The 144,179-nt window shown below is 50.0% G+C and overlaps 1 protein-coding gene and 1 long non-coding RNA gene across 2 annotated transcripts; one reads left to right on the top strand and one right to left on the bottom strand.

The window, feature by feature from the left end:
• Positions 1-58,229: 58,229 nt before the first annotated feature.
• LOC139251194 (uncharacterized) lies at positions 58,230-77,620 on the top strand. The gene is made up of 4 exons (XR_011591377.1): positions 58,230-58,318; positions 65,861-66,028; positions 76,403-76,547; positions 76,952-77,620. It is a non-coding gene; the product is annotated as an uncharacterized lncRNA (long non-coding RNA).
• Positions 77,621-82,265: 4,645 nt separating this feature from the next.
• On the bottom strand, positions 82,266-129,731 carry LOC139251195 (aldo-keto reductase family 1 member D1-like; the record flags this gene model as incomplete). Its single annotated transcript, XM_070873166.1, has 6 exons — positions 82,266-82,421; positions 83,005-83,087; positions 119,783-119,948; positions 122,157-122,266; positions 125,231-125,353; positions 129,654-129,731. Coding segments are annotated over 6 exons (603 nt in total), but the record flags the coding sequence as incomplete, so codon positions are not given.
• Between the last annotated feature and the right edge of the window lie 14,448 nt (positions 129,732-144,179).

The following is a 144,179-nucleotide window of genomic DNA, read 5'->3' as shown; positions in this document are numbered from 1 at the left end:
GCCGAGATGGTCATGGCTGTCGATGCCTTTGACAGTGCAGGTTCCCCCATCACAGCCTGCCAGATCAAAATCTGGAAAAACAGAGATCCCCTCCAATACCTGATTAAGAAATTTGTCCAGACTGGGGATTGGGCGCCCGCACACAGAGCATGCCCTGAGGAGGTCAGACCGTTCCTCAGACGGATGGATGAGCTCTCCATCCAAGCTGACTGCTTACTATGGGGCAGATGAGTAGCTATGCCCCAGAAGGGCAGGGAGGCATTCATCAGGGAACTCCACAGCGAGCACCCAGGCATTGTGCTGATGAAGGCCATTGCCCGGTCACACATTTGGTAGCCTCGAATTGATTCAGACCTGGAACACTGTGTCCACAGGTGCACGACGTGTGCCCAGCTGGGTAATGCCCCCAGGAAGGCCCTGCTCAGCCCGTGGCCCTGGCCCACCAGGCCATGGTCACGCATTCATGTTGACTACGCGGGCCCGTTCATGGGAAAGATGTTCCTTATTGTGGTAGATGCGTACTCGAAATGGATCGAGTGCATCATTCTGAATTCATGCACGTCATCCACCACTGTGGAAAGCCTACTTGTGAACTTTGCAATCCATGGCTTGCCGGACATCCTGGTTAGTGACAATGGCCTATGTTTCACAAGCTACGAATTCCAAGAGTTTATGTCGGGCAATGACATCAACCACGTCAGGACTGCGCCGTTCAAACCGGCCCCCTATGGCCAGGCGGAACGTGCGGTCCAAATCATTAAGCAAGGTATGCTCAGGATTCAAGGACCCTCCCTACAATGCCGCCTATCGAGTCTCCTGCTGGCCTATAGATCCTGACCGCACTCACTCACGGGGGTCCCGCCCGCAGAGCTACTAATGAAACGGACACTCAAAACTCGGTTGTCCCTCATTCACCCAGTCCTGACCAACATAGTTGAGGGCAAGCGCAAGTCACAAAACGAGTACCATGACAGTAATTCGAGGGAGAAATGTATAGAAATAAATGATCCTGTGTTCGTCCTCAATCACTCCATGGGGCCCAAATGGCTTGAGGGTACTGTAATTGACAAAGAGGGGAATAGGGTCTTGATGATAAAACTCAACAATGGTCAGACATGCCGTAAGCATCTGGACCAAGTAAAAAAAAGGTTCAGCATCGACACGGAGGAACCTGAAGAAGACCATGAGATGGAGCTCACACCACCACCAGTGAACGAGCAATAAGAGCAATCAGAAGAATGCACAGTCCCTGCGGTCAGCCCGGACAGGCCGAATCACCACAAGTGACAGACACTCACGTCAGTGTCCAAGAACCAGAGCCCCAACTGCGGCGCTCCACGACGGAACGTAGACCACCTGAAAGACTAAAACTATGATCCCAATAAGACTTTGGGTGGGGGGGGGGGGGGGGGGCGCGGGGAGGTGATGTCATGTATGTAACCACAAAGTAACACCACTGTGTTACTGTATACACTCAACCTAGATGCACATCCTGACCACAAGGGGTGAACTTGTGGGAGACACTCCTTACCTGATCTCACAGGTATAAAAAGGAAGGTTCCACGCAGGGTCATCGTCTTTGGAGTCCTGTGAATAAAGAGTTAAGGTCACAGAGTGACCTTGTCCCCAGAACCTTGGTTTCATACTGTAGAGTAAGGACTTTACACAAGGGTATCACGATCGCGCAGCTGTGTCACGCGATATTTCTGTAAATGATCCTGTATATTTTCTGAATTATGGTCAGGGCCCAAGGAGATCGCTGGTACTGTCATGGCCAAGGAGGGCAACACAGTATTTATTGTCAAGCTCAAAAATGGGCAAATATGCAGGAAACATATGGATCAGACAAAGCTGCAGCACACAGACGAACCGGAACAGTCGGAGGAAGAGACAATCGATGACCAACCAACCTAGCCCCAGTCATCAGAGGACTCAGTGGTCATCGGTGAATCGGAACTTTCAAACACTGACATATTCAATGAAAATGGACTTTCAATCCCTGACATGGCCATTGCCACTCCCACCAGGTCAGCCACCCAGCCACCAGTCACAACAGACTCTGACCACTCACCCAAGGCTGGAGTTGAACTGAGATGGTCAACCCGGGAGCGTAAGACACTGCTCCTTCTCAATTTTTAAAAGACTGTGTTAATATCTCAGAGAGGGGTATTGTCATGTATGTAATTTTGGGATCACTAGCCACTAGATGGCATCACTGTTTGAGGCCATTGAGCTGCACACACGGGTGTGCAGCCCAAGTATAAAAGGCCAGCCATTTTGTATATGAGTCACTTTGGGCCTTAATAAGCAGAGCCAAGGTCATGCCGCTTGGAGTTAAACAGTACTCAGTCTAACAGTTATTGCATACATAGAAACATAGAAAATCGGTGCAGGAGTAGGCCATTCAGCCCCTTGAGCCTGCACCACCATTCAATAAGATCATGGCTGATCATTCTCTCAGTACCCCTTTCCTGCTTTCTCTCCATACCTCTGGATCCCTTTAGCCATAAGGGCCAAATCTAACTCCCTCTTGAATATATCCAATGAACTGGCATCAACAACTCTCTGCGGTAGGGAATTCCACAGGTTAACAACTCTGAGTGAAGACGTTTCTCCTCATCTCAGTCCTAAATGGCCATCCCCTTATCCGAAGACTGTGCCCCCTGGTTCTGGACATCCCCATCATCAGGAACATTCTTCCCGCTGCTAACCTGTCCAGTCCCATCAGAATTTTATAAGTTTCTATGAGATCCCCTCTCATCCTTCAAAACTCCAGTGAATACAGGCCCAGTTGATCCAGTCTCTCCTCATATGTCAGTCCCACCATCCCGGGAATCAGTCTGGTGAACCTTCGCTGCACTCCCTCAATAGCAAGAATGTCCTTCATCAGATTAGGAGACCAAAACTAAACACAATATACCAGGTGAGGCCTCACCAAGGCCCTGTACAACTGCAGTAAGACTTCCCTGCTCCTATACTCAAATCTCCTAACTATGAACGCCAACATACCATTTGCCTTCTTCACCACCTGCTGTACCTGCATGCCAACTTTCAATGACCGATGAACCATGACACCCAGGTCTCGTTGCACCTCCCTTTTTCCTAATCTGCCGCCATTCAGATAATATTCTAACTTTGTGTTTTTGCCCTTTAAGTGGATAACCTCACATTTATCCACATTATACTGCATCTGCCATGCATTTGCCCACTCACCTAAACTGTCCAAGTCACCCTGCAGCCTTTTAGCATCCTCCTCACAGCTCACACCGCCACCCAGTTTAGTGTCATTTGCAAACATGAAGGTATTACACTCAATTCCTTCATCTAAATCATTAATATATATTGTAAAGAGCTGGGTTCCCAGCACTGAGCCCTGCGGCACCCCACTAGTCACTGCCTGCCATTCTGAAAAGGACCCGTTTATCCCGACTCTCTGCTTCCTGTCTGCCAACCAGTTCTCTATCCACGTCAGTACATTACTCCCAATACCATGTGCTTTGATTTTGCACACCAACCTCTTGTGTGGGACATTGTCAAAAGCCTTTTGAAAGTCCAAATACACCACATCCACTGGTTCTCCCTTGTCCACTCTGCTAGTTACATCCTCAAAAAATTCCAGAAGATTTGCCTTTTCCCTTTGATAAATCCATGCTCACTTGGACCGATCCTGTCACTGCTTTCCAAATGCGCTGCTATTTCATTTTTAATAATTGATTCCAACATTTTCCCCACTACTGATGTCAGGCTAACTGGTCTATAATTACCCGTTTTCTCTCTCCCTTCTTTTTTAAAAAGTGGTGTTACATTGGCAACCATCCAGTCCATAGGAATTGATCCAGAGTCGATAGACTGTTGGAAAATGATCACCAATGCATCCACTATTTCTATGGCCACTTCCTTAAGTACTCTGGGATGCAGACTATCAGGCCCCGGGGATCTATCGGGCTTCAATCTCATCAATTTCCCGAACATAATTTCCCGTTTTATAAGGATATCTTTCAGTTCCTCCTTCTCACTTGACCTTGGTCACAACAGAGGTGAAATAGGGTCAAAGATTCGTCTGGTTCGTTGGCAAACATTTATCAGGATACTCTTCCCTGCCCTTTCTACTTTCTCATGGAACCAATGTCTGGTTCACTCTTGCACCAACTCCCAACTCCAGCTGCCTTTTCCGAGTCCTTCTCGTGCAAGTGCAGGAGAAGCAACACCTGGCCATTCACCTCCTCCCACACTGCTGTCCAGGGCCCCAAACACTTCTTCCAGGTGAGACAACGATTTACAGGTACTTACTCCAGCCTTGTGTACTCTAATCGTTGCTCACCGTGTAGCTTCCTGTACGCTGAGGAAACCAAACACAGGTCGGCTGACCACTTTGCTGAGCATCTCTGTGCTGTCCGCAGGTGTGACCCAAGCTCCCTGTGACTCATCACTTTAACTCCCTCTTCCACTCCCACTCCGACACCGTTTGAATGAGCTCGAGGAACAGCATCTTAACCTTTACACTGAGCACTCTATCGCCCTCTGGTCAGATAATTCAACAAAGTATCTTTGGCCAGACCTCTGTTCTCCTCACATCAGTGGATGTTTGCATTGTGGGAAGGCTCTGTCAGAGTCTGGGTTGACGTTTCGATCAGTGACCCTTTGTCAGAGCAGCATCATCATAGGCAGTCCCTCGGAATCGATGAAGACTTGCTTCCACTCTAAAAATTAGTCCTTCGGTGGCTGAACAGTCCAATACGAGAACCACAGTCCCTGTCCAAGGTGGGACAGATAGTCGTTGAGGGAAGGGGTGGGTGGGACAGGTTTGCACATGCTCTTTCCGCTGCCTGTGCTTGCTTTCTGCATGCTCTCGGCGATGAGACTCGAGGTGCTCAGCGCCCTCCCGGATGCACTCCCTCCACTTCGGGCGGTCTTTGGCCAGGGCCTCCCAGGTGTCAGTGGGGATGTTGCACTTTATCAGGGAGGCTTTGAGGGTGTCCTTGTAACGCTTACTCTGCCCACCTTTGGCTCCTTTGCCGTGAAGGAGTTCCGAGTAGAGCGCTTGCTTTTGGAGTCTCGTGTCTGGCATGCCAACTACGTGGCCTGCCCAGCGGAACTGATCAAGTGTGGTCAGTGCTTCAATGCTGTGGATGTTGGCCTGGTCGAGGACGCTAACGTTGGTGTGTCTGTCCTCCCAGGGGATTTGTAGGATCTTGCGGAGACATCGGTGGTATTAGACCATGAACATTGGTGGCAGACTTGAGGGCCTGGCCTTCAAACACTCTTTTCCTCAGGCAGCCGAAGGCTGCACTGGCGCACCGGAGGCGGTGTTGAATCTCGTCGTCAAGGTCTGCTCTTGTTGATCAGAGGCTCCCGAGATATGGGAAATGGTCCACGGTGTCCAGGGCCTCGCCGTGGATCTTGATGACTGGGGGGCAGTGTTGTGCAACGAGGACAGGCTGGTGGAGGACTTTTGTCTTACGGATGTTTCGTCTAAGGCCCATGCTTTTGTATGCCTCAGTAAATACGTCGACTATATCCTGGAGTTCAGCCTCTGTATGTGCACAAACGCAGGTGTCGTCTGTGTAGCTCGATGATAGGGGTTGGTGTGGCCTTGGACCTGGCCTGGAGACGACAAAGGTTGAACAGGTTCCCACTGGTTCTGTAGTTTAGTTCCACTCCAGCGGGGAGCTTGTTGACTGTGAGGTGGAGCGTGGCAGCGAGGAAGATTGAGAAGAGGGTTGGAGCCATGACGCAGCCCTGTTTGACCCCGGTCCGGACGTGGATTGAGTCTGTAATGGATCCGTTGTTAAGGATCCCGGCCTGCATGTTGTCGTGGCGCAGGCGGAGGATGGTGACGAACATTTGGGGGCATCTGAAACGGAGGAGGACGCTCCATAGACGCTCGCGGTTGACAGTGTCAAAGGCCTTTGTAAGGTTGAAGAAAGCCATGTATAAGGGCTGGCGCTGTTCGCTGCATTTTTCCTGCAGCTGGCGCGCTGCAAAGGTCATGTCTGTTGTGCCCCGTAGGGGACGAAATCCGCACTGTGATTCCGGGAGGAGCTCCTCAGCCACAGGGAGAAGACGGTTGAGGAGGACACTAGCGACGACTTTCCCAGTGGCTGATAGCAGGGAGATTCCTCTGTAGTTGCTGCAGTCGGACTTGTCCCCTTTTTTAACGATGGTCACGATCACTGCATCTCTAAGATCTCCCGGCATGCTCTCCTCCCTTCAGATGAGAGAGAGATGAGGAGAGATGAGCAGAGCGCTGTGGAAATCTGAGCCAGTGGACTCTTCCCTTGCACTTACTTTTTTGATTCACTTCCTGTTGCATCCACTGCTACTTTTTACTTGTAATTTTTCTTTCTTTGATGTTTCTTTATTTCTCATAGCTTCTGTCGTACATTTACCTCGCTCATGTCTTTTCACCCACCCCCACGATTTGTAAAACTCCCGTCCTGCTTGAATCTACTGATGATCTTGTATATCACCAAACTGTTATCGATTACAGTGTCTCTAACACAGGAACTCCCTCTCTGTGATTGGTTATCTGTTGGCTCTCTCTCCTCTCCTCTCCCTCTTTTCCCAACCTCACGACAATGCCAGTTTATCTCCTTAACCTCCAGTACTGATGAAGGATCCTGACCCAAAACATTAAAATCGGTCGCTTCTCCTTCCAGGTGCTAACTGGTTTTGATTTGCAGTTTCTCATTTTTATTTTACTCTCTTGCTTTAGTAGACATGCTCCTGACTCTTTGAATCCTTCCTTCAATCTCTGAACCTTACTCCACAACTTCTGGTTGGGTGTTAAAAGCACAATCCTTTCTCCACTTATTTTCATAAAGTAGGAGTCTTTTTCCCACCAATTTCAATAGCTGACCAATCATTGCACAGATTCACTTTGTGTCTCAATTGCCTTAATTACCTTAAACAGACACACGTCATGAACCCAAAGGCTCGGGCTGACTCCGGGAGAGGAAGAGTGGTGGAGAGGAGTCCAGGTGTTGCCCGTGCAGGCACGGTGCCAAGTTATAGAGCAGGCGGTGTTTTGAATACAGAGGGTGGGCACACCGTTCCAATACAGCAGGTCTAGCAGTGCCCGCCCAGGGGCACCGAATGCTGGTGCCATGCCCTGCCATTCCAACATCGCGAGAAGGCCTGCACAGGGCCCAATGGACAAGAACGGAAAACAAACATACAAACAGTAAAAAATGATGGGCAGGAAAAGACCAGCTGGTCCATCAAGCATGCTTCACTCTCATGAAAGTTGGACCATCATGACTAGAGACTTCCTACCCTGCCCCCCACCACCCCTCCCCTCAGCTGTGTAAAAAAGCCATGGCCAATAAGGGAAAAAGTACTCTGTAAAATTCCTATGGAAATCTCATTCTCCTCTGGGAACTGTTGGGGAGATTTTTATTTTGTAGGTAATTCATCCCCTTCCTGGCTCGTTCTGGGATGTTTTCGTTGGAATAGAGGAGGCTGAGGGGAGAGCTTATTGAGGTGTATAAAATTATGCGGGGCCTGGATAGAGTAGATAGGAAGGACCTGTTTCCCTTGGCAGAGGGTTCAACAACTAGGGGCCTAAATTTAAAGTAATTAAAGGGGAGCTTTGAGGAGATATGAGGGGAAATTTCTTCACCCAAAGGGTGGTGGGGGTCTGGAACTCACTGTCTCACCACATTTCAAAAGAACTTGATGTGCACTTAAAGTGCTGTAGCCTAGAGCTATGGACGCAGAGCTGGAATGTGGGATTACGCTGGATAGCTCTTTGTTGGCCGGCGTGAACATGATGGGTCGTAAATTTCTATAATTCTATAATTCTATGATTATCTTGGTTTCCCAAGTTTATGACTCTTTTCAAAGGCCTCACCAAGGCTCACACCGGACTTTATTATAAAGCTATGCAGGGTAGACACCAGAACTCTTCCAGATTTGCTCCCTTGATGTGGGGGTGATAGGGAGGAAGATTGAAAGTATAAATCGGGTGGGGTGTAAAATGGTCAGCTGATGATATCCCATCAGAGGTTAAGTTAAGTTTACCCCCAAGGCTTTAACGTAATAAAGATATGAAAATATCTACCTCGCCCTAACATGCCTAGACTTGCATGGTAAAATGTCTTTTGGTGTCCCAAACTTCATTAAGATTTTTATCTGAAGAACTTCAGGGCTTTCTCTTTGAGCATGGGTTTGAGGTTGATGTTTTCCCACAGCAGTCACTCTGCCTGTTTACACAGTGAATCAGTCAGACTCTCGCATGCACTGTGGCAGTCTGTGCCTTTACAATCATGGAAATTTACAGCATGGAGGAGGCCATTTCTGCCCATTGTGTCCGCTCTGGTCGCCTTTCCTCATTGGGTAATAGAATCCATGACTTACTTTGTTTTCTACTATGTTGAAAATGACAGAGACAGAGACAGAGAGACAGCCAGATAGGAACACAGAGAGTGAGAGACAGAAACAAAGACAGAGAGAGTGACAGAGAAAGATAAAGACAGAGCTGGACCGACAGAGTGAAAGAGACGAGAGAGGCCGAGACATACCTGGGTCACAGCCCCATTCCTTATTTCATTCCACTCTTGAGATCGACTTTCCCTTATTGACACCTATTAAGGCCACCCTACTTTATGGTGAAATTCCGATGAGGTCATCGTGCACCGGGATATGTAAAGGAGCCATGGCCACATTGCATTTGAAGATTCATTTAGGATTGTGCAGGTACTATATTGGAGCTTTTAGAACGATAGAATCATAGAAATTTACAGCACGAAAGGAGGCTATTTCGGCCCATCGTGTCCGTGCCGGCCGACCAAGAGCTATCCAGCCTAATCCCACTTTCCAGCACTTGGTCCGTAGCCCCGTAGATTACAACACTTCAAGTACATATCTAAGTATTTTTTAAATGTGGTGAGGGTTCCTGGCTCTACCACCCTTTCAGGCAGCAAGTTCCAGACCCCCACCACCCTCTGAGTGAAGAAATTTCCCCTCAAACCCCCTCTAAATCTCCTACCAATTACTTTAAATCTATGCCCTCTGGTTGTTGACCCCTCTGCTAAGGGAAATAGGTCCTTCCTATCCTCTTTATCTAGGCCACTCAATTTTATACACCTCAATAAGGTCTCCCCTCAGCCTCCTCTGCTCCAGAGAAAACAACCCCAGCCTCTTTCCTCATAGCTAAAATTCTCCAGTCCAGGCAACATCCTCGTAAATCTCCTCTGTCCCTCTCTAGTGCTATCACATCTTTCCTGTAATGTGGTAACCAGAAATGCACACATTACTCTAGCTGTGGCCTAACTAGTGTTTTACACATTTCAAGCATGACCTCCCTGCTCTTATAATCTATGCCTCGGCTAATAAAGACAATTATCCCGTATGCCTTCTTAACGACCTTATCTATCTGTCCTACTACCTTCAGGGATCTGTGGATCTGCACTCCAAGGCCCCTCTGTTCCTCTACTTTTCTCAGTGTCCCACCATTTATTGTGTATTCCTTTGCCTTGTTAGCTCTCCACAAATGCAGTACCTCACTCCTCACAGTTCCGAGCCCTGAGGAACCCCATGGGAAACAGCCTTCTAGTCACAAAAACAACCACCGACCATTACCCTTTGCTTCCAGCCTCTGAGAAAATGTTGGATCCAACCTGCCACTTTGCCTTGGATCGCATGGGCTTTTACTTTTGTGATCAGTCTGCCATATGGGACCTTATCAAAAGACTTAGAAACATAGGGCCCGAAATTGACGAAGGTGTCCGCCCACCCAAGTGCCGCCGATGGCCACCGAGGTACCTGATGGTTCTTTGGGCGGGGTTTTCATCACCCACATCCCTCGAAGGTCGGCGGGCAGCAAATGAGCGACTTATGTCGGCAATCTGGGCGGCAGCCGGCAAGAGCTCCCATTCTCGGCGGCAGAGGCGCTTGCTGCCCAAGTGCCGCCGAGGGTGGAATTGGGCCCACGGAGGGTCAAAGACCTGAAAAGCAAAAGCATTAAAAAAAATGTTTTAAAACATCTGAAGATGTTCAGGGGACCCCATACAGGTACATACCTGGAAAGAAAAAAATTACAAAAAGTGTACTAACCTTTTTTCATCATCTATCGTCGGGGACAGACCAGCCTCCAGCCAGCGGTCCACCCCCGTTCTGCCGCCGACTGTAGACGATTTCTGCCCACACCAATCTGGCAGCTCGTCGGGCGGGAGCTCAGCTGCACAACTTGGCTGCCTGCTGACGTTGGTGCGCGGGTCCCGACGGCTCTCTCCCCCTGCCCACTCCAGCCCGCTCCAGGCCATGTTGAAAGTGGCACTGGACGGATGTTGCAGAGGAATGTCAGTGGCAGTCGACGGCAGTGGGTGGTAAGTTCTTCAATTTGGGCCCATAGAAACATAGAAATTTACAGCGCAGAAGGAGGCCATTTAGGCCCAACGTGTCTGTGCCGGCCGACAAAGAGCAGCACAACCCTCAGTCTGCAGCCCTGAAGGTTACATACAAACCTATGGACATGAACAATGGCAGACAGGTAAAGAGCATCTGGCCCAACCAGTCTGCCTTCCACAACTGCGATACTTCATGTATCACAACATTTTACACTCCACCCCACCTGGAGCCATGCGATCTCCTGGGAGAGGCAAAAAGCAGATAAAAACCCAGGCCAATTGGGGAAATAAACCTGGGAAATTTTCTCTCCCAACCATCCAGGCAATCAAAACTAGTCCAGGAGATCACTCTGGCCATATTAGATTCCCTGAAATACTTATCATCGTATCTGCACCAATTATCTAGTCTAATCCCACTTTCCAGCTCTCGGTCCATAACCCTGCAGGTTATGGCACTTCAAGTGCCCATCCAAGCATCTTTTAAATGTGGTGAGGGTTCCCGCCTCTACCACCTTTCCAGGCAGTGAGTTCCAGACCCCCACAAACCTCTGCGTGAAGAAGCTTCCCCTCAAATCCCCTCTAATCCTTCCACCAACCATTTTAAACCTATGCCCCCTCATAATTGACCCTTCCACCAAGGGAAATAGGCCCTTTCTATCCACTATATCAGGCCCCTCAAAATTTTATACACCTCAATGAGGTCTCTCAGCCTCCCCTGTTCCAAGGAGAACAGACCCAACCTATCCAATCTGCCCTCACAGCTAAGATTCTCCACTTCAGGCAGCATCCTCGTAAATCTCCTGCATCCTCTACAGAGCAATCACATCCTTCCTATAATATGGCGACCAGACCTGCACTCATTTTCCAGCTGTGGCCTAACCAGTAAATTATACAATTTAAGCATGACCTCCCTGCTCTTGTATTCTATGCCTAGGCCAATAAAGGCAAGCATTCCGTATACCTTCTTAACCACCTTATCCACCTGGCCTGCAACTTTCAGGGACCTGTGGATAAGCACTCCAAGGTCCCTTTGTTCATCTACACTTCTAAGTGACCTACCGTTTAATGTGTATACCCTTTCCTTATTAGCCTTCCCTAAGTGCATTACTTCACACTTCTCTGAATTAAATTTCATTTGACACTGCTCTGCCCACCTGACCAGTAGATTGTTATCTTCCTGCAGCCCATAACTTTTCTCTTCATTATCAACCACACAGACAATTTTAGTGTTACCTGCAAACTTCTTAATCATACCCCCTATATTCAAATCTAGATCACTGACGTATACAAAAAGCAAGGGGCCTAGTCCTGAGCCCTGCACAACCCCACTGGAAACATCCTTCCTGTCACAAAAACATCCATCAACCATTACCCTTTGCTTCTTACTTCCAAGCCAATTTTGGATCCAACTTTCCTCTGTGCCTTGGATCCCATGGGTTTTTACCTTCATGACCAGTCTGCTATGTGGGACCTTATCAAAAGCTTTTCTAAAGTCCATATATACTACATCGTACGCACTACCCTCATCGACCCTCCTGGTTACCGCCTCGAAAAATTCAATTAGGTTAGTCAAACACAATCTTCCCTTAACAAATCTGTGCTGACTGTTCCTGATTAATTCTTGTCTTTCTAAATGTAGATTTATCCTGTCCTTAAGGACTTTTTCCAATAATTTTTCCATCACTGAGGTTAGGCTGACAGGCCTGTAATTACTCGGCCTATCCCTTTCTCCCTTCTTAAACAAAGATACCACATTAGCAGTCCTGCAGTCCTCTGCCACCATGCCTGAATCCAAAAAGGACTGGAAAATGGTCATGGCCTCTGCCATTTCATCTTTTGCTTCGCTCAAAAGCCTGGACTGCATTTCATCCGGGCCTGGGGACTTAGCCACTTTCAAAGCTGCTAAACTTTTTAATACCTCCTCTCTCGTTGTGTTTATTTCATCCAGAATTTCACACTCCTCTTCGATAGCAGTATCTGCATTGCCCCTTTCCTTTGTGAAAGCAGAGAAAGTATTCATTAAGAGCCATACCAACATCTTCTGCCTCCACACACTGATTACCCCCATGGTCACTAATAGGCCCTACCCTTTCTGTTGTTATCCTCTTGCTTTTAATATATTTATAGAACATCTTTGGGTTTTCCTTGATTTTACTTGCCAAGAATATTTCATGCTCTCTTTTAGCATTCGTAATATCCTTTTTAATTTACATCTGAACTTTCTATATTCCTCCAGAGATTCTATAGTATTTCGTCATCGGTATATGACATAAGCGTCCCTTTCTTTCTTTTCCTCCCGTGTAAGTCCTTAGACATCCAGGGAGCTCTAGAATTGTTATTCTTTAAGGGCACATGTTTGGCCTGAGCCCTCTGGATCTCCTCATTGAATGCCTCCCACTGTTCCGATTTACCTTCAAGTAGTTGTTTCCAGCCCACTGTGGCCAAATCACTCCTCAACTTAGCAAAGTTAGCTTTCCCCAATTTGGGACTTTTATTCCTGGTCTATCCTTGTCCTTATCCATAACTACCTTGAAATTGACTGAATTATGGTCATTGGCACCCAAGTGCTCACTCACCGATACCCCTCCCATCTGCCCAGCTTCATTCCCCAAAACTCAATTCAGAACTGCCCCCTCCCATGTTGGCCTTGTTACATACTGACTAAAAAAGTTCTCTTGAATGCATTTTAGGAATTCTGCACTCTCTATAGAAACATAGAAAATAGGTGCAGGAGTAGGCCACTCGGCCCCTCGAGCCTGCACCGCCATTCAATGAGTTCATAGCTGAACATGCAACTTCGGTACCCCATTCCTGCTTTCTCGTCATACCTTTTGATCCCCCGAGTAGTAAGGACTACATCTAACTCCTTTTTGAATATATTTAGTGAATTGGCCTCAACAACTTTCTATGGTAGAGAATTCCACAGGTTCACCACTCTCTGGGTGAAGAAGTTTCTCCTCATCGCGGTCCTAAATGGCTTACCCCTTATCCTTAGACTATGACTCCTGGTTCTGGACTTTCCCAAAATTGGGAACATTCTTCCTGCATCTAACCTGTCTAAACCCGTCAGAATTTTAAACGTTTCTATGAGATCCCCTCTCATTCTTCTGAACTCCAATGAATACAAGCCCAGTTGATCCAATCTTTCTTGATATGTCAGTCCCACCATCCCGGGAATCAGTCCGGTGAACCTTTGCTGCACTCCTTCAATAGGAAGAATGTCCTTCCTCAAGTTAGGAGACCTTTCATACTATATTTGTCCCAATCAATATTAGGATAGTTGCCCTATGGTTTTTGGACTTCACAGCAATTTGCCTACATATTTGCTCTTCTATTTCCCTCCCACTGTTTGGGGGTCTATAATACACGGCCAGCAGTATGATCGCCCTTTTTTATTTTTCAGTTCAACCAATATGGCCTCATGTGATGATCCCTCTAACAAATCATCCCTCCTCATAACTGTAATAGTTACTTTAATCAATACTGCGACCACCTCCCCTTTTTACCATCCCCCGCCCCCCCGTCCTGTCTAAAAATCCTGTAACAGGAATATTGAACTGCCAAACCTGCCCCTCTTTCAGCCATGTCTCTGTAATGGCTATAATGTTATACTCCTAAGTGTCTACCTGTGCTCTCAGCTCATCCACCTTATTTTTTATTCGCTATACTCCTTGCATTAAAGTATATACCATTCAGCACAGGAAGACCTCCTTGATTACTACTCACTAACCCTTGTTTCCTCTGTTTTACAGATTCACTTTTGCATTCTTGCTTTCAAATTTCAGCTTTACTTCCTTCCCTTTTGAATTTGTTCTCAGGTTCCCACCGCCCCCTGCCAAGCTAGTTTAAACTCTCCCCAACAGCACTAGCAAAACTCCCCACGAGGATATTGTTCCCAGCACTGTTGAGGTGCAACCCATCCAGTTTGTACAAGACACATCTCCCCCAGAAGTGGTCCCAATGCCTCAGGAATTGAAAGCCCTCTCTCCTCCACCAACTCTCCAGCCACACATTCATTCTCACTATCCTTCTATTCTTGTACTCATTATCACGTGGCACTGGTAGTAACCCAGAAATTACTACCTTTGCGGTCCTACCTTTTAATTTTTCTCCTAGCTCCCTAAATTCTGCCTGCAAGACATCACCCTCTTTCTACCTATGTCATTAGTCCCAATAATCTCTAGCTGTTCACCCTCTCCCCCCAGAATGCCCTGCGTCCGCTCTGTGACATCCTTAACCCTGGCACCAGGGTGGCACCATGCCATCCAATACAGCTCTTTTATTCTTTGTCCCTCCCCCCTGTGCAGCTGAACCACCATGGTGCCTTGGACTTGGCTCTGGCTGCACTCCCCAGAGGCACCATTGCTGAAAAGAGAATATGGGTTAGAAAGCGAGACGGACTCACAGGGGAACTCCTGCACTACCTGCCTAGTGTTCTTCCTCTGTCTGGTGTTCACCCACTTCCCCTCTACCTGCACGCTTTTAAGCTGCGGGGTGACCACCTCCTGAAACGTGCTATCCACGTGGCTCTCAGCCTCGCGGATGCACCATAGTGACTCCACAATAGGCTTGATTTCTGATAGCTCTGTCGGAGGTTTGTACCTCTTTACTCAGAACTCGTCCACGGCAAATGAACCAAAAGTGGGCAGAGGAAACATTACAAGGACACCATCAAAGCCTCCCTGATAAAGTGCGACATCCCCACTGACACCTGGGAGTCATTGGCCATAGACCGCCCTAAGTGGAGGAAGTGCATTCGGGAGGCACTGAGCTCCTCGAGTATCGTCGCCGAGAGCATGCAGAAATCAAGCGCAGGCAGCGGAAGGAGCGTGCGGCAAACCAGGCTCCCTGCCCACCCTTTCCTTCAACGACTATCTGTCCGACCTGTGACAGAGACTGTGGTTCTCGTATTGGACTGTACACCCACCAAAGAACTCGTGCTAAGAGTGGAAGCAAGTCTTCCTCGATTCCGAGGGACTGCCTATGATGTATCTCTTTGAGACGCCTGTGTCTTCTGCTCATGGAGCTTCCCAAAACTATCACTTCCAGTTTTATGCAAAACCAAGCAAGTTTGCAGACAACATTGCAACATTCACAAAGGTCCGCTGACCTTGCTAGAATTTACAGGGATCGGCTAATTTGCATATTCATTATTGGACTGGGAACGCGCTAGTATAAATCAGGAGAAATACCCTGGGGGAGGGTACAGGAAACTTGACGCTGTAGGGTTTAAAAGTCTGCAGCCGCTTAAAGTAACAGCAGCTTCCTCCAAGGAAAAGTCAGTCAGTCAGTGTTCCGTGTCTAGGTGTGTCAACATGCTCAGCTCCACTTGATTTTGCCCACCCCTTCTTTTTTTGGTGAACTTCAAAGCCAAGAAACAGCAGCAGTATTTCCAGGAGCCCAGAGACTGCGTGGCAACTTCCTTCTAATGAGCACCAGCAGAGTAGCAGCAACACAAGCTTAAGTGCAGTGTGTCGAATTTCTCCGAGGCAGACCTGAGATGTTGATGGAAGAGGTGAGGATCTGAGAGGAACTGTTATGGAAGAAAGCCAGTGAAGGGAGTAGAGAAGCCACATGCAGAGAGGTGGCAGTGGCTGTTAGTGCCACCTCTCTCACACCCAAGGCGCTTGGCCAATGCTGTAACAAGTTCAATGATGTGACAAGGGAACTGCTACCTACCCCTGTCCACTGTGACACCCACCTGTCCCTCTCGCAATGATGCAGTGAGCACTCGCTTCAATAGGATTCTTCCACCTGATACCTGTGTCTACACCTCTCATCACCAGCCTGCCTGGCTTGCAGCCTCTTCTGACTCCAAGCTCTCGTACTCTGGGGTCCTTCCAGCATTGGCCTCACTGTAACATTGGCTGCCTCTTAGCGACTGGGATGCAGCATATTGAGAAGCGATAGATTTTTGAATATTAAGGCAATCAAGGGATATGAGGATTGTGAGGGAAGGTGGAGTTGAGGTAGAAAATCAGCCATGATTTTATTGAATGGTGGAGAAGGCTCAAGGGGCTGAATGGCCTATTCCTGCTCCTATTTCTTATGTTCTTAAGCACCATCTTGGCATTCTAATATTGGACCTGTGACAGCGGTACAGTCTGTCAACCAGCATGACAGCTCCTGAACATTGCTCTATTGCAGCCTTGCCTTTCCCTGGATGAGTACCATAGGAACAGGAGTAGGCCATTCAGCCCCTCGAGCCTGTTCTGCCATTCAGTTAGATCATGGCCAAACTTATCTTAACTCCATCTACCTGCCTTGGTTCTGTAACAGTTAATACCCGTGCCTAACAAAAACCTATCAATCTCCTTTCTCTAGAAAACAGAAGGCTGAGGTCTGACCTGATAAAGGTCTTTCAGACCATGAAAGAGTTTGATAGGGAAGACGTAAAGAAAATATTCCCACTTGCAGGGAGTCCAAAATTAGAGGTTATCGGCTAGAAATTTATTATAGCCCAGGAATGGGCAGAGTCAGTACAAAAGGTGGAGAATTAGCGCCAGGCATAAATGCTTTAGACTGCACTCAAAATTCATGCTCACTGCTCAACGAAATAATTGGAGCGCTAATTCAAGTTTTAAAGCCCAAGCTCATTGGCATTACACTCAAAGGGTGGACCAATATCGGGTGCAGTCTAATCGCAAGTCATGATTGCCACAGGTTTTTTTCAGTTCTTAAAGGAAAGGTTCATTGATGCTGCAACACCTCATTGTCAGCATTGCTGGCTGTACAGCAGCAGGTCAAGGAGCAGGAGCCGGAGGACTGAAGCAGCTGTACTCATGGCAGATCCACGCCCCAGGGAGAGAGCCCGCAGATTCTGTGATCAAGCTCACTGTGGAGAGATGGAGGGCAGTGATCTACCCAGCAAGTGGCAGGAGGCCCTCGCCACAAGCCTTCCGCACCATGTGAAGGGAGGTAGTGTAGCACCTCTCTCAGGCAGAACTGTGGTCCCCAGGACCCACACACAGTGCAGGAAGAAATTTAACGACCGCACTCCGTGGTCAGGGTGAGTCAATGCTTCAGCAGCTGATACATACCACCATGTGAACCAGTCTTCACACACTGCCCAAAGCACCACACCCCCAGCACTCACCCACCAACAATCCCAACCTACCAACACTCACACAAACATCTCACACCTTGCACACAGCAGCTATTCAACTATGGGAGGTACATCACACTCACTCACACACTTTCCTTTCTCTTGCAGGCCAAGGTGGCTCATAACAGGAGGGTGCAGGAGCACACAGGCGGGGGACAAGCCGACACCCAACCATTGTCTGTGCTGGAGAATAGAGTGCTGTAGATTATTAGGCACCAGGTGGTGGGCGCCGTGGCCTCTGGCGACGTTGAGCCCCTTGGGGTGCAACAACAGTATGTTCATCCCTATTCCTTCTTCTCACATCCCACTTCAAACTTACCCCACAAGTGTTTCGCATTTTCCAGCTAATCATGCTGTATGCATACATTTCTCCCTTCCTGCCCCCTCCCCTCACCTTAACCCAACTCTTGTGCCTTCATGCTTTCAGGTAATGAGCAAATATGTGAGCAACCTGTCCCTGATTGGCACCGTAGAGAGCGAGGCAGGAGAAGAGTTGGAGGAGGAACACACTGCGTCTCTTGTCTCACCCGCAGGCACCAGCTCAGATATTTGGCACTAGCTGTTCTTTAGAGGCTAGCATAGATGTGCACAGGGTGATGCACGGAGAATGAGTGGGCTGCAACAAGGCCAGGGGACAAGGGTAGCTCAGGGGCCAGCTCCCCGCAGAGCGAGTATGCACACGAGTTCTGCTGTACAGTACTCAGATGAGGACCTCGATGGATGATGGCTTTGCGCACAGAGATGAGAGATACAATGGCAAGGGTGCCCGAGAGCCTCTCAGCAATGATAAGGCGTTTGGAGGAGTCTGTCTCCAACTTTGCACAAAGCTCTAAACACACCATGGAGCCCGTCATTTGCTATCTGGAAAGGATGATAGATTCCCAGAGAGACAGTGGTGACCCAGACCTGATGCCGCATGTGATGGGCGATCGGGCAGTTTCCATTGCAGCACAGGCGGAAGCGACGCAATGTCTTAGTGCTGTATTGCAGTCTATACTTGATGGCATGCAGTCTCAGCTTGATGCCATGCAAGCTTGGACTGCTACCATCGTGGCTGCATCTACCACTGCCGACTGGGGCTTTCACGTTGTCACAACAGGCCAGCAATCTGTGCTTCAAGAGATTGCTAGGGATGCTGAGGACTGACAGATGCCGGGGGAATGACAGTGGGTCAATGGAGCAGGAACCTGTTGTCCTCTCTCAGGATGACAGCATTCATGCTCCTACCACTGCCACTGCCCTTGTCGCTGCCTGTCATTCAGCCAGCCCATATTGCTGTCACCCATGATGATGTGGTGCAGTCTACAGCCGGGCCTTCCAGGTCCGGAGCTGGTCGAGGGCATCCTTCATGGCTATCTGAAGTCTCCCGCGTGGACACTCGACAGCCTTCCACCAGCCGTGCTGCAACCACTGGGCCAACACTGCGTAGGAGCACTAGAGAGCAGGCAAAGGCACAGTAACCAGAGGCACGAAGGGATTGCACAAGGGTGATTAGTTCAAATTGTTGTTGTAAATATGTGTTCACGGATTTTTATTGCGTTTATTAATTGAGTTTGGATTCTTTTGTGGTGTCTCTCAATTCATCTTTGATATGGCCTGTGACAGGGATGGCATGATAGGGATGTGGTGAGTAATGGGGATCTGGGGTTTAATTCATTCGAACCATAGTCTAATGAGGCGGTCATGGACCACCCTTCCGGAAGGTCGATTGAGTGCTGCCTCCTCCCTTGCTCCTGTTCCTCCTCCTCCTCGTCATCTGCGTCTTCCTCTTCCTCCTCCTGAGGTGGTCCTGCAATCCCTGGTGGCAAGGACTAGGCCCTCATGATGGCTAAGTTGTGCAGCATGCAGCAGACACCAGCTCAGCCAAGTACTGGAGGGTTCATCCCGAATGGTGAAGGCAGCAGAACCATTGTTTCAGCAGGCCGTTGGTCTGCTCGATAATGTTCCTGGTGGCAGCATGGCTCTCATTATGAGTTCTGGACAGGAGTTTTGGGGTTGCAGAAGGGAGTCATGAGCCTGGTGGAGAGTGGGTAGCCCTCGACTCTGAGTAGCCAGCTGTGAACTTGATGTGATGGCTGGAAGAGTGCTGGCACCATCGTGGCTGCTGCCAGGATGGCGGGCATTGACGGTGAGGATTCGGCGTGTATGGTCGCAAACCAACTGCACAGTGAGTGGGAGCCTTTGTGGTTACGGAAGATCTCAGGATTGTTATGCGGTGGCCGCAAAGCCACGTAGGGGCATCTGCTTTCTTGGCAAAGCCACTTGCACGCTTGTCCTGCTTCTCTCTGGTGATCGGGAAGCCAATATAGTCCCTTCTCTTACTGTAGAGAAGCTGTGACCTCCCGGGTGCAGCGATGGATGACGAACTGTGAAATGTTAGCTATGTCTCCTGTTGCAGACTGGAAGGATCCACTGGTGAAGAAATTGAGGGTGACGGTGACCTTAACTGCCACTGAGAGAGCCATGGTCACTTAATTGGAGGTAGAAGTGCTCTCGGAATACCCTCAAAGGCTAAGGCCTCCTGTTGAGAGCCCTGATGGCCCTCCTCTACCCTATGGCTACATGTTCCCATATTTCTTGCTGCCTCCGGTCTTTCCACCATAGATCCTGGAGGGAGATGTCGAATGCCAGTATAGCCCCCATTCATCATCATCATCATCATAGGTGGTCCCTCGAACGAGGATGACTTGCTTCCATACGAGTTCACAAGTGTTTCAATGAAGGACCCGATGTTCCAGTCCTGAACTCCAATTGAGGGGGTGGAAGATGCCTGTGCGTGGATTTTTTTAACGTTTGGTGACCGTTGCACATCAGCCACCACACGGGCTTGACAGAGCTAGGCCTTTATCCAGTGACAGGACGACTGGAGACCTGCTCTGCTGCATGGACCTAGTGCACACACATATCGCAGTGTGGGCTGGCCCGTGCTGCCTCTGGCCTCGGCTCTTCTGGGCCCGGTACCCTCATGCACCGCACCCCCACCACAATCTCCTGGTGCCATTCCCATTTACACCCTATGTAGACACATCTTTTGTTTCTTAACTTGTCCCATTACCATCTCCTTTTGCCACGCACATTCATCCCTTTTGTCTCTTAATTTATCCTGTCTTCCACCCTATCACAGACCTTCCTTTTTGTTCTTTCCTCTCTCCCCCCTGCCCCACCCTTACCCTGCCTCTGTACTTGCTTAAAACCTGTGGCATCTCTAACCTTTTCCAGTTCCGACGAAGGGTCATCGACCTGAAACGTTACCTCTGTTTCTCGCTCCACAGATGCTGCCTGACCTGCCGAGTATTTCCAGCATTTTCTGTTTTAAGGCTAATGCCATTGAGTATTAAAACACACTTCCTTCATGGCACACCCTACAGAGTTTTAAAGGAGGGGGTCACCTTGATGAGGATTCCAAGGCATTAAGCCACCATTAATGTAACCAAGTGTCGCAGTTTGATTTTTTTTAAATAATAAATGGAGCCACTTTTTAGTTGGCACAACACTCCTGATACTAAATAATGTTAAAATTATGGAATGAGACTGTTGCACCATGTGAAACTTACAAGAAATACTAACCTACAGTTGCGACTCATTACTGATGATCCCTTTAATAACGTCCCTGGAGCCGTTTCCTCCAGGCACTAAGGTAGGTGGCAACAATTCAATTTTGCAGATCGGGCGCTCAGTGAGCATTCCAGACTCACTGACGTCACAATCCACGTGGCGTTGAGGCTCCTGGCGATAGCTGTTAATGGCAGCGCAGCCGGGGGGACGGGATTTGGCATGTGACGTTGGCTTCGTCTCGACCTGGCGATAATGCTCCAGTGCCCTGTAAACTCCTCCCTCCTCCATGAGTATAAGATAGTCACCAATAAATCCAATAAGGAATTCAGAAGAAACTTTTTTTGCACAAAGCGTGGTAAGAATGTGGAACGCACTGCTACAAGGAGTAGTATAGATGCATTTTAAGTGGAAGCTAGATAACTATATGAGGGAGAAAGGAATAGAAGGATATGCTGGTAGGGTTAGATAAAGTAGGATGGGAGGGGGCTCGTAATAAGCAAAAAGCTAACATAGAACAGTTGGGCCAAGTGGCCTGTTTCTGTGCTGTACACTTGATGCAATTGTCAGTTTTGACATTTTCAATTGACCTACCCTCAACAGCTTTTTAGGGGAGAGAGTTCCAGACCCCACTACCCTTTGTGTGACGAAGTGATTCCTGACATCACTCATTGAATTGTCTTGCTCTAATTTTAAGGTTACGCCGCTTTGTTCTGGGCTCTCCACCAGAGGGAATAGTTTCTCTCCATTTACCCTATCATCTTCTTGGATCCTCTAAAACACCTCAATTAGATCACCCCTTAATCTTCTAGATGCAAAGGAATACAAGCCAAGTTTATGTAACCTGTCCTCATAATTTAACCCTTTTTGACCAGCTATCATTCTGGTGAATCAGAGCTACACCCCCTGAAGGCCAATATAGGTGCAGTGCCCAGAAATGAACACAGTGCTCTAAATGGGGTCTAACCAGAGCTTTATATAACTGTAACATAGCTTCCACTGATTTGTATCCCCTTGAGATAAAGGCCTACATGCTATTAGTCATTTAATTATTTTTGGTGCCTATCCAACAGTTTTTAGTGATTTCTGTACTTGGACCTGGAAACCGCTCTGCTCATCCACAGTTTCTAGTTTATCACCATATCTTTCTTGGGTCCATAGTGGATGACCTCACCCTTCGCCACATTGAATTCCATCGGCCACAGATTTGACCACTCACTTACTCCATCAATGTTCCTTTTAAACGTTCTCCTCACATCTACACCATTTAGTGTATCACGTACTCATTCATCAAAGTCATTGATGAATATAGTGAATAGCGGATGCCCCAGTATGACAACCCAAGCAGCCCACCCACCCGTCCCTTCAACCACCACCTGCCTCACCTGTGACAGAGTCTGTAGGTCCCGCATGAGAACTCATATTAGCATGGAAGCAAGTCATCTTCGACTCCGAGGGGCTGCCTAAGAAGAAGACAGATCACTGAGTGATACCACTAGTCACATCCTGCCAATACCCATTATCCCGACTCTCTGTTTCCTACCCCCTAAACCCAATAGGTTGCCTCCAATTCCATGTGCTCTCATTTTTGTTAACAGTCTCTTATGAGGAACCTTGTCGAATGCCCTTCTGGCAATCCATATAATAACATCCATAAACACTCCCTTATCTACTATGTTACCTCCTCAAAAAATTCAACTCGGTTCATTAGACATGAATTAACCTTTACAAATCCATGCTGGCTCATACTTGTCCAACTGTTCAGTCACTCTGACTGAAATTTTCACATTGCGGGTTTGGGAGTGGGTCGGCTGTTAAAAGTGCTGAAATTGACAGCATGTCGGGAACTCGCCAACTTCCGTGTTCAACTGCAGCGCATTTAGAAGTGCGCCACGGAACTGCTCAGGAGAGGCGGGCAACCTCATTGAGGTAGTTAACGGCTCACTTAGAGATCCTTAACAGCATTTTTAACGCGAGGTTTCAACTTTAACTTCTTGAGCACGGGATTCACAGACCTCGGGAGCTACCTGTGCAGGGGAGGCAGGAGCTCAGTGACCATTGTGCGAGTGTATTAAGTAACAGCTGGGAAAAGCACACGCACCTTACACCTGCTTCCTTGCCTAAGGGAAACGCTTTTGCTGACATCATTTTGTGCACAGATTTTGCTTTCAGGGGTTTGAAGATGATTTCTGCAACCTCGGCAGCCACTCACACCACATTGCTAGTCACTCACTACATTGCTGGATTGGGCCTCTGATCTCTATTTTACTTACCATCTATTACATCAGCATGGATGCTGTGTATGCTGTCTCACCTTGGACCTCAGAATGGGACCAAGATGAGCCCCAGCATCAACAACACAAGCCACACCAGCAGCATAGAAACATAGAAACATAGAAAATAGAAACATAGAAAATAGGTGCAGGAGTAGGCCATTCGGCCCTTCAAGCCTGCACCGCCATTCAATGAGTTCATGGCTGAACATTCAACTTCAGTACCCCATTCCTGCTTTCTCGCCATACCCCTTGATTCCCCCTGGTAGTAAGGACTACATCTATCTAACTCCTTTTTGAATATATTTAATGAATTGGCCTCAACAACTTTCTGTGGTAGAGAATTCCACAGGTTCGCCACTCTCTGGGTGAAGAAGTTTCTCCTCATCTCGGTCCTAAATGGCTTACCCCTTATCCTTAGACTGTGACCCCTGGTTCTGGACTTCCCCAACATTAATAAGAACAGAAGAACAGAAGAATTAGGAACAGGAGTAGACCATCTAGCTCCTCGAGCCTGCTCCGCCACCCAACAAGATCATGGCTGATCTGGCCGTGGACTCAGCTCCACTTACCCGCCCCCTCCCCATAACCCTTAATTCCCTTATTGGTTAAAAATCTATCGATCTGTGATTTGAATATATTCAATGAGCTAGCCTCAACTGCTTCCTTGGGCAGAGAATTCCACAGATTCACAACCCTGGGGAGAAGAAATTCCTTCTCAACTCGGTTTTAAATTGGCTCCTCCGTATTTTGAAGCTGTGCCCCCTAGTTCTAGTCTACCCAACCAGAGCCTCTATCCTGTCTAACCCCTTCATTATTTTAAATGTTTCTATAAGATCACCCCTCATCCTTCTGAACTCCAACGAGTAAAGACCCAGTCTACTCAATCTATCATCATAAGGTAACCCCCTCATCTCTGGAATCAGCCGAGTGAATCGTCTCTGTACCCCTTCCAAAGCTAGTATATCCTTCCTTAAGTAAGGTGACCAAAACTGCACGCAGTATTCCAGGTGCGGCCTCACCAATACCCTGTACAGTTGCAGCAGGACCTCCCTGCTATTGTACTCCATCCCTCTCACAATGATGGCCAACATTCCATTCGCCTTCCTGATTACCTGCTGCACCTGCAAACTAACTTTTTGGGATTCATGCACAAGGACCCCCAGGTCCCTCTGCAGCATGTTGTAATTTCTCCGCATTCAAATAATATTCCCTTTTACTGCTTTTTTTTCAAGGTGGATGACCTCACATTTTCCGACATTGTATTCCATCTGCCAAATCTTAGCCCATTCGCTTAACCTATCTAAATCTCTCTGCAGCCTCTCTGTGTCCTCTACACAACCCGCTTTCCCACGAATCTTTGTGTCATCTGCAAATTTTGTGACACTACACTCTGTCCCCTCTTCCAGGTCATCTATGTATATTGTAAACAGTTGTGGTCCCAGCACCGATCCCTGTGGCACACCACTAACGACCGATTTCCAACCCGAAAAGGACCCATTTATCCTGACTCTCTGCTTTCTGTTAGCCAGCCAATTCTCTATCCATGCTAATACATTTCCTCTGACTCCGCGTACCTTTATCTTCTGCAGTAACCTTTTGTGTGGCACCTTATCGAATGCCTTTTGGAAATCTAAATACACCACATCCATCGGTACACCTCCATCCACCATGCTCGTTATATCCTCAAAGAATTCCAATAAATTAGTTACACATGATTTCCCCTTCATGAATCCATGTTGCGTCTGCTTGATTGCACTATTCCTATCTAGATGTCCCGCTATTTCTTCCTTAATGATAGCTTCAAGCATTTTTTCTACTACAGATGTTAAACTAACCGGCCAATAGTTACCTGCCTTTTGTCTGCCTCCTTTTTTAAACAGAGGGGTTACATTAGCTGCTTTCCAATCCGATGGCACCTCCCAGAGTCCAGAGAATTTTGGTAGATTATAACAAATGCATCTGCTATAACTTCCGCCATCTCTTTTAATCTCTTTTGAATTTCGCTCCACAGATGAAATGGCGTGCACATTCCCCCATTTCCAGTTCATCTCGGCTAACCAACTCCTCCCCAAGAGCGCGGGACCATTCCCCGGGACAATCCAGAGTGGCAGCCGGTTCTCCGATCCATTGTGTGTCCGATCCGTTGTGTTTGACCACCAAGTTTGCACTGCCTAGTACTGGGATGATCTCTCTGGTGTATGTCCGTAACTGTGTGTCAATGCGCTCCAGTTTGGGCCTGTTAGCTTTGAGTGGTAATAGTTTTTCAAATTGTTGGGCACTCATAAGTGACTGGCTGGCTCCTGTGTTCAGCTCCATGCATACCGGGATGCCATTTAATAGAACTTTCATCATCATAGGTGGCGTTTTGGTATACGAGCTGTGGACGTCTGCCATATGAACCCGCTGGACTTCAACATCCAAGCATTACCCTGCCTTGCAGACCCCTCATCTGGTTCCTCTGTCTCGTAAACTAGCCTCATTACAGGCTTTCTGCACATTCTGTCCAGATGTCCACTGAAGTTACAGATTCTACAGATAAATTGCTGAAACCTACAGGTTTTCGCAGCATGTCTGCCACTGCACCTCCAGCATGAGCTGAGATTTGTTGTGAACAAAGGAACTGTTAACAGGCATTCCTCTCTGATTGTCTCTTTGATTACTCCTGAGCACTCTGTTGCTGAGTGTCAATGGTCCCATCCCGGGACGCATTGTCCCTTGTGATGGCGTGAATTGCCAATCCCCCTGCCATTGTCTCTGTTGCTGGCCCACCCTAGAGTCTGTTGCTGCCTGGGCGGTGTCAAATTGCCCTTGCCTGCCTGCGGGGTTCTGAATCTCATTTACAATGTTAACTCCCTGGTCCATCGCCACGTTGGAACCAGGGCTGCGCGCGTAAATTATCTTGGTCTCCTCTTCCTCTGCCATGAATGTCTGAGCTATCAATGTTGTCCTTTCCAAAGTCAAGTCTTTGGTCTCAATAAGCTTCCTGAAAATCTCGGCATGACCAATGCTCTCAATGAAGAAATCCCTCAACATCTCCCCCCTGCAGGCATCTGTGAACTTAGAGGCTGGCCAAACGGCAAAGGTCTGCAATGAAGTCCGATATGCTTTGTCCCTCCTGACGCCGGTGTGTGTAGAACCGGTGCCGGGCCATGTGTACACTACTCGCCGGTTTGAGGTGCTCAACCATCAGAGTGCTGAGCTCTTCAAAAGACTTGTCCTCCGGCTTCTCGGGTGCGAGCAGGTCTTTCATCAGCGCATACATCTTGGATCCACAGCTGGTCAGTAGTTGCGCCCTCCGCTTGTCAGCTGCTTCCTCTCCCAGCCAGTCCTTCGTGACAAAGCTCTGCTGGAGCCTCTCAGTGAAATCGTCCCAGTCCTTACCAACACAGTACCGTTCATCTGTGCTACCGGTGGCCATCCTCTTGGGTTGTTAATTCCCGTTTCTCGTTGCCAAATGTGGGGTCTTTACACCTTACTATAGAATCACACGAGGCATGTACTGCAGACAAAGTCACTACGTGACCTGAACCTTTATTCCCAGGACCAATAAGTGCTGACCCTGCGTGGGACCTACCTTTATATACCTGGATGACCAGGTGAGGAGTGTCTCCCACAAGTTCACCCCCTGTGGTCAAGGTGTGTATTACTCAGGTGTATACAGTGTACAGTGTTGTTACATAAAGGTTACAATTATGTGAAGGTTACAAACATGACAAATCCATTCGGCCCAACCAGTCCATGCCGGCATTTATGCTCCACTTGAGCCTCCTCCCGTCTTTCCTCATCTAACTCTTTCAGCATGTCCCTCTATTCCCTTCTCCCTCATATGCTTTTCTAGCCTCTCCTTAAATACATCGATACTATTCACTTCAACCATTCCCTTTGGTAGCAAATTCCACATTCTCACCATTCTTTGGGTAAATAAGTTTCTTCTGAATTCCCTATTAGATTTAGAACATAAGAACATAAGAAATAGGAGCAGGAGTAGGCCATATGGCCCCTCGAGCCTGCTCCACCATTGAATAAGATCATGGCTGATCTGATCATGGACTCAGCTCCACTTCCCCGCCCACTCCCCATAACCGTTTATCATTTAAGAAACTGTCTATTTCTGTCTTAAATTTATTCAATGACTCAGCTTCCACAGCTCTCTGAGGCAGCGAATTGCACAGACTTACAACCCTCAGAGAATAAATTTCTCCTCAGCTCTGTTTTAAATGGGCGGCCCCTTATTCTAAGATCATGCCCTCTAGTTCTAGTCTCCCCCATCAGTGCCAACATCCTCTCTGCACCTTGTCAAGCCCACTCATAATCTTATATGTTTCGATAAGATCACCTCTCATTCTCCTGAATTCCAATGAGTAGAGGCCCAACCTACTCAACCTTTCCTCATAAGTCAAATCCCTCATCCCCGGAATCAACCTAGTGAATCTTCTGTGAACTGCCTGCAAAGCAAGTATATCCTTTCGTAAATATGGAAACCAAAACTGCACGCAGTATTACAGGTGTGGCCTCACCAAACTCTTGTATAGCTGCAGCAAGACTTCCCTGCTTTTATACTCCATCCCCTTTGCAATAAAGGCCAAGATACCATTGGCCTTCCTGATCACTTGCTGTGCCTGCATACTATCCTTTTGTGTTTCATGCACAAGTACCCACAGGTCCCACTGTACTGCAACACTTTGCAATCTTTCTCCATTTAAATAATAACTTGCTCTTTGATATTTTTCTGCCAAAGTGCATTTCTTGGTGACTATCTTATATTGATGGCCTCTAGTGTAAACACTCTCTCTGTATCCACCCTATCAAAATCTTTCATAATTTTAAAGACTTCTATTAAGTCATCCCTCAGCCTTCTTTTTTCAAGAGAAATGAGACCTTTCCTGATATGTACACCCTCGCAATTCTGGTAACATACTTGTGAATCTTCTCTGCATCCTCTTCAGTGCCTCTATATCCTTTTTATAATATGGCGACTAGAACTGTACATAGTACTCTAAGTGTGGTCTAACCAAGGTTCTATACAGGTTTAGCATAACTTCCCTACTGTAGTGGAGTATTACAAAGATACTCAACACTCTGTTTTGGAGAAGAGAATCGTTTATTATAAAGTACTCGATCGAGGGAAAGACAGCTTCTACACGAGTTCAGTAACTCGGTGACCCAAACCAGCCATTCTCTCCAAACAATCTTGGGTTACTGTTTTGATACAGTCCAAATTCCTACAAAATCATGAAGTTCCACGCGGAGGCTTTCCATTTGTTGTTTCCTTGCCTACATCACAACATTTTCGCCTACCTACTCTGATTAATTGGTTAATACAATTATATTGACGACAAGCTTCGTTACCTCCCCTGTGCACCTTTTATCTGATAAGTTACGTGCCACATCATTCTCAGGTCTGCGAACTCTTCTCCTCTTGGCCTAACTGCTTTCAACTAGTTGAGATGTTCTTCAATCGTCTTTTGTTTCCCGTAATCTCTTACCACCCCATGTGACCTAGCCTTGGAGTGTATTTTTACCAACTGTCTGGTTTATACTGTGATAAGATAGAAACATAGAAACATAGAAACATAGAAAATAGGTGCAGGAGTAGGCCATTCGGCCCTTCTAGCCTGCACTGCCATTCAATGAGTTCATGGCTGAACATTCAACTTCAGTACCCCATTCCTGCTTTCTCGCCATACCCCTTGATCCTCCTAGTAGTAAGGACCTCATCTAACTCCTTTTTGAATATATTTAGTGAATTGGCCTCAACAACTTTCTGTGGTAGACAATTCCACAGGTTCACCACTCTCTGGGTGAAGAAGTTCCTCCGCATCTCGGTCCTAAATGGCTTACCCCTTATCCTTAGACTGTGACCTCTGGTTCTGGACTTCCCCAACATTGGGAACATTCTTCCTGCATCTAACCTGTCTAACCCCGTCAGAATTTTAAATGTTTCTATGAGGTCCCCTCTCATTCTTCTGAACTCCAGTGAATACAAGCCCAGTTGATCCAGTCTTTCTTGATAGGTCAGTCCCGCCATCCCGGGAATCAGTCTGGTGAACCTTCGCTGCACTCCCTCAATAGCAAGAATGTCCTTCCTCAGGTTAGGAGACCAAAACTGTACACAATACTCCACGTGTGGCCTCACCAATGCCCTGTACAACTGTAGCAACACCTCCCTGCCCCTGTACTCAAATCCCCTTGCTATGAAGGCTAACATGCCATTTGCTTTCTTAACCGCCTGCTGCACCTGCATGCCAACCTTCAATGACTGATGTACCATGACACCCAGGTCTCTTTGCACCTCCCCTTTTCCTAATCTGTCACCATTCAGATAATAGTCTGTCTCTCTGTTTTTACCACCAAAGTGGATAACCTCACATTTATCCACATTATACTTCATCTGTCATGCATTTGCCCACTCACCTAACCTATCCAAGTCACTCTGCAGCCTCACAGCATCCTCCTCGCAGCTCACACTGCCACCCAACTTAGTGTCATCTGCAAATTTGGAGATACTACATTTAATCCCCTCATCTAAATCATTAATGTACAGTGTAAACAGCTGGGGCCCCAGCACAGAACCTTGCGGTACCCCACTAGTCACTGCCTGCCATTCTGAAAAGTCCCCATTTACTCCTACTCTTTGCTTCCTGTCTGACAACCAGTTCTCAATCCATGTCAGTACACTACCCCCAATCCCATGTGCTCTAACTTTGCACATCAATCTCTTGTGTGGGACCTTGTCGAACGCCTTCTGAAAGTCCAAATATACCACATCAACTGGTTCTCCCTTGTCCACTCTACTGGAAACATCCTCAAAAAATTCCAGAAGATTTGTCAAGCATGATTTCCCTTTCACAAATCCATGCTGACTTGGACCTATCATGTCACCTCTTTCCAAATGCACTGCTATGACATCCTTAATAATTGATTCCATCATTTTACCCACTACCGATGTCAGGCTGACCGGTCTATAATTCCCTGTTTTCTCTCTCCCTCCTTTTTGAAAAAGTGGGGTTACATTGGCTACCCTCCACTCCATAGGAACTGATCCAGAGTCAATGGAATGTTGGAAAATGACTGTCAATCCATCCACTATTTCCAAGGCCACCTCCTTAAGTACTCTGGGATGCAGTCCATCAGGCCCTGGGGATTTATCGGCCTTCAATCCCATCAATTTCCCCAACACAATTTCCCGGCTAATAAGGATTTCCGTCAGTTCCTCCTCCTTACCAGACCCCCCGACCCCTTTTATAACCGGAAGGTTGTTCGTGTCCTCCTTCGTGAATACCGAACCAAAGTACTTGTTCAATTGGTCCGCCATTTCTTTGTTCCCCGTTATGACTTCCCCTGATTCTGACTGCAGGGGACCTACGTTTGTCTTTACTAACCTTTTTCTCTTTACATATCTATAGAAACTTTTGCAATCCGTCTTAATGTTCCCTGCAAGCTTCTTCTCATACTCCATTTTCCCTGCCCTAATCAAACCCTTTGTCCTCCTCTGCTGAGTTCTAAATTTCTCCCAGTCCCCAGGTTCGCTGCTATTTCTGGCCAATTTGTATGCCACTTCCTTGGCTTTAATACTATCCCTGATTTCCCTTGATAGCCACGGTTGAGCCACCTTCCCTTTTTTATTTTTATGCCAGACAGGAATGTACAATTGTTGTAGTTCATCCATGCGGTCTCTAAATGTCTGCCATTGCCCATCCACAGTCAACCCCTTAAGTATCATTCGCCAATCCATCCCAGCCAATTCACGCCTCATACCTTCAAAGTTAGCCTTCTTTAAGTTCTGGACCATGGTCTCTGAATTAACTGTTTCATTCTCCATCCCAATGCAGAATTCCACCATATTATGGTCACTCTTCCTGAGAGTTCTAATTTTATCATTTTCCCTGTGTTCGTTGCATGTATTTTTTTTCTCACAGCCTTTCTTTTGGTTTATAAATTTTACTTAATTAGGTCCCCTTTGATGAATTAGGTTACCTCGACTTAAATTTTTTTTCTACAATCCACCATTTGGTCAGATGGTACCCCAAATACCCACCCTGACCAATAATTTTCCTTTCCCTATCTTGATTCGTGTGTCTCCCGCCCCGGTTTCATTGATCAGATGATAGGATTGGGACACTCACGACTCATATCAGGTACTCGTGCCGTTGTTGTCGTTGCTCCTCCGGCTTCATCAGTTCTTTGTTAATGGCCCTAGCCAAGGTTTTTATTCTGTACCTCTTGCATCTGCCTGCACATTCTGCCAGGAGTATCAGTACCACTCCCAGCTGCACTATGACTAACACATGGGATATCATTCGAATCCAAGGGTGTATGTGCAAATTCAGTCCAAAGTTGTAGAACCAGCTCACCACGGTGGTTCAGCCAGTTCTGTATCAATGTCCTTTTGTAGTTTGTCGATTTGTTTCTCTGAGACAACATATTTAAATTGTTGCTCAAACACATTCCTTTCCAGTGTCAACTGCTCTTCGCTCAACTTAGTTATCGGTTTTCCTTGTGGCTCCTCAAAACCTTTATACCCCGTTTTTATCGTACCTACCACCATTCTGTTAATGGTTTCTTCCTCCAGCTCGGGACATCTTGCATATCCTTTTATGTTGATTTCGTGCTTAGGCTTCAGACAGGTGTTAGGGCGTCTGATGGGGCATGTTGTTTCCCCTCCCACAGTCAGGTTAGCGACTGTAGTGCTGATGCACCACTGCCCGTCTCCTTGTGATGCTGCTGTGGTTTCATCGTCCAAAGCCCATGGTGTGATGCTTCGGACGCATCCCTTCGCTTGGCCATATCCACAATCATCCTCGTCCTCCTGAAATGACTCTCGGCATAACATAACCTGGTTATTATAATAACAATTCGTTATAGACACACCCTTGGTCTTATTCCCACTTTTAATAACATAATGATGCAGCTTGTGGTACCTTACTCGTGTTTGGTTTCTTACTTCCCCGATGTTTGTAACCTCATATAGACCTTGTTCTTCAGTAAGGTTACACTGTGGAATGTTTACTACGAATCCTATTATGTTCTGGTAGCCAGTGATGCATCTATTCTCAGGGACACATGCGTGGCTATTCCTCCAAACCTGACAGGCTTGGCTAGGATTTTTAACCAGCGTCCAAGTTTTAAAAACATCATTAGTTATCCAGTTCGGGGTCCCTGTTCTGTAACTGTTCTCAATTATGTTCCACTGAGGCCAGAATCCATGCTTCATACAACGGCCACACTTGCCTTAGCGGTTCAGTCGTTCAATAGATTAATAGTTTTTGCATGGTCTCTCAAGGTGTGGGTTACCTGCAGTATCTCCCATTCGGCCCCAATCCCTAGTTGGGCCTGCAGCTCGTTGTTATCATCTCCTCTTTCTAACAGCCCTTTTAGGGTACGGGTTAAAGTACTGACTTGCCCGTCTATGGCCTGAAGGTCTATTGTGTTGAGACCCCGGCCGCATAGCCCACACCTGCCATTTCTAATATTCCCCTCTTTCTCCTCGTCTTTCGGGTTACCACGAATTTCATGGTGTTAGATTCTGGCCCTTTCAAGACTCGTAGTGTCAGATTCATATCTAGTGCTATCGTGCTGAGCCCACAGAAACTGGGGATAGTTATATCTGTCAGGTTTAGTAATACTATTATCACCCGCTGTCGCACCCCGAAGTGGATTCTGTCTTTTGTTCGTTTCATCAACAACCTCCCCGGAGCCCCCCTGGTCATATCCGGGCATCTCAGGGGTTCCTTGGCAGGGAGGTGGGGGGGCAGTAGTACCAGGGGCTGTGGTAGTTGGTGGGGCAGTGGTGGTGGGTTTAACTCAGGGACAACCTCCCAGCACCAATCACCACTGGCCCCATTCGTGCATTGGGAGGGCGGGCATAACTTCTGCTCATCCTGATCTTGCTGACGTACTCCTGAGAATTGAGTGAACTGTGGTGCGCACCTTATCTGCACCCCTTCCTTCCGGGTGCATTGCTTTTGTCTCTTCTCCCCCCCTCCCATCCCAGGCTACCTGACATACCGTGGTCTCATTTACCCAAATTGTCAACTTGGTATAGGCCCATCCCCCCGGGTGTTTGAAACCCTTTGTATACCGTTTTAGGGACATCATTCCCACGCTGCACCTTAAGTGCACTGTTGTTTCAACCGTCACCATCAGCTTTCCGGCATCACAACCAATGTCACCCGAATCCGTGCAATACACGCCTTGCTGTCCCTCAGTCGGTTGTCCCTGTGTTATGGTAGCTTCTTCCAGGCTGGTGAGGATTGAGGCACCTGTCAGGATCTTTGCAACAAGCCACATTTTTTCCTGTTGAGAGATTACAGTCTGGCGATCCTCATCATTTCTCTTTCAACCCGATTGTTTGCACCGTTTCTCCGGACATGTGCACTTTCCCAGATCCATTTTATTATACACATGTCTAGCCACTGATTACCACCTCATATGGTCCGCTCCACCTAGGTGCGAATCCTGGTTTATCTGCCACTTCCTCAAACATTACCTTAGCCCCACCTCGGAGATTATAGCCGAGGTATTTGTCCCATTGTCTTTATCCTCCTCTCTCTGTCTTTCTCGGACCTCCTATCGCATACCTTTCAACTGCTCACTCAATTCCATCACATACTTCCTGATTCGACATCGTAATGGTCCTAATTCTGCCCCTCCTGTAACTATTCCCTTGGGTAACTTCATTGCGCGTCCGGTCATTAATTCATACGGGGTTAATCCCGTGGTCCGGTTTGGGTTGGCGCGCAACCTCATTAATATTGTGGGTAGTAATTCTGGCCAGGATTGTCTGGTTTCCTGTATTCAAAAACAAGTGACAGTTTATAAACTATCTTAACATACAAGTGCTCGCAATTCAAGTTCTCGCAAATCATTTCCAAGGCTACTTCCATATCTTATCTCGTCTCCCCCAAATGTTATTTCTGTCTTTCATCAGAGAAAATGGTATTTTATAGATTGTTTCCAAACTTTTTAGCTTTATTTCTTTTTTTAAAAGAGGTCAGATTTTACAAATTTGCATACAATGGAACTGTAGGCTGGCATCATTGGTCAGTGCCCACATTAAACATTTTATTTAGCGAGTCCTTTTGATGAACAACATTCTTTCAATAGATCTCTGTCAGATCAACACACAAAAAAAATCTCAAACACCAAAATAGTTTGAAAGAGGCTCAATTTTAAATGTATCTCAGTATTTTGTTGTGTCTTCTTAACCAGTGGTACTTGAAACCTTTACAATAAAATTAACTCTTTACTGTTCCCATCCAAATTGCTGCTCCCCTTTTGTACTATTTGTGTTTATTTTTGAATTAAAAATGTCAAGTATGGCAATACTGTTTTTTTTAAATATTCAAATTCTCATTTATGCTTACAGTTTAAACTTATTACCATTAATCCTGCTTTGGCTGTTTTCTTATTTTTCTGTTTCTCCCACCATAATTTCTGTTTGGCCTGCTCTATTTTAGGATCCCACCTGTCACTTAACATAGTAATTATTAATCAGTTTCACTGTATCAAATATCACCCGTCTCTCTGCTTGGTTTCTCTTAAACCCAGAGTCTACAGCCCCACTGATACTTTCCTATCAATTTAAAGGGTATTCTTCGATACTGATTGTCCCTCGCGAGAGTCTACAATCTCACCGATACCTTATAATCTCACGTTTGGGCCTGTCTCCCCCTTAGAAACATAGAAACATAGAAAATAGGTGCAGAAGTAGACCATTCTGCCCTTTGAGCCTGAGCCCACATTCAATATGATCATGGCTGATCATGCAACTTCAGTACCCCCATTCCTGCTTTCTCTCCATACCCCTTGATCACTTTAGCCGTAAGAGCCACATCTAACTCCCTTTTGAATATATCTAACGAACTGGCCTCAACAACTTTCTGTGGTAGATAATTCCACAGGTTCACAATTCTCTGAGTGAAGAAGTTTCTCCTCATCTCGGTCCTAAATGGCTTACCCATTACCCTTAGACTGTGACCCCTGGTTCTGGACTTCCCCAACATCAGGAACATTCTTCCTGCATCTAACCTGTCCAATCCCATCAGAATTTTAAATGTTTCTGTGAGATCCCCTCTCATTCTTCTAAATTCCAGTGACTATAAGCCGAGTCGATCCAATCTTTCTTCATATGGCCGTCCTGCCATCCTGGGAATCAGTCTGGTGAACCTTCCCTGCTCTCCCTCAATAGCAAGAATGTCCTTCCTCAGATTAGGAGACCAAAACTGAACACAATATTCAAGGTGAGGCCTCACCAAGGCCCTTAACAACTGTAGTACGACCTTCCTGCTCCCATACTCAAATCCTCTCGCTATGAAGGCCAACATGCCATTTGCCTTCTTCACTGCCTGCTGTTCCTGCAATGCCACCTTTCAATGACTGATGTACCGTAACACCCAGGTCTCGTTGCACCTCCCCTTTTCCTAATCTGTCACCATTCAGATAATATTCTGCCTTCGTGTTTTTGCCACCAAAGTGGATAACCTCACATTTACCTACATTATACTGCATCTGCCATACATTTACCTACTCACCTAACCTGTCTAAGTCACCCTGCAGCCTCTTTGCATCCTCCTCACAGCTCACACTGCCACCCAGCGTAGTGTCATCTGCAAACTTGGAGATAGTACCTTCAATTCCTTCGTCTAAATCATTAATGTATATTGTAAATAGCTGGGGTCCCAGCACTGAGCCCTGCGGCACCCCACTAGCCACTGCCTGCCATTCTGAAAAGGACCAGTTTATCCCGACTCTCTGCTTCCTGTCTGCCAACCAGTTCTCTATCCACGTCAATACATTACCCCCAATACCATGTGCTTTAATTTTGCACACTAATCTCGTGTGCGGGACCTTGTCAAAAGCCTTTTGAAAGTCCAAATACACCACATCCACTGGTTTTCCCTCGTCTACTCTATTAGTTACATCCTCAAAAAATTCTAGAAGATTTATCAAGCATGATTTCCCTTTCATAAATCCATGCTGACTTGGACCAATCCTGTCACTGCTTTCCAAATGCGATGATATTACATCTTTAATAATTGATTCCAACGTTTTCCCCACTACCGATGTCAGGCTAACCAGTCTATAATTCATTGTATTCTCTCTCCCTTCTTTTTTAAAAAATGGGGTTACATTTGCTACCCTCCAATCCATAGGAACCGATCCAGGGTCGATAGACTGCTGGAAAATGACCACCAATGCATCCACTATTTCTCGGGCCACTTCCTTAAATACTCTGGGATGCAGACGATCAGGCCCTGGGGACTTATCAGCCTTAAATCCCATCAATTTCCCGAACACAATTTCCTGACTAATAAGGATTTCCTTCAGTTCCTCATTCTCGCTAGACCCTCTGTCCCTTAATATTTCCGGTAGGTTAAAACAGAAATATAGAAACATAGAAACATAGAAAATAGGTGCAGGAGTCAGCCATTCGGCCCTTCGCGTCTACACCGCCATTCAGTGAGTTCATGGCTGAACTTGCAACTTCAGTACTCCATTCCTGCCACCTTGCCATACCCCCCGATCCCTCCAGAGGTAAGGACTGCATCTAACTCCTTTTTGAATATATGTCGTGAATTGGCATCAACAACTTTCTGTGGCAGAGAATTCCACAGTTTCACCACTCTCTGGGTGAAGAAGTCTCTCCTTATCTCAGTCCTAAATGGCTTACCCCCCCCATCCTTAGACTGTAACCCCTGGTTCTGGACTTTCTCAACATTAATAATAAACATAAGAACATAAGAATTAGGAACAGGAGTAGGCCATCTAGCCCGTCGAGCCTGCTCCGCCATTCAACAAGATCATGGCTGATCTGGCCGTAGACTCAGCTCCACTTACCCGCCCGCTCCCCATAACCCTTAATTCCCTTATTGGTTAAAAATCTATCTATCTGTGATTTGAATATCTTCAATGAGATAGCCTCAACTGCTTCCTTGGGCAGAGAATTCCACAGATTCACAACCCTTTGGGAGAAGAAATTCCTTCTCAACTCAGTTTTAAATTGGCTCCCCTATATTTTGAGGCTGTGCCCCCTAGTTCTAGTCTCCCCAACCAGTGGAAACAACCTCTCTGCCTCTATCCTGTCTATCCCTTTCATTATTTTAAATGTTTCTATAAGATCACCCCTCATCCTTCTGAACTCCAACGAGTAAAGACCCAGTCTACTCAATCTATCATCATAAGGTAACCCCCTCATCTCCGGAATCAGCCTAGTGAATCGTCTCTGTACCCCCTCCAAAGCTAGTATATCCTTCCTTAAGTAAGGTGACCAAAACTGCATGCAGTACTCCAGGTACGACCTCATCAATACCCTGTACAGTTGCAGCAGGACCTCCTTTCTTTTGTACTCCATCCCTCTCACAATGAAGGCCAACATTCCATTCGCCTTCCTGATTACCTGCTGCACCTGCAAACTAACTTTTTGGGATTCATGCACAAGGACCTCCAGGTCCCTCTGCACTGCAGCATCTTGTAATTTTTCCCCATTCAAATAATATTCCCTTTTAGTGTTTTCTTTTCCCAAGGTGGATGACCTCACATTTTCCGACATTGTATTCCATCTGCAAAACCTTAGCCCATTCGCTTAACCTATCTAAATCTCTCTGCAGCCTCTCTGTTTCCTCTGCACAACCCGCTTTCCCACTAATCTTTGTGTCATCTGCAAATTTTGTTACATTACACTCTGTCCCCTCTTCCAGGTCATCTATGTATATTGTAAACAGTTGTGGTCTCAGCATCAATCCCTGCGGCACACCACTAACCACCGATTTCCAACCCGAAAAGGACCCATTTATCCCGACTCTCTGCTTTCTGTTAGCCAGCCAATTCTCGATCCATGCTAATACATTTCCTCTGACTCCGTGTACCTTTATCTTCTGCAGTAACCTTTTGTGTGGCACCTTATCGAATGCCTTTTGGAAATCTAAATACACCACATCCATCGGTACACCTCTATCCACCATGCTCGTTATATCCTCAAAGAATTTCAGTAAATTAATTACACATGATTTCCCTTTCATGAATCCATGTTGCGTCTGCTTGATTGCACTATTCCTATCTAGATGTCCCACTATTTCTTTCTCAATGATAGCTTCAAGTATTTTCCCCACTACAGATGTTAAACTAACCGGCCTATAGTTACCTGCCTTCTGTCTGCCCCCTTTTTTAAACAGAGGCGTTACATTAGCTGCTTTCCAATCCGATGGTACCTCCCCAGAGTTCAGAGAATTTTGGTAGATTATAACAAATGCATCTGCGACAACTTCCACCGTGCTGACGTACTCAGACATATGATGGACACCACCTCACTCCAAACCTGCCCCTACACCACTTCAAACAGCCCCCCAAAGTGCTGGGAGGCAGTGACAAAGTTAAAGTGACGAATTTCTCGCCTCGGCCCTCCAACTCCCGCGGGGCAGTGATAATTTGACTAATTCGAATTATCCGCCCAAAACGTACTGGTGGGCAATTTTCAGCCCTTTATTCAATGATTATTTCTAGTTCTATTAATTAGCTAAGTATTAAATTTAATACAGTACTTTATAGTTTCCCGTACCTAGTTTAAACCACCATTGGGGCTGGTTCTGGGGGAGGTGGGATCTGTACAGGCCGGATGGGTTGCACCTCAACAGAGCCAGGACCAATAATCTCATGAAGAGGTTTGCTCGTGCTGTTGTTGAGGGTTTAAACTAATTTAGCAGCGGGGCACCAGGATGTAGCATTCGAAAGGAGAAACAAAGGGCACAAAGGATTGGGAGAGACGGATAACACTAAAGCAAGAAGTAGTAAGGTTGGGTCAGACTAAGAGAGAACACAGGATGGTCTAGGATAGGTTTACAGTGTATGTATGTGAGCGCATGAAGCGCAGTAAACAAGGTTGGTGAGCTGCAGCGCAAATAGCCACATGGGAATCTGATGTCATGGCGATAACGGAGACCTGGCTCAAAAAAGGACAGGATTGGGTATTAAATTTTCCTGGATAAAGGGTGTTCAGGAAAGATAGTAGGTGGTGTGGCTATATAGTTAAGGAGAATGTTACAGGTCTGGAGAGAGAGGATGTCTTGGAGGGGTCAAGGCCAGAATCTATATGGTTTGAGTTAAGAAACAATAGAGGTGCCATTACACTACTAGGTATATTCTATAAGCCACCGACTAGTGGGAAAAATATGGGGGAGCAAATTTGTAGAGAAATTAGAGAGATGCAGGAATTATAGAGAAGTGATAATGGGGGACTACACTTTTCCTCATATAGACTGGGATAGTAACGGTGTAAAGGGTAGAGAGGGGGAAGAGTTTTTGAAGTGTGTTCAGGAGAACTTTCTTGATCAGTATGTTTCCAGCTCAGCGAGGGAGGAGGCATTGCTGGATCTGGTTCTGGGGAATGAGGTGGGTCAGGTGGAGCTAGTGTCAATAGGGGAACATTTAGGGAACAGTGATCATAGTATCATAACGTTTAAATTAGCTATGGAAAAGAACAGGGAGTAATCTAGAGTACAAATACTTAATTGGAGGAAGGGAAATTTCAGTGGGATGAGAACGGATCTGACCTGGGTAAATTGGAATCAAAGATTGGCAGGTAAAACTATAATGGAACAATGGGCTGCCTTTAAAGAGGAAATAGTTCGGGTACAGTCGAGGTACATTCCCACTAGGGGGAAGAGCAGGGCAACTAAAGTCAGAGCTCCCTGGATGATGAAAGAGATAGAGAGTAGGGATTAAGCAAAAAAAGAGCACGTATGATAGATATCAGGTTGAGAATACATCTGGGAATCAGCCTAAATATAGAAAGTTCAGAGGGGAAGTGAAAAAGAAAATAACAGGGACAAAGACCGGGTATTAGAATGGAATGGCAGCTACAAAGCTAGGTGGGAATGTAAGTTGTGAGGACGATGCAAAGAGGCTTCAGGGGAATATAGACAGGCTAAGTGAGTGGGCAAGCACATGGCAAATGGAATATAATATGGAGAAATGTGAAGTTATCCACTTTGGTTGAAAAATAGAAAAGCAGAGTATTTTTTAAATGATGAGAGATTGGTAAGTGTTGGTGTTCAGAGGGACCTGGGGGTTCTTGTACTGCAATTATATCATCATAGGCATTCCCTCGAAATCGAGGAAGACTTGCTTCCACTCTAAAAGTGAGTTCTCAGGTGACTGTACAGTCCAATACGGGAACTACAGTCGCTGTCGCAGGTGGGACAGACAGTCATTGAGGGAAAGTCTGGTTTTCCGCACGCTCATTCTGCTGTCTGCGCTTGGTTTCTGCATGCTCTTGGCGACAAGACTCGAGGTGCTCAGCGCCCTCCCGGCTGCTCTTCCTCCATTTAGGGCGGTCCTGGGCCAGGGATTCCCAGGTGTCAGTGGGGATGTTGCACTTTATCAAGGAGGCTTTGAGGTTGTCCTTGAAATGTTTCCTCTGCCCACCTGGGGCTCGTTTGCCGTGTAGGAGTTCCAAGTAGAGCGCTTGCTTTGAGAGTCTTGTGTCGGGCATGCAGATGATGTGGCTTGCCCAATGGAGCTGGTCAAGTGTAGTCAGTGCTTCGATGCTGGGGATGTTGGCCTGATCGAGAACACTGACGTTGGTGCGTCTATCCTCCCAGGGGATTGCAGGATCTTGCGGAGGTAGCGTTGGTGGTACTTCCCCAGCGCTTTGAGGTGTCTACTGTATATGGTCCACGTTTCTGAGCCATATAGGAGGGCGGATATCACTACTGCCCTGTAGACCATAAGCTTGGTGCCAGATTTGAGGTCCTGGTCTTCAAACACTCTTCCTCAGGCGACCGAAGGCTGCGCTGGCACACTGGAGGCGGTATTGAACCTCATCATCGATGTCTGCCCTTGCTGATAGTAGGCTTCCGAGGTATGGAAAATCCCAAGATATACAATTATATAGAGCCCTGGTGAGATCTCACCTGGAGTATTATGTACAGTTTTGGTCTCCTTACCTGAGGAAGGATATACTTACAACAAAGATTTACCTGACTGATTCCTGGGATGGGGGATTGTCCTATGCGGAGAGATTGCATAGACTAGGCCTATGTTCTCTAGAGTTTAGAAGAATGAGAAGTGATCTCATTGAAACATACAAAATTCTGACAGAGCTTGACAGGGTAGATGCAGGGAGGATGTTTCCTCTGGCTGGGGAGTCTAGAACCAGGGGTCACTGTCACAGAATAAGGGGTCAGCCATTTAGGACTGAGATGAGGAAAGATTTCTTCACTCAAAGGGTGGTGAATCTTTGGAATTCTCTACCCCAGACGGCTGTGGAGGTTCAGTCGTTGAATATGTTCAAGACAGAGATCAATAGAGTTTTGAATATTAAAGGATATGGGGAAAGTGCAAGCAAGTGGAGTTGAGGTAGAAGATCAGCCATGATCTTACTGAATGGCGGAGCAAGCTCGAGGGGCCAAATGGCCAACTCCTGCTCCTAATTCTTATGTTCTAACATAAACGGGAATCCAAAAGTCTTCCATAGGCATATCAATAGTAAATGGGTAGTAAGAGGAGTGGTGGGGCTGAATAGGAGCCAAAAAGGGTATGCAAGGGTGGATGGGATAAGAATTGATAAAGAGGAGGTACTAGAAAGGCTGGCTGTATTTAAAGTAGATCAGTCACCAGAACAGGATGGGATGCATCCTCGGACCCTGAGGGAGGTTAAGGAGGAAATTGCGGAGGTACTGGCCATAATCTTCCAATCCTCCTTAGATACGGGGCTGGTGCCAAAAAAGGGTGTTAAGATAAATGCAGCAACTACAGGTCACTCAGTTGAAACTCGGTAGAGGGGAGAGTTTTAGAAACAGTAATCAGGGACAAAATTAACTGTCACTTGGACAAGTGTTGATTAATTAAGGAAAGCCAGCACGGATTTGTTAAAGGCAAATCGTGTTTAATCAACTTGATGGAGTTTTTTGATGAGGTAACAGAGAGGGTTGATGAGGGCAATGCGGTTGATGTGGTGTACATGGATTTCCAAAAGGCGCTTGATAAAGTGCCACGTAATAGGCTTGCCAGCAAAGTTGAAGGCCATGGAATAAAAGGGACAGTGACAGCATGGATATGGAATTGGCTCAGTGACAGGAAACGGAGAGTAGTGGTGAACGTTGTTTTTCGGACTGGAGGAAGGTATACAGTGGTGTTCCCCAGGGGTCGGTACTGGGACCACTGCTTTTCCTGATAAATATTAATGACTTGGACTTGGGTGTACACGGCACAATTTCAAAATTTGCAGATGGCACAAAATTTGGAAATGTAGTGAACAGTGATAGACTTCAACAGGACATGGACAGGCTGGTGGAATTAGCATGGCAGATTAAATTTAACGTAGAAAAGTGTGAAGTGATACATTTTGGTAGAAAGAGGAGAGGAAATATAAACTGAAGGGTACAATCCTAAAGGAGGGGCATGAACACAGATATATAGAAACATAGATATTTACAGCGCAGAAGGAGGCCATTTCGGCCCATCGTATCTGCACCGGATGACAAAGAGCCACACGGCCCTCGGTCAGCAGGCCTGAAAGTTACACACCTTCCAACCTTACCTTACATACCTACGAACAATGAATAATGGCAGAAAACGTTATGTGCACATAGAAACATAGAAAATAGGTGCAGGAGTAGGCCATTCGGCCCTTCGAGCCTGCACCACCATTCAATAAGATCATGGCTGATCATTCACCTCAGTACCCCTTTCCTGCTTTCTCTCCATACCCCTTGATCCCTTTAGCCGCAAGGGCCATATCTAACTCCCTCTTGAATACATCTAATGAACTGGCATCAACAACTCTCTGTGGTAGAGAATTCCACAGGTTAAGAAGTGAAGAAGTTTCTCCTCATCTTGGTCCTAAATGGCTTCCCCCTTATCCTTAGACTGTGACCCCTGGTTCTGGACTCCCCCAACATCAGGAACATTCTTCCTGCATCTAACCTGTCCAGTCCCGTCAGAATTTTATATGTTTCTATGAGATCACCTCTCAGCCTTCTAAACTCCAGTGAATACAGGCCCAGTCGATCCAGTCTCTCCTCATATGTCAGTCCTGCCATCCCGGGAATCAGTCTGGTGAACCTTCGCTGCACTCCGTCAATAGCAAGAACGTCTTTCCTCAGATTAGGAGACCAAAACTGAACACAATATTCCAGGTGAAGCTGGGCAGACAGTGAAGAAGAAGGAAAAGAGTGCTAGTTTCCATTGTATAGAACGCCTGTATGACAAAACGACCCTACTGTGACTGAAAGTTTAATAGCGCGGTCAAAATGGAGGCTCTTCGATTAACAGCCAGGGAAAGAAGTTTTGGCTTTCTGCAGTGAGATTGTAAATCCCTTTGTGAAGGTTAAATTAGGGCCGATTTCAACATCAGTGGGATAATGGAAGTTTGGGGGGGCTGGGGGGTGGGGGAGGTGTTGGTGGGATGGTGGTGAATGAGTGGAGTGTACCTGCCTGTGGTTGCCTGAGGCCTGAGCCATTTTGAGGCCCCGGGGCTTAATTACATGCGATTTACTGGAGCCAAATACTGGCTTCCCGGGCGGGAGGGCGAGAAGCCGACCGACAGTCGGATCGGGGCGGGGCATGACAGAGCATTCAAGGGGGAGGTGACCTGAGATGAACCTGCAGGGGGCCAGAGTTTACTGAGGGCCCTGCTCCTCATGGCCCCTCCAAACAACCCTGAAACATGAACCCAATTTGAGCGACCTCTAATGGTCCCTTTAAGGACCGCTGGGTTAGGTTGCTCAATACCTGGTACATCATCATATTCATAGGCGGTCCCTCGAAACAAGGATGACTTGCTTCCATACCGAAAATGGATGAGTTCACAGGTGTTTCAATCATATTCCGGATCCCGAACTACATCCAGAAGGATGGAAGATGCCTGTCTGTGGATTTTTCTAACGTGTGGTGACCGTTGCACACCAGCCACCACACGGGCTTGACAGAGCTAGGTCTTAGTCCAGTGTCAAGTGTTAACCAAGACGACTGGAGACCAGCTCTGCTGCACGGACCCAGTGCGCACACATAACACAGTGTGGGCTGGCCCGTGCTGCCCCTGGGTCCTCGCCTCTTCCGGGCCCTGAACCTTTGCCTCTCCTGGGCCCCGGTCACATCCCTCTCCGAACTCTTGCCGCTCCTTCATCCCAACCTCGCCGCTCCTGCTGTACCTGCCGGCACTGCAGTCAGCCATCGCCCTCCAGCAGCAGCACGCGCTGCTCCCTGCAGTGGCCTCAACACCTGGTACACATGGGTAGACCCCACCCATTTGTACCTCAAAATTGGAGGTCCGTTTATCATGTTACAAATCACGTCTCACCTGAAACAGGTGAGTACTCCACTAGGCCATCTCAGGACCCAGGAGATTAAGGGAATCAAGGGATATGGGGATAGCACGGGAAGGTGGAGTTGAAGTAGAAGATCAGCCATGATCTCAGTGAATGGCGGAGCAGGCTCGGGGTGGGGGGTGGGGGCTGAATGGCCGACTCCTGCTCCTAACTCTTATATTCTTAGCCCAAGAAGGTGGTGGCCAGGCCACCAGTGTACATGGATAAGTAAGTGTCTCAACGCCAATCTTGGGCTGTGACTGCCCAGGTCAAGTTAAAATCGTCCCTCGTCCTTTTTGATCTTGTCCTCATCCATCCTCCATGCATGCACGATTTCTATTCGGAGTCACTGGACCGTGATCAGAAGCAGGAGCCCTGGTTGATACTTTTCCCCTCCCTTGTTCAGAGATGCTGAGGCCAAGTGTAACACCTAACTGAAATCAGGCAACTCAGTGCAGGCTGGGAGTTGAAACAAGGGCCTCACTGGCCTGTTTGGTGCAGTTGAATGTTGAGAGGTACAGTTGCCAACTGAATTACTGGAACTTCTGTATCTTGAGCACACTCGTGTTTGGCTTTCAGCGAAATGCCCCACGTGGAGGAATAGTCAGGCAATACCCAGTGCTGAGGGTCACCCTGAAAAAATGACAGTTTTGAGAGGCACTAAATGGGGTGAAGGACCTTCTTCACTGCCTGGAGCAGAAAGAAAGACTTGCATTTATATAGCACCTTTCACAGCCACCAGACATCTCAAAGCGCTTTACAGCCAATGATCTACTTTGTTTAGTGTAGTCACTGTTGTAATGTGGGAAATGCAGCCAGTCTGCACACAGCAAGCTCCCACAGACAACAATGCGACAACGACCAGACAACCTGCCCCCGACATGCTGACTGAGGGACAAACATTGGCCAGGACACCACTTCCCCGCTCTTCTTCGAAATAGTGTCATTGGATCCCTAACGTCCACCACCTGAAAGGGCAGACAGGACCTCTGTTTAACATCTCATCTGAAAGACGGCACCTCCGAAAGCGCAGCACTCCCCCCACACCGCACCGGAGTGTCAGCCCAGACCTATATCTGAAGACCCTGAAGTGGGACTGGAACTCACAACCCTCCGACACATAGAAACATAGAAACATAGAAAATAGGTGCAGGAGCAGGCCATTCAGCCCTTCTAGCCTGCACCGCCATTCAATGAGTTCATGGCTGAACATGAAACTTCAGTACCCACTTCCTGCTTTCTCGCCATACCCCTTGATCCCCCGAGTAGTAAGGACTTCATCTAACTCCCTTTTGAATATATTTAGTGAATTGGTCTCAACTACTTTCTGTGGTAGAGAATTCCACAGGTTCACCACTCTCTGGGTGAAGAAGTTTCTCCTCATCGCGGTCCTAAATGGCTTACCCCTTATCCTTAGACTGTGACCCCTGGTTCTGGACTTCCCCAACATTGGGAACATTCTTCCTGCATCCCGTCCAAACCCGTCAGAATTTTAAACGTTTCTATGAGGTCCCCTCTCACTCTTCTGAACTCCAGTGAATACAAGCCCAGTTGATCCAGTCTTTCTTGATAGGTCAGTCCCACCATCCCGGGAATCAGTCTGGTGAATCTTCGCTGCACTCCCTCAATAGCAAGAACGTCCTTCCTCAAGTTAGGAGACCAAAACTGTACACAATACTCCAGGTGTGGCCTCACCAAGGCCCTGTACAACTGTAGCAACACCTCCCTGCCCCTGTACTCAAATCCCCTTGCTATGAAGGCCAACATGCCATTTGCTTTCTTAACCGCCTGCTGTACCTGCATGCCAACCTTCAATGACTGATGTACCATGACACCCAGGTCTCGCTGCACCTTCCCCCTTCCTAATCTGTCACCATTCAGATAATAGTCTGTCTCTCTGTTTTTACCACCAAAGTGGATAACCTCACATTTATCCACATTATACTTCATCTGCCATGCATTTGCCCACTCACCTAACCTATCCAAGTCACTCTGCAGCCTCATAGCATCCTCCTGCCACCCAACTTAGTGTCATCCGCAAATTTGGAGATACTACATTTAATCCCCTCGTCTAAATCATTAATGTACAATGTAAACAGCTGGGGCCCCAGCACAGAACCTTGCGGTACCCCACTAGTCACTGCCTGCCATTCTGAAAAGTACCCATTTACTCCTACTCTTTGCTTCCTGTCTGACAACCAGTTCTCAATCCACGTCAGCACACTACCCCTAATCCCATGTGCTTTAACTTTGCACATTAATCTCCTGTGTGGGACCTTGTCGAAAGCCTTCTAAAAGTCCAAATATACCACATCAACTGGTTCTCCTTTGTCCACTTTACTGGAAACATCCTCAAAAAATTCCAGAAGATTTGTCAAGCATGATCTCCCTTTCACAAATCCATGCTGACTTGGACCTATCATGTCACCATTTTCCAAATGCGCTGCTATGACATCCTTAATAATTGATTCCATCATTTTACCCACTACTGAGGTCAGGCTGACCGGTCTATAATTCCCTGCTTTCTCTCTCCCTCCTTTTTAAAAAAGTGGGGTTACATTGGCTACCCTCCACTCGATAGGAACTGATCCAGAGTCAATGGAATGTTGGAAAATGACTGTCAATGCATCCGCTATTTCCAAGGCCACCTCCTTAAGTACTCTGGGATGCAGTCCATCAGGCCCTGGGGATTTATCGGCCTTCAATCCCATCAATTTCCCCAACACAATTTCCCGACTAATAAAGATTTCCCTCAGTTCCTCCTCCTTACTAGACGCTCTGACCCCTTTTATATCCGGAAGGTTGTTTGTGTCCTCCTGAGTGAATACTGAACCAAAGTACTTGTTCAATTGGTCTGCCATTTCTTTGTTCCCCGTTATGACTTCCCCTGATTCTGACTGCAGGGGACCTACGTTTGTCTTTACTAACCTTTTTCTCTTTACATACCTATAGAAACTTTTGCAATCCGACTTAATGTTCCCTGCAAGCTTCTTCTCGTACTCCATTTTCCCTGCCCTAATCAAACCCTTTGTCCTCCTCTGCTGAGTTCTAAATTTCTCCCAGTCTCCGGGTTCGCTGCTATTTCTGGCTAATTTGTATGCCACTTCCTTGGCTTTAATACTATCCCTGATTTCCCGAGATAGCCACGGTTGAGCCACCTTCCATTTTTTATTTTTACGCCAGACAGGAATGTACAATTGTTGTAATTCACCCATGCGGTCTCTAAATGTCTGCCATTGCCCATGCACAGTCAACCCCTTAAGTATCATTCGCCAATCTATCTTAGCCAATTCACGCCTCATTCCTTCAAAGTTACCCTTCTTTAAGTTCTGGACCATGGTCTCTGAATTAACTGTTTCATTCTCCATCCTAATGCAGAATTCCACCATATTATGGTCACTCTTCCCCAAGGGGCCTCGCACAATGAGATTGTTAATTAATCCTCTCTCATCAGAGGCGAGGGTGCTACCCACGGAGCTACAGCTGACACTCTGCACAGAGACTGTCTCACGGGTGCTATAGTTGGTGCTGTTCTGAAGCTCGGGCTGAGGCATATGGATGACACTTTGTATTTGCATATAATCGGGTGACACCGAACCTGGGATGTGTGTCATGCCCATGAGCCCACACCAACATCTCCCACCTCGATGAGCTCAAAATTCACAATAAAAGTTTTTTTCCCCTTTGTGTGTATTTCTTTTTATGCACAATCTCTCTTTGATGAGGTCATTATTATTACATTTTCCTTCTTTTTTTTCCTGTCCCATTTTCCCTTGCTCCCTGTGTGAAAGCCTACAACAACAGCTTGCATTTATACAGCACCTTTAACAACAACAACAACAACTTGCATTTAGATTGCGGCTTTAACATTGTAAATGTCCCAAAACACTTCACAGGAGTGTTAACAAACAAAATTTGACACCGAGCCACATGAGGAGATATAAGGGCAGATGAAGGAGCTAGGTTTTGAAGAGCCTCTTAAAGATGGAAAGAGAGAGGTAGAGAGGTGGGGAGGTTTAACCTCGTCTATGTTGGCAGGGCAGGTTGAGAAAGCAGTTAAGAAAGCAAACGAGATCCTGGGCTTCATGAATAGCGGTATGGGGGGGGGGGTCATTGCGCCGCACCCCGTTTGGGGACGGTAACAGCCGCAGGGCAGGATTTCCCGCGCCGCTCGCAATATTGGGGTTCCCGCCGTCGAGAGGAAGTGAAGCGCAAATTAACGGACTCCACTTGCTCTGTGGGGCGCGAGTGGGGCGGAAACAATCGGAGAGGGGCACAGCGTAATGCACTGGGACACGGAGCACTGCCGTGTAGAAAGGGCCCTTCCCTTCATTAAAGGGGGGAGCCAAGATGCTGCCTCTGTGGGTCCCTATTAGGACCACCGGGGAGCGAGTGCCCGGCGGTCAATCGGAGTGTGGGGCTGCCCGATCGTGGCACGGACCCCACAACCACGCTGCAATGGGCCGGATTTTTTTGGTTGAGAGCGTCACTTCCCTTTAACTAGCATTCTGCGAGGGCCCGACAGCCCAGTACCCTCCCCGCGAGGGGTCTATAGCCTGATACCCTCCCCGCGAGGGCCCACAGCCCGATACCCTCCCCGCGAGGGGCCCACAGCCTGATACCCTCCCCGCGAGGGGTCTACAGCCTGATACCCTCCCCGCGAGGGCCCACAGCCTGATACCCTCCCCGCGAGGGGTCTACAGCCTGATACCCTCCCCGCGAGGGCCCACAGCCCGATACCCTCCCCGCGAGGGGCCCACAGCCTGATACCCTCCCCGCGAGGGGCCCACAGCCTGATACCCTCCCCGCGAGGGCCCACAGCCCGATACCCTCCCCGCGAGGGGCCCACAGCCTGATACCCTCCCCGTGAGGGGTCTACAGCCCGGTACCCTCCCTGCGAGTGGTCTACAGCCTGATACCCTCCCTGCGAGTGGTCTACAGCCTGATACCCTCCCTGCGAGTGGTCTACAGCCTGATACCCTCCCCGCGAGGGGTCTACAGCCCAGTACCCTCCCCGCGAGGGGTCTACAGCTCAGTACCCTCCCCGCGAGGGGCCCACAGCCCGATACCCTCCCCGCGAGGGGTCTACAGCCCAGTACCCTCCCCGCGAGGGGTCTACAGCTCAGTATCCTCCCCGCGAGGGGTCTACAGCTCAGTACCCTCCCCGCGAGGGGTCTACAGCCCGATACCCTCCCCGCGAGGGGCCCACAGCCCGATACCCTCCCCGCGAGGGGTCTACAGCCTGATACCCTCCCCGCGAGGGGTCTACAGCCCGATACCCTCCCCGCGAGGGGCTACAGCTCGATACCCTCCCCGCGAGGGGCCCACAACCCGATACCCTCCCCGCGAGGGGTCTACAGCCTGATACCCTCCCCGCGAGGGGTCTACAGCTCGATACCCTCCCCGCGAGGGGCCCACAACCCGATACCCTCCCCGCGAGGGGTCTACAGTCTGATACCCTCCCCGCGAGGGGTCTACAGCCCGATACCCTCCCCGCGAGGGGTCTACAGCTCGATACCCTCCCCGCGAGGGGCCCACAACCCGATACCCTCCCCGCGAGGGGCCCACAGCCCGGTACCCTCCCCGTGAGGGGTCTACAGCCCGGTACCCTCCCCGCGAGGGGTCTACAGCCCGGTACCCTCCCCGCGAGGGGTCTACAGCCCCATACCCTCCCCGCGAGGGGCCCACAGCCTGATACCCTCCCCGCGAGGGGCCCACAGCCCGGTACCCTCCCCGCGAGGGGTCTACAGCCCGGTACCCTCCCCGCGAGGGGTCTACAGCCCGGTACCCTCCCCGCGAGGGGTCTACAGCTCAGTACCCTTCCCACGAGGGTCTACAGCTCGATACTCTCCCCGCGAGGGGTCTACAGCCCGATACCCTCCCCGCGAGGGGTGTACAGCCCAGTACCCTCCCCGCGAGGGGTCTACAGCCTGATACCCTCCCCACGAGGGGTCTACAGCCCGATACTCTCCCCGCGAGGGGTCTACAGCCCGATACTCTCCCCGCGACGGGTCTACAGCCCGGTACCCTCCCCACAATCGGTCGCTGTGCACGGTTATGATGGCGTTACCAGTTACTGCTGCCGCTAAACTCCAGTGGAGGCGACCCCAATTTCTCCCCCATAGAGTACAAAAGCGTGGAAATTATGATGAACCTGGTTCGGCCCCAGCTGGAGTATTGTGTCCAATTCTGGGCACCGCACAATGCGACAGCCTTAGAGAAGGTGCAGAAAAGATTTATGAGAACGGTTCCAGGGAAGAGGGACTTCAGTTACGTGGATAGACTGGAGAAGCTGGGGTTGTTCTCCTTAGAGCAGAGAAGGTTGAGAGGAGATTTGATCGAATTGTCCAAAATCACGAGGGATCTGGACAGAGTAGGTAGAGAGAAACTGTTCCCACTGACAGAAGGCTCGAGAACCAGAGGACACAGATTTAAGGTGATTGGCAGAAGGCGACATGAGGAAAAACTGTTTTTACACAGCAAGTGGTTAGGATCTGGAATGCACGACCTGAAAGGGTGGTGGAGGCAGACTCAATCTCGGCTTTCAAAAGGGAGTTACATAAGTACCTGAAATAATTATTTTGCAGGGCATGGGGAAAGGGCGGGGGAGTGGGACTAGCTGAAGTGCTCTTGCACGGGCTCAACGGGCCGAATGGCCTTCTTCCATGCTGTAACCATTCTATGATTCTATGCACTGCAGCAACTCGCCAAGGCTTCTTCGACAGAACCTCCCAAACTCGCGACCTCTACCACTTAGAAGGAAAAGGGCAGCAGGCACATGGGAACACCATCACCTCCAAGTCACACATCATCCTGACTTGGAAATATATCAACGTTCCTCGGACAGAGAGAGGACATGGTAGAGAGGGGGACAGGGCAGAGAGAGAGAGGAATAGCGGAGAGAAGGATAGTGGAGAGAGAGAAGGGATAGTGGAGAGAGAGAGAGGGATAGTGGAGAGAGGGATAGTGGAGAGGGGGATAACAACATAAGAACATAAGAAATAGGAGCAGGAGTAGGCCATACGGCCCCTCGAGCCTGCTCCGCCATTTAATAAGATCATGGCTGATCCGATCATGGACTCAGCTCCACTTCCCTGCCCACTCCCCATAACCCTTGATTCCCTTATAGTTTAAGAAACTGAATTAATTTAAGACAGAAATAGGCAATGTCCCAGCTTCCACAGCTCTCTGAGGCAGCGAATTCCACAGATTTACAACCCTCAGAGAATAAATTTCTCCTTATCTCAGTTTTAAATGGGTGGCCCCTTATTCTAAGATCATGCCCTCTAGTTCTAGTCTCCCCCACCAGTGGAAACATCCTCTCTGCATCCACATTGTCAAGCTCCCTCATAATCTTATACGTTTCGATAAGATCACCTCTCATTCTTCTGAATTCCAATGAGTAGAGGCCCAACCTACTCAACCTTTCCTCATAAGTCAGCCCCCTCATCTCCGGAACCAACCTAGTGAACCTTCTCTGAACTGCCTCCAAAGCAATTATATCCTTTCGTAAATATGGAAACCAAAACTGCACGCAGTATTCCAGGTGTGGCCTCACCAATACCCTGTATAAATGTAGCAAGACTTCCCTCATTTTATACTCCATCCCCTTTGCAATAAAGACCAAGATTCCATTGGCCTTCCTGATCACTTACTGTACCTGCATACTATCCTTTTGTGTTTCATGCACAAGTAACCCCAGGTCCCGCTGTACTGCAGCACTTTGCAAACTTTCTCCATTTAAATAATAACTTACTCTTTGATTTTTTTCTGCCAAAGTGCATGACCTCACACTTTCCAACATTATACTCCATCTGCCAAATTTTTGCCCACTCACCCAGCCTGTCTATCTCCTTTTGCAGATTTTTTGTGCCCTCCTCACATTGCTTTTCCTTCCATCTTTATATCATCAGCAAACTTGTCTACATTACACTCAGTCCCTTCTTCCAAGTCGTTAATATAGATAGTGGAGAGAGGGATAGTGGAGAGAAAGAGGGATAGTGGAGAGAGAGAGGGATAGTGGAGAGAAAGAGAGGGATAGTGGAGAGAGAGGGATAGTGGAGAGAGAGAGGGATAGTCGAGAGAGAGAGGGATAGTGGAGAGAGAGGGATAGTGGAGAGAGAGAGGGATAGTGGGGAGAGAGAGAGGGATAGTGGAGAGAGAGAGGGATAGTGGAGAGAAAGAGGGATAGTGGGGAGAGAGGGATAGTGGAGAGAGAGAGGGATAATGGAGAGAAAGAGGGATAGTGGAGAGAGAGGGATAGTGGAGAAAGAGAGAGAGAGTGGAGAGAGAGAGGGATAGTGGAGAGAGAGAGTGATAGTGGAGAGAGGGATCTTTCAGGAAAAGGGATTTTGCAGGGAGAGATTTTGCAGGGAGAGGCATTTAAGAACATAAGAAATAGGAGCAGGAGTGGGCCATACGGCCCCACGAGCCTGCTCCACCATTTAATAAGATCATGGCTGATCTGATCTTGGCCTCAACTCCACTTCCCTGCCCACTCCCCATAAACCCTTGACTCCCCTATCATTCAAAAATCTATCTCCAACTTAAATATATTCAATGACCCAGCCTCCACAGCTCTCTGTGGTAGAGAATTGCAAAGATTCACGACCCTCTGAGAGAAGAAATTCCTCTTCATTTCTGTTTTAAATGGGCGACCCCTGATTCTGAGACTATGCCCCCTATTTCTAGATTCCCCATGAGGGGAAACATCCTCTCTGCATCCACCTTGTCGAGCCCCCTCAGAATCTGAAATGTTTCAATAAGATCACCTCTCAGCCTTTTAAACTCCAATAAGTATAGGCCCAACCTGCGCAACCTTTCTTCATATGACAACCCCTTCATTTCAGGAATCAACCTAGTGAACCTTTTCTGAACTGCCTCTATTGCAAGTATATCCCTCCTTAAATAGGGAGACAAAACAGTATGCAGTACTCCAGGTGTGGCCTCACCAACACCCTATTCAGTTGTAGCAGGACTTCCTTACTTTTATACGCCATCGCCTTTGCAATAAAAGCCAATATTTGACAGAGAAAGGACTGCTTTTACCTTTTTTTAAAATCAGCTAATGGATTTTGCAATTCTACTGTTTACAAATTAGACGTTGCCCAATTACTTACAGCTGTTTAACATAGAATTCACAGCCTGAAGGTTAACATTCTGAAAATAAACTTGGTTCAGTGATCTCTAATGTTTAACAGTCAGTCAGTGTGGATCATGAATCAACACAATGTCAGAGGGAGTACACTCTAATCTATACAGTGTTCTGGCCATGAGACACTCAAAGGGAATGCGATGGAAGATGAATGAAATATTTAACGTTTTCAATAGAAACATAGAAACATAGAAAAATAGAAAATAGGTGCAGGAGTAGGCCATTCGGCCCTTCTAGCCTGCACCACCATTCAATGAGTTCATGGCTGAACATGCAACTTCAGTACCCCCTTCCTGCTTTCTCGCCATGCCCCTTGATCCCCCTAGTAGTAAGGACTTCATCTAACTCCCTTTTGAATATATTTAGTGAATTGGCCTCAACAACTTTCTGTGGTAGAGAATTCCACAGGTTCATCACTCTCTGGGTGAAGAAGTTTCTCCTCATCTCGGTCCTAAATTTTACAGACATTTAGAGACCGCATGGATGAACTACAACAATTGTACATTCCTGTCTGTCGTAAAAATAAAAAAGGGAAGGTGGCTCAACCGTGGCTATCAAGGGAAATCAGGGATAGCATTAAAGCCAAGGAAGTGGCATACAAATTGGCCAGAAATAGCAGAGAACCCGGGGACTGGGAGAAATTTAGAACTCAGCAGAGGAGGACAAAGGGTTTGATTAGGGCAGGGAAAATGGAATACGAGAAGAAGCTTGCAGGGAACATTAAGACGGATTGCAAAAGTTTCTATAGATATGTGAAGAGAAAAAGGTTAGTAAAGACAAACGTAGGTCCCCTGCAGTCAGAATCAGGGGAAGTCATAACGGGGAACAAAGAAATGGCGGACCAATTGAACAAGTACTTTGGTTCGGTATTCACTGAGGAGGACACAAACAACCTTCCGGATATAAAAGGGGTCGGAGGGTCTAGTAAGGAGGAGGAACTGAGGGAAATCCTTATTAGTCGGGAAATTGTGTTGGGGAAATTGATGGGATTGAAGGCCGATAAATCCCCAGGGCCTGATGGACTGCATCCCAGAGTACTTAAGGAGGTGGCCTTGGAAATAGTGGATGCATTGACAGTCATTTTCCAACATTCCATTGACTCTGGATCAGTTCCTATGGAGTGGAGGGTAGCCAATGTAACCCCACTTTTTCAAAAAGGAGGGAGAGAGAAAACAGGGAATTACAGACCGGTCAGCCTGACATCGGTAGTGGGTAAAATGATGGAATCAATTATTAAGGATGTCATCGCAGTGCATTTGGAAAGAGGCAATATGATAGGTCCAAGTCAGCATGGATTTGTGAACGGGAAATCATGCTTGACAAATCTTCTGGAATTTTTTGAGGATGTTTCCAGTAGAGTGGACAAGGGAGAACCAGTCGATGTGGTATATTTGGACTTTCAGAAGGCTTTCGACAAGGTCCCACACAAGAGATTAATGTGCAAAGTTAAAGCACATGGGATTGGGGGTAGTGTGCTGACATGGATTGAGAACTGGTTGTCAGACAGGAAGCAAAGAGTAGGAGTAAATGGGGACTTTTCAGAATGGCAGGCAGTGACTAGTGGGGTACCGCAAGGTTCTGTGCTGGGGCCCCAGCTGTTTACACTGTACATTAATGATTTAGACGAGGGGATTAAATGTAGTATCTCCAAATTTGCGGATGACACTAAGTTGGGTGGCAGTGTGAGCTGCAAGGAGGATTCTATGAGGCTGCAGAGCGACTTGGATAGGTTAGGTGAGTGGGCAAATGCATGGCAGATGAAGTATAATGTGGATAAATGTGAAGTTATCCACTTTGGTGGTAAAAACAGAGAGACAGACTATTATCTGAATGGTGACAGATTAGGAAAAGGAGAGGTGCAACGAGACCTGGGTGTCATGGTACATCAGTCATTGAAGGTTGGCATGCAGATACAGCAGGCGGTTAAGAAAGCAAATGGCATGTTGGCCTTCATAGCGAGGGGATTTGAGTACAAGAGCAGGGAGGTGTTGCTACAATTGTACAGGGCCTTGGTGAGGCCACACCTGGAGTATTGTGTACAGTTTTGGTCTCCTAACCTGAGGAAGGACATTCTTGCTATTGAGGGAGTGCAGCGAAGGTTCACCAGACTGATTCCCGGGATGGCGGGACTGACCTATCAAGAAAGACTGGATCAACTGGGCTTGTATTCACTGGAGTTCAGAAGAATGAGAGGGGACCTCATAGAAACGTTTAAAATTCTGACGGGGTTAGACAGGTTAGATGCAGGAAGAATGTTCCCAATGTTGGGGAAGTCCAGAACCAGGGGACACAGTCTAAGGATAAGGGGGAAGCCATTTAGGACTGAGATGAGGAGAAATTTCTTCACCCAGAGAGTGGTGAACCTGTGGAATTCTCTACCACAGAAAGTTGTTGAGGCCAATTCACTAAATATATTCAAAAAGGAGTTAGATGAAGTCCTTACTACTAGGGGAATCAAGGGGTATGGTGAGAAAGCAGGAATGGGGTACTGAAGTTGCATGTTCAGCCATGAACTCATTGAATGGCGGTGCAGGCTAGAAGGGCCGAATGGCCTACTCCTGCACCTATTTTCTATGTTTCTATGTTTCTAAATGGCTTACCCCTTATCCTTAGACTGTGACCCCTGGTTCTGGACTTCCCCAAAATTGGGAACATTCTTCCTGCATCTAACCTGTCTAAACCCATCAGAATTTTAAACGTTTCTATGAGGTCCCCTCTCATTCTTCTGAACTCCAGTGAATACAAGCCCAGTTGATGCAGTCTTTCTTGATAGGTCAGTCCCACCATCCCGGGAATCAGTCTGGTGAACCTTTGCTGCACTCCCTCAATAGCAAGATTGTCCTTCCTCAAGTTAGGAGACCAAAACTGTACACAATACTCCAGGTGTGGCCTCACCAAGGCCCTGTACAACTGTAGCAACACCTCCCTGCCCCTGTACTCAAATCCCCTCGCTTTGAAGGCCAACATGCCATTTGCTTTCTTAACCGCCTGCTGTACCTGCATGCCAACCTTCAATGACTGATGTACCATGACACCCAGGTCTCGCTGCACCTTCCCCCTTCCTAATCTGTCACCATTCAGATAATAGTCTGTCTCTCTGTTTTTACCACCAAAGTGGATAACCTCACATTTATCCACATTATACTTCATCTGCCATGCATTTGCCCACTCACCTAACCTATCCAAGTCACTCTGCAGCCTCATAGCATCCTCTTCGCAGCTCACACTGCCACCCAACTTAGTGTCATCCGCAAATTTAGAGATACTACATTTAATCTCCTCGTCTAAATCATTAATGTACCAGTGTAAAGAGCTGGGGCCCCAGCACAGAACCTTGCGGTACCCCACTAGTCACTGCCTGCCATTCTGAAAAGTACCCATTTACTCCTACTCTTTGCTTCCTGTCTGACAACCAGTTCTCAATCCACGTCAGCACACTACCCCCAATCCCATGTGCTTTAACTTTGCACATTAATCTCTTGTGTGGGACCTTGTCGAAAGCCTTCTGAAAGTCCAAATATACCACATCAACTGGTTCTCCCTTGTCCACTCTACTGGAAACATCCTCAAAAAATTCCAGAAGATTTGTCAAGCATGATTTCCCTTTCACAAATCCATGCTGACTTGGACCTATCATGTCACCTCTTTCCAAATGCGCTGCTATGACATCCTTAATAATTGATTCCATCATTTTACCCACTACTGAGGTCAGGCTGACCGGTCAATAATTCCCTGTTTTCTCTCTCCCTCCTTTTTTAAAAAGTGGGGTTACATTGGCAAAAGTGGGGTTACATTGGGGTTACATGATTACTTCCTGCAAATATTTATGAGGTGAACTGGAGTAAAATCTTCTCCACAGACAGTGACAATTCATCTAAAATTAACTTCAATACAAATCAAATGAAAGACCTGAAGCCCAAATGGGCATCTGTTATAAACAAAAAGACCTTTGTGCATGTTGATGCAGGTGAGGGCCTTCGATGATTCCTCCAGTTCCTGTGTCATGTAGGCTGAAGTCAGATCCAGCTTCGTGAACTTCTTTCCTCCCACCAGCGTTGCAAATAGGTCGTCGGCTTTTGGTAGTGGGTATTGGTCCTGCAGGGAGAAACGATTGATAGTTACTTTGTAATCGCCACAGATTCTGACTTTGCCGTCTCCCTTGATGACTGGCACACTAGGACTGGCCCACTCGCTGAACTCGATCAGTGAAATGATGCCCTCTCGTTGCAGCCGGTCTAACTCAATCTCTACCCTTTCTCTCATCATGTAAGGTACTGTTCTCGCCTTGTGATGGATGGGTCGCGCCCCCGGAATTAGGTGGATCTGCACTTTTGCTCCTTGGAATTTCCCAATGCCTGGTTCGGAGGAAATTTGTTTAAGACCTGGGCACACGAAGTGTCGTCAGCGGGTGATAGCGCTCAGACGTCCTCCCAGTTCCAGCGTATCTTTCCCAGCCAGCTCCTGCTGAGCAGCGTAGGACTATCGCCTGGTACCACCCAGAGTGGTAGCTTGTGCACCGTTCCATTGTAGGAGACCTTTACAGTAGCACTGCCGATTACAGGAATCAGTTCTTTAGTGTAAGTTCTTAGTCTCGTGCGAATTGGAGTTAAGACTGGCCTTGAGGCCTTGTTGCACCACAACATTTCGAAAGTCTTTTTGCCCATGATGGACTGGCTCACGCCCGTGTCCAGCTTCATTGACACCGGGAGTCCATTCAGTTCAACATTCAGCATTATCGGGCTGACAATTCGTGGTGAATGTGTGCACCCCATGTACCTCTGCCTCCTCTATCTGGGGCTCTGGTTCGTAGTGATCCTCTGTGGATCTGTCACCCTCTGCAACGCGGTGGTCTGCAGGTTTAACAGGCTTAACAACTCGCCTGCACACTCGTTGGAGGTGTCCCATTGTTCCACAGCCCTTGCAAACGTACTCTTTGAATCAGCATGAATGGAAACAATGATCAACCCCGCAGCGCCAACAAGGTGTAAATGGCCTTGCATTCATCACCCTTGATGGTGGACCCTGAGACATTTGCGGATGTGTAGCTGCAGGTATGTGTGACCTGCCCCGTACGTTACGATTCAAAAACAACATTACTTTGTTCGCAGTACTTGTAGAAGCACTTTTGTGCTGAGAGATTTGCTTAGTATTGTCACTGGTGGCAATGAATGCCTGGGCTATCGCTATGGCCTTACCCAAGGTTGGGATCTCCACAGTCAAAAGCTTGCGAAGTATGTTTCGTGGCCAATGCCAAGTTTCTGAGCATGTACTCCAAATGTCCTTCAAATTCACAATGTCCTGCAAGGCGTCTCAGCTCGGAGACATAACTCTCACTTCCTGGCACTTCAGGCCTTTTGTAGGTGTAGAACCGGTACCTCGCCATCAGAACTCTTTCCTTCGGGTTCAAATGCTCGCGGACCACTGCGCACAAATATCGTACGATTTCTGCTGGATTGAGCAGATTCTCCATGAGGCCATACGTTGGTGCCCCACAGACGGTGAGGAGGATCACTCTACGTTTGGCAGCGCTCTCTTCCCCATCTAGCTCGTTGGCCACGAAGTATTGATCGAGTCCCTCCACAAAAGTTTCCCAATCATCTCCCTCCGAAAATTTCTCAAGGGTGCCCACTGCTATCTGTTTCTCGTCACCAGTTGTTATGTATGGAGGTCTTGCAGGTCTCCAGAGTGCCTCTCCACCCTGATTCAATAAGATCATGGCTGATCATTCACCTCAGTACTCCTTTCCTGCTTTCTCTCCATACCCCTTGATCCCTTTAGACGTAAGGGCCATTTCTAACTTGCACCTGAATATATCCAATGAACTGGCATCAACAACTCTATGCGATAGAGAATTCCACAGGTTATCAACTCTCTGAGTGAAGAAGTTTCTCTTCATCTCAGTCCAAAATGGCTTACCCCTTACGCTTAGACTACGTCCCCTGGTTCTGGACATCCCCAACATCGGGAAAATTGTTCCTGCATCTAAACCTGTCCAGTCCCGTCAGAATTTTATATGTCTCTATGAAATCCCCTCTCAATCTTCTAAACTCCAGTGAATACAGGCCCAGTCGATCCAGTATCTCCTATTATATCAGTCCTGCCATCCAGGAATCAGTCTGGTGAACCTTCCCTGCACTCCCTCAATAGCAAGAACATTCTTCCTCAGATTAGGAGACCAAAACTGAACACAATATTCCAGGTGAGGCCTCACCAAGGCCCTGTACAACTGCAGTAAGACCTCCCTGCTCCTATACTCAAATTTCCGAACTATGAAGGCCAACATACCATGCTGTACCTGCATGCCAACTTTCAATGACTGATGTACCATGACACCCAGATCTCGTTTCACCTCCCCTTTTCCTAATCTGCCGCCATTCAGATAATATTTTGCCTTCGTGTTTTTGCCACCAAAGTGCACAACCTCACATTTATCCACATTATACTGCATCTGCTATGCATTTGCCCACTCATCTAACCTGTCCAAGTCACACTGCAGCCTCTTAGCATCCTCCTCACAGCTCACACTGCCACCTAGCTTAGTGTCATCTGCAAACTTGGAGATATTACACTCAATTCCTTCATCTAAATCATTAATGTATATTGTAAATAGCTGGGGTCCCAGCACTGAGTCCTGCGGCACCCTACTAGTCACTGCCTGCCATTCTGAAATGGAGCCGTTTATCCTGACTCTCTGCTTCTTGTCTGCCAACCAGTTCTCTATCCACGTCAGTACATTACCCCCAATTTTGCACACCAGTCTCTTGTGTGGGACTTGTCAAAAGCCTTTTGAAAGTCCAAATACACCACATCCACTCCCTTGTCCCACTCTACTGGAAACATCCTCAAAAAATTCCAGAAGATTTGTCAAGCATGATTTCCCTTTCATAAATCCATGCTGACTTGGACCGATCCTGTCACTGCTTTCCAAATGTGTTGCTATTTCATCTTTCATAATTGTTTCCAACATTTTCCCCACCACTGATGTCAGGCTAACCGGTCTATAATTACCCGTTTTTTCTCTCCCTCCTTTTTTAAAAAGTGGGGTTACATTAGCTACCCTCCAGTCCGTAGGAACTGATCCAGAGTCGATAGACTGTTGGAAAATGATCACCAATGCATCCACTATTTCTAGGGCCACTTCCTTAAGTACTCTGGGATGCAGACTATCAGGCCCTGGGGCTTTATCGACCTTCAATCCCATCAATTTCCCGAACACAATTTCCCGCCTAAGAAGGATTTCCTTCAGTTCCTCCTTCTCACTCGACCCTCGGTCCTCTAGTATTTCCAGAACGTTATTTGTGTCTTCCTTTGAGAAGACAGAAAGTATTTGTTCAACTGGTCTGCCATTTCTTTGCTCCCCATTATAAATTCACTGAATCTGACTGCAAGGGACCTATGTTTGTCTTCACTAATCTTTTTACATAGCTTTTTCAGTCAGTTTTTATGTTCCCAGCAAGCTTCCTCTCATACTCTATTTTCCTCCTCCTAATTAAACCCTTTGTCCTCCTCTGCTGAATTTTAAATTTCTCCCAGTCCTCAGGTTTGCTGCTTTTTCTGGCAAATTTAAATACTCTTCCTTGGATTTAACAATATCCTTAATTTCCCTTGTTAGTGACGGTTGAGCCACCTTTATTTTTACTCCAGACAGGGATGCACAATTGTTAAAGTTCATCCATGTGATCTTTAAATGTTTGCCATTGCCTATCCACCGTCAACCCTTTAAGTATCATTCGCCAGTCTATTCTAGCTAGTTCACGTCTCATATCATCGAAGTTACCTTTCCTTAAGTTCAGGACCCTCGTCTCTGAGTTAACTGTGTCAGTCGCCACCTTAATAAAGAATTCTACCATATTATGGTCACTCTTCCCGAAGGGACCTCACACAACAAGACTGCTAATTAGTCCTTTCTCATTACACATCACCCAGTCGAGGATGCCAAGCCCTCTTGTTGATTCTTCGACATATTGGTCTCGAAAACCATCACTAATACACTCCAGGAAATCCTCCTCCACCGTATTGCTACCAGTTTGATTAGTCCAATCTATATGTAGATTAAAGTTGCCCATGATAACTGCTGTACCTTTATTGCACGCATCCTTAATTTCTTGTTTGATGCTGTCCCCAACCTCACTACTACTGTTTGATGGGTTGTACACAACTCCCACGAGCATTTTCTGCCCTTTGGTATTCCGCAACTCCACCCATACAGATTCCACATAATCCAAGCCAATGTTCTTCCTTACTATTGCATTTATTTCTTCTTTAACCAGCATCGCTACCCCACCTCCTTTTCCTTTCTGTCTATCCTTCCTGAATGTTGAATATCCCTGGATGTTGAGTTCCCAGCCTTGGTCACCCTGGAGCCATGTCTCCGTGATGTTAAATATATCATATTTGTTAATTGCTGCCTGTGCAGTTAATTCGTCCACCTTATTATGAATACTCCTCGTATTTAGGGATAGAGCCTTTGAACACACTTTGCCCCTTTAGAATTTTATTGTAATGTGGCCCTTTTTGATTTTTGCCTTGGGTTTCTCTGCCCTCCACTTTTACTTTTCTTCTTTCTATCTTTTGCTCCTGTCCCCATTCTACTTCCCTCTGTCTCCCTGTATAGGTTCCCATCCCTCTGCCATATTAGTCCTTAAAACATTTCAGAAGATTGGTCAAGCATGATTTTCCTTCCATAAATCCATGCTGACTTGGATCGATTCTGTCACCTCTTTGCAAATGCGCTTCTATTTCATCTTTAATAATTGATTCCAACATTTTCCCCAGCACTGATGTCAGGCTAACCGGTCTATAATTATCCGCTTTCTCTCCCTCCTTTTTCAAAAAGTGATGTTACATTAGCTACCCTCCAGTCCATAGGAACTGATCCAGAGTCAATAGACTGTTGGAAAATGATCACCAATGCATCCACTATTTCTAGGGCCACCTCCTTAACTACTCTGGGGTGCAGACAACCAGGCCCCGGGGATTTATCGGCCTTCAATCCCATCAATTTCCCCAACACAATTTCCCGCCTCATAAGGATATCCTTCAGTTCCTCCTTCTCATGAGACCCTCGGTCCCCTAGTACATCCGGAAGGTCATTTGTGTCTTCCTTTGTGAAGACAGAACCAAAGTATTTGTTCAATTGGTCTGCCATTTCTTTGTTCCCCATTATAAATTCACCTGATTCTGACTGCAAGGGACCTATGTTTGTCTTCACTAATCTTTTTCTCTGCACATATCTATAGAAGCTTTTGCAGTCAGTTTTTATGTTCCAAGCAAGCTTCCTCTCGTACTCTATTTTCCCCCTCCTAATTAAACCCTTTGTCCTCCTCTGCTGAATTCTAAATTTCTCCCAGTCCTCAGGTTTACTGCTTTTTCTGGCCAATTTATATACCTCTTCCTTGGATCTAACACTATCCTTAATTTCCCTTGTTAGCCATGGTTGAGCCACCTTCCCTGTTTTATTTTTACTCCGGACAGGGATGTACAACTGTTGAAGTTCATCCATGTGATCTTTCAATGTTTGCCATTGCCTATCCACCGTCAACCCTTTAAGTATCATTTGCCAATCTATTCTAGCCAAGTCATGCCTCATGCCGTCGAAGTTAGCTTTCCTTAAGCTTAGGACCCTAGTTTCTGAATTAACTGTGTCACTCTCAATCTTAATGAAGAATTCTACCATATTATGGTCACTCTGCCCCAAGGGACCTCGCACAACAAGATTGCTAATTAGTCCCTTCTCATTACACATCACCCAGTCTAGGATGGCCAGCTCTCTAGTTGATTCCTCGACATATTGGTCAAGCAAACCATCCCTAATATACTCCAGGAAATCCTCCTCTCCCGCATTGCTACCAGTTTGGTTCGCCCAATCTATATGTAAATTAAAGTCGCCCATGATAACTGCTGTACCTTTATTGCACACATCCCTTATTTCTTGAATAAGAGTAAAGAAGTCTTACTACAACTATACAGGGCCTTGGTGAGACCGCACCTGGAGCATTATGTACAGTTTTGGTCTACTTACCCAAGGAAGGATATACTTGCCATAGAGGAAATGCAACAAAGGGTCACCAGATTGATTTGTGGGAAGAGGGGATTGTCCGATGAGGAGAGATTGAACAGACTAGGCCTATATTCCTTAGAGTTTAGAAGAATGAGAGATGATCTCATCGAAACATTAAATTCTTAAGAGGCTTGACAGGGTAAATGCAGGGAGAATATTTTCCCTGACTGGGAAGTCTAGAATAAGGGGTCGGCCATTTATGACTGAGATGAGGAGAAATTTCTTCACTCAGAGGGTGGTGAATCTTTGGAATTCTCTACCCCAGAGGACTGTGGATGCTCAGTCATTGAGTATATTCAAGACAGAAATCGATAGATTTTTGGATAATGGGAATCAAAGGATAAGTGGATAGTGCAGGAAGGTGGAGTTGAGGTAGAAGATCATCTATGATTTGAACAGCAGAGCAGGCTCGAGGGGCTGTATGGCCTACTCCAGCTTCTATTTTTTATGTTCTTAATCTCCTGGACACTGCTGGAGCATCCCAGGAGAAAAATCATAGGGGCAGTCAAACACTTTTGTTTATTAGTTATAAAAACATTGGAGATGGGAACAAAGGCTGTTTGACTAGGTGGGGCAGTTGGAGGCAGGAGGGCTGGTGATGAAATCTCCAGGAATACATTCAATCAGAGTTGCCGGCCCGACACTAATAGTGAGCAATGCTCCCTGCAATTTTGTTTGGCACTTCAAGGCTGCTTTAAGGGGTTGTGTGGGCCATTCAGAATACCATGTATTCACTGCTTTTCTCATTAAAAAGCCGTCAAGCCAGCTGTGCAGGGTCACTGGAGCTCTGCGTGACCACGCAGCTTAAGAATATTAAAAATAGGAGCAGGAGTCGACCATTTGGCCCCTTGAGCTTGCTCCATCATTCAATAAGATCATGGCTGATCTGATCATGGACTCAGCTCCACTTCCCTGCCCGCTCCCCATAACCCTTTACTCACATCGCTCAAAATTCTGTCTATCTCCACCTTAAATACATTCAATGACCCAGCCTCCACAGCTCTCTGGGGCAGAGAATTCCATAGATTTATAACCCTCAGAGAGAAGAAATTCCTCCTCATCTCCATCTTAAATGGGCGACCCCTTATTCTATGACCCTAGTTTTAGTTTCCCCTATGAGTGGAATTATTCTCTCTGCATCTGCCTTGTCGAGCCCCCTTATTCTCTTATAAAGTTTCAATAAGATCACCTCTCATTCTTCTGAACTCCAATATATATAGACCAACCTACTCAACCTATCCTCATAAGTTAACCCCCTCATCTCCAGAATCAACCAAGTGAACCTTCTCTGAACAGCCTCCAATGCCAGTATATCCTTCCTTAAATACGGAGACCAAAACTGTACGCAGTACTCCAGGTGTGGCCTCACCAATATCCTGCACAGTTGTAACAAGACTTCTCTGCTTTTATACTCCATCCCTCTTGCAATAAAGGCCAACATTCCATTTGCCTTCCTGATTCCTTGCTGTACCTGCATACTAACTTTTTGTGTTTCATGCACAAGGACCCCCAGGTCTCTCTGTACTGCAGCATTTTGCAATTTCTCTCCATTTAAATTATAATTTGCATTTCTATTATTTCTGCCTAAGTGGATAAGCTCACATTTTCCCACATTATACTCCATCTGCCAAATTTTTGCCCACTCACTTAGCCTGTCTATATCTCTTACAGGGAACATCAATAGTGAGTGCATTTTAGTCCAAACTCGAAGTACCAGCTTTAAGTTTACAGCTATCTGGAGAGAGTACAATCCCATCCCTGCTTGTTTTTGAGTTTTTATGGACTCTTTTCTGCTGCCCATTACCTAACTCGCAACAAGTCTTGTTCACCCAACACTCCAGTGCTCATGGACCTACATTGGCACCCAGTCCAGAAACACCTCGATTTAAAAATTCTCATCCGTGTTCAAATTCATCTATGGCCCCTCCCCTCTCTGCAACCCCCTCCAGCCCTACAACTTTGTGAGCAACTTAGATGAGCTAGTTTATCTGTAATATTGTTGCCTTGTGTACTTCCTGTTGTAAAATTCTTGTCATTTTTTGTGTCAACCCTTTAACAGAAATTCGAGCCCATGAAATTGGAGTGCGATCTGTCTTCAGCGCACGCTAGACGTATCTAATGAGGATGCCAGCAGAAGCTGGCAGATTGGACCAGCGGCCTCATTACTACAGTGCCGCGGTGCGAGCACCAATCGTAGCTCGCCAATGATGCAACATGGTCCGTATTGGTGAGTCCAGGACAGGGAGGCAATCGGGAGGTTGTGAAAGGTGATTGGCAGCCGCTCGCAGTTTTATTGTGAGGCCAGGAGAAGCACTCCTGCTCCCACGTTGGGGCAAGTGCCACATTGCAGCATTATTTGGAACCCACCAGGATCTCGGCGCTCCTCCAATTCCGGCCTCTTGAGCATCCCCGATTTTAATCACTCCACCATTGGCGACCATGTCTTCAGCTGCCTGGAACCTCAGCTCTGGAACTCCCTCCCTTAACCTCTCGACCTCTCTCTCTACCTTTAAGTCACCCCTTAAAACCTACCTCTTTGACCAAGCTTTGCTCACCTGTCCGATTCTCTCTTTATTGGCTTGATACGCAATTTTGTCTGATAGCATCATCATAGGCAGTCCCTCGGAATTGAGGAAGACTTCCTTCCCCTCTTAGAATGAGACCTTAGGTGGCTGAACAGTCGAATACAAGAACCAGAGTCCCTACCACAGGTGGAACACAGTCGTTGAGGGAAGGAGTGGGTGGGGCAGGTTTGCCGCACGTTCTTTCCGCTGCCTGCAGTCAGCGATGAGACTCGAGGTGCTCAGCATCCTCCCCGATGTGCTTCCTCCACTTAAGGCGGTCTTTGGCCAGGGACTCCCAGGTGTCGGTGAGGATGTTGCACTTTATCAGGGAGGCTTTGAGGGTGTCCTTGTTATATTTCCTCTGCCCACCTTTGGCTTGTTTGCCATGAAGGAGTTCAGAGTAGAGCGCCTGCTTTGGGAGTCTCGTGTCTGGCATGCGGACAATGTGGCCTGCCCAGCGGAGCTGATCAATTGTGGTCAGTGCTTCAATGCTGGGGACGTTGGCCTGGACGAGGACACTGATGTTGGTGCGTCTGTCCTCCCAGGGGATTTGTAGGATCTTGAGGAGGTATTTCTGCAGCGACTTGAGGTGTCTACTGTACATGGGCCATGTCTCTGAGCCATACAGGAGGGCGGGTATTACTACAGCCCTGTGGATCAGAAGCTTGGTGGTAGATTTGAGGGCATGGTCTTCGAACGCTCTTTTCCTCAGGCGGTCGAAGGCTGCACTGGCGCACTGGAGGCGGTGTTGAATTGCCTCATCAATGATTGCTTTTGTTGATAAAAGGCTCCCGAGGTATGGGAAAAGGTCCACGTTGTTCAGGGCCACGCCATGGATCTTGATGACTGGAGAGTGCCTTTGGATGTTTTACTTCATTAAAGGTGCTATATAAATGCAAGTTGTTGCTCATGTGGCAGACTCCAGGGTTGCTTCACAATATTTCATCCACTTCTCCTTATTACAAGTGACTCCATTATCAGGAGTGAGGGGTCAGGCTCCTCCTTCCCTCCCCCTTTCTACTTGGCTCCATTTTGCAGACGATTGGCCCTTTTGATGCCTTCCAGCTTCCTGAGGCCCGGCTGGTGATTGGAGGGCGGTGGGAGCCGGCTGCTGGTTGGGGGGCATGATGGGGGCCGGGCTTCATGGGGAGGGGGGGGGGCAGGATTCACAGGGAGGGCGGGGGAGGGGCCAGGATTCACAGGGAGGAGCTGCTGCCCTGGAGGGCGGGGCTTCCACTGATTGGCAGATCCCCGGATTTGAATGGGCTGACATGCTGCGTGCACCGCCGTACCAACAGCCGGTCCCGGGCTGCCCAGCAACGGCACCGAGAGCCTGGCCGGTGGAGGGGGAGGGGGATAGAGGGTCAACAGGGGGCCGGGAGGTGGGGGGGATAGAGGGTCAACAGAGGCCCGGGGGTGGGGGATAGAGGGTCAACAGGGGCTCCAGAGGGGGGCAGGGATAGAGGGTCAACAGGGGCCCGGGGGGAGGGGGGCAGGGATAGAGGGTCAACAGGGGCCCCGGGGAGGGGCAGGGATAGAGGGTCAACAGGGGCCCTGGGGGGGGAGGCAGAGATAGAGGGTCAACAGGGGGCCCGGGGCACATCCCTCACTGCCCAGGGCACATCCCTCCCTTTCCTCCCCTCTCGCAGAGCTCTCGTTTCCCCCGCTTTCTACTACACATCTCTCATCTCTCAGTTGGTAGGCTTGCATTCTGTATTCTTCATTTTACAGAAGCCAGGTTTCCTGTCTAGACCATGTTTCAGCAAGCAGCATTTCCATTGTTGCTGCCAATAACGTGAAGGGTGGGGCAGGGCAGGGCTTGTTTGCTCTGCAGTAGACCTCGGAGTAGTTAATACAAAGATTCCCAATCCTCCTTTGTAATGAGGGCTGTCTATTTACAGGTTTACGGTTAAATAAAATAGTCAGTTGGTTTATAGCCAGAGCTTCAGTTGGATATTCATCGACCGAAGATGGGACATATTTCAGGAAGCCTGAGTATCTGTGAATCATGGACGGGGGAGAGCAGGAGCATAAAATCACCCCAACTCTCAATTCCTTCTCTGTGGGATTAGGTACTTTGTGGCCTTCCAGTTGGCCTCAGGGCAGGTGGGTTGAGATGGAATATTGACCACACCACAATATGAGGATAGGATTGGATTTGGCTGTAAGACAGCCTGCCAGCACTCATTGTCAAAGATCACACATGAAGAATGGCCATTTGGATCAGGTACCAGAGGGATCTCTTTCCATGTAAATGTACTGCAGTAAGACTCAACACACTCAGGAAGGGAAAGGGGAAAAGGAGCAGAGAATGTTTTAGTTGGGGTGGGGGCGAGAAAGAGGAAAGGCAAGAGCGAGAACATGATAGATAATTAGTTCACCGAGCAACATTAAATAATAACACTTCCCATGAGGTGTCCAGTAATGCTCAGATTTTATTTATTTTTATCTGCTGCCAGGACTCGGTCATGTTCCTGACCTGTCCGGTCGGTCTTGTAAATTTTTGCAAAGTTGCATCATTATTGAGACACCCTTCTGGTGCAGGGCTCATTAATATTCATCATGGAATGGATAGTTGGGTGATCAATCAACCTGAAATGGAACAGAAAAACAGGAATGTAACCAAAGATGCTCAAAGTGATTGAGATTTTTCCACAAAATATTGTAGGTGGAGGAGGTTAGTCACCTGATATTCACACCTGCTAAACACTTTACAGCAGGAGGCACTAGATAACAATCAAGAATTTGAACTTACACAACAAGGAGCTGATACAGAGCAGGAAAGTCCCCTGTCCAGATAAATCCATCTAGACCAGGGATTGATCTCAATCAGGGTCAGAATATTGCTTTCATTGACTTCAATACCCTGGGTTACAGAGTGGTAAAAGTTTTCTGATGTCTTCATTTCTGAATACTCAGTGATTGCTTGAAGTGCTGAAAACATGGTCACTTTGGAGTAAAGTTTGTTTGATGATGATGTGCCGGACAATGGGAAATTCAAACAGTTACACATCTGTGGTAGACTCAGTATTTGGATACCTGAGCTAGGCAGGCTCACAATATTCCAGGGCAGAGAGATTGACCATTCAGTCTGGCTAAAGGGACAGGGGTCAGATCCCACTTTACAGGGGAGGGGTCGGGTTACACTATAAAGGGGAGGGGTCGGGTTACACTATAAAGGGAAGGGTTCATGTTACACTATAAAGGGAGGTCAGATTACTTTATACAGGATTGCATTTCTGAATAGATTCTAGCCCATCTGTAATGTTGAATGGGTGATTTGGTACATAGGAAAGAGTTGACCTGTAAATGAAAGTGAGCATTGATCGAGAAATGCAACATTGAGTCTCATTTGTTCAAATGTCAGGGTAGTTTAAGGCTACAACATTTATCAACTTTGGACGCACATCCTCATCAATTGCAATTTGCTATAAGGGCTAGAAATTCGGTATTGCCCCTGTTGGGGTGCTAACTTTTGTGAAACTGGAAGTTTTGCGCCGGGCGCTAATCAATCTCGCTGCCTGCTAAATTCAGTCTCAGTGCTCAAAGAATGCAGGGGAGTGCTAAATCAGGCACTAATGACATAGGTGAGTGGTGTTAGGCTCCAAGCAATAATGAATATGAGGTGTTGTGAAATTGGGAGTGAGCATTGGCGAAGGTGCCTTCCAGCATTTAAAGGGCAGGGTCACTGGGGTCTGCACGCAAGCCCCCAATGATTCGGGGAGTGCAGAACGGCAATATGCTGTGGGATGAAATGCAAAGTCCTTTGACGGCCCGCAACACTCTGGGGAATAAGCAGCCTTTTTTTGGCTCAGATTTATCCTGCGCTCTCTGCCACTCATAACTGACCTCTGGAATGGACATTCCTTGACACCTGGGGTGCATCCCTTTAAGTAGTGCCCCCCCAGACGGCTGGTTCACATCTCCGCTCCCTGGCGCTGTCGGTGCTGCTGAAGTTTGCAGATTGGGCGCCCAGCGCTAGCCTCACGTTACCTACGGCGGAAGGTGCCGAGGCACTAACTTATCACCAGCGCTATGGGGTCGGCAAATTTGCCATAAGGCGCGGGATTCACCCCACCGTGGCGCTACTGCCCAAGCTCCCTGTTTGTGCCCCCGCCAGGTGCTAACTGGGGGCGTTAACCTGCCAAATGTTTCCCCCTTAGTTCTTCTCACAGCATCAAGCTTAGTAATGGATAAGAAATTTGCTGAAGACAGAAAATGACGGTAACTTATTATAGGATTTATGTCGGGATGGGTAGAGTACTGAGTGGGATGTTTCGAGAATTGGTGTTGGGACCACAGCTGTTTCAGTGGCCTGAATCTGAAATCCAATGCAAAGTGGTCAAGTTAACAAATGATGCCAAACTAGGAGGGGCAGGTCAGAAACTACAGAGTAAACTCGGCAAAATATGAGTGGGTAGAACAATGGTAGATGAAATTTAATGCAGATAAGGGTACGATACTGTATGGAGGAGGAAAAAATGGGCAACACATGCACTGCATTAATGGTGCTGATATAACTAAGGGCGAAGTTGGAAGCGACTTCGCATTTTTAGACTCGATGCTAAACATGTTCAACCAATGCAGAGCAGCAATCACCAAATCCAATAGGATGTTGAACTCCGTGGCAAAAAGTAGAATACAAGACATGGGAACTAATGATCAAACGGCAGAGCTCTGGTCATACTGCACCACGAGTACTGGATCCAGTGTTGGTCACAGAGGCACAAGGGAGACATTTAACCTTTGGACGCAGAGCAGGGCCACAAGATTAATTTCTAATATCAGAGGTCTGAATTATGATGCAAGCTGGAGACACTTTGGCTCCTCGGCTGAGAAAGGAAGCATCTGATAGGTGATCTTTATAGAGGTGCACATGTTTGTTAAAGAATGTGAAAAGTAAATCCAGAATATCACATGGAACATATGCAATAATTTTGGCAGGAGATCAGCCCTTTACGCTGTTTCTGTCAGGTTTCCTGCCAAAGTTACGATAGGAGATCTGGAGAATCCCAACTACTTTAAATTGCAAACATACTTTGAATCTTTATCCACTAAGTGTTCTTATATCAGAAAGTTCCTCTTTCATCTTGTGATGGACACATGGAATGGACTCCCACATAGAGTAATGGAGGTGAGAACCTTGAAACATGAGAAATAAATGGATGCTGCAATGATCAGGTAGGATAGGTCAGGATGGATGAATTATGATGGATCGAATGACCTAACACATCCGTAATTATCTTCTGACAGTTGAGTCCACTGTCTGCCCATTTAAAGCCCAACCTCAAAATTGCATCAGGCAGATGTTCCCCTTCCCATTTTCTGCTGCTGGCTACCTGTTCCTCAGGTGAGAAATGGGCGAGTGGCTATTGGAAAACCAACCTTGATGGCATGCATCCTACAATTTTGAGGGAAGGCAGAGGCAGACTAGCATAGGCTGTGACCATAATCTTCCAAATATTCTTTAATATGGAAGCTGTGTTCATGGAGGGTTAATCAAATGGGACTCGTACTGATTTATCTTTATATTAATTTAATTGTGTTCGTAACCTTTAAATTGGAACTGATTTCACTAGCTGTTTGATTTTCCTTTTAATATGGGAGTCATGAAAGTGGCAGGGAACACCCTCTTCTAGATAATTCATCTTCTCACTTTACACGGACACAGGAGAGATAGGGTTAGGTGTCTCTAAAGTTGACCGTGCTTGTATTGATACATAAACGGCTGTATGCAAAGGCCTACCTGGAAGGCGACATCTGTCAAAAGGAATGTGGGCTAGTGAGAAAAAAACTTAACACATGCACAGGAGTTTGAATGCCTTTGATAGTTTTATAACAGACTTCATCCTAAGAGCAGGAAGTAGAATCCACATGGGTGGAGATAAGAATTAACAAGGGGCAGAAATCACTGGTGGGAGTAGTTTATAGGCCCCCTAACAGTAGCTAAACTGTTCCACAGAGTATTAATCAAGAAATAAGAGGAGCTTGTATCAAAGGTAATGCAATAATCGTGGGGGGACTTTAATCTTCATACAGACTGGACAATCCAATTGGCAGAAGTAGTTTGGAGGACAAATTCATGAAATGCATTTGAGACAGTTTCCTAGAAAAATACATCATGGAACCAACCGGGGAGGAATAGATCTTGTCCTGGGTAATGAGATCGGGTTAATTAATAATTCCTAGTAAGTGATTCTCTGGGGAAGTGTGATCATAATTGAGTTTCAGAGTGGAGGGACTGCTATTGATTTCACTTTTATATTAATTTAGTTGTGTTCAGTCCCACAGGGATCTGTGTTGGGGTTTCAACTATTCACTGTATTAATGACTTAGATGATGGAATAGAAAGCCATATATCCAAATAAGCCAATGGCACAAAGATAGGCGGCGTAGGCAGTATAGATGAAAGCATAAAATTACAAAGAGCTATTATGAGATTAAGTGAATGGGCAAAACTGTGGTAAATGGATTTCAATGCGAGGTCATACACTTTGGACCTACAAAGGATAGAACAGGGTACTTTCTAAATGGTGAAAGGCTAAAAACAGTGGAGTTCCAAAGAGACTTGGGGGTCCAGGTACATAGATCATTAAAATGTCATGAATAGGTGCAGAAAATAATCAAAAAGGCTTTTATATTTAGAGGACCAAAATACAAGGGATAGAAGTTATTCCAAAGCTGGACAAAGCCCTGGTTAGACCACAGCTGGGGCACTGAGCAATTCTGGGCACCACACCTTAGGAAGGATATATTGGCCTTGGAGGGAGTGCAGAGTAGGTTTAGTATAATGATACCCGGACTCCAGGGGTTAAATTATGAGGAGAAATGACTCAAATTGGGGTTGTATTCTTGGAATTTAGAAGATTAAGGAGTCATTTAATCGAAGTTTTTAATATATTAAGGGGAACAGGTCGGGTAGACAGAGAGAAACTGTTTGGGTGGGGGGTCTAGGGCTAGAAATTTGGGAGCACCTGTTTGGAGTGCTAACTTTTGAAATCATGAAAAATGAACGGCAGGCGCTAATGATTCTCAGCTTCCAGTAAATTGGCTGTTAGTGCTCCAGGAAAAAACTGGAACACTCATGAGCTCAGGAGGGCGTTATAGCAGAGCGATAATGAATTTCAGTGCAATGCAATTGGCAATTCATACTGGCTCCTTCCAGCTCTTAAAGGGGAGGTTGTATCATTGTGCAGATCTTCATTATCAGCATTGCTGGCTGTGAAGGCGACCTGCACCAACTCAATGCCCTGATCGCAATGGCTGATCCCACGCCCAGGGAGAGAGTTTGTCGTTTCACCAACCAGATATTGGAGGCATTGATTACGGGAGTGGAACGAAGGAGGGTAGTGCTGTTCTCGGCCACTGGAGGGAGGCCATTGCCCCAGGTCTTCAGGGCAATGTGGAGGGAAGTGGCCAGGGGGTCTTGACCAGTCTGGGCGTACGCAGCCTGACACAGTGCCGGAAGAAATTTAACAGCCTCACTCGCGTGGTCAAAGTGAGCATGTGCTTCAACAGGTCCTACATACAAGCATCTGAACCTCAGTCTGTACTCACTGTACAAAGCACCACACTCTCCCCACCACTCACCCACCAAGCATCTGTACCTACTTAAACTCACATCCACATCTCACGCCTTGCTTACAATTAGTTGTTCAACAATGGCAGGCATATCTCCCAAACACATAGCTGAACTCTGACTTGCGCACATTCGTTTCTCTTTCAGGCCAAGGTAGCCCACGGCAGGAGGGAGCAGCAGAGAGCAAGTGGGGGTGATGCGCAGCTCCAGCAACTTACAGACCTCAAGGAGCGAGTACTGCAACTCATTGAGTAGCAGGGGATGGGTGGCCGTCGGCAACATCTACTCTATTGGAGGCAACAATGGTATCTTCATCCTCTCCTCCTCATCCCACTTCCCCCTCACGCCACCATCCTTTCTCACTTTCCACCTCCTGAGAATGCATTCCTTGCTCCAATCCTGCCCTCACGCGAGTCTTGTGCCTTTATGCTGTCAAATAATCAGCAACCAGCTGAGCAGCCTGTTCCCGAGGAGAAGAGGAGGACAAGCAAAGCACTGGGTCACTGCATCTCACCCGCAGGCACCACCTGAGATACTGGCACTACGCGATCTTTAGAGGCAAGTTTAGTAGTGGGGTCTACACTGGGTGATGCACTGAGGCCTTATGGGCTGCAGCAAGGTCAAGGGGAAAGGGTAGCTTGGGAGCCAGCTCCCCGGAAGGAGAGTTCGCACATGAGTTCTGCTGCACAGGTCTCAGATGAGGGCCTCGATGGGGAAGCATTCACAAGAAGGGTGATGGGCATGCACTCCAAAATGTTAGGTCCAATGGCTTGGGTGTCGGAGAGCCTCTTGGCAAAGGTGAGGAGTGTGGAGGAGTCTGCCTCTAACATTGCACAGAGCTCTGCCATGGAGCCCATCATTTCTACTCTGCAGAGGATGGTGGACTCCCAGAGAGACCGTGCGGATCCAGACCTCGTGACGCATGTCATGGGCGATGTGGCAGCTTCCACTGCAGAAGTGACGCAAAGTCTTAATGCTGTAGGGATGCTGAGGTGCTGTCCCGGGGGTGTGGCAGTGGGTCAGTGGAGCAGGAACTTGTTGTCCTCTTTCAGGATGACAGCATTCATGAGCCTGCCACTCTACCATTGCACTTGTTGCTGCCTCTCATCCAGACTGAAACCGCCCATCACATGTTGCGGTCTACAGCCGCACCTTCTCGGCCCAGAACTAGTCAAGGGCATCCTGCAAGGTTATTTGTAGTCTCTGGCAACAACAGTCAGCAGCCTACACTCCACTCACCCGAAACCATGTGATCTCCTGGGAGACCCCAAAAAACATGAAAAACCCAGGCCAATTTGGGAAAAAAAAATCTGGGAAATTATTCTCCGACCCATCGAGGCGATCGAAACTAGTCCAGGAGATCACTCTGGCCTTTAATTCCCTGCATGGGAAAGGAAACCTGCTGATAACCATTTACCACCCTCCCTTAGCTAATGAATCAGTATCCTCCATGTTGAACACCACTTGGAAGAAGCACTGAGGGTAGCAAGGGCACAGAATTTACTCTGGGTAGGGGACTTCAATGCCCATCATCAAGAGTGGCTTGGTAGCACCACTACTGACCTACTGCCCAAGTCCTGAAGGACACAGCTGCCAGACTGGGCCTGCAACAAGTGGTAACGTAGAAACATAGAAACATCGAAAATAGGTGCAAGAGTAGGCCATTTGGCCCTTCTAGCCTGCACCGCCATTCAATGAGTTCATGGCTGAACATGCAACTTCAGTACCCCATTCCTGCTTTCTCACCATGCCCCTTGATTCCCCTATTAGTAAGGACTTCATCTAACTCCTTTTTGAATATATTTAGTGAATTGGCCTCAGCAACTTTCTGTGGTAGAGAATTCCACAGGTTCACCACTCTCTGGGTGAAGAAATTCCTCCTCATCTCGGTCCTAAATGGCTTACCCCTTATCCTTAGACTGTGTCCCCTGGTTCTGGACTTCCCCAACATTGGGAACATTCTTCCTGCATCTAACCTGTCTAACCCCGTCAGAATTTTAAACGTTCCTATGAGGTCCCCTCTCATTCTTCTGAACTCCAGTGAATACAAGCCCAGTTGATCCAGTCTTTTATGATAGGTCAGTCCCGCCATCCCGGGAATCAGTCTGGTGAACCTTCGCTGCACTCCCTCAATAGCAAGAATGTCCTTCCTCAAGTTAGGAGACAAAAACTGTACACAGTACTCCCTGGCTCACTGTCTGCCCTGGGACACTTTGGGACATTAGCTCCTGTCATTGCCGAGCTCACCAGCTATCCTGATTCCCACCACACCTGGGGGCCCTTCACCGGAGATTGTAGTCGAGATGTTCATGTCAAGCATTAGATCCTAAACACGATCTTTGTTATAACCATGCATCAACTGTGGATACAAACCCTATTAGCCGTTGAAAACTGTTGTCTTTCCATGATAGTACCTACTAGTCAATTAGCTGATGCTATGCTCTTGTCACATTTGCAGAGGAAGACATCTAAGAGTCGGGCTGACTGCAGGCGCACGGGAGGAGGCCCTGCCCAGCTGACCAGCCTTACCGACTTGGAGGAATTGGTCGACAGCCACAGTCGCTCGGCCACCCGTGGTGAGGCAGAGCCCTCCCTTGTGTCACGTGAGTAATGTGTCAAGCAGTGTTAAAGTAATGTAACATCATTTCATTATAATATAAGAATGATGTCATGTTATGCATACAGCTATCCTGGTTCCCATGCAGCCTCTGTGCTACTCTCAGGTTGACAACATAAGAAATAAGAGCAGGAGCAGGCCATCTGTCCCCTTCGCTGTCCGCTCCCCATAAACCTTCAGTCCCTTATCATTCTGTCTATCTTAGACTGATCCAGCCTCCACAGCTCTCTGGGTCACTGAACTTCAACTTGGATGTACTACCATATGTACTACTGTGTGATGCGTTATTATGGAACGTCTCTTGGTCTCATTTATTATAGTAGTGCTGCTCCTCCTTCGTATGTACCTTTCCATTCTAATAAGCTCAATAAGCTCAATTGTGTTTTGCAGGTCCAACAACATCCTTGTGCAGTGAGGCACGAGCTTAACTGGAACCTGTATCGTTGCAGGTGGTCCTCACCATGGGTGGGGAGGAGGAGGAAGACAATGATGTTGATGATGAACAGACAATGGAGCCTGAAGAGGATGTTGCTGATACAGAGGAGGATGCCCCTCTGATGCATCTGTCACCTGTGGGACCTGCGGCCATAACATGGTCTTCGACAGAAGAGGCAGCGGGACCAAGCGGGTTGCAGCCGTCGATGCCAAGGCACATGTTAGTGCTCACGCCGACCCCACGGAGGTCAAGTCAGCGCGGACAGCAAACGCCTGCTCTGGTCGATCGCATCGAGGGTTTGACCAGACTGTACATGGAGAGTGTCGCGATAAGTCGCGAGCTCCTCCAGGCGTTCGTGGTTTACACGAGGGACATGTCCCGGGGTCAGCTCACAATTCGGAGGATACGCAGCAGATGATCCAGGAGATGTGTGCAACGACCGCCTCCATCGATGCCTTGCGGCATGCAGCACTGAACCCCAAGGTGCGGCAGCACAAACCACCAGCAACAGCACACAAGCAAGTCAGGAGGAAGCACTTCCTTCTGGCTGGGAAGGTGTTTCCGCAGGAACGTCTTCCCCTCCACCACCCCCTGAGCTGATCGAGCCATCATCAACCCCCACCCCCCCCTCCACAGCAGGAAGTCTTGCCATTGCCCGCTGCATGCCTGTCTCGTCTCGGTACCCAGGGATCAAAACGGGGGGGGCGGCGGGGGGGGTTAAGATACGGGGGATAAAGGACCTGGAGGGAAACATGGCCGTAGGTAGGGAGGGGGTTGCTTTATTGTTGTTCTTATTGTTGTTATTATTATATTGTTCTTACTGTTGTTTTTTAATTTTATTGTTGGTTGACTGTTTAGTTAAATTGTTTGTTAAATCATTGAAGAATTTTATTGCATTTTACAATTGTTGTGCAGTGTCTTCTAATAACGTACGGTAAAGTAAAACATGAGTACAATTGTTGGAAAACAATCGCCAGGCCAGACCAGGCAAGGATGAAACATAATGCAACTGTTGTCTTTCCATAACTGTAACTGTGACTGTCCCCAATGTAAGTTCATGCAAATCGTTCATTTATGAGCTGCTGACTCAACAGTTTTGCAGTCACGTAACTCCCACGGGGTTTTTCCAATCCCAATTCCAATCGGGGGGAGCATGGGGGCAAGGGTTCATCGCCCAGCTGACTGTCCTCCCCGAGATCCTCATCCTCCTCTTCCACCACCCCTCTCTCCTGAGGTGGACCAGGGGTCCCATCTGGTAATGATTGTCCTCTCCTTATAGCTAGGTTATGCAACATGCAGCACACCACAATAAACTCAGTGAACTGGTCATGCTAGTATTGTAGGCTGCCTCCAGAGTGGTCCACACACCACTCCAATTGTCTTTTCGACAATATTTCATGTAGTTATATGGTTTTCTCGGCTTCTGTCTGGGGATTATGTAGGGAGGTCATGAGCCAGCGGCAAGGCCATATCCTTTATCCCCCAGCATCCAACTGTGACCTTGTGGCTGACTGTTAAACAGGTCAGAGACAATGCTCTCATGCAAGATGTGCGCATCATGGATGAAGCCTGGAAAATTAGCATTTACTGCCATGATTATTTGGTTATGGTCGACAACGAGTTGCGCATTCAAGGAATGGAATCCCTCTCAATTACAAAATACCTCCACATCCTGCAAAGATGCTTTCAGGGTGATGTGCGTACTGTCTATTGCTCGCTACACCTTGGGGAAGTTTGTTATTCTTGAGAAACCCAAAGCCCTCCCGGTCTGTGCCTCCCTGGTCATAGGGAAGCTTATAAAGTTCATCCTGCAAGTGTAAAGGGCTTGAGTCACATGTCGAATCTGCAGCCTACCAGCACCATCAGGACTGCACGTCCGTTGAGGTAAAGGTTACTGCGGCACTATCCTTCTCTGCATCGGGCAATGTATGGCATGCGAAGAGATATCACAGATGTCGCCAGCTGAAGCTTGAAAGGAGCCCTATGTGTAGAAGGTTAGTGCCGTAGTAACCATTACCTCAACGGACAGTGCATTCCTGATGGTGCTGGAAGGCTGCAGATCTCCCTTGATGAGCTGGCATTTCTCAGGGATGATCTCCTTTCAGAAGCGCAGCCTCCTAAGGCAGGTGTTATCGGACAAGTTCAGGTATGATTGCTTTTCCCTGTAAGTTCGTCGAATGTACAGTCTCCTGCTCCACATCAGTCTGCCACCTCTTTGATTGGGCTCTTCACTAAACCCAACTTCAGTCTCCAGCATGTGAGCATTTACTAATAATGGTACAGACCCCATCATTATCATTATTGCTATAAACGCCCTTTGTACTAATATAAATATAAATGTGAGTATCACAAGCTAGCACTAATCGTTTGCATGGATCATATAGAACAAGTAACTTATTAGAGCATAACAGGTCCCTAGCCTTCTTGAAAGCTGTCTCTTGAGATTTACCCCAAACCCAGTCATTACCCTGACGTAGCAACATGTGCAAAGGTTCTAACAACGTGCTCAGTCCAGGTAGAAAGTTAACAAAGTAATTGAGGAATCCCAGAAATGAATGCAGCTCCGTCACATTTTGGAGTCTTGATCGTCTCCGTCTTGGAGTCCTTGGGCCTGATGCCATCAGCTGCGATCTTCCTCCCCAAACATTCAACCTCTGGCACCAGGAAAACACACTTGGAGTGTTTCAGCCTGAGTCCCACTCTGTCCAGGCGACGCAGGACTTCTTCCAGGTTGTGTAGGTGTTCTGTGGTGTCAGTGATCAGGATTTCACCTTGGAACACGACAGTCCTCGGGACGGATTTTAGCAAGCTCTCCATGTTCCTCTGGAATTTTGCAGCAGCCGAACGAATCCCAAAGGGGCATCGGTGGTAAATAAACAGTCCCTTGTGCATGTTAATGCACGTCGGCTTTTTCAAGGATTCAGCCAGCTCTTTAGTCACATAGGCAGAGGTCAGGTCCAACTTGGAAAACGACTTCCCGCCCTCCAGTGTTGCAAATAGGTCGTCTGCCTTCGGTAGTGGGTACTGGTCCTGTAGCGAGACTCGGTTGATTGTCACCTTGTAGTCCCCGCAAATTCGGAGATCAACGAAATCTTCCCAATCAACAAATCATTCTAAAATACCAATGGAAGCCATGGTCGCATGAAAGTTCGTATTTCTTTACTCGTCACCAGTTAGTGTGTATGAAATAATCTCACGAGGCCAAGTACTGTAAGCTGAAATTAGTATGACCTTGGTTTCTTTATTAAAACTCTCGAGTGTCTAAACAACAAGGTAGCAAGCCTTTTATACCAGCACGAGGTGTGGGTGACCCGTAGGACTCCCGCAGTCACGCCATCTGGTGGCAACTATATATAGCTACATACATAATAGTGAGTGTCCGTGGTTTCAAGATGCAGCTTGTATTTATTACAATGTAAGTTATTTGGGACTGTCAATAAGTGTCCCTTTTAGCAGGTGACTGTTTTTTGGGGTTGTCGGATTGTACAGGTTTCATTGTAATCGGCCTGGTGCTGGGAACACTGCATTTTCACCACAATGATGCTGGACTTAAAGGGTTAAATTATGAGGCCAGTTTGCACAACCTTGAGTTTAGCCGGTTATGGGGTAATTGGATTGAGGTGTTTAATTGATGAAAGGATTCAGTAGATTGAGAGAAACTATTTCCGTGGGTTGGGCAATGCAGAATACGTGGGCAGAATATTCCAATTAGAGCCAGACCATTCAGGAGGGAAATCAGAAAGCACCTTTTCACACACAGGAGAGTGGAAATCTAGAATGTTCTCCCTTTGTTGAAATGCTGCACCAAAGTTTAAAAATACGTAAAAGTTACAACACGGAAATAGGCCATTCGGCCCAACCAGTCCATGCCAGTGTTTACCCTGCACACGAGCAAATAGTCCTAATCACATTTACCCCTCCTTCAATTCCATTTCCTCCACCCACCGATCCAGTCTAATCTTGAATGCCTCAGACACTAACTCTGGAAGTGAATTCCACAGCCTCACAACTCTCTGTGAAGATGTTTCTCTTGTTCTCTCTTCTAAATCTTGAACATTTAACCTTGTATCTGTGGCCCCTCGTTCTTCACCCCTCAACCACTGGAAACAATCTGCTTCTATCTACCCTGTCCCATCCTTTCATAACTTTAAACACTTCTATCATGTCGACCCATAATCTGTAATGTTGTAATGAAAAGCTCAACCAGCAATGACTTTCTGAATGTTAGCGACGAGAACACTGACTTGTCTGACTCATGGCTCTCGGTTTTTCTGGGGCTGAGTGTTACCTGACCTGTGACCTGTGGTTAGGTACAGGGCAAAGGTCACGGTCAGTGTGATGTCACCAGTGTCTCATTAACACACAGGTCGCGTTTGTGGCTCATTACCATTAATGGCCGGTACATCATGAGCACAACTGAAAAATCCCAGCCCTATTTTAATAGCAACTCCCTCCCTTCTGAGGTGCAACGATGTTCGTGCCATAACATCTTTGACAGTAAGAACATGAGCAGCACTAATTGGAGCGCTAAACAGATACAGCAAGATAGCACCCAATTTTCTGATGCACTGCAACTCAGGAAGTGGCCACTGATTAGGCCCTAAACCAAACTTAGGAATATCGCTCATGCCGCAATTTACTTTCCCTCAAAAACCAACAAGCAACAATAAGTACAGAAAAATAACTAGAGAGGGTACAGAGGAGATTTACGAAGATGTTGCATGGACTAGAGAATTTTGGCCAAGAAGAAAGATTGGATAGGCTGGGGTTGTTTTCTTTGGAACAGAGGAGGCTGAGGGGAGACATGATTGAGATGTACAAAATTATGCGTGGCTTGGATAGAGTGGATAGGACGGACATGTTTCCCTCAGCAGAGGGGTCAACAACCAGGGGGCATAGATTTAAATAATTGGGGGGCGGTTTAGAGGAGATTTGAGGGGAAATGTCTTCACCCAGAGGGTGGTGGGGGTCTGGAACTCACTGCATGAAAGGGTGGTAGAGGCAGAAGCCCTCACCACATTTAAAAAGTACTTGGATGTGCACCTGAAGTGCCGTAACCTACAGTGCTACGGACTGAGAGCTGGAAAGTGGGATTAGGTTGGATAGCTCTTGGTCGGCCGGCACGGACACAATGGGCTGAAATGGTCTCCTACCGTGCTGTAAATTTCTATGGTTCTATGGGGCGATAAGAAAAGGGATTTTACAAACATCAGGTACGACAAAAAATTTAAGACTATCTTTCTTTTCATTTCCAATCATTTGGCTCAGAAGAAAGTGATTGCTGGTGTGTACTGCGAGCCTCAATTCAGTTCCATCCACCCCCATTCAGGAATCCTGCATCACTTGTCCATCCTTGTACCTCTCGCGACAGACTCTGGAGTTCAGTATTCATCGTTGAAGGGATATTCTGGGTGATCGCTCCACCTACAGCAACAAAACAGGGAGTGATGGGTTAAGGTGAGGCAACAAAATCCATGCATGGCATGGCCGGGCCCCACCAATGTCCCTGTTAGCAGATTGCACAACTGAGGCACAGAGACCATAAGCTCCTGAATGGTGGGGGTGGTGGGGGGGGAGGTAATCCTGCTCCTCCCAGCCCACAAGGAGTGAACCCTGAGGTGATCCTCGCCTCACTGCAGCTGTGGGAGTCCCAGGGCCTGGGAACCCCGGCAGTTACACCTGCGAAGCAGGTTAAAACCGAGGATCCAGATAAAGATGGTACAGTTGGCCTCAGTGCTAATGCAGTAGGTAGAGGGAAAATCAACTTGCTCCTGATGGTTATCCAGTGACTGCTAATGGGAAGTGTTGTTGCAGGGTGAGTCTAGGGCTGGGGTTGGACGAGATCAGCCTGAACCAGGACCACACCAAGTGGCACATCTACCCACTGAGCCATCAGGGTTCGGTGGGGTTGAACAATAATAGTTATTTTGCCTTAAACAGTTGGAGGCTGCATTAGATGTGAAAGGTTCCTGACACTGATTCCTGGTTTCACAGATGGGAAGCTTACATCAAAAGTTCCACATATCGCTGGTTTCTGTTGAGAGCACTGATCTTTTTCATTTCTTCACCCGTCAAAGAAAAGTCAAAAATCTAAGAAATGAGAGAAATCAGAGACAGTGAGGGGAACAAGAAATAAATTAAACATTACATTGGTTAAAAGTTACTGAAACTGCTGCTCCCTCTCAAATGATTCATCAGCTGCAATAGTTTTCACTGTGGCCTCACTGTGGATCTCACTCCCAATCCAACTTAAGGTGGAGAGTAATCTGATAGAGATCTTTAAAATAATGAAAGGGTTTGCTAGGATAGATGTACAGAAGATGTTTCTACTTGTGGGGCAGTCCAAGGGGCTGTAAATATAAGATAGTCATTAATAAATCCAATGGGGAATTCAGGAGAAACTTCTTTACCCAGAGAGTGGTGAGAATGTGGAACTCTCTACCACAGGGAGTGGTTGGACAAAAAGTGTCATGTATTCAACCAGCAATGTAACCCAGGTATAATCTGACCTAAGTTGTACACTGTGAGAACAATGACCACTTGGTGGTGAACTTGTGGGAGACACTCCTAACCTGGAGCTTCATAAGAACATAAGAACATAAGAATTAGGAACAGGAGTAGGCCATCTAGCCCCTCGAGCCTGCTCCGCCATTCAAAAAGATCATGGCTGATCTGGCCGTGGACTCAGCTCCACTTACCCGCCCGCTCTCCATACCCCTTAATTCTCTTATTGGTTAAAAATTTATCTATCTGTGATTTGAATACATTCAATGAGCTAGCCTCAACTGCTTCCCTGGGCAGAGAATTCCACAGATTCACAACCCTCTGGGAGAAGAAATTCCTTCTCAACTCGGTTTTAAATTGGCTCCCCCGTATTTTGAGGCTGTGCCCCCTAGTTCTAGTCTCCCCGACTAGTGGAAACAACCTCTCTGCCTCTATCTTGTCTATCCCTTTCATTATTTTAAATGTTTCTATAAGATCACCCATCATCCTTCTGAACTCCAACGAGTAAAGACCCAGTCTACTCAATCTATCATCATAAGGTAACACTCTCATCTCCGGAATCAGCCTAGTGAATCGTCTCTGTACCCCCTCCAAAGCTAGTATATCCTTCCTTAAGTAAGGTGACCAAAACTGCATGCAGTACTCCAGGTGCGGCCTCACCAATACCCTGTACAGTTGCAGCAGGACCTCCCTGCTTTTGTACTCCATCCCTCTCGCAATGAAGGCCAACATTCCATTCGCCTTCCTGATTACCTGCTGCACCTGCAAACTAACTTTTTGGGATTCATGCACAAGGACCAATTGTGGAGCAGTGGAGGCGTGTCCTGCTCAGTTGGAGCTGTGAGCAGTGAGAGAAGCAGCTAGCAACTTGAGCTCCTGCCTGGAAAGCCCTGAGACCAGCCCAGGAAGAGAAGGAAGGAAGGGATTTCAACACCAACTTTCATCCAGAGGGAGAGGAGGAGAACAGAAAACTTTTTCATCAACTTTTTACCACTTCTGCAAGGAGTTGGAGAGAGGGGGAAAAGACCAACAACATCCAGTGTGGAAGGAGGGAGACTCTACTATCTCTACAGGTGGGTGTGGGTGCATTTCCCCAAAAAGACTTTGTTGTATCGGTGGGGGGAGGAAAGAAGACCACTGAGGGCCGGAACATCGCGGGGGGTGTGTGTGTGTGTGTGTGGTAGTGTGCGTGGGGGCCGTGCTTACAACTAGGCCCCCCCCCACAATTGGAACCCCCCCCCACCCCCCCACATTTGCCTAGCCTGGGATAGCTGGAGCTACCAGGCTGAAGATTGTTTATTAATCACCCAATTAAAGATCGTTAGGAGTGCCTGGTGGCTCCAGCTACCCCAGGTGAAGACATCTTCTCCCCCCACCTGAAGACCACCCCAAGGACTTTTGTGTTTTTGCCATCTGGGGAGTGCACCCACCCACAGCTGCGAGGGGAGACCTGCCCTCGCAGTCCCCCCCCCCTTCCCACCCCCCTCTCTCTTTCTCTGCTACTCTGTTTCTCCCCTCTCTCTCTGAGGCCTCTTCCTTCCAAATTTGCAAAAAAAAAACCAATTAAGACAACTGAGCAGAGGGAGCAAGGCCTCTCCCCAATTGTCAACGAGGGGAGAGGTGCCTCGTTAAGGGCTCCTCTGCTCAGTTAACATACGAGGCCATTAAAGACCATTAAGGCCTGTGACTCTGGGGTGGGTGTAGCCCTTAAAGGGACCCCGTGATGGCGACCCCATCCACGCCGGTGGCAGGGCCAGCAAGGACGTATGCGCAGGTGGCAACCGCTTCCACAGCACCTCCTGCGCCACCCGCTGCCCTGCCACCATTCAGACTTATAACCAAAAAACACGGGGTCAAGAGCTACACTCACCCCACAATGAGCATTGAGGAGTGCGTGCGGGCGATGGCTGGGGTAGTCGGCCCCTCGGCCATTGTCGCAGCCTCCAAGATGTCTGGGAAGGCCGTGTTCTTCCTGGGGTCGGAGCGGGCGGTGTCCCTGGCCCTTGAAAAGGGGCTCACGGTGGGCGGGACGTTCCTGCCGGTGGACCCTCTCGAGGCCACCGCGCAGAGGGTCATCATTTCAAACGTCCCGCCCTTTGTTCCCGCTGAGCTCCTCCTCCCTCACCTACACCAACTGGGGGAGGTAAGGTCGGGGATCAACCCCATACCGCTCGGCCTCAGGGAGAACAGCCTGCGCCACGTGTTCTCCTTCCGCCGCCAGCTCTTTGTCCGGCTGGCGCGGGAGGACACGACAGAAGGGCACTTTAATGTGGTGCACGAGGGGACTGCCTACCGCGTCTTCTGGACGTCGGACGGCGTGCGGTGCCATGCCTGTAGGGAGGTGGGGCATGTTCGTAAGAACTGCCCCGCCTCCAAGGCCGCCAAACCACCGAAGGCGGCCAAGGCTGGCACCGCCGCCACCCCTCCCCCTAGTTGCGTCCGCGTGCCGGGAGCCATGGGTGCGCGGGCATCGTCGGAGGCCTTTGTTTTCAGGGCCTCCGGCGGGGGGGAGGGAGAGCGTTCGACCGGAAAGAAGGCGCGGAAGAAGGCGAAACATCTCGAGGCGGGTCCCCTCAGTGCGCCGGAAAGTCTGACCACCGCGCTCAGCCCAACCCAGTCACCGGCGAGCGCGGGGTGCCCCGAGCCCGTGCCCGGGCCCTTGAATACCACCACAGAGGGGCCCAGGCGCGGGCAAGAAAAGGAAAAGGGGGGGGCGGAGCGGGAGGCCTCGGCAGACATGGAGGTCTCCCTGACTCCGCGCGCCCCCAGGAACAAAAAGAGGCACCGCCCCAATGAGGCGGAGGGGGAACAACATCCCTCCGCGGAGGAGTCGGTGCCCGCCGCGTGTCCCGCGTCCCCCACCAGCGCCCCCAAATTGCGCTGCAGGCGCGAGGAGTCTTTCCCCGGGGAGGGTGAGACAGTTGAGGCTGCCCAGCCTCTGCCTCCCGGGGATGGAGTGGAAGATCTGCCTGTCGTGGGGGGCGTGGGGACCGCGGAGGAATGCGTAGCCGCCGGGCCGGGCGTCCCGGGGACTGAGGCGGGCGAGGCCGAAAAGGCCGAACCTGAGCCCGCCCAGCCAATACCCAACTTCCCCCGGGAGTTGCTCGACCCGGCAGAGAATGAAACAAATAATTATGACACTGTAGATGCTGGGCCGGGGGGTGGCAGCGGGGAGGGGGAGGAACACCCACCCTCGCCCCTTACTTTGGAGCTGGAGCACTTGGAGGGCCTGGGGATTTCCTATGGCCGGGTCTCTCCTTGTTCTCCGGTTCCTGGGGCGGAGGGGGAACCCCTTCCGCAGTCATTTCCCGACCCGGCACCATTTTTAAAAGAGCCCAGTGGGGACTCCTCTGCCGACGATCCTGGGGGTGGGATCGGGGCTGTGCCAGGGCCGGTTGGAGCGGCCGGTTCATTTGCCGTACCTTGTGCGGTCGATGGGCCGGCTGCTGGCGGCCACCTCCCGGAGGAGGACGGGGACTCGGTGGGGGACGCGGGTGAAGACCTAGAGACCACCGCCAGGGAGGCGGTGGATCTGCTCGCGGCCGCCGCTGAGGCCCTCCTCGTTCCTGCAAAGGAACTCCGGGACTTTTTGGCCCAGAGCCGGGGTCGCCGCGACCAAGCCCGACTGGCCCTGGAAAAATGGTCCGAGCCGGAGCTGATCAAGGGGTCCGTCCGCGCCGCCGTTAAAACCTTGGCCGCGGGCGGGCCCTTGACAAAGGAGCAGCACCTTGAGCTGCGCGAGCTCGAGGGACTCCTCGCTGGGCTGCGGAGGGAGCGGAGTTCAACAAAAGACTCCGCTCCCTCCCCCACAATAGGTTAAGGTAGAGGTTGCACTATGCTTTTGCCATGAAGATAACCATAGCCAGCCTCAACATCAACGGCGGCAGAGGGGCACGCCGTAGATTTGACAATTTTTCGCTCCTGCGGGAGGGGAAATATGCGGTGTGCTTCCTGCAAGAAACCCACACCGTTCCGGGAGACGAAGCCACGTGGCTCCTGGAATGGCAAGGAGAGGTCCGCATGAGCCACCTCACCGCCATTTCTAGTGGGGTGGCCATCTTGCTGGGCCCGCATTTTCAGCCGGAGATCTTGGGGGTCGAGGAGCCCGTGCCAGGCCGCTTGCTGCACGTAACGGTTCGCCTGGGGGACGTGCCGCTCCATCTCGTGAACGTGTACGCCCCTCATCCCGGCCCGCAGCAAACGCGCTTCTTTGAAGAGGTGTCCGCTCTTCTTGGCTCCGTCGACGTCGGCGACTGCATTGTCCTCGGGGGGGATTTTAACTGCACCCTCGAGGCGAGGGACCGCTCCGGTGCCCCGCAGTGCATGACGGCGATGGAGAAGTTGAGGGACCTGGTCGGGTCCTTCGACTTGGTGGACGTCTGGCGAAATCTCCACCCCGACTCCAGCGCCTTTACTTGGGTGAGGCCTGGAGTTGGATGGTCTAGAGTCGACCGCCTTTACGTGTCTCGGGCGTACGTTTCCTGCGTCCCGGCGGCCTCCATGCGGCCGGTGCCGTGTTCGGACCACCACCTGGTGTGGGCGGAGCTCGCTTCGCTCCGCGCGAGGACGGGGTCCGCGTACTGGCACTTTAACAACCGGCTGCTGGAGGACGTGCGGTTCCAGGACTCGTTCCGTCGATTCTGGTCCGACTGGAGAAGGAAGCAGGGGGGCTTCCCCTCCTTGAGGCTATGGTGGGACGTGGGCAAGGCTCACGTCCGCGTCTTCTGTCAAGAGTACGCGAGGGGGTCGACCAAGAGGCGGGCGGCCAGAGTCGGGCGCCTAGAAAAAGAGGTGCTCGACCTGGAAGGCCGTCTCGGTCAAGTCGTCCAGGACCCAGCCCTGCGGACGGTGTACGAAGCGAAGAAGGCCGCGCTGAAGGACCTGCAGCTCGTCGGGTCCCGAGGCGCGTTCGTGAGGTCGCGGATCCGGTTCCTGCGGGATCTGGACCGCGGCTCCCCCTTCTTCTACTCGCTGGAAAAAAGGCAGAGTGTCCGTAAGCAGCTCTTGACGCTGCTGGCCGACGACGGCTCTCTCGTCTCGGATCCGGAGGGCGTCAACAACAGGGTCCGTGAATATTACGGGGCTCTGTTCTCTCCGGATCCGTCCAGCGAGGAAGCGCGTAGAGTTTTGTGGGAGGACCTGCCGAAGGTCGGCCCGGAGGGCGCCGAAAATCTGGAAGCTCCGCTAAGCCTGGCGGAGCTGACCGGTGCCCTCGCCCGGCTCTCGAGGGGAAAATCCCCGGGGCTGGACGGGCTGACCGTGGAGTTCCACAGGGCGTTCTGGGACGTCCTGGGGAGCGACTACGCGCGGGTCCTGGGGGAAAGTCTGGCGACCGGGGAGATGCCCCTCTCTTGGCGCAGGGCAGTCATCGTCCTGCTGCCTAAGAAGGGCGATCTCCGCCTCCTTAAGAACTGGCGCCCGGTCTCCCTCCTCAGCACGGACTACAAAATCTTCGCCAGGGCGATGTCTGCTCGCCTTGGTGCCGTGCTGGACCACATGATCCACCCCGACCAGTCATACACGGTCCCGGGCCGGACAATCCACGATAACATCCATCTGGTCCGGGACCTCATCCATTGTTCCCAGGAGGCTGGTCTGTCGGTCGCCTTCCTATCCCTCGACCAAGAGAAGGCGTTCGACAGGGTGGATCACGACTATCTGCTCGGAACTCTGCGCGCTTTCGGGTTCGGGACGCATTTCGTCGCCCGGATCCGACTTTTGTACGCCGCCGCGGAGTGTCTGATTAAGGTTAACGGGTCCTTGACGGCGCCCCTTCGCTTTAGGAGAGGGGTGCGCCAGGGATGCCCCATGTCCGGCCAGTTATACGCCGTTTGCGTGGAGCCTTTCCTGCGCCTCTTGCGGACGAGGTTGACGGGACTGGCTCTGCAAGGGCCGGGCGTGGAGGTCGTCCTCTCGGCTTACGCCGATGACGTGCTCCTCGCGGTAGAGGATCCCGCTGACCTGCGGAGGATGCGTGAGTGCCAGGAGATTTACTCGGCCGCGTCCTCCGCCAGGATCAACTGGGAGAAATGTTCCGGACTCCTGGTGGGTCAGTGGCGGGTGGACTCCCTGCCGGAGGAGCTCAGGCCTTTTGCCTGGAGCACGACCCATCTCCTCTATCTGGGAGTCTACCTTAGCCCCGACGAGGAAGCCTGGCCGGCGAACTGGCAGGAGCTGGAGGCCAAGGTCGCCGCTCGCCTAGGGCGCTGGACAGGACTGCTCCGAGTGCTGTCCTACAGGGGTCGAGCGCTAGTCATAAACCAGCTGGTGGCCGCAATGCTGTGGTACCGGCTGGTCACTTTGACCCCTCCCCCTGCGTTTGTCGCCAAGATACAGAAGAAGCTGGTGGACTTCTTCTGGAACAACAGGAAGCACTGGGTCTCTGTCGCGGTCTTGAGTCTCCCGCTTGAGGAGGGCGGTCAGTCGTTGGTGTGCGTCAGCGCCCAGCTCGCGACTTTCCGTCTTCAGACCCTGCAGAGATACCTTTACGTCGAGCCCCCTCCTAGGTGGTGTGCTCTGGCGAGGTATTTCTTCCGCCAGCAGCTCGACCTCAATTATGACACGCAGCTCCTGTTTGTGAACTTGGGGGGTGCCAGGACCGCCCTCCGGGAGCTGCCTGTCTTTTACAGGGAACTCATCAGGGTCTGGAACAAAGTCTCCACCAAGCGCAGCTCTCCGCCGGCTGGAGTGGCGGCCGTCCTGCAGGAGCCGCTGCTCGGGAATCCGTACCTCCACGGCCGAGGCTTCATGTGGCGGTCGGAAGAGAGGGCTGTGGCTGGTGAGGTGACCAGGGTCAGGGACCTGCTCGATGGCGGAGGAGCGGGCTGGATGGCGCCAGTCACGCTGGCGCGGCGCCTAAATTCTGCCAACGTCCGCCGCGCGGCCGATGCCATCGAGTCGCTAAAAACAGCTCTGGGCCCTGACTCCGTTAGGTGTATCGAGGAGGCTCAAGCACGTGGGGAGATCCCGTCCGAACTGACCCCCGTCCGGACGGAATTCCTCATCGGCGCCAAACCCCGGAACCTCCCTCGGGGGCCGGCGCCTCACAACTTGAGCCGCCTCGGGGAAATCCCCTCCGTGCCTTTCAGTTCCGCGCGGAGGGGTTTCCTGTACGGGCTGCTCCTGCACACCCTCAACTTTGCCATCCTCGCCGGCCGTCCGGACACGCCATGGCGTACCATCTTGCCGTCCGGAGGAGGCGGGGGTCCCCGATGGAGGGCACTCTACGCAGGGGTCCTCCCACTATTCATCGGGGACTTGGCCTGGAGGGTGGTGCACGGAGCAGTGCCGTGCAATAAATTTTTAAGCCGGTTCACGGACTCCCAGGCCGCCTGCAATTTCTGCGGTCTGGAGGAGTCCGTGTTCCATGTTTTTATTGAATGCACGAGGTTGCAGCCCCTGTTCCACTATTTGAAGGGGCTGCTCCTGAAATTCTGGCTGCACTTCAGTCCCACTCTCCTGATCTTTGGGCACCCTGTGCGGAGGGGAGCGGGTAGGTCCGAAGGCCTCCTCGTAGGACTGCTCCTGGGCACGGCCAAGGGTGCCATCAGCCGGTCCAGGCAGCGGGCGGTCGAGGGGGTCATTCAACCTGACTGCCTGCCTCTCTTCCGCTCTTACATCCGGTCCAGGGTGTCCTTGGAGATGGAGCACGCGGTGTCCACCGGTACGCTCGCGGCCTTCCGCGAGAGGTGGGCACCGGAGGGACTGGAGTGCATCATCACGCCCGGCAACCAAATTTTAATTTGATTTTACGTTTTAAAGTTAATTTGTTTTAATTGCCGGTGCTTTTAGTGTCCCCTTCCCTTTTATAGGGGGCACTGGGGAAAAATTGTGATTTTAGTGCCCAAAAAAAAAACAAAAAAAAGAAAAAACACAAAAAAAAACACAAAAAAGGGGGGAAAAAAAAGGGCCTTGTAAATGTCTGGAGTGTCACCCAGGTCGGGTGGCACCATTTAATGTTTTATGTTTTCACAGATAAACTCAAAAGAGTTTCATGCACAAGGACCAATTGTGGAGCAGTGGAGGCGTGTCCTGCTCAGTTGGAGCTGTGAGCAGTGAGAGAAGCAGCTAACAACTTGAGCTCCTGCCTGGAAAGCCCTGAGACCAGCCCAGGAAGAGAAGGAAGGAAGGGATTTCAACACCAACTTTCATCCAGAGGGAGAGGAGGAGAACAGAAAACTTTTTCATCAACTTTTTACCACTTCTGCAAGGAGTTGGAGAGAGGGGGAAAAGACAAACAACATCCAGTGTGGAAGGAGGGAGACTCTACATCTTCTACAGGTGGGTGTGGGTGCATTTCCCAAAAAGACTTTGTTGTATCGGTGGGGGGAGGAAAGAAGACCACTGAGGGCCGGAACATCGCGGGGGGTGTGTGTGTGTGTGGTAGTGTGTGTGGGGGCCTTGCTTACAACTAGGCCCCCCCCACAATTGGAACCCCCCCCACCCCCCCCCCCCCCCAATTGCCTAGCCTGGGATAGCTGGAGCTGCCAGGCTAAAGATTGTTGTTTTTCTTAATCACCCAATTAAAGATCGTTAGGAGTGCCTGGTGGCTCCAGCTACCCCAGGTGAAGACATCTTCTCCCCCCACCTGAAGACCACCCCAAAGACTTTTGTGTTTTGCCATCTGGGGAGTGCACCCACCCACAGCTGCGAGGGGAGACCTGCCCTCGCAGCCCCCCCCCCTTCCCACCCCCCTCTCTCTTTCTCTGCTACTCTGTTTCTCCCCTCTCTCTCTGAGGCCTCTTCCTTCCAAATTTACAAAAAAAACAAAACCAATTAAGACAACTGAGCAGAGGGAGCAAGGCCCCTCCCCAATTGCCAACTAGGGGAGAGGTACCTCATTAAGGGCTCCTCTGCTCAGTCAATATACGAGGCCAATTAAGACCATTAAGGCCTGTGACTTTGGGGTGGGTGTGGCCCTTAAAGGGACCCCGTGATGGCGACCCCATCCACGCCGGTGGCAGGGCCAGCAAGGACGTATGCGCAGGCGGTGTCCACATCCACGGCACCTCCTGCGCCACCCGCTGCCCTGCCACCATTTAGATTACTTACTAAAAAACACGGGGTCAAGAGCTACACTCACCCCACAATGACCATCGAGGAGTGCGTGCGGGCGATGGCTGGGGTAGTCGGCCCCTCGGCCATTGTTGCAGCCTCCAAGATGTCTGGGAAGGCCGTGTTCTTCCTGGGGTCGGAGCGGGCGGTGTCCCTGGCCCTTGAAAAGGGGCTCACGGTGGGCGGGACGTTCCTGCCGGTGGACCCTCTCGAGGCCACCGCGCAGAGGGTCATCGTGTCAAACGTCCCGCCCTTTGTTTCCGCTGAGCTCCTCCTCCCTCACCTACACCAACTGGGGGAGGTAAGGTCAGAGATCAACCCCATACCGCTCGGCCTCAGGGAGAGCAGCCTGCGCCACGTGTTCTCCTTCCGCCGCCAGCTTTTTGTCCGGCAGGCGCGGGAGGACATGACAGAAGGGCACTTTAATGTGGTGCACGAGGGGACTGCCTACCGCGTCTTTTGGACGTCGGACGGCGTGCGGTGCTATGCCTGTAGGGAGGTGGGGCACGTTCGTAAGAACTGCCCCGCCTCCAAGGCCGCCAAACCACCGAAGGCGGCCAAGGCTGGCGCCGCCGCCACCCCTCCCCCTAGTTGCGACCGCGTGCCGGGAGCCATGGGTGCGCGGGCATCGTCGGGGGCCTTTGTTTTCAGGGCCTCCGGCGGGGGGGAGGGAGAGCGTCCGAACGGAAGGAAGGCGCGGAAGAAGACGAGACATCTAGAGGCGGGTCCCCTCAGTGCGCCGGAAAGTTTGACCACCGCGCTCAGCCCAACCCAGTCACCGGCGAGCGCGTGGTGCCCCGAGCCCGTGCCCGAGCCCTTGAATAACACCACGGAGGGGCCCGGGCACGGGAAAGGAAAGGAAAAGGGGGGGGCGGAGCGGGAGGCCTCGGCAGACATGGGGGTCTCCCTGCCTCCGCGCGCCCCCAGGAACAAAAGGAGGCACGGCTCCGATGAGACGGAGGGGGAACAACATCCCTCCGTGGAGGAGTTGGTGCCCGCCGCGTGTCCCGCGTCCCCAACCAGCGCCCCCAAGCAGCGCCGTAGGCGGGAGGAGTCTGTCCCCGGGGAGGGTGAGACAGTTGAGGCTGCCCAGCCTCTGCCTCCCGGGGATGGAGTGGAAGATCTGCCTGTCGTGGGGGGCGTGGGGACCGCGGAGGAATGCGTAGCCGCCGGGCCGGGCGTCCCGGGGACTGAGGCGGGCGAGGCCGAAAAGGCCGAACCTGAGCCCGCCCAGCTATTATCCAACTTCCCCCGGGAGTCGCTCGACCCGGCGGAAAAACAATTTATGGGTTTTAATGACACTGTAGATGCTGGGCCGGGGGGTGGCAGCGGGGAGGGGGAGGAACACCCACCCTCGCCCCTTACTTTGGAGCTGGTGCACTTGGGGAGCCTGGGGATTTCCCATGGCCGGGTCTCTCCTTGTTCCCCGGTTCCTGGGGCGGAGGGGGAACCCCTTCCGCTGTCATTTCCCGACCCAGCACCATTTTTAAAAGAGCCCAGTGGGGACTCCTCTGCCGACGATCCTGGGGGTGGGATCGGGGCAGAGCCAGGGCCGGTTGGAGCGGCCGGTTCATTTGCCGTACCTTGTGCGGTCGATGGGCTGGCTGCTGGCGGCCACCTCCCGGAGGAGGACGGGGACTCGTTGGGGGACGCGGGTGAAGACCTAGAGACCACCGCCAGTGAGGCGGTGGATCTGCTCGCGGCCGCCGCTGAGGCCCTCCTCATTCCTGCAAAGGAACTCCGGGACTTTTTGGCCCAGAGCCGGGGTCGCCGCGACCAAGCCCGACTGGCCCTGGAAAAATGGTCCGAGCCGGAGCTGATCAAGGGGTCCGTCCGCGCCGCCGTTAAAACCTTGGCCGCGGGCGGGCCCTTGACAAAGGAGCAGCACCTTGAGCTGCGCGAGCTCGAGGGACTCCTCGCTGGGCTGCGGAGGGAGCGGAGTTCAACAAAAGACTCCGCTCCCTCCCCCACAATAGGTTAAGGTAGAGGTTGCACTATGCTTTTGCCATGAAGATAACCATAGCCAGCCTCAACATCAACGGCGGCAGAGGGGCACGCCGTAGATTTGACAATTTTTCGCTCCTGCGGGAGGGGAAATATGCGGTGTGCTTCCTGCAAGAAACCCACACCGTTCCGGGAGACGAAGCCACGTGGCTCCTGGAATGGCAAGGAGAGGTCCGCATGATCCACCTCACCGCCATTTCTAGTGGGGTGGCCATCTTGCTGGGCCCGCATTTTCAGCCGGAGATCTTGGGGGTCGAGGAGCCCGTGCCAGGCCGCTTGCTGCACGTAACGGTTCGCCTGGGGGACGTGCCGCTCCATCTCGTGAACGTGTACGCCCCTCAGCCCGGCCCGCAGCAGACGCGCTTCTTTGAAGAGGTGTCCGCTCTTCTTGGCTCCGTCGACGTCGGTGACTGCATTGTCCTCGGGGGGGATTTTAACTGCACCCTCGAGGCGAGGGACCGCTCCGGTGCCCCACAGTGCATGACGGCGACGGAGAAGTTGAGGGACCTGGTCGGGTCCTTCGACTTGGTGGACGTCTGGCGAAATCTCCACCCCGACTCCAGCGCCTTTACTTGGGTGAGGCCTGGAGTTGGATGGTCTAGAGTCGACCGCCTTTACGTGTCTCGGGCGTACGTTTCCTGCGTCCCGGCGGCCTCCATGCGGCCGGTGCCGTGTTCGGACCACCACCTGGTGTGGGCGGAGCTCGCTTCGCTCCGCGCGAGGACGGGGTCCGCGTACTGGCACTTTAACAACCGGCTGCTGGAGGACGTGCGGTTCCAGGACTCGTTCCGTCGATTCTGGTCCGACTGGAGAAGGAAGCAGGGGGGCTTCCCCTCCTTGAGGCTATGGTGGGACGTGGGCAAGGCTCACGTCCGCGTCTTCTGTCAAGAGTACGCGAGGGGGTCGACCAAGAGGCGGGCGGCCAGAGTCGGGCGCCTAGAAAAAGAGGTGCTCGACCTGGTAGCCCGTCTCGGTCAAGTCGTCCAGGACCCGGCCCTGCGGACGGTGTACGAAGCGAAGAAGGCCGCGCTGAAGGACCTGCAGCTCGTCGGGTCCCGAGGCGCGTTCGTGAGGTCGCGGATCCGGTTCCTGCGGGATCTGGACCGCGGCTCCCCCTTCTTCTACTCGCTGGAAAAAAGGCAGAGTGTCCGTAAGCAGCTCTTGACGCTGCTGGCCGACGACGGCTCTCTCGTCTCGGATCCGGAGGGCGTCAACAACAGGGCCCGTGAATATTACGGGGCTCTGTTCTCTCCGGATCCGTCCAGCGAGGAAGCGCGTAGAGTTTTGTGGGAGGACCTGCCGAAGGTCAGCCCGGAGGGCGCTGAAAATCTGGAAGCTCCGCTAAGCCTGGCGGAGCTGACCGGTGCCCTCGCCCGGCTCTCGAGGGGAAAATCCCCGGGGCTGGACGGGCTGACCGTGGAGTTCCACAGGGCGTTCTGGGACGTCCTGGGGAGCGACTACGCGCGGGTCCTGGGGGAAAGTCTGGCGACCGGGGAGATGCCCCTCTCTTGGCGCAGGGCAGTCATCGTCCTGCTGCCTAAGAAGGGCGATCTCCGCCTCCTTAAGAACTGGCGCCCGGTCTCCCTCCTCAGCACGGACTACAAAATCTTCGCCAGGGCGATGTCTGCTCGCCTTGGTGCCGTGCTGGACCACATGATCCACCCCGACCAGTCATACACGGTCCCGGGCCGGACAATCCACGATAACATCCATCTGGTCCGGGACCTCATCCATTGTTCCCAGGAGGCTGGTCTGTCGGTCGCCTTCCTATCCCTCGACCAAGAGAAGGCGTTCGACAGGGTGGATCACGACTATCTGCTCGGAACTCTGCGCGCTTTCGGGTTCGGGACGCATTTCGTCGCCCGGATCCGACTTTTGTACGCCGCCGCGGAGTGTCTGATTAAGGTTAACGGGTCCTTGACGGCGCCCCTTCGCTTTAGGAGAGGGGTGCGCCAGGGATGCCCCATGTCCGGCCAGTTATACGCCGTTTGCGTGGAGCCTTTCCTGCGCCTCTTGCGGACGAGGTTGATGGGACTGGCTCTGCAAGGGCCGGGCGTGGAGGTCGTCCTCTCGGCTTACGCCGATGACGTGCTCCTCGCGGTAGAGGATCCCGCTGACCTGCGGAGGATGCGAGAGTGCCAGGAGATTTACTCGGCCGCGTCCTCCGCCAGGATCAACTGGGAGAAATGTTCCGGACTCCTGGTGGGTCAGTGGCGGGTGGACTCCCTGCCGGAGGAGCTCAGGCCTTTTGCCTGGAGCACTACCCATCTCCTCTATCTGGGAGTCTACCTTAGCCCCGACGAGGGAGCCTGGCCGGCGAACTGGCAGGAGCTGGAGGCCAAGGTCGCCGCTCGCCTAGGGCGCTGGACAGGACTGCTCCGAGTGCTGTCCTACAGGGGTCGAGCGCTAGTCATAAACCAGCTGGTGGCCGCAATGCTGTGGTACCGGCTGGTCACTTTGACCCCTCCCCCTGCGTTTGTCGCCAAGATACAGAAGAAGCTGGTGGACTTCTTCTGGAACAACAGGAAGCACTGGGTCTCTGCCGCGGTCTTGAGTCTCCCGCTTGAGGAGGGCGGTCAGTCGTTGGTGTGCGTCAGCGCCCAGCTCGCGACTTTCCGTCTTCAGACCCTGCAGAGATACCTTTACGTCGAGCCCCCTCCTAGGTGGTGCGCTCTGGCGAGGTATTTCTTCCGCCAGCAGCTCGACCTCAATTATGACACGCAGCTCCTGTTTGTGAACCTGGGGGGTGCCAGGACCGACCTCCGGGAGCTGCCTGTCTTTTACAGGGAACTCATCAGGGTCTGGAACAAAGTCTCCACCAAGCGCAGCTCTCCGCCGGCTGGAGATGCGGCCGTCCTGCAGGAGCCGCTGCTCGGGAATCCGTACCTCCACGGCCGAGGTTTTATGTGGCGGTCGGAAGAGAGGGCTGTGGTTGGTGAGGTGACCAGGGTCAGGGACCTGCTCGATGGCGGAGGAGCGGGCTGGATGGCGCCAGACACGCTGGCGCGGCGCCTAAATTCTGCCAACGTCCGCCACGCGGCCGATGCCATCGAGTCGCTAAAAACAGCTCTGGGCCCTGACTCCGTTAGGTGCATCGAGGAGGCTCAAGCATGTGGGGAGATCCCGTCCGAACTGACCCCCGTCCGGACGGAATTCCTCATTGGCGCCAAACACCGGAACCTCCCTCGGGGACCGGCGCCTCACAACTTGAGCCGCCTCGGGGAAATCCCCTCCGTGCCTTTCAATTTCTGCGGTCTGGAGGAGTCCGTGTTCCATGTTTTTATGGAGTGCACAAGGTTGCAGCCCCTGTTCCATTATTTGAAGGGGCTGCTCCTGAAATTCTGGCTGCACTTCAGTCCCACTCTCCTGTTCTTTGGGCACCCTGTGCGGAGGGGAGCGGGTAGGTCCGAGGGCCTCCTCGTAGGACTGCTCCTGGGCACGGCCAAGGGTGCCATCAGCCGGTCCAGGCAGCGGGCGGTCGAGGGGGTCGTTCAACCTGACTGCCTGCCTCTCTTCCGCTCTTACATCCGGTCCAGGGTGTCCTTGGAGATGGAGCACGCGGTGTCCACCGGTACGCTCGCGGCCTTCCACGAGAGGTGGGCACCGGAGGGACTGGAGTGCATCATCACGCCCGGCAACCAAATTTTAATTTGATTTTACGTTTTAATGTTTAATTTGTTTTCATTGCCGGTGTTTTTAGTGTCCCCCTCCCCTTTTATAGGGGGCACTGGGAAAATTTGATTTTAGCGCCCCAAAAAAACCAAAAAAAAATAAATTAAAAAAAAAAGGGGCCTTGAAAATGTCTGCTGTGTCACCCAGGTCGGGTGGCATGGTCTTAATGTTTTATGTTTTGCAGGTAAACTCAAAAGAGTTTCATGCACAAGGAACCAATCGTGGAGCAATGGAGGCGTGTCCTGCTCAGTTGGAGCTGTGAGCAGTAAGGAGAGCTGCTATCAACTTGAGCTCCTGCCTGGAGAGCCCTGAGACCAGCCCAGGAAGAGAAGGAAGGAAGGGGCTTCACCTTCAACTTTTACCCAGAGGGAGAGAAGGAGAACAGAAAACTTTTTTAACAACTTTACCATTTCTGCAAGGAGTTGGAGAGAGGGGGAAAAGACCAAAACAACATCCAGTGTGGAAGGAGGGAGACTCTACCATTCTACAGGTGGGTGTGGGTGCATTTCCCAAAAAGACTTTGTTGTATCGGTGGGGGGAGGAAAGAAGACCACTGAGGGCCGGAACATCGCGGGGGGTGTGTGTGTGTGTGGAAGTGTGTGTGGGGGCCTTGCTTACAACTAGGCCCCCCCCACAATTGGAACCCCCCCCACCCCCCACATTTGCCTAGCCTGGGATAGCTGGAGCTACCAGGCTGAAGCTTCTTTAAATCACCAATTAACATCGTTAGGAGTGTGTGCCTGGTGGCTCTAACTACCCCAGGTGAAGACATCTTCTCCCCCCACCTGAAGACCAACCCAAAGACTGTGCTTGTGTGTTTTGCCATCTGGGGAGTGCACCCACCCACAGCTGCGAGGGGAGACCTGCCCTCGCAGCCCCCCCCCTTCCCACCCCCCTCTCTCTTTCTCCGTTACCCTCTGTTTCTCCCCTCTCTCTCTGAGAGCCCTTTCTTCCTAATTTAAAATAAAAAACAATTGAGACAACTGAGCAGAGGGAGCAAGGCCTCTCCCCAATTGCCAACGAGGGGAGAGGTGCCTCGTTAAGGGCTCCTCTGCTCAGTTAATATACGAGGCCATTAAAGACCATTAAGGCCTGTGACTTTGGGGTGGGTGTAGCCCTTAAAGGGACCCCGTGATGGCGACCCCATCCACGCCGGTGGCAGGGCCAGCGAAGACGTATGCGCAGGTGGCAACCGCTTCCACGGCACCTCCTGCGCCACCCGCTGCCCTGCCACCTTTCAGACTTATAACCAGGAAACACGGGGTCAAGAGCTACACTCACCCCACAATGAGCATCGAGGAGTGCGTGCGGGTGATGGCTGGGGTAGTCGGCCCCTCGGCCATTGTCGCAGCCTCCAAGATGTCTGGGAAGGCTGTGTTCTTCCTGGGGTCGGAGCGGGCGGTGTCCCTGGCCCTCGAAAGGGGGCTCACGGTGGGCGGGACGTTCCTGCCGGTGGATCCTCTCGAGGCCACCGCGCAGAGGGTCATCGTGTCGAACGTCCCGCCCTTTGTTCCCGCTGAGCTCCTCCTCCCTCACCTACACCAACTGGGGGAGGTAAGGTCGGGGATTAACCCCATACCGCTCGGCCTCAGGGAGAACAGCCTGCGCCACGTGTTCTCCTTCCGCCGCCAGCTCTTTGTCCGGCTGGCGCGGGAGGAGACGACGGAGGGAAATTTCAATGTGGTGCACGAGGGGACTGCCTACCGCGTCTTCGGGACGTCGGACGGCGTGCGGTGCCATGCCTGCAGGGAGGTGGGGCACGTTCGCAAGAACTGCCCCGCCTCCAAGGCCGCCAAACCACCAAAGGCGGCCAAGGCTGGCGCCGCCGCCACCCCTCCCCCTAGTTGCGTCCGCGTGCCGGGAGCCGTAGGTGCGCGGGCATCGTCGGAGGCCTTTGTTTTCGGGGCCTCCGGCGGGGGGGAGGGAGAGCGTCCGATCGGAAGGAAGGCGCGGAAGAAGACGAGACATCTAGAGGCGGGTCCCCTCAGTGCGCCGGATAGTTTGACCACCGCGCTCAGCCCAACCCCGTCACCGGCGAGCGCGGGGTGCCCCGAGCCCGTGCCCGAGCCCTTGAATAACACCACAGAGGGGCCCGGGTACGGGAAAGGAAAGGAAAAGGGGGGGGCGGAGCGGGAGGCCTCGGCAGACATGGAGGTCTCCCTGCCTCCGCGCGCCCCCAGGAACAAAAGGAGGCGCGGCTCCGATGAGGCGGAGGGGGAACAACATCCCTCCGCGGAGGAGGCGGTGCCCGCCGCGTGTCCCGCGTCCCCCACCAGCGCTCCCAAATTGCGCTGCAGGCGCGAGGAGTCTGTCCCCGGGGAGGGTGAGACAGTCGAGGCTGCCCAGCCGCTGCCTCCTGGGGATGGAGTGGAAGATCTGCCTGTCGTGGGGGGCGTGGGGCCAGCGGAAGAATGCGTAGCCGCCGGGCCGGGCGTCCCGGGGACTGAGGCGGGCGGGGCCGAAAAGGCCGGACCTGAGCCCGCCCAGCCAATACCCAACTTCCCCCGGGAGTCGCTCGACCCGGCAGAAACACAATTTACTGATTTTAATGAAACTGTAGATGCTGGGCCGGGGGGTGGCAGCGGGGAGGGGGAGGAACACCCACCCTCGCCCCTTACTTTGGAGCTGGTGCACTTGGGGAGCCTGGGGATTTCCTATGGCCGGGTCTCTCCTTGTTCCCCAGTTCCTGGGGCGGAGGGGGAACCCCTTCCGCTGTCATTTCCCGACCCAGCACCATTTTTAAAAGAGCCCAGTGGGGACTCCTCTGCCGACGATCCTGGGGGTGGGATCGGGGCAGTGCCAGGGCCGGTTGGAGCGGCCGGGTCATTTGCCGTACCTCGTGCGGTCGATGGGCTGGCTGCTGGCGGCCACCTCCCGGAGGAGGACGGGGACTCGGTGGGGGACGCGGGTGAAGACCTAGAGACCACCGCCAGCGAGGCGGTGGATCTGCTCGCGGCCGCCGCCGAGACCATCCTCATTCCTGCAAAGGAACTCCGGGACTTTTTGGCCCAGAGCCGGGGTCGCTGCAACCAAGCCCGACTGGCCCTGGAAAAATGGTCCGAGCCAGAGCTGATCAAGGGGTCCGTCCGCGCCGCCGTCAAAACCTTGGCCGCGGGCGGGCCCTTGACAAAGGCGCAACACCTTGAGCTGCGCGAGCTCGAGGGACTCCTCGCTGGGCTGCGGAGGGAGCGGAGTTCAACAAAAGACTCCGCTCCCTCCCCCACAATAGGTTAAGGTAGAGGTTGCACTATGCTTTTGTCATGAAGATAACCATAGCCAGCCTCAACATCAACGGCGGCAGAGGGGCACGCCGTAGATTTAACAATTTTTCGCTCCTGCGGGAGGGGAAATATGCGGTGTGCTTCCTGCAAGAAACCCACACCGTTCCGGGAGACGAAGCCACGTGGCTCCTGGAGTGGCAAGGAGAGGTCCGCATGAGCCACCTCACCGCCATTTCTAGTGGGGTGGCCATCTTGCTGGGCCCGCATTTTCAGCCGGAGATCTTGGGGGTCGAGGAGCCCGTGCCAGGCCGCTTGCTGCACGTAACGGTTCGCCTGGGGGACGTGCCGCTCCATCTCGTGAACGTGTACGCCCCTCAGCCCGGCCCGCAGCAAACGCGCTTCTTTGAAGAGGTGTCCGCTCTTCTTGGCTCCGTCGACGTCGGCGACTGCATTGTCCTCGGGGGGGATTTTAACTGCACCCTCGAGGCGAGGGACCGCTCCGGTGCCCCGCAGTGCATGACGGCGATGGAGAAGTTGAGGGACCTGGTCGGGTCCTTCGACTTGGTGGACGTCTGGCGAAATCTCCACCCCGACTCCAGCGCCTTTACTTGGGTGAGGCCTGGAGTTGGATGGTCCAGAGTCGACCGCCTTTACGTGTCTCGGGCGTACGTTTCCTGCGTCCCGGCGGCCTCCATGCGGCCGGTGCCGTGTTCGGACCACCACCTGGTGTGGGCGGAGCTCGCTTCGCTCCGCGCGAGGACGGGGTCCGCGTACTGGCACTTTAACAACCGGCTGCTGGAGGACGTGCGGTTCCAGGACTCGTTCCGTCGATTCTGGTCCGACTGGAGAAGGAAGCAGGGGGGCTTCCCCTCCTTGAGGCTATGGTGGGACGTGGGCAAGGCTCACGTCCGCGTCTTCTGTCAAGAGTACGCGAGGGGGTCGACCAAGAGGCGGGCGGCCAGAGTTGGGCGCCTAGAAAAAGAGGTGCTCGACCTGGAAGCCCGTCTCGGTCAAGTCGTCCAGGACCCGGCCCTGCGGACGGTTTACGAAGCGAAGAAGGCCGCGCTGAAGGACCTGCAGCTCGTCGGGTCCCGAGGCGCGTTCGTGAGGTCGCGGATCCGGTTCCTGCGGGATCTGGACCGCGGCTCCCCCTTCTTCTACTCGCTGGAAAAAAGGCAGAGTGTCTGTAAGCAGCTCTTGACGCTGCTGGCCGACGACGGCTCTCTCGTCTCGGATCCGGAGGGCGTCAACAACAGGGCCCGTGAATATTACGGGGCTCTGTTCTCTCCGGATCCGTCCAGCGAGGAAGCGCGTAGAGTTTTGTGGGAGGACCTGCCGAAGGTCAGCCCGGAGGGCGCTGAAAATCTGGAAGCTCCGCTAAGCCTGGCGGAGCTGACCGGTGCCCTCGCCCGGCTCTCGAGGGGAAAATCCCCGGGGCTGGACGGGCTGACCGTGGAGTTCCACAGGGCGTTCTGGGACGTCCTGGGGGGTGACTACGCGCGGGTCCTGGGGGAAAGTCTGGCGACCGGGGAGATGCCCCTCTCTTGGCGCAGGGCAGTCATCGTCCTGCTGCCTAAGAAGGGCGATCTCCGCCTCCTTAAGAACTGGCGCCCGGTCTCCCTCCTCAGCACGGACTACAAAATCTTCGCCAGGGCGATGTCTGCTCGCCTTGGTGCCGTGCTGGACCACATGATCCACCCCGACCAGTCCTACACGGTCCCGGGCCGGACAATCCACGATAACATCCATCTGGTCCGGGACCTCATCCATTGTTCCCAGGAGGCTGGTCTGTCGGTCGCCTTCCTATCCCTCGACCAAGAGAAGGCGTTCGACAGGGTGGATCACGACTATCTGCTCGGAACTCTGCGCGCTTTCGGGTTCGGGACGCATTTCGTCGCCCGGATCCGACTTTTGTACGCCGCCGCGGAGTGTCTGATTAAGGTTAATGGGTCCTTGACGGCGCCCCTTCGCTTTAGGAGAGGGGTGCGTCGGGATGCCCCATGTCCGGCCAGTTATACGCCGTTTGCGTGGAGCCTTTCCTGCGCCTCTTGCGGACGAGGTTGACGGGACTGGCTCTGCAAGGGCCGGGCGTGGAGGTCGTCCTCTCGGCTTACGCCGATGACGTGCTCCTCGCGGTAGAGGATCCCGCTGACCTGCGGAGGATGCGTGAGTGCCAGGAGATTTACTCGGCCGCGTCCTCCGCCAGGATCAACTGGGAGAAATGTTCCGGACTCCTGGTGGGTCAGTGGCGGGTGGACTCCCTGCCGGAGGAGCTCAGGCCTTTTGCCTGGAGCACGACCCATCTCCTCTATCTGGGAGTCTACCTTAGCCCCGACGAGGGAGCCTGGCCGGCAACTGGCAGGAGCTGGAGGCCAAGGTCGCCGCTCGCCTAGGGCGCTGGACAGGACTGCTCCGAGTGCTGTCCTACAGGGGTCGAGCGCTAGTCATAAACCAGCTGGTGGCCGCAATGCTGTGGTACCGGCTGGTCACTTTGACCCCTCCCCCTGCGTTTGTCGCCAAGATACAGAAGAAGCTGGTGGACTTCTTCTGGAACAACAGGAAGCACTGGGTCTCTGCCGCGGTCTTGAGTCTCCCGCTTGAGGAGGGCGGTCAGTCGTTGGTGTGCGTCAGCGCCCAGCTCGCGACTTTCCGTCTTCAGACCCTGCAGAGATACCTTTACGTCGAGCCCCCTCCTAGGTGGTGTGCTCTGGCGAGGTATTTCTTCCGCCAGCAGCGCGACCTCAATTATGACACGCAGCTCCTGTTTGTGAACTTGGGGGGTGCCAGGACCGCCCTCTGGGAGCTGCCTGTCTTTTACAGGGAACTCATCAGGGTCTGGAACAAAGTCTCCACCAAGCGCAGCTCTCCGCCGGCTGGAGTGGCGGCCGTCCTGCAGGAACCGCTGCTCGGGAATCCGTACCTCCACGGCCGAGGTTTTATGTGGCGGTCGGAAGAGAGGGCTGTGGCTGGTGAGGTGACCAGGGTCAGGGACCTGCTCGATGGCGGAGGAGCGGGCTGGATGGCGCCAGACACGCTGGCGCGGCGCCTTAATTCTGCCAACGTCCGCCACGCGGCCGATGCCATCGAGTCGCTAAAAACAGCTCTGGGCCCTGACTCCGTTAGGTGCATCGAGGAGGCTCAAGCACGTGGGGAGATCCCGTCCGAACTGACCCCCGTCCGGACGGAATTCCTCATCGGCGCCAAACCCCGGAACCTCCCTCGGGGGCCGGCGCCTCACAACTTGAGCCGCCTCGGGGAAATCCCCTCCGTGCCTTTCAGTTCCGCGCGGAGGGGTTTCCTGTACGGGCTGCTCCTGCACACCCTCAACTTTGCCATCCTCGCCGGCCGTCCGGACAAGCCATGGCGTACCATCTTGCCGTCCGGAGGAGGCGGGGGTCCCCGATGGAGTCCTCCCACTATTCATCGGGGACTTGGCCTGGAGGGTGGTGCACGGAGCAGTGCCGTGCAACAAGTTTTTATGGAATGCACAAGGTTGCAGCCCCTGTTTTATTATTTGAAGGGGCTGCTCCTGAAATTCTGGCTGCACTTCAGTCCCACTCTCCTGATCTTTGGGCACCCTGTGCGGAGGGGAGCGGGTAGGTCCGAAGGCCTCCTCGTAGGACTGCTCCTGGGCACGGCCAAGGGTGCCATCAGCCGGTCCAGGCAGCGGGCGGTCGAGGGGGTCGTTCAACCTGACTGCCTGCCTCTCTTCCGCTCTTACATCCGGTCCAGGGTGTCCTTGGAGATGGAGCACGCGGTGTCCACCGGTACGCTCGCGGCCTTCCGCGAGAGGTGGGCACCGGAGGGACTGGAGTGCATCATCACGCCCGGCAACCAAATTTTAATTTGATTTTACGTTTTAAAGTTTAATTTGTTTTAATTGCCGGTGCTTTTAGTGTCCCCTTCCCTTTTATAGGGGGCATCGGAGAAATTGTGATTTTAGTGCCCAAAAAAAAACAAACAAAAAACAAAAAAACCAAAAAATAGGAAAAAAAGGGCCTTGTAAATGTCTGGTGTGTCACCCAGGTCGGGTGGCACAGTTTAATGTTTATGTTTTGCAGGTAGACTCTAAAAGAGTTTCATGCACAAGGAACCAATCGTGGAGCAGTGGAGGCGTGTCCTGCTCAGTTGGAGCTGTGAGCAGTGAGAGGAGCAGCTATCAACCTGTGCTCCTGCCTGGAGAGCCCTGAGACCAGCCCAGGAAGAGAAGGAAGGAAGGGGCTTCACCACCAACTTTTACCCAGAGGGAGAGGAGGAAAAAGCAGAAAACTTTGTACATCTTTTTACCATTCTGCAAAGAGTTGGAGAGAGGGGGAAAGGACCAACAACAACAACATCCAGTGTGGAAGGAGGGAGACTCTACATTTCTACAGGTGGGTGTTGGTGCAGTCCCAAAAAGACTTTGTTGAATCGGTGGGGGGAGGAAAGAATACCACTGAGGGCCGGAACATCGCGGGGGGTGTGTGTGTGTGGAAGTGTGTGTGGGGGCCTTGCTACAACTAGGCCCCACACACATTTGACCCCCCCACCCCAATTGCCTAGCCTGGGATAGCTGGAGCTACCAGGCTGAAGATTTTTTCCTAATCACCCTATTAAAGATCGTTTAGGAGTGTGTGCCTGGTGGCTCTAGCTGCCCCAGGTGAAGACATCTTCTCCCCTCACCTGAAGACCACCCCAAAGACTTTGTGTTTTGCCATCTGGGATTGCACCCACCCACAGCTGCGAGGGGAGACCTGCCCTCGCAGTTCCCCCCCCCCCCCCTTCCCACCCCCCTCTCTCTTTCTCTGTTACTCTGTTTCTCCCCTCTCTCTCTGAGGCCTCTTTCTCCCAAATTAACAAAAAAAAACAATTAAGACAACTGAGCAGAGGGAGCAAGGCCCCTCCCCAATTGCCAACTAGGGGAGAGGTGCCTCATTAAGAGCTCCTCTGCTCAGTCAAATCAAACGAGGCCAATCAAGACCATTAAGGCCTGTGACTTTGGGGTGGGTGTAGCCCTTAAAGGGACCCCGTGATGGCGACCCCATCCACGCCGGTGGCAGGGCCAGCGAAGACGTATGCGCAGGTGGCAACCGCTTCCACGGCACCTCCTGCGCCACCCGCTGCCCTGCCACCATTCAGATTAATCACCAGAAAACACGGGGTCAAGAGCTACACTCACCCCACAATGACCATCGAGGAGTGCGTGCGGGCGATGGCTGGGGTAGTCGGCCCCTCGGCCATTGTCGCGGCCTCCAAGATGTCTGGGAAGGCTGTTTTCTTCCTGGGGTCGGAGCGGGCGGTGTCCCTGGCCCTCGAAAAGGGGCTCACGGTGGGCGGGACGTTCCTGCCGGTGGACCCTCTCGAGGCCACCGCGCAGAGGGTCATCGTTTCAAACGTCCCGCCCTTTGTTCCTGCTGAGCTCCTCCTCCCTCACCTACACCAACTGGGGGAGGTAAGGTCGGGGATCAACCCCATACCGCTCGGCCTCAGGGAGAGCAGCCTGCGCCACGTGTTCTCCTTCCGCCGCCAGCTCTTTGTCCGGCTGGCGCGGGAGGAGACGACGGAGGGGAACTTTAATGTGGTGCATGAGGGGACTGCCTACCGCGTCTTTTGGACGTCGGACGACGTGCGGTGTAGGGAGGTGGGGCACGTTCGCAAGAACTGCCCCGCCTCCAAGGCCGCCAAACCACCGAAGGCGGCCAAGGCTGGCGCCGCCGCCACCCCTCCCCCTAGTTGCGTCCGCGTGCCGGGAGCCGTAGGTGCGCGGGCATCGTCGGAGGCCTTTGTTTTCAGGGCCTCCGGCGGGGGGGAGGGAGAGCGTCCGAGCGGAAAGAAGGCGCGGAACAAGAAGAAACATCGAGAGGCGGGTCCCCTCAGTGCGCCAGAAAGATTGACCACCGCGCTCGGCCCAACCCAGCCACCGGCGAGCGCGGGGTGCCCTGAGCCCGTGCCCGAGCCCTTGACCAATACCGCAGAGGGGCCCGGGCGCGGGCAAGAAAAGAAAAAGGGGGGGGCGGAGCGGGAGGCCTCGGCAGACATGGAGGTCTCCCTGCCTCAGCGCACCTCCAGCAACAAAAGGAGGCGCCGCTCCGTTTAGGCGGAGGGGGAACAACATCCCTCCGCGGAGGAGTCGGTGCCCGCCGCGTGTCCCGCGTCCCCCACCAGCGCCCCCAAGCAGCGCCGTAGGCGGGAGGAGTCTGTCCCCGGGGAGGGTGAGACAGTCGAGGCTGCCCAGCCTCAGCCTCTGCCTCCTGGGGATGGCGTGGAAGATCTGCCTGTCGTGGGGGGCGTGGGGACCGCGGAGGAATGCGTAGCCGCCGGGCCGGGCGTCCCGGGGACTGAGGCGGGCGGGGCCGAAAAGGCCGAACCTGAGCCCGCCCAGCCAATACCCAACTTCCCCCGGGAGTCGCTCGACCCGGCAGAAACACAATTTATTGATTTTAATGAAACTGTAGATGCTGGGCCGGGGGGTGGCAGCGGGGAGGGGGAGGAACACCCACCCTCGCCCCTTACTTTGGAGCTGGTGCACTTGGGGAGCCTGGGGATTTCCTATGGCCGGGTCTCTCCTTGTTCCCCGGTTCCTGGGGCGGAGGGGGAACCCCTTCCGCTGTCATTTCCCGACCCAGCACCATTTTTAAAAGAGCCCAGTGGGGACTCCTCTGCCAACGATCCTGGGGGTGGGATCGGGGCAGTGCCAGGGCCGGTTGGAGCGGCCGGTTCATTTGCCGTACCTTGTGCAGTCGATGGGCCGGCTGCTGGCGGCCACCTCCCGGAGGAGGACGGGGACTCGGTGGGGGACGCGGGTGAAGACCTAGAGACCACCGCCAGCGAGGCGGTGGATCTGCTCGCGGCCGTCACCGAGACCATCCTCATTCCTGCAAAGGAACTCCGGGACTTTTTGGCCCAGAGCCGGGGTCGCTGCAACCAAGCCCGACTGGCCCTGGAAAAATGGTCCGAGCCAGAGCTGATCAAGGCGTCCGTCCGCGCCGCCGTCAAAACCTTGGCCGCGGGCGGGCCCTTGACAAAGGCGCAACACCTTGAGCTGCGCGAGCTCGAGGGACTCCTCGCTGGGCTGCGGAGGGAGCGGAGTTCAACAAAAGACTCCGCTCCCTCCCCCACAATAGGTTAAGGTAGAGGTTGCACTATGCTTTTGCCATGAAGATAACCATAGCCAGCCTCAACATCAACGGCGGCAGAGGGGCACGCCGTAGATTTGACAATTTTTCGTTCCTGCGGGAGGGGAAATATGCGGTGTGCTTCCTGCAAGAAACCCACACCGTTCGGGGAGACGAAGCCACGTGGCTCCTGGAATGGCAAGGAGAGGTCCGCATGAGCCACCTCACCGCCATTTCTAGTGGGGTGGCCATCTTGCTGGGCCCGCATTTTCAGCCGGAGATCTTGGGGGTCGAGGAGCCCATGCCAGGCCGCTTGCTGCACGTAACGGTTCGCCTGGGGGACGTGCCGCTCCATCTCGTGAACGTGTACGCCCCTCAGCCCGGCCCGCAGCAAACGCGCTTCTTTGAAGAGGTGTCCGCTCTTCTTGGCTCCGTCGACGTCGGCGACTGCATTGTCCTCGGGGGGGATTTTAACTCCACCCTCGAGGCGAGGGACCGCTCCGGTGCCCCGCAGTGCATGACGGCGATGGAGAAGTTGAGGGACCTGGTCGGGTCCTTCGACTTGGTGGACGTCTGGCGAAATCTCCACCCCGACTCCAGCGCCTTTACTTGGGTGAAGCCTGGAGTAGGATGGTGCAGAGTCGACCCCCTTTACGTGTCTCGGGCGTACGTTTCCTGCGTCCCGGCGGCCTCCATGCGGCCGGAGCCGTGTTCGGACCACCACCTGGTGTGGGCGGAGCTCGCTTCGCTCCGCGCGAGGATGGGGTCCGCGTACTGGCACTTTAACAACCGGCTGCTGGAGGACGTGCGGTTCCAGGACTCGTTCCGTCGATTCTGGTCCGACTGGAGAAGGAAGCAGGGGGGCTTCCCCTCCTTGAGGCTATGGTGGGACGTGGGCAAGGCTCACGTCCGTGTCTTCTGTCAAGAGTACGCGAGGGGGTCGACCAAGAGGCGGGCGGCCAGAGTCGGGCGCCTAGAAAAAGAGGTGCTCGACCTGGTAGCCCGTCTCGGTCAAGTCGTCCAGGACCCGGCCCTGCGGACGGTTTACGAAGCGAAGAAGGCCGCGCTGAAGGACCTGCACTCGTCGGGTCCCGAGGCGCGTTCGTGAGGTCGCGGATCCGGTTCCTGCGGGATCTGGACCGCGGCTCCCCCTTCTTCTACTCGCTGGAAAAAAGGCAGAGTGTCTGTAAGCAGCTCTTGACGCTGCTGGCCGACGACGGCTCTCTCGTCTCGGATCCAGAGGGCGTCAACAACAGGGCCCGTGAATATTACGGGGCTCTGTTCTCTCCGGATCCGTCCAGCGAGGAAGCGCGTAGAGTTTTGTGGGAGGACCTGCCGAAGGTCAGCCCGGAGGGCGCCGAAAATCTGGAAGCTCCGCTAAGCCTGGCGGAGCTGACCGGTGCCCTCGCCCGGCTCTCGAGGGGAAAATCCCCGGGGCTGGACGGGCTGACCGTGGAGTTCCACAGGGCGTTCTGGGACGTCCTGGGGAGCGACTACGCGCGGGTCCTGGGGGAAAGTCTGGCGACCGGGGAAATGCCCCTCTCTTGGCGCAGGGCAGTCATCGTCCTGCTGCCTAAGAAGGGCGATCTCCGCCTCCTTAAGAACTGGCGCCCGGTCTCCCTCCTCAGCACGGACTACAAAATCTTCGCCAGGGCGATGTCTGCTCGCCTTGGTGCCGTGCTGGACCACATGATCCACCCCGACCAGTCCTACATGGTCCCGGGCCGGACAATCCACGATAACATCCATCTGGTCCGGGACCTCATCCATTGTTCCCAGGAGGCTGGTCTGTCGGTCGCCTTCCTATCCCTCGACCAAGAGAAGGCGTTCGACAGGGTGGATCACGACTATCTGCTCGGAACTCTGCGCGCTTTCGGGTTCGGGACGCATTTCGTCGCCCGGATCCGACTTTTGTACGCCGCCGCGGAGTGTCTGATTAAGGTTAATGGGTCCTTGACGGCGCCCCTTCGCTTTAGGAGAGGGGTGCGCCAGGGATGCCCCATGTCCGGCCAGTTATACGCCGTTTGCGTGGAGCCTTTCCTGCGCCTCTTGCGGACGAGGTTGACGGGACTGGCTCTGCAAGGGCCGGGCGTGGAGGTCGTCCTCTCGGCTTACGCCGATGATGTGCTCCTCGCGGTAGCGGATCCCGCTGACCTGCGGAGGATGCGTGAGTGCCAGGAGATTTACTCGGCCGCGTCCTCCGCCAGGATCAACTGGGAGAAATGTTCCGGACTCCTGGTGGGTCAGTGGCGGGTGGACTCCCTGCCGGAGGAGCTCAGGCCTTTTGCCTGGAGCACGACCCATCTCCTCTATCTGGGAGTCGATCTTAGCCCCGACGAGGGAGCCTGGCCGGCGAACTGGCAGGAGCTGGAGGCCAAGGTCGCCGCTCGCCTAGGGCGCTGGACAGGACTGCTCCGAGTGCTGTCCTACAGGGGTCGAGCGCTAGTCATAAACCAGCTGGTGGCCGCAATGCTGTGGTACCGGCTGGTCACTTTGACCCCTCCCCCTGCGTTTGTCGCCAAGATACAGAAGAAGCTGGTGGACTTCTTCTGGAACAACAGGAAGCACTGGGTCTCTGCTGCGGTCTTGAGTCTCCCGCTTGAGGAGGGCGGTCAGTCGTTGGTGTGCATCAGCGCCCAGCTCGCGACTTTCCGTCTTCAGACCCTGCAGAGATACCTTTACGTCGAGGCCCCTCCTAGTTGGTGTGCTCTGGCGAGGTATTTCTTCCGCCAGCAGCGCGACCTCAATTATGACACGCAGCTCCTGTTTGTGAACTTGGGGGGTGCCAGGACCGCCCTCTGGGAGCTGCCTGTCTTTTACAGGGAACTCATCAGGGTCTGGAACAAAGTCTCCACCAAGCGCAGCTCTCCGCCGGCTGGAGTGGCGGCCGTCCTGCAGGAACCGCTGCTCGGGAATCCGTACCTCCACGGCCGAGGTTTTATGTGGCGGTCGGAAGAGAGGGCTGTGGCTGGTGAGGTGACCAGGGTCAGGGACCTGCTCGATGGCGGAGGAGCGGGCTGGATGGCGCCAGACACGCTGGCGCGGCGCCTAAATTCTGCCAACGTCCGCCACGCGGTCGATGCCATCGAGTCGCTAAAAACAGCTCTGGGCCCTGACTCCGTTAGGTGCATCGAGGAGGCTCAAGCACGTGGGGAGATCCCGTCCGAACTGACCCCCGTCCGGACGGAATTCCTCATCGGCGCCAAACCCCGGAACCTCCCTCGGGGGCCGGCGCCTCACAACTTGAGCCGCCTCGGGGAAATCCCCTCCGCGCCTTTCAGTTCCGCGCGGAGGGGTTTCCTGTGCGGGCTGCTCCTGCACAGCCTCAACTTTGCCATCCTCGCCGGCCGTCCGGACACGCCATGGCGTACCATCTTGCCGTCCGGAGGAGGCGGGGGTCCCCGATGGAGGGCACTCTACGCAGGGGTCCTCCCACTATTCATCGGGGACTTGGCCTGGAGGGTGGTGCACGGAGCAGTGCCGTGCAACAAATTTTTAAGCCGGTTCACGGACTCCCAGGCCGCCTGCAATTTCTGCGGTCTGGAGGAGTCCGTGTTCCATGTTTTTATTGAGTGCACAAGGTTGCAGCCCCTGTTCCATTATTTGAAGGGGCTGCTCCTGAAATTCTGGCTGCACTTCAGTCCCACTCTCCTGATCTTTGGGCACCCTGTGCGGAGGGGAGCGGGTAGGTCCGAAGGCCTCCTCGTAGGACTGCTCCTGGGCACGGCCAAGGGTGCCATCAGCCGGTCCAGGCAGCGGGCGGTCGAGGGGGTCGTTCAACCTGACTGCCTGCTTCTCTTCCGCTCTTACATCCGGTCCAGGGTGTCCTTGGAGATGGAGCACGCGGTGTCCACCGGTACGCTCGCGGCCTTCCGCGAGAGGTGGGCACCGGAGGGACTGGAGTGCATCATCACGCCCGGCAACCAAATTTTAATTTGATTTTACGTTTTTTAAGTTTAATTTGTTTTAATTGCCGGTGCTTTTAGTGTCCCCCTTCCCTTTTATAGGGGGCACTGGGGAAAATTGTGATTTTAGTGCCCAAAAAAAAAACCAAAAAAAGAAAAACACAAAAAAAAACAAAAAAAGGGGGGAAAAAAAAAAAGGGCCTTGTAAATGTCTGGAGTGTCACCCAGGTCGGGTGGCACCGTTTAATGTTTTATGTTTTGCAGGTGAACTCCAAAAAGAGTTTCATGCACAAGGACCCCCAGGTCCCTCTGCACCGCAGCATGTTGTAATTTCTCCCCATTCAAATAATATTCCCTTTTACTGTTTATTTTCCCAAGGTGGATGACCTCACATTTTCCGACATTGTATTCCATCTGCCAAACCTTAGCCCGTTCGCGTAACCTATCTAAATCTCTCTGCAACCTCTCTGTGTCCTCTACACAACCCGCTTCCCCACTAATCTTTGTGTCATCTGCAAATTTTGTTACACTACACTCTGTCCCCTCCTCCAGGTCATCTATGTATATTGTAAACAGTTGTGGTCCCAGCACCGATCCCTGTGGCACACCATTAACCACCGATTGCCAACCCGAAAAGGACCCATTTATCCCAACTCTCTGCTTTCTGTTAGCCAGCCAATTCTCTATCCATGCTAATACATTTCCGCTGACTGCGCGTACCTTTATCTTCTGCAGTAACCTTTTGTATGGCACCTTATTGAATGCCTTTTGGAAGTCTAAATACACCACATCCATCGGTACACCTCTATCCACCATGCTCGTTATATCTTCAAAGAATTCCAGTAAATTAGTTCAACATGATTTCCCCTTCATGAATCCATGTTGCGTCTGCTTGATTGCACTATTCCTATCCAGATGTCCCGCTATTTCTTCCTTAATGATAGCTTCAAGCATTTTCCCCACTACAGATGTTAAACTAATCTGCCTTTTGTCTGCCCTCTTTTTTAAACAGAGGCATTACATTAGCTGCTTTCCAATCCGCTGGTACCTCCCCAGAGTCCAGAGAATTTTTGTAGATTATAACCAATGCATCTGCTATAACTTCTGCCATCCCTTTTAATACCCTGGGATGCATTTCATCAGGACCAGGGAACTTATCTACGTTGAGTCCCATTAGCCTGTCCAGCACTACCTCCCTAGTGATAGTGATTGTCTCAAGGTCCTCCCTTCCCACTTTCCCGTGACCAGCAATTTTTGGCATGGTTTTTGTGTCTTCCACTGTGAAGATCGAAGCAAAATAATTGTTTAAGGTCTCAGCCATTTCCACATTTCCCATTACTAAATCCCCCTTCTCATCTTCTAAAGGACCAACATTTACTTTAGTCACTCTTTTCCGTTTTATATATCGGTAAAAGCTTTTACTATCTGTTTTTATGTTTTGCGCAAGTTTACTTTCGTAATCTATCTTTCCTTTCTTTATTACTTTCTTAGTCATACTTTGCTGTCGTTTAAAATTTTCCCAATCTTCGAATTTCCCACTAACCTTGGCCACCTTATATGCATTCGTTTTTAATTTGATACTCTCCTTTATTTCCTTGGTTATCCATGGCTGGTTTTCCCTTTTGTTACCGCCCTTCTTTTTCACTGGAATATATTTTTGTTGCGCACTATGAAAGAGCTCCTTAAAAGTCCTCCACTGTTCCTCAATTGTGCCACCATTTAGTCTACGTTCCCAGTCTACCTTAGCTAACTCTGCCCTCATCTCACTGTAGTCCCCTTTGTTTAAGCATAGTATGCTCGTTTGAGACACTACTTCCTCACCCTCAATCTGTATTACAAATTCAACCATACTGTGATCACTCATTCCGAGAGGATCTTTTACTAGGAGATCGTTTATTATTCCTGTCTCATTACACAGGACCAGATCTAAGATAGCTTGCTCCCTTGTAGGTTCTGTAACATACTATTCTAAGAAACAATCCCGTATGCATTCTATGAATTCCTCCTCCAGGCTACCCTGTGCGATTTGATTTGACCAATCGATATGTAGGTTAAAATGATTACTGCCATTCCTTTTTCACATGCCTCTATTATTCCCTTGATTATTGTCCACCCCACCATGAAGTTATTATTTGGGGGCCTATAAACTACGCCCACCATTGACTTTTTCCCCTTACTATCTCTAATCACCACCCACAATGATTCAACATTTTGTTCATTAGAGCCAATATCATCTCTCACAACTGCCCTGATATCATCCTTTATTAACAGAGTTACCCCACCTCCTTTCCCTTCTTGTCTATCCTTCTGAATTGTCAGATACCCCTGTATGTTTAATTCCTAGTCTTGGCCACCCTGCAACCACGTTTCTGTAATGGCCACCAAATCATACCCATTTGTAATGATTTGTGCCGTCAACTCATTTACTTTATTTCGAATGCTGCGTGCGTTTAGGTAGAGTGTTTTAATACCAGCTTTTAAACCATGATTTTTAGTTTTGACCCCTCCTGTAGCCCCTTTATCTTCATACATGTTGTCCCTTCCTATCACCTTGTGGTTTACACTTACCCCAGTGCTACTCTGCTCTGTTGCCTCCTGCCTTTTGCATTCAGATATAAAAGGGGAGGCTCCACCCACTTCCTGCACTTGAGTACGAAGGAATAAAGGACAGGTCACAGACTGACCTTCTCTCAAGCATGGGCCTCGTGTGCATTTATACTGTATAGTAAGGACGTATCAATGGCGACGAGAAATTGGGATTTAAACCACGCGAGCATGGCCACTAGCAGAACAGACGAGAGGTACTGTGTTAAGGAGTGGTTGGGACAGAGATTTAACATTGTTAAAGCAGCACACAGTTCTCCAGGCAGACAAGGGCAATCGGGCATGCCCCAACATGTAGCCGAATCCAGAGGGGGAGTTCGACAGAGACAATGGCAAGCTGAATGGCAATTCACACCATTGCAAGGGCCAATGTGGCCAGTAATGGGGCCATCAACATCTGTTAATGGTGCACTCAAGGACAATAACAGGGGCAGTCAGGGACGATCAACTGGCAAGGGACCTTTTGTTTCCAACAGCAGCTCATGTTGGAGGCATGGAGGCACACACTCAGCCGGAGTTTGCAGAGATGAGCAAAATACCTGCAGAAATTGCAGAAATGAATGCTGGGGGAAATCGCTGGAAGCTGAAGTTCAGCGAGTTCATGTGGAGCACGTATACAGTTCATACACCAGGATGCCACCGATAATGATGAAAGTGCTCCTCAATAGCATCCCAATATCAATGGAGCTAGACACGGGGGCCAGCCAGTCCCTGATGGGTATCAAACAGTTTGAAAAGTTGTGGGCGTCCAAGGTCAGGAGGCCAAAATTATCGGCGATTGACGCACAGCTACGGACATACACAAAGGAGATCATTCTTGTGCTAGGCAGCGCCATGGTAGTCGTGACCCACAAAGATTCGGAGAACAGGTTGCCACTCTGGGTTGTCCCGGGGGATGGTCCCGCACTACTGGGGAGGAGTTGGCTTGCTGTCATGAACTGGAAATGGAGTGATGTCAATGCAATTTCCTCTGTGGAGCGAGTATCATGCTCACAGATCCTGGACAAATTTGACTCATTATTTCAACCCGGCATTGGCACTTTCATGGGGGCCAAGGTAATGATTCACATAAACCCGGACGCCAGGCCAGTACACCACAAGGCCAGGGTGATGCCGTACGTGATGCTGGAAAAGATAGAAGGCAATTTGGACTGCCTACTGAGGGAAGGCATCATCTCGTCAGTCGAATTCAGTGACTGGGCGAGCCCAATTGTGCCGGTGCTCAAGGCGGATGGGTCGGTCAGGATATGTGGTGATTACAAGGCCACCATCAAGCGACGCAATCCGGTGGCAAACTTTTTTCAAAATTGGACCTGACCTCAGCTTACATGACCCAGAATCTGGTGAATGAGTCGAAGAAGCTGACCACCATCACGACACACAAGGGGTTGTTTGAGTACAACAGATGTCCGTTCGGGATTCGCTCGGCCGCCGCGATCTTCCAACGAAATATGGACAGCCTCCTCAAGTCGATTCCAGGGATGGTGGTTTTTCAGGACGACATCCTCATCACGGGTTACGATACTGAAGAACACCTCCACAACCTGGAGGAGGTGCTACGCAGACTGGACCGGGTAGAGCTGCGACTGAAAAAGGCGAAGTGCGTCTTCCTAGCTCCAGAGGTAGAATTCCCGGGGATGAGGGTAGCAGCAGACGGGATCAGCCCTACTGCGTCCAAGACGGAAGCGATCCACAGAGCACCCAGACCCCATAACACGACGGAGCTGCGTTCGTTCCTGGGGCTCCTGAACTATTTTGGTAACTTTCATCCCAAATTGAGCACGCTGCTAGAGCCGCTACACATGCTGCTTCGCAAACGTCGCGAATGGGTCTGGGGGGACAGCCAGGAAAGGGCTTTTAATAGAGCACGCAATTTGTTATGTTCCAACAATCTGTTAACAGTATATGACCCATGTAAGAAACTTGTGTTAACGTGCGATGCGTCGTCCTAAGGTGTCGGGTGTGTGTTGCAGCATGTCAATGCCAAGGGTCAGTTACAGCCGGTAGCTTATGCCTCCAGAAGTCTGTCCCAGGCAGAAAGGGGCTACGGGATGATAGAAAAGGAGGCGCTCGCATGTGTATATGCGGTAAAGAAAATGCACCAGTACCTGTTTGGCAGGAAATTTGACCTGGAGACAGATCACAAACCTCTAACGTCCCTTTTGGCCGACAACTAGGCCATAAATGCAAACGCATCGGCCCGCATACAGAGGTGGGCACTCACGCAATTCGGCACAGACCGGGCACCGAAAACTGTGCCGATGCACTCAGCAGGCTCTCGCTAGCTGCCACTGAGGGAGCTACTGAGCATGCTGCTGAGATGGTCAAGGCTGTTGAAGCTTTCGGAAGCGAAGGCTCACCTGTGACAGCCCGTCAGATTCAAGTCTGGACAAATAGAGACATGCTATTGTCTCTAGTCAAGAAATGTGTCCTGAATGGGGACTGGGCAGCCACGTACAGGGCATGCCCTGAGGAATTGAAATCATTTTACAGGCGCAGGGATGAACTCTCGATTCAGGCCGATTGCCTACTATGGGGAAACCGCGTAGTCATGCCCCAGATGGGCAGAGAACTCCACAATGAGCACCCGGGCATTGTCATAATGAAGGCAATTGCCAGGTCACACGTTTGGTGGCCAGGGATAGACGCAGATCTGGAACTTTGTGTTCGCAGGTGCAACACGTGTGCCCAGCTGGGCAATGCGCCCAGGGAAGCCCCCCTTAGCCTCTGGCCATGGCCCGCCAAGCCTTGGTCACGCATCCGTGTGGACTACGCAGGTCCTTTCATGGGAAAAATGTTTTTGGTTGTAGTAGACGCCTACTCCAAATGGATCGAGTGTGACATTTTAAATTCAAGCACATCCTCTGCCACGGTCGAAAGTCTACAGGCAATGTTCGCCGCCCACGGTCTACCGGACATCTTGGTCAGCGACAATGGCCCGTGCTTCACAAGCACTGAATTCCAGGACTTCATGGCAGGCAATGCAATTAACCATGTCAGAATGGCACCGTTCAAGCCGGCCTCAAACGGCCAGGCAGAACGAGCAGTGCAGTTAATAAAACAGGGGATGCTCAGAATCCAAGGGGTTCCCTACAAAGCCGCTTATCACGCTTCCTGTTGGCCTACAGATCCCGACCACAGTCGCTCACAGGGGTTCCACCCGCAGAGCTGCTAATGAAAAGGACGCTCAAAATCCGGTTATCCCTTATACACCCCACCATGAAAGAAATTGTCGAGAGCAGGCACCAGTCACAATATGACTACCATGACAGGAATGCGAGGGCGCGATGTATTGATGTAAATGACCCTGTTTTTATCCTCAACTACGCTGCAGGGCCCAAATGGCTCGCAGGCACTGTGATTGCCAAAGAAGGAAATAGGATTCTGGTAGTGAAACTTCCCAATGGACAAATCTGCCGCAAACATGTGGATCAAACAAAAAGGAGGTTCAGCAACCCCATAGAAGAAGCAGAGGAAGAACACAATATAGAGTTCACTCCTCCACAGGTGACCGAACACAGGGACCAAAGGGAGGAGAGCCCAGTCACTGTGGGCAGTCCGGACAGGCCTGAGGCAGCGCAAACAGCAGACACTCAGGCCAGCACCCAACAACCGGAGCCCCAACTCAGGCACTCTACAGAGAGCGTAAACTACCAGAGAGACTCAACCTGTGATCCCAATAAGACTTTTGGGGGGGGAGGTGATGTCATGTATTCAACTAGCAATATAACCCATGTATAATCTGACCTAATTGTGCACTGTGAGAACAATGACCACTAGCTGGTGAACTTGTGGGAGACACTCCTAACCTGGATCTTCAGATATAAAAGTGGAGGCTCCACCCACTTCCTGCACTTGAGTGCTGAGGAATAAAGGACAGGTCACAGACTGACCTTCTCTCAAGCATGGGCCCCGTGTGCATTTATAGTGTATATTAAGGACGTATCAAAAAACATCGATGAATTTAAGGGGAAACTAGACAAGTGCACGAGGGAGAAAGGAGGAAGGTTATGTTGCAAGGGTCAGATAGAGACAGGTGGAAGGAAGCTCGTGTGGAGCAGAACCAGTGGCATGGATCGTATCAAACCCTGGTTAGGCCGCAGCTGGAGTACTGTGTGCAGTTCTGGTCACCACATTACAGGAAAGATGTGGTTGCATTAGAGAGGGTACAGAGGAGGTTTACGAGGATGTTGCCTGAACTGGAGAATTTTACCTTTGAGGAAAGATTGGATAGGCTGGGTTTGTTTATTTTGGAACAGAGGAGGCCTCAAGTGAGACCTTAATGAGGTGTATAAAATTATGAGGGGCCTGGATAGAGTGGATAGGAAGGACCCATTACCCTTAGCAGCGAGGTCAATAACCAGGGGCATAAATTTAAAGTAATTGGTAGAAGGATTAGAGGGGATTTGGGGAGAATTTTTTTCACCCAGAGGGCGGTGGGGGTCTGGAACTCACTGCCTGAATGGGTGGTGGAGGCAGGAACCCTCATCCTATGGATATGCACTTGAAGTGCCATAAGCTGGGCCAAGAGCTGGAAAGTAGGATTATACCAGATAGCTCTTGGTCGGCCGGCACAGACACGATGGGCCGAATGGCTTCCTTCCGTGCTGTAAATTTCTATGTAATTCTATATAATAGAACACATTTAAGCAAAACATTACCTCAATGTAAAATACATTTAAACAAATTGGTACCTCAGTGCAAAATAACTTTAAACTACACTTTACCTCAAAGTTCTGTTTGATGCGTTCTGGGTTAAAACTTTTTGGAATGACGACTATGTTACGCTGAAGCTGGTAACGCAGAGCCACCTGGGCACTTGTCTTCTTGTACTTTGCTGCCACAGAGTTTAGGACAGGGTCATCCAGCAAAGAGGGAATCTCGATGTTCACCCTGCAAACACAGACAAGCACCATGTAATTTGCAAAAAGCCCCCTTCCGATTGTGCCTCCGGAGAGCACCACCTTTGTTGGGTACAGTCCCATAGGTACCGGACACTCTCTGGTACCTTGTCCCATTGCCATTCTACAGGGCAGTTTTCCACACTGTCGGGTAGATGCCAGTGTTGTAGCTGTACTGGAACAGCTTGGCTAGAGGTGTGGCTAGTTCTGGAGCACAAGTCTTCAGCACAACAGCCGGGATGTTGTCGGGGCCCATAGCCTTTGCTGTATCCAGTGCGCTCAGCCGCTTCCTGATATCACGTAGAGCGAATCGAATTGGCTGAAAACTGGCTTCTGTGATGATGGGGACATCAGGAGGAGGCCGAGATGTATCATCCACTCAGTAATTCTGGCTGAAAATGGTTTAAAACACTTCAGCCTTGTCTTTTGCACTTGCGTGCTGGGCTCCGCCATCATTGAGGATGGGGATATTCAGGGAGCTGTGTTTAATTGTCCACCACCATTCACAACTAGATGTGGCAGGACTGTCGAGCTTTGATCTGATCTGTTGATTGTGGGATCACTTAGCTCTGTCTGTAGTATGTTGTTTCCGCTGTTTGGAATGTATGTAGTCCCGTGTTGCAGCTTCCCCAGGTTGGCACCTCATTTTCAGGTACACCTGGTGCTGCTCCTGGCATCCTTTCCACACTCCTCATTGAACCAGGGTTGGTCCCCAGGCCTGATGGTAATGGTAGAGTGAGGGATATACCGGGCCACGAGGTTACAGATTGTGGTGGAATACAATTCTGCTGCTGATGATGGCCCACAGCGCCTCATGGATGCCCAGTTTTGAGCTGCTAGATCTGTTCTGAATCTATCCCATTTAGCACGGTGGTAGTGCCATACAACATGATGGAGTGTCCTCAGTGTGAAGACGGGACATCGTCTCCACAATGATTGTGCGGTGGTCACTGCTACCAATGCTGTCATGGACAGATGCATCTGCGACAGGTAGATTGGTGAGGATAAGGTCAAGTAGGTTTTTCCCTCGTGTTGGTTCTCTCACCACCTGCTGCAGGCCCTGTCTGGGGGCGATGTGCTGTGTTTTGAGTTGGCCCTCCATTCTGATGCAAAGCTGTAATACAAGTAAGTCAGTAGACGTGAAAAAAAGAAGAATTTTCACTTGTATAACGTCTTTGGTGATCTGAGGAGATCCCAACGCGCTTTACAGCCCATGAAGTATTTTTGAAGTGTAGTCACTGTTGTAATGTAGGAAACGCAGCAGCCACAGCAAGTTCCCGTAAACACAGCAATGAGATAAATGAACAGGTCATTTGTTTTAGTGATGTTGATTGTGGGATAAATGTTGGGCTGGACACCAGGGAAAACACCCCTGCTCTTTTTTAAATTAGTGATATGGGATCTTTAATGTCCACTTGAGAGGGTAGATGAGGCCTCGGTTTAAGATCTCATGTGAAAGACGGCACCTCCGACAGTGCAGCACTCCTTCAGTACTGCACTGAAGTGTCAGCATGGATTATGTGCTCAAGTCTCTGGAGTGGGGCCTTAACCCATAACTTTCTGACTGAGGGGCATGAGTGCTGCCCACAGGGGAACACCTGACACCCGACTACTATGAAGACAGGAGTAACTGTGCTATTACAATTAACCTCAGTGCCCCTGGCTACTGAAGGAGAATAATCTGTCAAGATTCCTGGCCCAGATTGTACTGCACATCTATGGCATCACATCAGGCAAGAATTGTGTCTATGGAGGTAAAGCGATGTCGGTGAGAGAGGTAAATTGCCCAATCCCAAAGCTGCAGACATTTTTATTCTGTCCGTAGCAACAAGATTTGAACATTGCTGAGCTGTGACCTGCTCAGCAATGCAAAGGTCGAGAGTTAGAATGTTAACCTCACTAAGGTGGGCTTAGATTAGCTGAGCTGGGGAGAGGTTTGGGCTTACCCAGCTTTTCAGCAATTGCTGCTGGTCACGGACTCTACCCTGCAGAGCGATGGGGGGTGAATTTACAACCCAACAACCCGGCTTAGGATAGAGATCCACGTGAAGGTATCTGATCTCAACCACTGCACCATCTCAGGCACAATGTCTGACCGCGACACACATGAAGAATGGTCAGTTGGGTGAGAAGCCCATGGAACATACCCCAACAGGGAGTGAGCACTCAGAGAGGGGAAGCAAGTCACCAAACTGCTTACCAGAGGGAGTCACGACAGGTTCCCAGGGGGCTGTAGCCCACGATGACAATGCCATGGGAGTCACAAAATTCATTTAACTTAGTCTGAATAAAGTACGGGTGGCATTCGACCTGAGCAGAAAAAGACAAAAAGAAAAAGCCTTTTGTAATTAAGAGCAGTGGATGCAGTTATTGGCCTGGCATTATTCTGTGTAAATGGCACTCAGTATAAAGGGTCTCAGTCTGGTTCAATGGGGGGAGTCGGGGGCGGGGGGGAGTCGGGGGGAGTTGGGGGCAGATGGAGTGGGGGGTAGGGGAAGTCGGGGGGAGGGGAAGTCGGGGGCGGAGGGAGTCAGGGGTGGGGGAGAGTCGGGGGTGGGGGGAGTCTGGTCGGGGAGAGTTGGGGGCAGAGGGGGAGTGTCAGGAGAGGGGGGAGTCAGGGGCGGGGCGGGCTGGAGGGAATTAAGGGCAGGGGGTTGTTGGGGGAGGGGGGGGAATCGGGAGCCAGGGGGAGTCGGGGGCCGGAGGGGAGTCGGGGGCCGGAGGGGAGTCGGGGGCCGGAGGAGAGTCGGGGGCAGGAGGGAGTCGGGGGCAGGAGGGAGTCGGGGGCAGGGGGCTGTCGGGGTGGGGAAATCGGGGGCAGGGGGGTTGTTGGGGATGGGAGGGTAGTCGGGGGCGGGGGTAGTTGGGGGCGGGGAGAGTCGGGGGCGGGGAGAGTTGGGGCGGAGGGGGAGTGTTATCAGAGGTGGGTGACGGGGGCGGGGGGAGCCGGGGCTGGAGGGGAAGTGTCCAGAGCGGGGGGGGAGTCAGGGGCAGGGGGCGGGGGCAGGAGGGCCTCGGGGGCAGGGGGTTGTCGGGTGCGGGGGGAGAGTCGGGGGCAGGGGGAGAGTCGGGGGCAGGGGGAGAGTCAGGAGAGGGTGACTTGGGGGCGGGGGGAGTCATGGACATGGGGAGTCGGGGGAGGGTTGGGGGAGGAGGGGGAGTGTCGGGGGCGGAGGGGGAGTGTCGGGAGAGGGTGGTGTCGGGGGTGGTGGGAGTCGGGGCCAGAGAGGGAGTGTCTGGAGACGGGGGAGTCAGGGGCTGGATGGGCAGGAGGGAGTCGGGAGCAGGGGGTTGTCGGGGGCGGGGGTGAGAGTCCGGGGCGGGGGGAGAGTTGGGGGGAAGAGGGGAGTGTCAGGAGAGGTGGAGTCAGGGTGGGGGAGTCAGGGAATTGGGATGGGACAGTAGTTAGCAAGGACAGAAGGGTTAAGGGTGGATTTTTTGAGGAGGGGGTGATGGTGGCAGACTTGAGGGGGCGGGAGAACAGTACCTGAGGAGAGAGAACCGTTAACAATATCAGCTAACATGGGGGCCAGGAAGGGAAGTTGGGTGGTCAGCAGTTTGGTCGGAATAGGGTCAAAAGAGGAGACGGGCTCATGGACAGGACGAGCGTATAGAGCACACGAGGGAATATTGGAGAGAATGTAGAGAAAGATGCAAGTTCAGGGCGAGTGCAAGTGGGAACCTGAGGGGAAGTTTGTCCCTGTGAACTAGGGGACTGGAGGGAAGCAGCAGAGTTAGCTGATCGACAAAGGGCCAGAAATTAGTTTTTTTCGCCAAAAATACCGCTTTCACTCCGCTATCACTGCAAGGCCTAAACTTCAGGCTTCAATTTACGCAACGGTAAAAATCGGCGTTGCACAAGGAATTGTGGCGCAAACCACTAATTTTCTGCAACTTTACTCCGAGGCCGCTGTGAGAGAGGCCTTGGGAGTGGGGAAAAAAACAAAAAATACATTGCTAAAAAAAAAATCACAAAACGTTCACAAGACACATAACTAGCGAATCGCTGCAAAAGAATTAAAAAATAAGAACTTTAACTAACCGTTTTTGCAGGTCTTCATACTCACTGCTGTTCTAGGGGCTGCAACGCAGCTTTTTACCTGGCGGTTTTTTTCATCCTAAATACGGGTGCGCTGTGAGCCAAATTGTTGGCGAAAGCGATATTTCGAGTCTTGCATGGTGGCGGTCCGCTCCCCAGCGATATTTAAAAACCACCGCCGCAAGACTTCTCCAAAAATATCGCCAAAAAACCGGGTGCAAGTTTGGCGAATTTTTAGCCCAAATTTAGATCCATGAACTCCTCACACTTGTTGTTGGGGATGAGGGTGGAGGAGGCAGGGAAGAGGGGTTTAAGGTAACGGTTTGTAGTGAAGAAAAAAATCTGGGGGTTATTTTTGCACTCCAGAATGATCCTGGAATAGTGAGCTGTTTTGGCAGAGAAGAGTGGGACCAGATAGTGCTTTCTGTGGTCTAGCCAGATCTGGTGATGAATAGCTAAAGAAGTTATCTGCCATAAACGTTCAAGTCTACGTCCCTTTGACTTAAGTGAGCGGAGATGAGGGCGTTACAAGGGGGAGTGAACGGGATGAGAGAGAATAATAATTTTAATGAGGACTAGGAGGGTGTGATTGAGCAGATTGGTAGCTGTAGATGTACATGGTGAATGTCAGGACAAAGACTAGACGGTTGGGAATTTTTAAGTGTAATTGTAAATGACTTGGGTGAGAGTTTTTTCAGGGGCAGACCTAGAAGGAAGTGACGTTATTGACATAATGGGAGTAGAGAGGTGACATGAGACGGCAAGGTCAACGATGTGGCCATTAATATGGGTAGGGGAGTTTATATCGAGGGAGAGATTAAGAGATGATAGGAGGGCAGTGAACTCAGAGGAGACAGGGTCTGATGAGTTGCGATTCAGGTTGAAATCACCAAGGATGAGAAGTCGCTCGGTGCAGAAGCTGAGGAAGGAAAGCAGTGCAGATATCTCAGTGAGAATATTGGCATGGAAGTTGGGTGGGCAGTAGAGAACGAGGAATTTAAATAGTGGCGAGAGGGATGGAACAAGGTGAGATGCTCAAAGGAGGAGAAGGTACCGGAGGAGCAGGGCACAGACCAAGGTGTGATTTGCTGATAAAGGGCCGCACTGCTACTGGTGGGACATGTGGTGGAATGTATGGCCAAGCGGAGAGGCTTCCTTTAGGATGAAGGTGTCACTCCATCTGCTGCAATAAGTAGGACCACCACATGACACTACATGTTGTAAATGGACAGTACCTGGTTTACTGCTGGCTTGTACTTCAGGCCTGGTTTGTTCAGGATCTGCTCCAACTGTCTGCGATTGAAATTTGACACACCAATCGACTTCACCAAACCAGCATCTTTACACATTTCCAGGGCCTAGCAAATAAAAATGCTTGTACTAAAGCAAAATATTGTGGATGCTAGAAATCTGAAATCACATCTGAAACATTAACTGTTTCCTTCGCCACTGATGCTGCCTGACCTGCTGAGCATTTCCAGTTTTTATATTAAATAAAAATCCTTTTCACTTTCATTCTAATGACCATCTCCAACAAGCGAGAGTCTAACCATCTCCCCCCTTGACATTCAACAACATTACCATCGTTGAATCCCCCATCATCGACACACTGGGGCTCACCATTGACCAGAAACCTAACTGGACCAGCCACTGAGACAACAAGAGCAGGTCAGAGACTGGGTATTCTGTGACGAGTGTCTCACCTCCTGACTCCCCAAAGCCTTTCCACCATCTTCAAGGCACAAGTCAGGAGTGCGATGGAATACTCTCCAAATGTCTGGATGAGTGCAGCTCCCACAACACTCAAGAAGTTTGACACCATCTAGGACAAAGCAGCCCGCTTGATCGGCACCCCATCCACCACCTTAAACATCCACTCCCTCCACCACCGGTGCACTGTGGCTGCAGTGTGTACCATCTACAAGATGCACTGCAGCAACTTGCTAAGGCTTCTTCGACAGCACCTCCCAAACCCGCGACCTCTACCACCTAGAAGGGCAAGGGCAGCAGGCGCATAGGAACACCATCACCTGCAAGTTCTCCTCCAAGTTACACACCTCCTGACTTGGAAATATATCGCCATTCCTTCATACTCACTGCGTCAAAATCCTGGAACTCCCTCCCTAACAGCACTGTGGGAGCACCTTCACCACACAGACTGCAGCGGTTCAAGAAGGCGGATCACCACCACCTTCTCAAGGGCAATTAGGGTTGACAATGAATTTTAAAAAATATACTCGGGTTCATAATCATATACTAGTGGCTACAATCACATACCCGGGTCTACAATCATATACCTAGGTCCGCAATCATATACCCAGGTCTACAATCATATACCTAGGTCTGCAATTATATACCGAGATCTGCAATCATATACCCAGGTCTACAATCATATACGAGTGGCTACAATCATATACCCAGGTCTACAATCATATACCGAGATCTGCAATCATATACCCAGGTCTACAATCATATACGAGTGGCTACAATCATCTCCCCAGGTCTACAATCATATACCCAGGTCTGCAATCATATACCCAGGTCGACAATCATATACCCAGGTCTACAATCATATACCTAGCTCTACATTTATATACCGAGATCTGCAATCATATACTAGTGGCTACAATCATATACCCAGGTCTGCAATCATATACCCAGGTCTATAATCATATACCCAGGTCGACAATCATATACCCAGGTCTGCGATAATATACCCAGGTCTACAATCTTATACCCAGGTCTAAAATCATATACCCAGGTCTACAATCATATACCCAGGTCTGCAATAATATACCCAGGTCTACAATCATATACCCAAGTCTACAATCATATACCTAGGTCTACAATCATATACCCAGGTCCACAATCATATACCCAGATATACAATCATATACCCAGGTCTGCAATCATATACCCAGGTCTGCAATCATATATCCAGGTCTACAATCAGATACCCAGGTCTGCAATCATATACCCAGGTCTGCAATCATATACCCAGGTCTACAATCTTATACCCAGGTCTACAATCATATAACCAGGTCTGCAATCATATACCCAGGTCTACAATCATATACCTAGGTCTACAATCATATACCCAGGTCCACAATCATATACCCAGATCTACAATCATATACCCAGGTCTACAATCATATACACAGATCAACAATCATATACCCAGGTCTGCAATCTGATACCCAGGTCTACAATCATATACCCAGATCAACAATCAGATACCCAGGTCTGCAATCTGATACCCAGTCTGCAATCATATATCCAGGTCTACAATAATATACCCAGGTCTGCAATCATATACCCAGGTCTACAATCATATACCCAGATCTGCAATCATATACCCAGGTCTACAATCATATACTCAGGTCTACAATCATATACCCAGGAACACAATCATGTATACAAGGCTCAATAAATATCCAGAACCATAATAAACAAATAAAATGAATGCACACACAGAGGTGAAGAACAAACAAATATTGAACTATTTTACACAGAGGCATGAGGAATGGGCAGATGTGTGGATCTATTTCACAAGGGGTGAAGAGTAGACCTAGAAACAGGAATAGCGATTTTGCCCCTCGAGCCTGTTCTGCAATTGAATGAGATCTGCGACCGAACTCCATATACTCGCCTTTGCCCCATATCCCTTAATACCTTCAGTTAGAATCATAGAATGGTTACAGCATTCATCGAGCCCATTCCAGCTCTCTGCAAGAGCACATCAGCTGCTCCCACTCCCCCGCCCTTTTCCCATAGCCCTGCAAATTTCTCCTTCAGGTACTTCAAGTGCATTCTAGATCCTAACCACTTGCTGCATAAAAACGTTTTTCCTCATTTCGCCTTTGGTCCTTCTGCCAATCACCTTAAATCTGTGTCCTCTGGTTCTCAACCCTTTCACCAATGGGAACAGTTTCTCTCTATTTATTCTGTCCAGACCACTCACGATTTTGAACACCTCGATCAAATCTCCTCTCAACCTTTTTTACTCGAAGGAGAACAACCCCAACTTCTCCATCTATCCATGTAACTGAAGTCCCTCATCCCTGGAACCATTCTCGTAAATCTTTTCTACACCCTCTCTCAGGCCTTCACATCCTTTCTAAAGTGCGGTGCCCGGAATTGGACACAATAATCAAGTTGAGACCCAACCAGTGTTTTATAAAGGTTCATTGTAACTTCCTTCCTTTTGTTCTCTTTCCTCTATTTATGAAGCCCAGGATCCCATAAGCCTTTTTAACCGCTTTCTCAACCTGCCCTGCCACCTTCAACAATTTGTGCACATATACCCCCAGGCCTCTCTGTTCATGCAGCCCCTTTAGAATTGTATCCTTCAGTTTATATTGCCTTTCCTCATTCTTCCTACCAAAATGTATCACTTCGCACTTTTCTGCGTTAAATTTATCTGCCACGTGTCCGCCCATTCCACCAACCTGTCTATGTCTTCCTGAAGTCTATCACTAACCTCCTCACTGTTCACTATACTTCCAACGTTTCTGTCATCTGCAAATTTTTAAATTGTGCCCTGTACACCCAAGTCCAAGTCATTAATATATATCAAGACAAGCAGTGGTCCCAGTACCGACCCCTGGGGAACACCACTGTATACCTTCCTCCCGTTCGAAAAACCATTCACCACTACTCTCTGTTTCCTGTCACTGAGCCAATTCCGTATCCATGCTGCCACTGTCCCTTTTATTCCACGGGCTTCAACTTTGCTGAAAGCCTATTATGTGCCACTTTATCAAACACCTTTTGGAAATCCATGTACATCACGTCATCTGCATTACCCTCATCAACCCTCTTTGTTACCTCATCAAAAAACTCAATCAAGTTAGTTAAACACAATTTGCCTTTAACAAATCTGTGTTGACTTTCCTTAATTAATGCACATTTGTCCAAGTTAACAAAACGCTATCAATCTCCGATTTAAATTGAACAATTGATCCAGCATGAATTGTTGTTTGTGCAAGAGAGTTCCAAACTTCTATCACCTTTTCTGAATAGAAGTGTTTCCAAACTCCAGTCCTGAAACTCCTGGCTCTAACCTTTAGGTTATGTCCCCTAGTTCTAGACTCCCCATCCATCAGAAATAGTATCTCTCTACCCCATCAGTTCCCCTTAAAAGCATGAAAACTTCGATCAAATCATCCTGTAACTTTCTAAATTCCCCAGCAATATAACCCGAGTTTGTGTAATCTCTCCTTGTAATGTCACCCTTGAAGTCTGGGTATCATTCTGGTAAACCTACGTTGCACTCCCTCCAAGGCCAATATATCCTCCTGAAGGTGTGGTGCCCAGAACGGCTCACAGTGCTCCAGGTGTGGTCTAACCAGGGCTCTGTACAGCTGTAGCCTAACTTCTACCCCCTGGTGTTCTAGTCCTCTAGATAGAAAGGTCCGCAGAGCATTGGTCTTTTGATTGTTTTCTGTATCTGTCCGTGACATTTTAATGATAGATGTAGATGGAGCCCCAAGTCACTTTGGACCTCCATAGTTTCTAGCTTTACACCATTTAGAAAGTGCTCTAATCTTTCCTTTTCAGGTCCAAAGTTGATGACCTCGCACTTGCCTCAATTGAAATCTATTTGGCAGTTTTACGCATAACGCAGAGAGGGGAGAATGAGGGTATGCCCTACCATACCTCCCAGGTGGCACACAGGTCTGTTGGGTGGTAAAAATACTTCCCGTTTTCATCTTTTGGGTAAATGGCATCTCCCGGCTGAAATATAAACACAAAGAATTACAAGGCATGAAGCAAAGAGAAGAATAATCTCCCAATGATCCTCCCCCCAACCATTCAACCAGCCAATTGAACCTTTCCTTGAGGCACTAACCCCTGACCTGATACAGGGCCACAGGTGCTTTAAGCGTCTGCTACTTTTCCCAGCCGAGTAGCTTTATTACAGTGATATTACTGAATGAAATGAGCAGCAAAGGGGATTGATCACCGGAAGGTTATTATCAATCTTGGGATTCAGGAAATTAGGAACCTCCATGACCTGCATGGGTCAAACAGGATAATGAGACCACCTGTGTATTTTAAAGAAATGCTCCTAATGTGCACCAGATAATATCACTGGAATACTCTCCATTTGCCTGGATGAGTGCAGCTCCAACAACACTCTTAGACAGCACCTCCCAAACCCGCAACCTCTAGGGCAAGGACAGCAGGCGCATGAGAACACCACCCCCTCCACATTCCCCTCCAAGTCACACATCATTCGGACTAAGAAGTATATTGCCGTTCCTTCATCGTCGCTGGGTCAAAATCCCGAACAGCACTGTGGGATTTCCTTCACCACACGGACTGCAGCGGTTCAAGGCAGCTTCTCACCACAACCTTCTCAAAGGCAGTTAGGGATGGGCAATAAATGCCGGCCTTGTCAGTGACACCAACATCGCAGAAACAAATTTTTAAAAAGCTACAGCATGAATCATTAATGAGAGGAATCTGGACGGGATTGGTGTCATCACCTGGATCATAGAGACTGAGGCTTAAGTTTGATAGTGCCTGATAACTTGCACTAAATGATCAGGGCATTAACCGCCTGAAGAGGGGGACTATCCTCAGGCCTCATTGGATTAAATCCCACCAACTGCGAGCACTAACTGGGCTCCAGTTGCAGTTCTCTGGGCCGGTGGTGAGATAGCCCACAGGCAAGGCCTGGGAAATGGGAGGAGACTGAGCACAGAGCAGAGGGGCCCACAGTATTCATTTGAAGGTAGGAAGTGCACTTCTTGCCACATTGAGGCAAATAGATTATTGCCCATTGCATAACTCTGCACCTGCCTCTCTTTTGACCCAGACCTTGAGCAGGCAGGTCGCCATTGGTATTGGTCGATCGGTGTGCCCAGGTAGTTAGTGGCATCTTACTGGATGCAGCCAATCAGGCAACAGTGGCTGTAGATCACCCTGGTGTTTTTAAAAACTCATTCATTCATGGGATGTGGGCATCACTGGCAAGGCCAGCACTTATTGCCCATCCCTAATTGCCCTTGAGAAGGTGGTGGTGAGCTGCCTTCTTGAACCGCTGCAGTCCGTGTGGTGAAGGTACTCCCACAGTGCTGTTAGGGAGGGAGTTACAGAGTTTTGACCCAGCGATGATGAAGGAACGGCGATATATTTCCAAGTCCGGATGGTGTGTGAATGAGTCGCGGTAGAGGTCACAGGTTTGGGAGGTGCTGTCGAAGAAGCCTTGGCGAGTTGCTGCAGTGCATCTTATAGATGGTGCACACTGCAGCCACGGTGCGCCGGTGGTGGAGAGAGTGAATGTTTAAGGTGATGGATGGGGTGCTTTGTCCTGAATCTTCCATACTCAAGGGAATATGAGCCTAGTTTATGCAACCTGTTCACATAATATAACCCTTTTATTGTTTGAAATCATTCTCAATTTGGTGACATTCTATAGAATTAACACAGAAACAGACCTTCACCTAATCCTATCAGCATAACCTTTTCACCCTTTCACCCTCATGTACATGTCTAACTTCCCCTCAATTACATCCATGCTATTCACCTCAACTGCTCATTGTGGGAGCGAGTTCCACATTTTAACCACTGTAAAAGAAGTTTATCCTGAATTCCGTCTTGGATTTATTAGTGACTTGGATTTATTAATGGCTCCTAGTTTGGATTCTGCCTCAAGTGAAATCATCTTCTGTAAGTCTACCCTACTGATCTCCTTCATAATTTGAATTAGTTCACCTCTTTTCCCCATTTCCCCTCTTTACACTGTCTCCATATTCCCTTAATGTTCAAAATCTATCGATTTCTGTCATGAATATACTCAAAGACTGAGCCTCCACAGCCGTCTGGGGAAAAGAATTCCAAAGATTCACCACCCTCTGAAGAAGTGAAGAAGTTTCTCCTCATCTCAGTCCTAAATGGCCAACCCCTTATTCTGAAATTGTGACTCCTGGTTCTAGACTGCCCAGACAGGGGAAACACCCTCCCTGCATCTACCCTGTCTAGCCCTGTATGAATTTTGTCTGTTTCAATGAGATCACCTCTCATTCTTCTAAACTCTGGAGAATATAGGCCCAGTTTACTCAATCTCTCCTCATAGGATAATCCCCCCATCCCAGGAATCAGCCTGGTGAACCTTCGTTGCACTCTCTCAATGGCAAGTATATCCTTCCTTGGGTAAGGAGACCAAAACTGTACACAATACTCCAGGTGCAGTCTCACCAGGGGCCTATATAATTGCACACAATTATGTTTGTGGCGGAGGAGCGGCGCGAGATCATGACGGAGGTGCGAAAAATGAGGTCATGGGTCCCAGAAGAGCCGAGGGCCTAGGGTCAGCATGGGCCAGCCCACACTGCGATATGTGTGCACACTAGGTCCATGCAGCAGAGCTGGTCTCCAGTCGTCCTGCTCAACCCTTGCCACTGGATAAAGGCCCAGCTCTGTCAAGCCCGTATGGTGGCTAATGAGCAACGGTCACCACACGTTAAAAAAATCCACGCACAGGCATCTTCCACCCCTGAAGTTCAGGACTGGAACATTGGGTCCTTTATTGAAATATCTACAAACTCATGTGGAAGCAAGTCATCCTCGTTCGAGGGACCGCCTATGATGATCATGATGACGATGATACAATTACAGTAAGACATCGTTACTCTTATACTCAAATCTTCTTGTAATAAAGGCCAACATACCATTTGCTTTCTTAATTGCTTGCTGTACCTGCATGTTAATTTTCAGTGATTCATGTACAAGGACAGCCAGGTCCCTCTGAACACCAACATTTGCCAATCTCTCACCATTTAAAAAATACTCTGCTTTTTTATTTTTCCTACCAAGGTGGTTAACTTTGCCAAGTTCTTGCCCACTCACTTAGCCTGTCTATATCCCCCTGAAGCCTCTTTGCATCCTCCTCACAACTTACATTCCCACCTAGCTTTGTAACATTAACAAACTTGGATATATTATATTTGGTCCCCTCATCCAAATCATTGATATAGATTGTGAATAGCTGGGCACAAGGACGGATCCTTGCGGTATCCCACTAGTTACAGTCTGCCAACCCGAAAATGACCCGTTTATTCCTACTCTCTGTTTTCTGTCCTATTCTCAATCCATGCTAGTATATTACCCTCAATCCCATGAGCCCTAATTTTGTTTAGTAACCTCTTGTTTGGCACCATATCAAATGCATTCTGAAAATTCAAATACACCACATCCACTGGTTTCCCCCTTATCTATTCTGCTGGTTACAAACTCAAAATACTCTAACAGATTTGGTAAACATGATTTCCCTTTCATAAATCCAAGTTGACTCTGCCCAATCCCATTATTATTTTCTAAGTGCCCCATTGCCATGTCCTTAAAAATAGATTCTAGCATTTTTCCTCGTACTGATATCCGGCTAACTGGTCTGTCGTTCCCCATTTTCTCTCTCCTGACTGATGATCCCTTTAACGAATGTCCCTGGAGCCGGTTTCCTGGTGCTGCATGCCAGCTCTCCTTGGCGGTGTTTACTCCAGGCATTGAGATAAGTGGCAAGAATGAATTTTGCAAATCGGGTGGTTATTGAGCATTGCACACTCACTGATCTTTCTGATCTCACACACCCTGCCCTTTCCTATCTACCTGACGTTGTCGTTCCCGGCAATACCTCTTACTGGTGGCGCTACGGGGCAGTGCCAGATTTGGCGGCAGCACTGGATTCACCTTGCCTCGAGCGAGACTGGTCTCGTGCCCCATTGACGGCACTAAGGGGACACATTTTTCCCACTCAAACTCTTTCTCAAAGATCTCTGTTCAGTTTTGGATTTTTACATTAAATATTACCCTCAGGTTTGGCATCATTGAGCATCTCATAAGTAACATAATCCACATCACATATACCATAAAAATCCTTTCACAATACTGAGAAGCAAAGGATATTAAAAATGTATCTCTCATTAGGTGGTCTGCCCTTCACAGAATTCAAGCAGTGTTTTCCCACAAATATAGCTGCCACTTACAGTAGGATGCAACTATCAGTCTGTACCCAACCAATTTTCAAGCTGTCAAAATTGGATAGGGGACACACAATGCTGCTTTGGAATAATATCTTTGAAGTAACTTCTTGCATACCAGACAATATTACACGTTCTCTGCAGCTTGACAAAGTTAACAGTACCTAACTTGTAAATTTACTTTCAGACACCTGTGCAAATATGCTGAGATCCTTGGTCTTTCTGAGAGTGACCAAATCTCTCTATTGGTCACGCCTCCATCCTGTGCTTTCCTATTTTATTGGTTCCTATATGAACTGTGACTTCTGGCTGGATCTCTCCATTCTTAGAACTTATTCTGCCAGCTCTGTTCTGTTTCCTACTCTGGCACTTGGGAGGCAATGCATTAATGGCTACAAAACAGGCTATCTATCCCCTGACTTAAATCCCTCAGAACTCCCGATCTCATTCTCGTGGCTAGTGTCTTTCTATATCCTAAAGGTAACCCCTTGCAGTGCTGTGATGTCATTCTCAATTAATCTCCTTGCATCTCCAATCCTTCTGTATATATTGCAAATCCAGGCTATCTCACATTATTCATAATGCATCATTCACTTTATCTCCTGATCCTGCCATTACTACAATCTAATGTCGGCTTGACTTTCGACTTAATTAATTGGAACTGATTCTCATTTACTTGCCTGGTTTTGCTGACTGTCCACTCAGTTTCAAACTCCTCTTCAGGAGCGATCATCACCAAGATCACTCTGTTTTGCCACTTCAATTCTCCCTCCCACTCTGACCTTTTTGTCTTTGGCCTTCTACACTGTTCAAACGAAGTTCAACTCAAGTGAGGAACAATATCTCAGCATCCTACAAGACACTTTGCAGCCCCTTGGCCTTAACCTTAACATCAACAACTTTCACTGCAGCTTCCATGTTCTCTCTGGCAGAAGGTGCTGGCGATGTTCGATGGATGAGCTGGAATGTCCAGGGATGGGAGGAAGGAGCAGATTGGTGCTGGGCATGGGGACTCCACTCCACCACCCATCATAACACCGTATGGACAGGGTGGTCTGCATCCTCGGTGCCCACCTGTTTATTCTTCCAACAGGCCCTGCCGGCACTGGGTCTGCTCCATTTTGTCCGTCTTGGCACACTGACCTTTCTACCTACCTCTCCCGCCATTCACGCAGTCTCCTTCACACGCTCTCTGTGTCTTTTACTGCTTTGATTTCTCTCATCCTGTCTCCTGCTAATATCACCTCTCCGATTTAACCATCTCCACTTTAACTTATCTGATCACCTAGGCTCTAGTGGAGCCTAATTGTTGGCATGGACTGGTTGGATCAAATGGAATGTGTCTCTGCTGCATACTCTAATTAATTCTATGAATAGCATTTAAGAGGAAGTTATATAAGTACATGAGGGAGAAAGGAATAATAGGATGAGATGAAGCAGGGTGGGAGGAGGCTCGTGTGGAGCACAAACACGGGCATAGACCAATTGGGCCGAATGGCCTGTTTTTGTGTGTAAATTCTATGTCAGATCTCTCCACAGATACAAAAAGATCCAGAGACGTCACTTTAAAACTGTAATTGACCGTGGATATCTGCCACTCGGCTGGCAGTCCCATAAGGAGCTCTGGAACGCTTCACTTCTACCCCCAGGAATCCCATGCCATCCTTTGCCCTTTCTCTCCCAAATCTCCGCACTGGCACTGATCAAGTTCCCCAGGATCCATCAGTTGGTGCATTTTAGCCCCAACCACAATTTCACAGCTTTAAATCTCCATTACCCATTCCCCACCTCTGCTCTCTGCTTCTCAAATTTGTTTTCTGAATTCCTGGACTTCTCTGGACATCTAGGCCTAGAAATTCGGGTCGTTTGCGCCTCCCGTTAGTGCCCCGGGGGGGGGGGGCGCGGTTAACGGGCGGCAAATGAGTTTTGGCCCGGGTGCGGCACCGCTAACAACTCCTGCTAAATTCCGGGGGCTTTAGCGGCGGCGGTAACCCGTAGCGCCCTGCTTCACCGGCGATGATAACATGATCACCATAGTCAGCGCCCCAGACCCTAAATTGGATATTGCCCGCTGAAGCCAGCGACAGGTTCAGTGGGCGGCTACAGGGCAGTCGACTGCTCGCGCTGCGCAAGTTAAAGGGGAGGTTTGGGCCAAACCACCCAAAAAAATCCGCCGATTTTGCCAAGCGCCCCCATTGGGGCTTTGAATGCAGGGTCATCAGAGGTTCTCCCCTTTAAGCTAAGGGGTGGGTGTTGAAGCGTGTCAGCAGTATGTGGAGTGTCTGCGTAGTGCTTCACTCCCTGCTCCAATAGCGCCGCACCCATAAAGGAAGTGGAGGGCACCAGATTGCGCTTCACTTCCTGTGAGGGACGGTAAGCACAATTCAGCGGCGGGGGCGGGCCAGGAGCAGGAAGTCCCGGTCCCAGCTGGTTACCGCCCACAAGTGGGACACAGGGCAATTTCGCCCCCAAATTATTTGTTTAATTTCTCTGCCATGTCCTTGTTCCTCATTATAATTTCTCCATCTCAACCTGTAAGGAACCCACATTTACTTTCACTCATCTTTTCCTTTTTACATACCTATAAAAGTTTTTATAGTCTGTTTTTATATCTCTCGCTAGTTTACTCTCATGTTCTATTTTCTCTTTCTTTATCAATTTCTTGGTCCTCCTTTGCTGAATTCTGAAACACTCCCAATCCTCAGGCTTACTGCTCTTTTTGGCAACATTATTAGCCTCCTTCTTTGATCTGTAGAATTTACCAATATTTCGCAAAGATTCCTTGTACCTTTCCCCTGCAGAGGAGAAGAATCCCTTTCTGGACTTTTAAAATTGAAGGAAACACTTCGGGACACAAATGAGTTTAAAAGGGCAGATGAGGCCAGCAGGGGATAAAAGGGGACCCCCCGCCCCCAGTGTTTGGACTCATAGGAAAGGGAATTTAATTTGGAACTATCTACCAGAAAGTTTGAAATCCTAAAGTGCACATGGAAGAAACTACGAACTTTAATCGAATTTGGGATTTTTAAAAGATGAATGTTGGGTCTGCAAGAAAAGGGGTGGAGTCAATCTCGAAAGGGCCAGTTTGGACATTGGAGCTAATCAAATTGTCTGGGAACTGTTTACCCTCAAAACTTGCCCCTAGAAAACATTAGCATTTAAACAATCGATCATGGAAGAAACATTATCACCCCACCCAGAGGACCCAAATGTCACATACATATTACAACAGCATTTCAACAGGCATAGAAATATCTGGCTCAGGCCAGACTAGCACAATGGATGAGAGCTCATCAACTTCGAAAAGCCTATTAACGCCAGATTAAAACCACTTAATCAAGTTTCAGTTAGCTGGGCTGCAAAATCGAAACAAAGAGCTGGGCCAGATTTGGTGGAAGATAAGGAAGCCTTTTTGGGGTATATCTATTCCCAGTTTTACAAGGAAAAACTCACAGACTCAAACACAGACACAGACACAAGCAGCCGGAGCTGGGGAGTGAAGAAATGGAATAGTGAAGGAAACTACTAGAACTCATCAAGAACTGACCGAGCACGAGGCCCACGAAACTGAAGGTTGTCAGCAGCCAAATTGACAACCACTCTACAATCTACTTCTGAACGGGTGAGAAATTACCAAAAAGGACTAACTAAAACTTTTCCTAACCAAAGAAAGTGGGTACTTACACCATACTCCAAAACGCAACTTACCGCATCAACGGCACACCCCAATCGAAGACTACGCAGTCTGAAGTCCTCTCCTCCGTCCGGGGTACAGCTCGCCTAGAAGGCCAAGTGCAGCGAACCCCGAAACCGCGATTCACCAACAACTGTCAAAAGGGATTGGTGAGTATAGCCCCTGAGCCCCCAGAGCTATAACTTAGTTAGTAAGGGGAATTGGGAGGGGGGAGGCTGGGATAACTTGTGTAAATGTATTTGCATTCTCCTTTTTACCCCATTTAGAGTTTAAGCTGTATTCTTTTCCCCACAGGCTGTAATTTGACATATTATGTGTTGTACCCCTCAGTGTGTATTGGTATTACTATTCTGTGTGTGTTATTAAAGGTGTGCCTTTTACTTCTTTTTAAACACAATAAAGCCATACGTGCTTCCTACCTTGAAACCGATTGTCTGTCCAAGTCTGTCACAGTCCCTTCATAATTCCAGAGTCCAGAACCAAGGGTGTGAGAGCGATTCGGAACCGCTCATATAAGGTCAAAAGGGAAAGCCGTCCCCCTGAAAACCATCCCTTACAGATCGAATACTATCTTTAACTTCTCTTGTTAGCCACAGTTGGACCACTTTTCCTGTGGGGTTTTTGTGCCTTAAAGGAATGTATATTTGTTGTAAATTATGTATTAATTATTTAAATGCCAGCCATTGCTCGCTTACCGTCATACCTTTTAACGTAATTTCCCAATCTACCTTAGCCGACTCTCCCCTCATGCCTACATAGTTTCCTTTGTTTAGATTTAAGACCCTAGTTTCGGATTTAATTAAATCACTTTCAAGCTAAACATAAAATTCTATCATATTATGATCACTCTTCCCTAAGGGCCCCTTTACTACAGGGTTATTAATTAACACTTTCTCATTGCACAATACTAGATCTAAAATAGCCTGTCCCTATTTGGTTCCTCAACATACTGATCTAGAACACTATCTTGTATACATACTATGAATTCGTCCTCCACACTATGGCCGGAATCTTCCCAGCCCTGCGAGTTTGGGTTTGGAGGCTAATTGACAGCGGGGCGAGATCCCATTCTGAACACGCCTCCGTATCAGTTTCTCAACTGTCGGGTCTGCCTGTGGCTCACAGACCCGGGCCAGGCAATTAACATAGAAACATAGAAATAGGTGCAGGAGTAGGCCATTTGGCCCTTCGAGCCTGCACCACCATTCAATATGATCATGGCTGATAATTTTTGCAACTTTAGTATCCCATTCCTGATTTCTCTCCATACCCCTTGATCCCTTTAACCGTAAGGGCCACATTTAACTCCCTTTTGAATATATCTAACGAACTGGCCTCAACAGTAGAGAATTCCACAGGTTCACAATTCTCTGAGTGAAGAAGTATCGCCTCATCTCGGTCCTAAATGGCTTACCACTTATCCTTAGACGGTGACCCCCTGGTTCTGGACATCCCCAACATCAGGAATATTCTTCCTGCATCTAACATGTCCAATCCCATCAGAATGTTATTTGTTTCTATGAGATCCCCTCTCATTCTTCTAAGTTCCAGTGATTATAAGCTGAGTCGATCCAGTTTTTCTTCATATGTCAGTCCTGCCATCCCGGGAATCAGTCTGGTGAACCTTCGCTGCACTCCCTCAATAGCAAGAATGTCCTTCCTCAGATTAGGAGACTAAAACTGTACACAATATTCAAGTTGTGGCCTCAACAAGGCCCTGTACAACTGCAGTCAGATCTCCCTGACCTATACTCAAATCCTCTCGCTATGAAGACCAACATACCATTTGCCTTCTTCACCACCTGCTGTACCTGCATGCCAACTTTCAATGATTGATGTACCATGACACCCCGATCTCGTTGCACCTCCCCTTTTCCTAATCTGTCACCATTCAGATAATATTCTGCCTTCCTGTTTTTGCCACCAAAGTGGATAACCTCACAATTATCTACATTATACTGCATCTGCCATGCATTTCCCCACTCACATAACTAATCCAAGTCACTCTGCAGGCTCTTAGCATCCTCCTCACAGCTCACACTGCCATCCAGCTTAGTGTCATCTGCAAACTTGGAGATATTACATTCAATTCTTTCGTCTATATCATTAATGTATATTGTAAATAGCTGGGGTCCCAGCACTGAACCTTGCGGTGCCCGACTAGTCACTGCCTGCCATTCTGAAAAGGACCCATTTATCCCGACTCTCTGCTTCCTGTCTGCCAACCAGTTCCCTATCCATGTCAGTACATTACCCCCAATACCATGTGCTTTAATTTTGCACACTAATCTGTTGTGTGGGACCTTGTCAAAAGCCCTTTGAAAGTCCAAATACACCACATCCACTGGTTCTCCCTTGTCCACTCTACTAGTTATGTCCTCAAAAAATTCTAGAAGATTTGTCAAGCATGATTTCCCTTTCATAAATCCATGCTGACTTGGACCGATACTGTCACTGCTTTCCAAATGTGCTGCTATTACATCTTTAATAATTGATTCCAACATTTTCCCCACTACTGAAGTCAGACCAAACATCCATAATTCCCTGTTTTCTCTCTTAACAGGTCGTTGAAAGATATTTGCGGATTATAACCAGGCACTTAACATTTCAGCAACTTTTTGAGGAGTTTGCCGTCCCGGGGAAGTGTGTCGGGTTCCCAGTGACTCTCCATTGCTTTCAATAGGTGACAGCTGCAGAAGTGGTATAAAAGCTACCATTTCACAGCTGTTCACTTTCCAATCTCAGAAGCTGTAACCTTCAGTGTTTGAAAGAATATCTTCATAGAAACATAGAACGTAGGTGCAGGAGTAGGCCATTCGGCCCTTCAAGCCTGCACCACCATTCAATAAGATCATGGCTGATCATGCAACTTCAGTACCCCATTCCTGCTTTCTTTCCATACCCCTTGATCCCTTTAGCCGTAAGGGCCACATCTAACTCCCTTTTGAATATATCTAATGAACTGGTCTCAATAACTTTCTGTGGTAGAGAATTCCACAGGTTCACAATTCTCTGAGTGAAGAAATTTCTCCTCATCTCGGTCCTAAATGGCTTACCCCTTATCCTTAGATTGTGACCCCTGGTACTGGACTTCCCCAACATCGGGAACATTTTTCCTGCATCTAACCTGTTCAATCCTGTTTGAATTTTATATGTTTCTATGAGATCCCCTCTCATTCTTCTAAATTCCAGTGAATATCAGCCTAGTCGATCCAGTCTTTCTTCATATGTCAGTCCAGCCATCCCGGGAATCAGTCTGGTGAACCTTCCCTGCACTCCCTCAATAGCATGTCCTTCCTCAGGAGATCAAAACTGAACACAATACTCAAGGTGTGCTCTCACCAAGGCCCTGTACAACTGCAGTAAGAACTCCCTGCCCCTGTACTTAAATCCCCTCACTATGATGGCCACCATGCCATCCTTTACTGCCTGCTGTACCTGCATGCCTACTTTCAATGACTGACGTACCATGACACCCAGGTCTCGTTGCACCTCCCCTTTTACTAACCTGTCACCATTCAGATAATAATCTGCCTTCCTGTTTTTGCATCCAAAGTGGATAACCTCACATTATCCACATTATACTGCATCTGTCATGCATTTGCCCACTCACCTAACCTGTCCAAATCCCCCTGCAGCCTCCTCGCATCCTCCTCGCAGCTCGCACTGCCACCCAGCTTAGTATCATCTGCAAACTTGGAGATACTACGTTCAATTCCTTCGTCTAAATCATGAATGTAAATTGTAAATAGCTACGCTCCCAACACTGAACCCTGCGGCACCCCACTACTCACTGCCTGCCATTTTGAAAAGGTCCCGTTTATTCCCACTCTTTGCTTCCTGTCTGCCAACCAGTTCTCTATCCAGGTCAATACATTACCCCCAATACCATGTGCCTTAAGTTTGCACACTAATCTTTTGTATAGCACTTTGTCAAAAGCCTTTTGAAAGTCCAAATACACCACATCCACTGGTTCTCCCTTATCCACTCTACTAATTACATCCTCAAAAAATTCTAGAAGATTTGTCAATCATGATTTCCCGTTCGTAAATCCATGCTGACTTGGACCGATCCTGTCACTACCGATGTCAGGCTAACTGGTCTATAATTCCCTGTTTTCTCTCTCCCTCCTTTTTTAAAAAGTGCAGTTACATTAGCTACCCTCCAATCCATAGGAACTGAACCAGTGTCTATACAATGTTGGAAAATGACCACCAATGCATCCACCAATTCATGGACCACTTCCTTAAGTACTGTGGGATGCAGACTATCAGGCCCTGGGGATTTATTGGCCTTCGGTCCCTTCAATTTCCCTAACACTATTTCCTGACTAATAAGGATTTCCCTCAGTTCCCCCTTCTCGATAGACCCTCGGTCCCTTAGTATTTTTGGGAGGTTATTCGTGTCTTCCTTAGTGAAGACAGAACCAAAGTATTTGTTCAATTGGTCTGCCATTTCCTTGTTGCCCATTATAAATTCCCCTGATTCTGATTGCAAGTGACCTACATAGAGCTAGTGCCTTCGGCTTCATACACTTTGGAATAGTTTGTAGTGAACTCTATATTCACTGTAATCTTCTTGAAGGAACATTTCTGACCATTAACAGATTGCTTCTGTCAATTCAAATGGATGTGGCATCTAAACAATCAGAATGGGCCCGATTTATGCTCTCTCATCTGGGTCCTCAGAGTGTGGTGAGCAACAGCCACATGAGCAACAACAGGAGTGCCGACCTTCTCCTGAGCCACCTCATGCTGCACAGGGCATCACGCTGGCATTTACCCATTTTGCCTATCTCTTCTAAAAGTTAAATATTCTGCAATATTTAGTCAACTGTGGACACTTTGCAACCATGTCTCCGTAATGGCTATTAGATCAAACCGATTAATTTCTATCTGCGCTATTAATTCTTCTATTTTGCAGCAAATACTACGTGCATTCAGATATAGTGCCTTTAGCTTTGACTTTTTACTATTTTTCCCTGATGGCATCTTAGTCGACAATGCCCTATTACCTTTGTTACCCTCTCTGCCCCTTCCTGACCCACTCTGCTTATTTTTACCCTCAACTCTGCTCCAGAGCCTTGACATTTCTCTTGCTGCTTTTAAATTCACACTTTCCTGAATCCCCCTCCCACTCCCCTTCCCTCTCATTAGTTTAGCGTCTTGTGTACCACACCTAGTTATTCGATTCACCAGGACACTGATCACAGTCCAGTTTCAGAGGAGCCCATCCCAATGGAACAGCTCCCTCTTTCCCCAGTACTGGTGCCAGTGCCCCTACCTCCCACACCACTCTTTGAGCCACACATTGAACCTTCTAATCTGCTAATCCCTATACCAATTGGTGCGTGGCTCAGGTAACAATCCAGAGATTATTACCTTTGAGGTTCTGCTTTGTGATTTGGATCCCAACTGCTCTCTCAGCAGAACCTCATTATAGTTCTACCTATGTCGTTGGTTCCTACGTGGACCATGACAACTGAATCCTTCCCTTCCCATTCCAAGTTCTTCTCCAGCCACGAGAAGATGTCTTTAACGCAGGCACCGGGCAGGCAGCACAACCTTCGGAACTCCCTGCAGAGAACAGTATCTATCCCTCTGACTATACTGTCCCCTACCACAACTATATTCCCTTTCTCTCCCCCCCACTTGAATGACCTGCTGCACCATAGTCCCATGGTCAGCCTGCTCATCCATCCTGCAGGCTTTTCCCTTATCCACATAGGCAGCAAGAACCTCATACCTGTTGGATAAGGGCAAAGGCTGAGGCTCCTCCAGCACTGCACCTGGGGTCCCCTTACCTGCCTGAGTTGCAGTCACACCCTCCTGTCCCTGACCAGTTAGCAGACCTGTACCACTATCTAACCTAAGGGGTATGACTGGCTCCTGGATCAAAGTGTCCAGATAACTCTTCCCCCTCCCTGATGCCCCGCAATGTCTGCACCTCAGACTCCAGCTCAGATGCAGGCACTTATTGCAAACATGGTTGTGTGCGGGATCACAATGCGTTCCACAAACTCCCACATGCTGCAGTTGCAGCACACCACCTGCCCTGCCATCCCTATATGACAGTGTTCTATTTAATTACATTTATATTTAGCTAACTTAATTTACAGTTTTGTTTCTTGACTACTTAATTGATCTAGATTAAGTTATGGGCAATTAAATTAAATATCTACCTGTAATACAAAGCACTACAATATGTAGGCAAAAAGGAACAACTCCTTCCTCCTCTTCTCTGAATTCCCAATCTTTCCAAATTCACAAACAAGAAACTCTGTTTAAGTGACTCTGTTATCCGGCTCTGTGCAGACTTGTTCTATGAGTTTTCCTGCTTTGCTGGTCGCTGGCTTGTGGTTTCACATTTTCTCCGCCGCTTTTGATCTACGTGGCCTCAAACTTCGCGTTAACTCCGCCATCATCTTTCTGCACCACAACTGATTTTCATTATCATGGCAATAACCTCCATCCTCCAATTCTCCACCCTTCAAATAGCTGCTGGAC

This window comes from Pristiophorus japonicus, unplaced genomic scaffold (genome assembly GCF_044704955.1).
Source record: "Pristiophorus japonicus isolate sPriJap1 unplaced genomic scaffold, sPriJap1.hap1 HAP1_SCAFFOLD_420, whole genome shotgun sequence".
NCBI lineage: Eukaryota > Metazoa > Chordata > Chondrichthyes > Pristiophoridae > Pristiophorus > Pristiophorus japonicus.
Note: the sequence above shows the minus strand (reverse complement) of the source record. Positions and strands in the feature narration are given on the sequence as shown.